Raw genomic sequence first — 144,179 nt, forward strand, 5'->3', positions numbered from 1 at the left:
GCTGGAAATATCCGAACTTTTGTTTCCTGGCAGTTTTCTACTTCTTGACTGGACCTCACCCAGATGAAATCACATATTTACATGCTGGTAATGTGAGAAAAGAACTGAAAATAATCCTTTTTAGATCCGTGAATTTGTGACAATCTCCTTGCAAAGAAATATCGACAACCTGTTATTTTACCTGCTCCCCCTTCCCGCATTTTGCTACTGTACGTCCTGGATCCCCTGCAACTCCTTTGTATGTGAAAGAAAGATGGATTCTTTTACTTTTTAACTCTTTTTCGTTTCGCTGTGGAGTTCTTGATTTTATGGACGACACTGTTTGGATGTGGAATCCTCTTATTTAGAAATTTGGAACGTTTGTAGGATTGTGGGTAGTTTTGCAAAGCGAAGCCAAGTTGCTGTTTTAAATTTAACTTTATTTCCTTTCATTGGACGCCATTGCCGGGCAACACAGACATTTCTCTGCTTCCTTTTTACACCACTAGACAAAAATATAAATGTTGAGAGATCATGCAGGTCGAATAATGTTGTGGGTGACTGTGTGTATATACAGTGTGTGTACAGTCTTTTGTGTATATACTGGATGTATGGTTATACAATATAAATATATATATATATGTATTTGTACATAAGGTATGTTTGTATATGCAGTGTACAGAATGTGTTCTTTTACACCGATTTCCCTTTTTCTCAATATGTGGACAAGAAAAAGCATAACGGAACTTTGTGGGAATTAAAACTCAAGTTGGCGACTCGTCGGCGGATGTCTTCGAAGCACTTTTTGCTCGGGCTGATTGTACGCAGCCTGAAACCTACGATGCATCGCCGTGAGTCCGCCACGTGGTTCGCCAGTCTAAAGCTTGCACTCATTTTCTCACTGATTGAGGTGTTTTGTAACAGGTTCTGGGTGACCAAGCAATGCTTGTACATAAATATATAGGCTTAATACCTACCGTATGTATGCATATATCAACTTTTCCAGACATAAGTCACCGGCTAATCTTTGCAGCTTTTGCATCTCCTCTTGCTTTCAATTTCAATGCGGTGCCGTGCATCAGATGAGGTTTTTTTGGATCGCCGTAAGAAGGTTGCTCTTGTGAGAAGACGTTCCCATTTTACTATACTGACCTTTTATATGGCTTGATGCTTTATTCCCTCATTACTTGCCTAGCAACTCTTCCATGCAAGTAATCGCTTCTTTGTCCCCTGTAAATGAATGGAGTTCCCATGATGTGCCTCTTTCTAATAAACTTCAGTTGATCTTTGTCAGCCATAAGCCAATCACAGTCATCTTTCTTGACAAGCCATAAGCCCCGCCCCTAAATTTCCATTTTTGAAAAGGGCAGACACTTGGGAATTTTATTTCTTTTTGTATATATTATATTAATAGAAAGAGTGGTATGTCAGAGTGTATTGCCAATGTTTTTTGGATTTGTTATGAATGTTGATATTCTGGTTATTGAATTATGGTTATTATTGTAATAATATAATGACTGCTGTTATCATTTCATCATTCTTTAGTTTATTCAAAGCTGTTGAAGACTTTCATTTCTTTTTGAATAAATCTGAATTTATATTTTTCGGGTGGGCTAATTATAGAAATTAAATCAATTAAACAGATGAATAAAGAAATAAATTCTTATTGAATTCATTTATGATATTGCGAATGATGTTTTTATCTATCTATCATCTATCTATCTATCTATCAATTAATCAGTCTATCTATCAATCAATCAATCAGCCTATCTATGTATCTATCTATCAATCAATCATCTATCTATGTATCTATCAGTCAATCAATCTATTAATCAATCAATCATCTCTATCAGTCAATCAATCTATCTATCAATCAGTCTATCTATCAATCAATGAATCAGTCTATATGTATCTATCAGTCAATCAATCTATCAATCAATCATCTATGTATCTATCTATCTATCAATCAATTAATCAGTCTATGTATCTATCTATCAATCTATCTATGTATCTATCTATCTATCTATGTATCTATCTATCAGTCAATCAATCAATCTATCTATCTCTCTATCTATCAGGGAAAATCCATTTTTATCACTGTCTTCAGTGAAAGTAGAAGATATAAACGAAGAAACAAGATGGACGCTTATGACTTCAGTATTGCTGTGTCGTGTTAAAACTCCCTGTTGATGATTCACAAATGCAGTTGCCAGGTGATGCCAGATGGTTTGCCTGCTAATCGTGTCCAGAGATGAGGGGTTGATGAGAATGTGTTGGATGAAATTACTAAGGCAGTACAAACAAATTCCTATGATGCAATTTTACCATTTAAATAATATAGAAATATATTTCTTATTACTGTAATGCATTATGAAACTATACTCTGGACCTATTCTTGAGATAATTTGTGAGACCCATTTACTAAATTCACTTATATTTACACATTTCACACATATTTATAGCCTATTTGCCCTAAACTCGAAGTGTAAGCGCACTACATATCTAACCTCATCTTCCATTTATAAAAATCTTACTTACAATATTCCTTTAGATAAAGCCATTATTTACAATATATGAAATATACAGTGATTTATCTCTGTGTGATCAATTGATTTACTGGAGACAGTGGGAAAAGATGCCTTAAAGAACAAAACACATTACACATTTCTGACAAAATACCAGTTTATTACTATAACTGCTTTAAAAAACGGTGGTACCCTGTTGAAAAAAACAGCATATGCTGATTAGATATGTTTTGAAGCATGGAAGCTGGTTTGAGCTGGTTTATGCTGGTCCTAAGCAACTAGCTCCAGCTCAGGACCAGTTTAGGATCAGCACTTGACCAGCTTAAACCAGCATAAACCAATTCAAACCACCTTCCATGCTTCAAAATATACCTAACCAGCATATGCTGATTTTTTTTCAACAGGGTAAGCAGTTTTTAGCAACAAAAAAAAAAATGTGTCAAAATAACAAAAAGTCTGTTAGCTTCTTACAGTTTGAAGAAAATCCCTGTTATTATCATTTTACAGTATAAACAATAACTGTACTACGGTAGTTTGGCAGGAACTTGGGCTATCATAATAAATTTCTGAGTACTAATGGTCAACAGTGGCTGATCAGCACTCCTGCAGCCGAGCGCTACTTGCAATTGTCGCGATACTTGCAGCGGTCGCTGAACTGTGTGCGGTGGGAGGGGGGAAAAATGGCCGCTCGCGAAGCGACACTAGTAATGATGAGCGACAACAACACAAACACAACCCCCTCAAAATGTGACAGCTGACCCGAACCGACACCAACACACACACCGGCTTCCGAACGGATGGGTATCGCGGCCGGTGACGGGGGAGGTCAGGAACGACAGCGTTTGTGTTTAAGTTGTAATTTGAGGGAAATAGGTGAGTTAGCTAGCTTGCTAACGTTAGCCGCGCGCTAAACTAGAGCTGAACGAACCAGAACCAGAACAACATACACGAAAACAGACCACAGCAGCCGCACTGTCACTACTAGGATGAGCGGACCGGGTCAGGACAGCGAGCCAGAGGCCAAAGTGCTTCATATTAAACGGCTGTACAGGTAAGAGCGCTGACAGCAGGCCGGTACTGTCAGGAAATCTCTATAATTCTTTATATATTTTGTGATTTTGGGGTCAGAAGTGTTTGAAAATATATTCATAAAGCTAAAATGCTAAATAAGACGCGTGACACTTGAATACAGAGACCGTATAGGCATTCTCAGCCTATAATGTCTCATCTGGAAATCTTGTATTATTTGGCATGTCTGGCATGAAATCATAGCTATTAAATCTAAATATACTTTATGATTTATGTCCATGGATACTCTTTTTAGTTCCTACAAAAGGACAGATATGAGTAATTTAAAATGAGAGGCCATAATTATATGAGAATTGAAGGTAGAATATTTAAAGCATTTGCACATGCAATGATTGTTAACCCCGTAAAGCCTTTTTTAAATGGAACAGTTTATTGCAGGTTTTATTGTTCATATGGCCAAAGATGAAATTCTGGTGGCTTGTAATGTAAATACATGAGAATTTTATAACAACATAACAGACTACTTACATAAAATGCATGTAAAATCTGTCTTGTCATCTCCCAATAAAATCTCTTAGTAAGATCATTTTTAAATGATTAGTTTTATGATCAAACCTCTGTAGTCTTGATTGTGGGGACAAAACATATAATGCATATAATGATGAGAGGTGCACAAATAAACATTCATCAAAGCCTGATGTATCATATTTGATACATTTTAACAGGTATTTTTATTAAAAAATGCTGTATGGATGATCAAGTAAACCTAAGTTGCTTCAGTTCAGTAAATGTTTATCTTGAAATATCACTAACAATATAAAACATATTCTGATACTTACTTTATAAAAACCATTAAAGATTTCGCAGCAAAAAGTCACATGTGCCGTGACCTGAAGATGGACATTTTTATAATTATATCATAAAATCAGGTCAGGTTTATTGTCAAAAAGATTGATGATAAAAGATACATTTTATCTTTAGTAAGTTAACAATTTAGGTGTTTAATTTGCTTTAATGCATCTTTGTAAAAGTAAAAACACACATGGAAAATTATGCCATATAATGCAAAACATAACTTATTTGTTTGAATTTCAACCCCTCTCATATGTCAATAATTATGATTATTGTTTTTTTAATTTTGAAAGCGTTGAATGGGATTTATTATATTGTCAGTTTGTGGTGTATATAACAAAGTGTTGATCATTTCTTGTCTGTTTTCATGAAGGGCTGTTGTGGAAACGGTGCATAAGTTGGATATTATAATCAGCGGCAAGTCGTCGTATAGGGAGGTCTTCAAACCTGAGAATATCAGCTTGAGGAACAAGTAAGCACAAGTTTATTCCCTCTGCAACCCAACCAGGCACAGTGCTGTATAATCGGTCAGATTATGCTGCGTTTACATAGAAGAGCGAGCTTTTATTGCTTGTCTCACCTAGTTAGGATGCAGTTAAATTAGCTCTGAACAACAATGCTTACTTTCCAGGGCTTCTTAATTTTTTTTTGTTATATTCTTTTTAACCAGATTGCGGGAACTTTGTGTAAAGCTGATGTTCCTGCATCCTGTGGACTATGGACGCAAGGCAGAAGAGCTGCTGTGGAGGAAGGTCTACTATGAGGTCATTCAGGTCATCAAGACCAATAAGAAGGTGCTGTCACGTAACACTGCACACGTCCTATAATTTAAATGTAGTATTATTTGCTGTTGTATTGGCCATCAGGCTGAAATCCTGACTGTCTTTGCAGCATATTCACAGCCGCAGTGCTCTGGAGTGCGCCTACAGGACTCATCTGATCGCTGGGGTGGGCTTCTTTCAGCACCTGCTGCTCTATATCCAGTCACACTATCAGCTGGAGTTACAGGACTGCATCGACTGGACACACGTCACTGACCCACTCATCGGTGAGACATGTTTCCTTATGCGTATTAAAGGCAGCGTTCTCACAGTCATGGAAAAACTGGGGAATATCAGGGAATTTTAAAGTTAAAATAAGTCTTAAATATTTCTAAATATAATAAAAAAATAAAAATATAATGATTTATATATATTTATTAATTGTTTACTATGTTAGTGATATTTAAAAAAAAATATATATATATATATATTTATATATATATATATATATATATTAAGATTGCGGGAACTTTATATATGTGTGTGTATATATATATATATAAATTATTTGCAATATTAGTGATATTTAAAAAAAAAACAATATTATAAAAAATATTTTTCCCCTCTTTTTTCCTCTCTCTTTCTCTCTCTCCCTCTCTCTCTCTCTCTCTCTCTCTCTCTCTCTCTCTCTCTCTCTCTCCCTCTCTCTCTCTTTTTTCCTCTCTCTCTGGTCAAAAGTTTTGGGAACCCTCAGGTCATCATCTATTAGCCCTTATGTTTTAAATATGTCTACCATCATATACTATTAGCCCTTATGTTTTAAATATGTCTACCATCATATAAACAGTATATCAAGGTTTTCCCCAATTATGAAGAACTTGGAAATATCAAGGAAGTCAAAATTGTGATTTCCAGGACTGGAAAAGTCAGGGAAAATAATTACATTTTTAGTGAATGTGTGCACATGTTCCTACGTGGTTTGGAAAAGCATGGAATTATATTTGAGTAATTTCCAGGTCTGGATAAGTATGAAAAAAAAAATTGTGTTTCCAGACTATTGCCCTTAAAGGGATAGTTCACCCAAAAATGAAAATTATCCCATGATTTACTCACCCTCAAGATTCAGCCATGCGCATCGATTTACGGTGAAAGTGTAACCCCATTCACTACCATTATAAAGCTTGGAAGAGCCAGGATATTTTTTAATACAACTCCGATCGTATTCGTCTGAAAGAAGATAGTCATATACATCTAGTATGGCTTGAGGGTGAGTAAATCATGGGATAATTTTCATTTTTGGGTGAACTATCCCTCTAAGTTTTCTAAAATATAAAATTAAGAATTTCTAAAAAAAAAAAAAAAAAAATCATATAAGCAGAGTGTTTTCGTGGCAAAGGTTTAGTGATCGCACATTTTCATTACTCAAAACTGTTTGTCTTTAACATAAGCGGGTCTTTTTTGAACTTCATTAAACGAATGTTTGTGTGCCACTCAAACCAGCTACAGATAAAGGAGCAAACAGACTGTTTGGTGATCGTGCAACATCAAACCACATTTACAGTATCAAACTGATGTGTCAGAGGTGAATATATGCAGGTTATAAAGCGTTAATAGGTTTCTTCTCATTATGTGCATGTTATCACTTCGAGAAAATCCTTTTTTTGCTGAGTGTAATCTCTTAAAGGATTATGAAAAAAATCATGTCATGGAAAAGGTCAAAAGGTTTTGAAATACTGTGTAGCAAAATCTATTGTATCCCGCAATATAGACTGTCATACTACCTAGTGTTAGCATTTGCTGAATGAACCTTCCTGTGTCAATGACTGCAGGTCGTAAGAAACCTGTCTCAGCCACCCCTAAAGAGATGGAGTGGGCCCAGATGGCGTGTCACAGATGTCTTGTGTACTTGGGAGATCTCGGTAAGTGTGTTCTCACTTGATATTTAATAAAATCAGCCTTGGAAAGCTCTGTCTTGTGGTGTGATTTCATGTTCACACAATCAGAAATTAAACCGTTTAATGTTTATGAAGCGCGGTACCAAAACGAACTGGCCGGAGTGGAGGCAGAGCAGCTGGCGGAGCGCTTTTATCACCAGGCCCTGTCTGTCGCACCTCATGCCGGTGAGCAAGTCCTTGCTTCTCACATCCTCCTAACAACACATTTTCCTGGCACATGAGAGCATGCTTTTTATGGTTTTCTCTGTTAAACAGTGAATTTTAATTCACATTTAATGATTCATTGTTATTATTTCATTTCACATTATTGCACTGGGGGAATGTTTTGTTGTCTTTTACAGGCATGCCGTTTAATCAGTTGGGTACGCTTGCTGGAAGTAAATTTTATAATGTGGAGGCTACTTACTACTACTTACGCTGGTAAGGCATCTGAGAACAGAATCATATTAATACTTAGAAAGTAAAACGGACAATAAATGGATACAGCAGCAACAGTTCAGTAACAATAAAGAGGGATGTGGAGGACTGTTTAAACCTTTTATTTTCCTTTTAAATTGTGGTTTAGTATGATTAGCGTTCCAGGAATCTGATAACCCTGCATGAACATGACAAACTGGTTTTTCCCGTTGAACAGTATTCAGTCGGAGACACCCTTCGACGGCGCTTATGGGAATTTAAAGCGTCTGTTTGACAAGGCAGCCAAGATGTACCACCAGGTGAAGAAACAAGAGATGAAGAAACTTTCACCATCACGCCAGAGGTGTGTTCCCTCTCATATAAAAGACAGGGTGAAGGATTGTTTCTGAAAATGTCTAGTGTGTTCAATGTGTTCCTATGATATAAATCTAAATCTAAACTTTTTGACTTGCCATTGTTCAACACAGTGTTCACAGGCCCCTCATATAAGCTATAATATTCCTACCGGTATTTCTGCTGTAATTATGACAAAGCTGCTTGTTTTCAAACCAGAAAATTGGTGTGTCAATATAGTAAATAAATTGACTATTTCATTTGGATTGCTGAAGTTTCAAGAACTGAGTGTTTTTTAATAAAACAAAAGTTGTTGAGGGCGAAAATTAATTTTAAGTTTATTAAGAAACTTCTTACCAAGAATGGTGTGTAAAGTATAAATATAGCATGTTTAAGATTGAAATAATGTACAAAACAAAGTCTGTAAGAGATTTAAGCTAAATTAATTTCAGATTATTTATGAGATTATTTTAAGATAATTTAATTTAAATCATTTTAAGTCATTCTGTAGGCCCCTTTGAAGTTTGCTTAGGCTCAGTGTTTGAGAATCGTAGAGTGTGCACTGATGCACAGTAAGAGCATTAAGTAAATCAATTAATTAATTAAGATTGGAAGTTTCTGTTATACACCCCTGATCCTAATCTGGAGACCAGAATAGAGACTTAGGGGTGGGATCAGTAAGCAACCACCTAACAATGCCCTATAAAGTACTCAGCAATGATCTGAGGCCTGTTGCATGAAGCTAGCTGAACAAACTCTGAGTTTCAGAGTAGGTTTAGATTTGAAAAAACCATACAAATCCAAAGTGGTTTTAGATCAGTTTCAGTGGGCTCACAACGCTCGACAGAAATGTTCTCTGTCAACTCAGTTTTGATCCAGAGTTTGTGTTCATGATTAATGTGTGACAAGTGCAGCGAACGGCCAATCACACGGAACATGGCGAGCGTCAGTTTGATTCACTTCTCGTGAGAGAGTCACGCAATTCACTTCTCTGCTGAAGATTAAGAGATTGTTATGAAAAATATCATGAATTTAAATGCATTTACAAAGCAAGAATAAACACTGCTGCTGCAGTGAAAATATGAGAAGGCAGCTGAAAGAAAATATCTGACTCTATCAATGCAAGTGAATCAACTGAATTTAAATAATAATTTATATAGGTTCACAAAAAGCTCAAAAGAAAACACATTAGCTTAGTAATTTTAAAAGCTTTATATATTAAAGCTTTTATTTATATGTATGTATTTGTTAATTTAAATGCACAGTTTAATATTAATTTTCAAAGTGTGACGGGTGCGTAGCCCACCTCACAAACTATGATTCATATCATATAAAATATATAATAATATATAATATATTTTTAGAGGCAAAAGAAGGGCAATTTTGTCTCTAAATTTTTTTCACTCTGAACTGATTTAATTTGGAGCAAGAGATACAGTGGGATCTCTAACCCTCTGGAGCAGGTTAGCTGTGTAGCGTAAGTTGCCATGTCGATGAACACACTAAAAACCAATCCACCATCTTGAGCCCGAGAAACCAGAGTTTACTCAAACAAATCTCAAACTTACCTGGCGAGTTAGCAAACTTGAAACTAGCTTCGTGCAACAGGCCCCTGGAAACCACACAAAATTTTCTTGCATCATGGTGGAGACTAGTTTGGGCAAGCAGCAGTCATATTAATTTGGTTATTCTTGCTTCAGGTCAAAAGACATCAAAAGACTGCTGGTGAGCTTCATGTATTTGCAGAGCCTGTTGCAGCCCAAGAACAGGTGAGAGCTTCAACCCGTTTAATGATATAAAAAATCCCCATCCCTCCCCTGAAAGGTACAAGATATAATTTGAGAATCAAATCAACTTTACTAATAACCTGTCACCTCTTTAGTCTGATGGAGACGGAGCTGACGTCACTGTGCCAGTCTGTGCTGGAAGACTTTAACCTGGTGCTGTTCTACCTGCCCCTTCCTACTCACGGCAGCCAGTCAGCCAGCGAGGAGGAGGAAGAGCACGACTCAGTCTGTTCTGTGCTTCCTGACAGCCTCATATTCAAGATGGTGGTGACTTGCCTTATGGTGGTGCACAGCCTGAAAAGAGGGGGTAAGTACGGACTGAGAAGATTGATCATGATGTTCAGCATCTGCTGCTCATTTTACGCTATGTCATTTTGTCATTAATTATGTCGCATTGTATTCAATAAGCAGAGAGATACTGCTTTACCAACATAAAAATAGTGCTGGCTTCAAACTACTTATTTTTATTTAGTGAAATTGCAGATGTGTGTTGCTTCAGGCCTATTTTGATACATCATGCAAAAAGCACAATTTCCTGGTATTACTGCCTCCTTACCAGATACAACATTGTAAAAGGACAAGCAATAAATACTGTCTTTGATTTTCTAACACATGCCATGACATATTTTTTTCCTGCTGTCATGTACTGTATGTATGTGTATATATATATATATATATATATAATATATATGTTACATCAGTGTTATTTATATACTCCTGTGGTCATGGAAAAACTAACAAGGAACTGTAAAATTGTGATTCCATTCTTTGAAAAGTTAGGATATAAACAAATATATAAAATATCTATTGATTTTAATGGCTGTTTAGGGCACCAAGAAAGCATTCAAACCACATTTGCTATTTTAATTTTCTCGCAAATGAAGTACAAACTCATCTGTCAACTGTAATTCAATTCTAGCTTCAAAGCAGTACAGTGCCTCCATCGCTTTCACGTTGGCTCTGTTCTCCCATTTGGTCAATCATGTCAACATTCGACTGCAAGCTGAACTGGAGGAGGGAGAGAGTGACGTCCCACCCCTGCGCACTGATAACACTGGTACGGGTACTTCTTTGCTTCTATATCCTTTTTGTCTTTCTGATTGTAAGGTACTTTTGGGTACTTTCGTAATCTGCCAGAAAAGTTGCCATATCTGCGAAGAATATATGCAGTGCTGCCTTAGATTTTAGTGAAAAGTAGGTAAAGTATCTTAGAAAGCACCATAATGTTGCCTCCTATTTTTTGTCATGAAGCACCTATGAAGCCTTAAAATGCTGTCTAGTTAGGCAGCTCACTAGGATTTGGAAAAGCTTTTGTCTTTGTTTTGCTGTTATGTGGCTGTTTGCTTAAAACTAACCTTCCCAATGTGATGCATTTGTCCGTAGATGACGCTGATGCCAGAGATCACAGTGGTGCTGCTCTCTCAGAGAAGAGGACCCTACAGAACGGCTCCCTGGAAGAGGACGATGACGAGGAGAAGGAGAATGAGGAAGGCGTGACTAAGGGGAACGGAAGTACAGTGGGGAGGAAGAAAAGCCTGGAGAAGAAGAGATCAGCTGAGGAGAAGCAAAAACAGAAGAGGAAGTTCTCACGGCTCTCTATGCTTCGCCGCAGACGCTGCGCTCACAAGGAGGATGAGAGCGACCTGAGCGAGGGATTTGAGAGTGACGAAGAAGAGGACGAGGAAGGCGGCGGTCCGGTCGACGGTCTGGGAGCCACTAGGGTCCAGATGAACTCTTTAGGAAGGGAAGGACGGAAAGGACCACTGGCAGGGGATGGCAGCTGGGAAAGTGGCTCAGAGGAGGACGAGGGCGGTACTGCTTTTGACGTCGAGACGGATTCTGACATGAACAGTCAGGAATCTCGTTCGGACCTGGAAGACATGGAGGATGCCGAGAATGTGCCACAACAGCAGCAACAAGAGGAAAATGAGCAGCCGCAACCATCTAGAGAGGAAAACTCGACCCCTCCAGTAACCAACGGCCCTTTAGTATCTAATGATGCCAGCATCAGCAGTAACTTGCAGGCCATGTCCTCTCAGCTCTTCCAGGCAAAACGCTGCTTTCGGCTCGCCCCCACCTTTAGCAATGTACTGCTCCGCCCTGCACCTGCCACTAACCCCACCCAAGACTCAACCCCTGCCCCAATACAAGAAGCCACACCTCCTACCGGAGAAACGCCGAGACAAATTAATCCAGAGATCGCTAATGGAACTAACGACAATGGTACATTGCATACAAAGTCATTTTGAGTTTTCTGCAATTAATTTAGCTCAGTCTATACATGATTTTTTAAAATACACTTTTGGTAAGTGGTAAGAAGTCTCACCAAAGCTGCATTTATTTGATTAAAGATACAGTTAAAACGTTAATATTGTGAAATATTGTATTGATATATATTTTTTATTATCAATATTGGAAAAAGGTGCACTGCCTAATATTTTTATGGAAAACATCAGGATTCTGTTCTTGAGAATAGAAGGTTCAACAGAACAGCAATTATTTGAAATAGAAATCCTTTCTAACATTATAAAAACTATTTACTTAAAAAAAATCTTACTGACCCCAAACTTTTGAAAAGTAGTGTAGTGTTTAAAGAAATTTAAAATTTGATGTAACACTTTATTTACATATAACCAAAGCCTAAAACCTGAGTCCTTCACATAAAAATCAGCCTATAGGCTTTCATAGAAAACCTAGGAAGTCAGGGAAGGTCTCGTTTTTTTTTTTTTTGTTAAAAGCTGTTTACACATTGACAATAAAAAAAAAAAGCGATTAATGCATGACAATTCTTACATATAGCCCCTTTAACGCTATGATTTTATGCTGTCTTTCAAGCACTATTATTTCCTTTAAAAGGTTAGTTTACTCAAAAATGAAATTTCTGTCATTACTCACCCTCATGTCGTTCCACACCCGTAAGACTTTCGTTCATCTTCTGAACCACACATAGGCAGCAATGTCATTGCACCTTTTGAGGTCCAGAAAGGTATTAAAGACATCGTTAAAATAGTCAATGTGACTACAGTGGTTCAACCTTAATGTTACGAAGCGACGAGAATACTTTTTCTTCTTTTCCCTGTCATTCTCCTATGCTGCTGACGTAGTGAACGCAGAGCAGCGCTTCCAGGTTCTATGCCAGAACGCTGACTCAGTATTGGCCGACATATGCGTCAGCACCACACGCATGCGTCGTGCTGCTCACGTGAACAGCGTCGGCCAATACTGAGCCGGCGTTCGGACGTAGAACCTGGAAGACCTGGAGACTGACAGGGAAGAGAAAAAAAATATTGAATAAAGTTATTTTTGTTTTGTTTTTGCGCACAAAAAGTATTCTCGTTGCTTCATAACATTAAGGTTGAACAACTGTAGTCACGTGAATTATTTTAATGATGTCTTTAATAATTTTCTGGACCTCAAAAGGTGCAATGATGTTGCTGCCTATGTGTGGTTCAGAAACCCTCAGATTTCATTGAAAATATCTTAATTTGTGTTCCAAAGATGAACGAAGGTCTTACGGGTATGGGACGACATGAAGGTGAGTAATTAATGACAGAAATTTCATTTTTGGGTGAACTAACCCTTTAAGGGAATGCAGATTAGTCCATACTTTTAAAACTAAGATTATTTGATTATTTGTTCACAGATCCTGACTCTGATTCTGAGGGCAGTGAGCACAGCAACCACTCGTTTCCCAGTGAGAAAACCCTTTCTGAGCGACTGGAGATTCTGACCAATCAGGGTCTCATCCAGGTGGTGAAGGTCTTTTTGGATTGGCTGAGGACGAACACTGATATCATCCTCATGTGCGCTCAGGTACATCAATCTGAAATTCTGTATTTTTCTTGAGTAAACAACAAAAATCTTTTTTTGTTGTTGTTGTTGTTGCTTGACTATACTTTTGTATACATGTTTGTCTTTGGTCTCTACTCAAACAGAGTTCTCAGAGCTTGTGGAACAGACTCTCAGTGCTGCTTAATTTACTTCCTGAGGGCAGCAAGATATTAGAAACAGGTGAGAGTAATCTTTTTTTCTATTATTATTATTATTATTATTAAAAGTAAAAATAACCTTTAATTTCCCTCATAACACAATCTTTTTTCTCTTGTTCTGTTGCAGATTTAGGTTTGAATAAGGATGTAACAGAACTCCTGAATGAGTGTGAGCAGTCTAGTTTGGTCCAGACGCTGCTGTTGCCCGAGGATCTGGCCCTCCGCCACCTTCCTGCCCTCAGCGTAGCCCATCGACGCCTGGACTTCACTAGCCAGAGACCACCACTTACCCCTCTGGATGAGGTAACATCACACTTACCTCTTTATGTGCCATGTGGATGACACTTTCAGCTTTATATATTCAAATCATTTATTTCATTTAGGATTACAATTCTTCCTTGTGTTCATTTAGTAAAAACTGTGGAAAACAAGTTACTGTTGTTTTGTTTTTAAGAACTAGATTTTTCCTATATTTTACTTGCATTAAAACATTTGAATTTCAAAGAAGCCTTGTGAATGGTACTTTAAATTTTGTTTTGCAAAAATTGTTTATAATAAACACTACACTACCATTCAAATGTTTGGGGTCAGTAAACATTTTTTTGTTTTGTTTTCTTTTGCACAACAACTGTTTTCAACATTGATTATAATACAAAATGTTTCTTGAGAACCAGATCAGCATATTAGAATGATTTCTGAAGGGTCATGTGACATTGAAGACTCAAATAATTATGCTGAAAATTCAGCTTTGCATCACAGGAATAAATTACATCTTAAAATACATATAGACCACAGTTACTTTGAATTTTAATAAATTGTAAAAATAAATGCAGCCTTGGTGAGCATAAAATACTTTTTACATCTTACTGACCCCAAACTTTTATTTATATATATATATATATATATATATATATATATATATATATATATACACACACACACATAATTGGGATAAATTATTTGCTGCTTCCTCAAAAGTACTAAAGCAATTGGAATCATTACATTTCTCAGGGTTCTCGCATTTGAGTGTCATAATGTAATGTATTGTTCAGGCAAAATCAAGTAGTTGGTTCCAGCTAATTAGTATACAGAGAATTTCATAAAATTACATAAGTGCAATTAACATTCATTGTCTTTTGCTTTCTCTCATGTCTCTCCATTTTGTCTCATTTTCTCTGTGCTGTCCAGTGTGTGGTGCGCGTGTGCTGCATTCGCAGCTTTGGACACTTCCTCACAAATCTCCAAGGCAACGTGTTGCACTTCAACCCAGAGGCGGGCATCTTCACCAGCATCAGCCAATCAGAGCAGGAGAATCTGATTCAGCAGGCCAAAGCCCAGTTCCGCATGGTAAAATACATGATATTTAATTGTAATGAAAAAAATAATAAACCAAACTATTTGTGGAGCAATAATAGCTTTGCTTTAATTTGCACTAGAAACTCTTTTCTCTTGAAAACAGTAAGTCAGCTGATTTCTTTTGCGTATTCAGACTCTTTTAGTGATTTCAATAGCTGTAGTACTTAAATACATGCCAAAATATTCATGGAAAGTGCCTCTAAATGATAGGATCTACACAGACATGCCTGTGTTAAAGAAAACAAGGCTTTTTCATAAAACCTCACCACATTTGTGAGCTTTTGCTTGAGAGCCTTATGTTGCCAAGCAACCATGCAGCCCTTAGGGGTAGAACAAATGATGATTGAAGTGCCACCTTGCTGTGGCGGTGAAGAGGTGGCTCTTTCTGGTACAATTTCATTAAAACCTTCAGGGCCTGCGAATGAAAAGCTTGTCATGGACTGCTAGGCATTCATGGAATAAAGCCCAAAGTATATATGCGGACGTTGCGTGTACAACAGCGCATGTGCGAGTGACTTGAGGGCTTGAAAACAAAGTCCACTAGATAGTGCGCACACACCTAATGCGCCTTTCCGTGCTCATGGCCAAAGGAGTGTACGTTGAAAGGCTCGCACGCTCAGCTGTGAAAATGAAGTATACCTGGGCCATGAAAGGATAGTACACCTAAAATTGAAAATTATCCCATGATTTACTCACCCTCAAACCATCATAGGTGTATATCTATCTTCTTTCAGACAAACACAATCAGAGTTGTATCAAAAAAGCTTTATAATGGTAGTGAATAGGGCTCGAGATTTTGAAGCCCAAAAAAGTGCATCCATCCATTATACAAGTAATCCACACGGCTCCGGGGGTTAATAAAGGTCTTCTGAAGTGAAGCGATGGGTTTTTAAATATATTTTAAAATGCAGTTTATTCCTGATGCAAAGCTGAATTTTCAGCATCATTACTCCAGTCTTCAGTGTCACATGATCATTCTAATATGCTGATTTGCTGCAAGAAACATTTCTTACTATTATCAGTGTTGAAAACAGTTCTGCTGCTTCATATCTTTGTGTAAACTGATAAATTTTTCAGGATTCTTTGAGTAGAAAGAACAGCATTTATTTTAAATAAAACTTTTTTTAACATTATAAAAGTGTTTACTGTAACTTTCGATCAATTTAATGTGTCCTTGCTGAATAAAAATGATTAAATCCTTGAGAAAAAAAGAAAAAAAAAACGTGTTTTTCCTGGTCCAAAATTTGGTCTTTGGTGGTGGCGGACGATAAACACAGTCATCCACACACACAGTACTAATCCCAGTTCTGACAATAAATACAAAATAAATGCAAAGAAACAGTTTATAATATTAACCTATTTATTCATGAATTAAAAAATAATCACTGTCAGGAAAGATCATAAAACAAAGTGCTTAGAACTATTTTATATTTAAAAATCTGTAAATTTAAATGTAAAAAAGTCACACAAAGTGACTGATTTGAAAATAATAAAATGAATGACAAAGTAACACATTACATAGCAAAAGTGGCAGGTCTATTTATTTGGTAACATTTTACAAAAAGGTCTCATTTGTTAACATTAGTTAATGTATTAACTAACATGAACTAACAATGTGCAATACATTTGTTGCAGTATTTATTAATCTTTGTTAATGTTAGTTCATAAAAATGTTCACGTTAGTTCTGTGTGTTAACTGTTAACAAATTTTGCAATGTGTAGTTAGCAGTATGAAATAAATTATATACAGAAAACGAGCAAAGATTGCTGCTATTATAATCACTGAAGCTGTCAATTACAATGCGTGGTACACAAAGCTACACTCTTGCAAAAACTTCCCTTATAGCCATTGAACCTGTCTGTTTACACTGTGCAATGAATCTCTTATTGGCATTGTGTTTATATTTTGTTGGTTATAATGAAAGGATTCATGAACAATGAACAGCAATCACACTAAACAAAAGCTCCGCCATTTTGTGCGGTTTTGAGCGGATCCTGACTAACTTTAATGCATCTGATTGGCCATTGCGTTAACACGCTCAACACATATGTCTGTGATTGGCTGCAGAGCTTAACACTGGAAAAACACGTAAATATCTTACACAAAGGGAGCATTTTAAAGCAACCGGCTACTGCAGAACAGCAGATATCGTCACATTAAATTATCAAATAAATCTTTGGTGGGACAAAAATTTATTTTGGCGGCCACCAAAATGTTTTCAATGCAGGAAAAAACCCTGCTAGTTGGAAAACAAGAAATATGCGTGGTGTAACACATCTGAAGCAGGAGCATGACTAATCTTCATGGGCACAATTAGGGCACAGTATGCAAATAAATTTAATCTGCAAAGCCATCTTAAAATGTACAAAAGATCAAACACTTGTATTTTATATTTAATGCACGTCTCTGTCTTTATATTTTCCCTCACTCCTATAATATTGCCTTTCAGTTGAAATATGTGGAACTGCAAGGTGCCCTTTTTGTTGTTTACTTCCCAGAATTGTAAGGTAAAATTTATCTGTGGTTTAAACGTTAATCTCTTTAAGTGCACATTGAGGTTATTCTTTAAAAAACAAAAGAAACTTTTGCACAGATCACCTGTGATCTTTTTGTGTTTGTGTGTCTGTTTATTTACAGTATGCTGCTCTTGTGTTTTTTTTTTCTTCCTGCGCAAAAATATATTTAGCTGCTTATTCACACCTTGTGTTTACTAAGGGTAAAATCTAAATAATGTTTTGCGGTTACACAGAGGTTATATTGACCTTGTCTCATCTCGTCCACAGGCGGAGGAGGAAGCTCGCAGAAACCGGCTCATGAGAGATATGGCCCAGCTGCGCCTACAGGTCAGACCAGCTGTTGGGTTTATTTTTAACTTTCATTAATGCTCATCATCTTCACAACATTTATCCAAATGTACTCAATTAATTGGAGCAGTAATGAACCATTTCCTTGTCCCTCTCTCTCTCTGCAGTTGGAGGTCTCTCAGCTGGAGGGCAGTCTGCAGCAGCCCAAAGCTCAGTCCTCCATGTCTCCTTATCTGGTGCCAGATACCGGTGTTCTCTGCCAGCACCTGGGGCTGCTTAGACAGCTGGCTGCCAGCGGCTGCTTCATCATCATCATCCCTCGCACAGGTCAGTCCACGAGTCTCCTCCGATCTCCAAATGAGGGTTTTTACCCCGTTTTAACAATGGGTTCCAATTGAGACCGGAACAGGACAGCGTACAAACGGAAGTTAGAATCCATCATGGTGGCACTCATCGTTTACTCAGGAAAAAGGTGGATATTTTAAATATTTGATGAAAAATAGAAAATTATAGAAATTTTAGAAATTTGCTAATTAGAAAAATTATGTAACTAAAATAGACTTTATGAAGTACTTAAAATACAAAAATAAAGCGGGCAACTGTAACGTAATAAAAGCTCCGGTGGTATCGAGACCGATGTGAATCGCAGGTGTCTCTCATTATTAGCACTCCCATGGGCCACGGCTCTTTGGTGCACCCTGCGTCATACCACCATGATGATAAAACTTGAATACATTTGCTCATCCATGAACATGATTTCTGCCCGAATCCGTCGGATTTCTTTCCATCAACGAAGGTGAAAACAACAAGTCCATCTCCGTCACACTCATTCACAGCGTCAAGTTCGATTTGAATAAGCGAAAATTACGTATTGAGCCTTTAAAGCTATATAGAAATATTTTTAAAAAAATGACAATTACTAAAACTTAAATGAAAATATAAAAATATAAAGGTAATTATTATTTATTAATAAAAATTCTGTAAAAGTATATAAAGAATACTAAAATAAAATAACACTGCACAAACTCTACGTAAATGCAATAACTAACAGAGTAAAACCTGCTTGTAAACTGTAGCGAGGCCTGATATTATGGGCAAATCAATCTTTTGAGTCATTCGAAGTGTTTTATGAAGTCATTATGAATGATTCATTAGCATGTCAGTCTGACTCAATGATTTTTAAACAATCCTTATTCAGTCTAGAAACTGAAAATGACATGAAAAAGGAAATTCATCTGTGAAAAAGAGTGGGAGCCTTGGCATAGATACTTGACATCTGAATGGCAACCTTCTGATTTTATGTGCCAATATTTTTAATTGGCTAACCGTTTTACACTACTTCTTTTTAAATGACTACACTTTGAATGATTTAAGATCAAAACTTCTCCAGTTTGGCACCTCATATGTAATGAAAAGTAATCTCAAATGGACATTTTACACATGAAGGTGCTAACCGCCAGGAATGATCAATCAATATATGTTTGTACAAATTGCTCGGCTGAGATGAATTTCTGGTCTCTTGCAGTGATTGATGGTCTGGATATGCTGAAGAAAGAGAACTCAGGAGCGAGAGATGGCATCCGGTTTCTTGAGACAGAGTTTCGGAAAGGGAACAGGTACATCTTGAGCTCAGCAGACACTAGGATTGTTGCTCTTGTTCCAGACTGCAGACCTGTAGAGCACGACGTCCGATTCTAACAAGCATTTAAATTTGATACGGCACCATTAAACAGTCAAAGTCAATGATTTAATGTGTCATGCATGAGCATTTGTTCTTAATTATTATGCAACAGGTACATCCGCTGTCAGAAAGAGTCGGGAAAAAGCTTTGAGAGGGACAAATTGAAGCGACAGGACATAGAAGCCTGGTAAGCCCTATCATCTTCATTTCCTGTTTCAGAGCAGAATGATTTTAAATTCAGTCGTGAAGCCCTGTAGGGTTTTCTGCAGACAGGATCACTGCATTGATTGTTCCTGTTGGCAGGCACCTGTATAAGATGGTGGACAGCTGTCGCCAGCTGACGGGATCTCAGAGCAGTGGAGATGAAGACACCGCTGGCATGGTGACCATTTTGACAGGACACTCATTGGAGGAGCTGACTGAACGGTCAGCTTCCATGAAGGTCAGTTGTGCATTAGAAGACTCCAAATATGCTTTTACATTCATAATAGTGTGGTATTGGTGGGCAGTTTGACCAAATCCTTATAACAGCATGAGACTGTATTAGAGCTGCACGATTAATCATTAAAAGATTGCAATCTCGATTCAAACACCCACGCGTCCTTATTCCTAAATGATAAGGATTCAGCTATGTCTATTAAACCTTTGACAAGTATAATCACAGCAAAAATCTGCGTTGGCTCTGCTGCTGAGTTAGAGAGAGCAGTTGTCATGTGTAGGGATGAAACAGCTTTTCAACCACACTGTCATTATTTCTGTTAAAATAATTCAAATTATCACAGAAGTACTGGGATAAATGTTTATAGTTTGGATATAAACACTGATGTCTACGGTAGTGATCAAAATAGAGTAAATCACCTTATAAAAGTAACTTGACGCTTCAAATAAAGATTTCATCAATTACATTGTTACACCAGTAGGTGGCGACAAATGACTGTTAAAAAATGTATTGTAGTTGAATTAATCATTCATTCAAATGATCTATTCAAAAACAGATTCATCCAGTAATGAAACAAGTGAAGTCTTTGAGTGAGTGATTGAATCATTCATTCAAACCAATTCTTTTTAAAAATTATTAATTCAAATTAAACAAATATTTTTTTTAGACTGCAGCAATTAACATTTTGTCAGAACTTCTAGAATCTTACATGTTATTTTGTTTAGTTGTCTATGCAGAATCTCTATTTTAAACAAAAATAGTATCCAGAATTGTGCTGCTCTAGACTGGTTTTAGTTATTTTTATTGGAAATTCAATTTATTTACTTCCATTAAAAATTTTAGTTTTTTTTTTTTTTTTTTTAAAGAAATTAATACTTATATTTAGTAAGGATGCATTAAATATTGATCAAAGTGATCAAATGTTACAAAAGATTTATATTTCAAATTAATGCTGTTCTTTTAAACTTTCTATTCATCAAAGAATCCTAAAAAATAATGCCAAAAAAATATTTTTTTAAATATATTAAAATAGAAAACAGTTATTCGAAAAATTTTAATATTTCACAGCATTACTTGTTTTACAGTTTTTTTGTTGTTGTTTTGTTTGTTTTTGTTTTGTTTTTATAAGATAAATGTAGCTTTGAGTATGAGACTTCTTTTCAAAACATGAAAAATTGAATTTGAATGGTAGTGTATATATATATAATGTCTATATAATGAATCGAATTCCATTGAATATTTACTTTATTATTATTATTATTATTATTATTATATTTAAATGACTTTTGTGCTAATATATTTTTCTGGGATGAAATGTACTTGATCTCATTTGTTAATTCTATATATATATAATAGTGATGCAACAGCTCACTTAACTCACAGTTCGGATCATATTATGGTTTTTGAGTCATGGATTGGATAATTTTTCAGATTAGCAAAAAAAAAAATAGGGGGGGGGCATGTAACTTTGCTTTTCATTTATTACTTAGCCCATTTTAAAGCTATAGTCCATAACTTTTTTTTGGTTAAAAATTATCCAAAATCAATACATAACCAGCCAGTGTTCAAAACTATCTCCTTATCTTAGCCCGATTCACAACAGTAAGCTTGTAATAATGTTTTCTAATTCGAGTGGTACTGGTAGGTTTCCATGGGAAATTCGTGCATGCAGCCCTTCGTTTTTGCATCATTATAACACGTCTGTTTACATAAAGGAGTCCCAGCTAGTAAGCTATATCGCATGTGAAGATGCTGCAGATAGCGGATCATTTATAGCCTTTTCTCACGGCAGCTGGAATAATTAAACATCATTTTGATGGCGGATTGTAATCCAGAAAGGTCCAAATGACAATCATCAGTGACAACTAAAGATTCACCCGTAGTCAAAAGCAAAAGACTTCGGACTGTGGAGTGGCAACAGAAATTGAATTGAATTGGCACCATTGGCAGCGCAATTTATTGTAATGCTTTTTTTCTCAGTTGGTCAGAACAAAAGTGGCAGATTTGTTACTTACTTGTTCAGATAACATTTTCCGGTGAAAATTCTAATTTTGGTCATACTTCCAAGATGTAGAATCTGTCATTCCGAAGTACAGTATCCACCGGTGCGGTGACTGATGGCACACATTGTATTCATCCGCGCCGAGGAGCCGTGCCGATGCACAACCCACATAAAGATGATAATTCCGCAAATAACTGCAATTGCAGGTTTCAAACAGAGATGGCGACAAAGAGGCAAAACTTACAGACTGCAGCTTTAAGTACTTTGATACCACAGCAAAAATCTAGCTTTTTAGTGAACAGTCAGTAATAAAAATAAGAACAAAAACACATATTACAAGCATAGATAAATACAATATAACAAAGTTACAAATAAAGTAAGATCTAAGGGCTCGTTCACACAGAATACATCTTTGTGTCTAAACAGAAATAATAGGAACAGGCAAACAGCTGAATAGATAGATACTATTTTTGCATGTATACATGCACAAACAGCTACATTACACACTAAAGGAAAAAGAAAACATGAAAAAGCGTCATATGACCCCTTTAATAGAAAAGCTACACTATTTTTTAGTATCAAGTCTTTTAGTTAGTTACTCCCCAACACGGTCATGCCACCCAGATCTAGTAGAATTGAGATTATCCAACTGTTTCTCTGTAAGAACTGTTGGGGTTATTGTCGTTTTGTCTGTTTGTATGATGTTATGGTGTGTTAACACTCTGTTTGTGCATTGATCTGGCTGTAGGTGGCTGTCCAGGCGGTGGCAGCAGCAGGCATGGAGCTGAAGAACATCACCGAGTTCTACCGGCAGTGGAAAGAGATGGGCTGAGAGACGGCGTGGGACGCAGGAGGTCGGCTCGGCGTTCGGCTGATCGCACACTCACTCCCCCTCTCTCTCAATCTCTCGCTCTCTTTCTCCAGCTTTACTGCTCTGTCTGTATCTGTGTCTTCAGGAAAAGAAAAATACTCAAAAGATGGAGGTTTGTAAGGAAGGAGGGTGCAGGTAGTGTTCGGAGAAAAGAGAAGTCAGATGCAGAGGGGCTTTAACGAAAACAGTGCATCCTCGACCCCGACACAGGAGGGTTAAAAGCTAGGGGGTTTAAGTGCCCCTTGTGCGCCATAACCAGGCATATATGCCGACGAAATGAGTGTATATGTTTTGAGAGAGAACGAACATTCATGTGCATATACGTCAAAAACAAACCCATAAATTGAAATATATAGAGAACAATGTTTTTTTATTTCCGTCTTTTCGCTACGGTCATGGGGGTTGCACTGCCACATGGATGTCTGTTTTTGACTGCAGCGGTGAGCACAGAACAGAAATCATCCGTCTAGCGTTTACCCTTGGTTCACGAAGGATTCAGGGTATAGGGTGTACACTTCTTTTTGATGATTTGTTCTTTCTAACGTGGCTTCCCCCACCAGTTTTTTTTCTTTTTTTCTTTTTGCTGTGTAACTTTGTGATTTAATGTATTGTGTTATCTGTGTATGAGCAGGAAGTCTGGCAAATGGTTGCTTTTATTTGATTTTATTTTTGTATGTCGTATTTTTGCCTTTGTATGCTGTGCTGAAAACACAGGAATGAGGTTGGGTGTAGAGATGTTTTTTCTGTTATGGCATAAAGAACCGGCTCTGAGTTACAAACATCATCTGATTCTGTGCTGACAGATGTGGAAGTGTTTCTGCTCGACTCTAAACATGAGATTTACTACTCAGAAAATCTAGTCCCAGCCATTCGCCATCACATTCTCATAGTAATTGTCCCATATTGCACAGCGCAAAGGAATCCAGTGTATGTGTGAGGCAGTGCATTAAACAATAAAAGATTTCATTTAAAAATGCTTTTTTGTCCCTGTCATGGTTGTCAAATGCATGTAAATTTGAGTCCAATTTTAAATCATCTATAAAAAAAGTGAAATATTATTACAATTTAAAATTTTTCTATTTGAATATATTGTAATATAATGTAATTTATTCCACTGATTCAAAGTTGAATTACTCCAGTCACATGATCCTTCAGAAATCATTCTAATATACTGAATTGCTGCTGAAGAAACATTTTTTTATTATCAGTTTTATTATCAGTTGTGCTGCTTAATATTTTTGTGGAAAACGAGAATTATTTTATTTTAGAAAGTAAGAAAGCACTTCAGAAAAGTATGAAAAGAAAAAGTTATAGAAGTTTATATTTACTGTAAATAAAATGTACTGTACTAAACATTTATATTTTATATAAAATATATATTTTATTAAATATTTTTTACTCTAAAATTGCTATCAAATTAAAGCCTTATGTCTAAAGTTGTGTTCCAAATTTGAAGTTGATGTCACAAAAATTGAAGTTCCCATGAGTTTTTTTTTTTTTTTTTTTTAGGCGCTGTACCAAAAATATCCACCAGGTGTCACCCACATTCCTTTTAATTTTTTTTTTTTTTTTTTTTTTTTTTTTTTTTTGATGCACTCTCATGTAACAAATGTATACATTTCTATCCAAATATCACTTCTATCACAAAACAGTCACCAAATATGGAACCTTGAGACTCATGGTGCGTTCACACCAGATGCGAATGAAGCGTTAAGCTCGAGTTATTTACATGTTAAGTCAATGCAAAGACGCGATAGACATCCTGCGACGCGATTCGCGCGAATGAGGCGGCATTGTCGCTGTATGTGGATACCCGGAGCTGTACGATACATCTTCGTACTTTTATAGAAACAGGAATAAAAAGGATCTTGCTTGGAAGAAAGTGAGTGAGGAGGTCGGACAATCTGGTAAGTTGTGAAAAACGCTCTTTATTCAATTTGAGCTGTATATATTTACATATTGAGACTACAAGCTAGCTAAAGCCGGCAAATTGAGCTTATTCGCCGTATTTCAACCTTCCATAGTACAGCTACCCTCAACAAAATCCATGTCAGCCATTTCGCAACGAGACTGGAGCAGAAGCCCCTCCCATGACACAAATTTGCATCTGTTGTGAAGTGAATTTCACGCGCGAATGAAGCGAGTAAACTCAAAATGTTCAAGCATCAAACTGCGCGCGAATAGCGCAATTTATTCGCACAAGTCGCGTCTGGCGTGAACGCCCCATCAGACCTTTCCGATGTTATGTTTTGTCAAGATTAGAAAAAGTTTTAAATATAAGTAAATTAATTTGTAATATGAAACCTGACACCGCCCACTAGGGGAGGAGCATGCTAAAAGAATTTTTGGTACCGTTTCCATGGTAACGCAATGACCATGTCAAAATGATTTTCACAGGATGAATTTTGAGTTCGTAAGCTTTCTTATGATACCTAATTTATGATGATTACTAAAATGTGATATGAAAAAACACGCTAAATAAAAAGAGCGCCAAGTGTTAATTAAATCTGAATTAAATCCTAATTAATTAGTCCTAGGCTAGCTATAGTCTGAGACCAAATGTTCATAATTATTGATACATTTTTACTCCTCACTATAGAAAATAAACATAATTTGTGTATCTAATGCTTTAAATTGTAATGGGATGCTGTACACAAAAATCAAGGGATTTCTATGTTCATGAACAGCAGCAAACACACTATAACTTGGTCCTTCTCATTCTTACAGGGTCTGTCCTTCAGTATCTATCTGGTCTAAGTAGGTCTCTATTCAATTATGTCCAGCGTCTCATGCCCTCAGCCGCGCTGGGCCCTCTGCCGAGATCTCATTGTGGCATTATGGCCAGTTCTCTGGCAAAGACCCCAGTGCCACACTGTCAAAGAATGGCCGGGCTCTGCCCCACTTATAGGGAAGAATTATTTGCAGTCCAGTCCAATGACCAAATGTACCCTGGGGTTTCAGTGGAATGGAGGATGGGAAAATGATACCACAGCTGAAAACTGAAGAGTGCTGTTCAAATCATTAGAATCATCATATTTTGCAACATTGTGAATGCAGCTTGAAGAATAATTACATTTTAAGAAGAATGTCCCTGCGACAGCACTTCAATGAAGTTTGAATTATTTGTCAATATTATTATTATATGTTAAAAGAATATATAAGAACATAAAATAATATAGGCCTACATTCACTTATGATTTCTTAATTTTGTTTAATATTTTTATGCAGCCTATTTATTTTATTTAGCCCTCCATCTCATTAATCTCTAACAATTACGTTTCTGTATTATCTGTATATGTTTTGTTGTGAAAGTGAATACTCTGTCATCATTTACTCGCCCTCAAGTTGTTCCAAACCTGTATGTATGAGTTTCTTTCTTCTGCTGTACACAAAAGAAGATATTTTGAAGAATGTCAGTAACCAAACAGTTGATGGTCCCCATTGACTTCCATAGTATAGAGAAGAAGAAAAAAATACTATGGAAGTCAGTGGGGACCATCAACTGTTTGGTTACCGACATTCTTCCAAATATCATCTTTTGTGTTCAGCAGAAGAAAGAAATTCATACAGGTTTGTAACAACTTGAGGGTGAGTAAATGATGACAGAATTTTAATTTTTGGATGAACTATCCCTTTAAGAAAAAAATACAAATCTTCGCCACCAGTAGGTGGCGATACATGAGAGTCTTTTTTTCTTTCTTTCTTTCTTTTTAGCGAGTCATTAAATCGGTGACTCAACTGATTAGTTTTCACATTCATTTAAAAAATGAACGAAACATCAATAATTATATCTTTATAATTATCCTCAATAGCCTACTATATTAATGACTAGACTAACTGAAAAGATGAAAATATAAATGCCTGTTAAGAGTTGTTGTTTCCCTAATAAATAAATAAAAGTGGAAGAATGCCACTTAATGAGATATAAAATACCCGAATAAAATATTGTGTTAATGAAAACACTGCATCTTTAATATTTTTATTTTATAATAACCCATGCATAAAATCGATGAAGCACTCAAGGCCATATTGCAATATTGTGAATGGCGCCTCGAAGTGTCTTATATAAGCCTATACATTTTCCCCTCAATTTTGTAGGCTAGTTTTTACTTTTACTTCTCTTTCTTGGAAACAGAACGAGAACGTTAAAAGTAGTTGAACGAGTTTCGAGCTTTGTTCTCGCTGGTCTCCTGATCTTGAACACTGGGCTGCTTTCATGTGTCCATCCAATGAGAGAAAGCTCGTGCGCGGAGGGTGGGATTTTCACTGCTGTTTGTGTTCCTTTCCCAAGGAATGTGAGGGACACACAAAGCCCGAATGATTCTCGGGTCTGTCCACTAACTTTAGAACCTAGTTCAGCCATGGATCAGTAGTTATTTCGCGCTTCTTTTTCCATTAACTGTAACTCTTCGGATCCCAAACTGGCGACCTCACATCTCCAACTGGCACGCGCAAATGATCTCATAGACCAGATCAAGCTCAAAGGTTTGGACTTTATATTTTCTGTTGCACATTGAGCTTTATGTTGGTATTTTAACCCATAATGTCACATTTGTTGGAAACTTTAACTTATTTGAACTGTCAAAAAAATTATTCGAATGAAATATAAAGGAATGTAAAGACAAAATACGCTTTCTGTGAACATGTCATGGCTTATATTGAGGCAATGAACTTCACAACAACCTGAAATCTCAAACAAACAACACAAATATGTCATTCTGGCGAAGATGGTGAGGAAAAAGTAGAAGTGTGATGTAACTCAACATCAGAGTGGAGGACTGGGTGTTGTTGTGTTAAGTTTGAATGTTCAAGTTTTGAAGATTAGATCATCTTAAAGTTACAGTAAAAGTTTGAGTTTGTAAAGTTGAGAAAATGCGTTTGGCATTTTGTGAATTGTGGAAGTGTTGAGTTGACACTGATCCACCTCCCCATGAGTGAGAGTATATATATAGCGTGCATATAATGGGAGAGCGTGGTTGCTTTTGCAGAACTGCCTGTCTTTTCCTCGAACACATATGGAACATAGTCTATCCAGTACATTAGTCCACGTGAACAGGCTTCTGTAAGTAATACAGGGCCTCTTTCAAACACCCATTACTGTAGTACAGACAGCAGCAGTCTGTCTGTCTGTCTATCTCTTTTTGTGCTGGACGCCCTCCTGAGTTCCACGTTTCCACCAGAAGATATGAAGAAAGTTACATGTATGTGCTTCTTTTGTTCTTTTAGACAATTGTGTGGACTCTAAATGTAGTTTGCCAAGCTTGCTAAAACTTTATTGGTGGTCACAATGCAGCATTTTCGGCTTTTAGGATGTGGCAAAAAAAAAAAAAAGTTTAATCAATTGGTTTGTGTATTAATTCCTTTTTTTTTTCTAGATGCATTAATTTTTTTGATGCAAAGGACCACCAAATATGGTGATCCCCTAGTGAGGGACCCCCTTCCTAAAATATAAGGGCAGCTATATATTCTCATGTATGCAGTTCCATTCATACTATTTTAGAAATCGTAAGCTTAAGCATGATATTATAAAGACATGTTGTTTGCTAAATTAAATAACTGACAAATTGTCATTGTACTAAAGACAAAGAAAATGTTTAGTTTGTATTAAAGTGAGCATCTATTTTGTTAATGCATGTTCTAGATCTTATTGTGAATGATTCATCCATCTGTTTAATTTTTTTATCTACAAGCTTGCATTTTTGAGTGCCTCGCCCACTTACGCTATACTCAGATGTATGTCACATTATGGAAGTAAAGATCAGTCGCAACTTCCTTTTCATTGCCGCTTTAAGTTGACTTTTTTTTCTACTCACTATTAATGTTAAATGTATGAACCAGAAGAAAAGCATTTTAATTCAATTCACATTTTTTATAGTGCTTTTCATAATACTGTTCCAAAGCTGTTTTACAAAGAATATTACCTTAAAACTCTCAAGATAAAGGTGTCAACGGCAAAAAGAAACTCAAGTGCAAACTATTCTTATATGTATGTCACAAGAAAAGGGAGATACTTAAAAACTATATGAAGAATTTTTTTCAATTTTTGTTTATAAAACTATGGCTATTAATAGAATAAAATAATCCCAATTAATCTTATGATTAAACTTTAGAAATTTCAAGTGTTAGAAATAAGTTAAAATTATTGCATATTCAAGCATATATAATATCTTAACACATTAATTAGTTCACTTCAGAATTAAAATTCTCACCCCCATGTCATCCAAGATGTTTATGTCTTTCTTTCTTCAGTCAAAAAGAAATTAAGGTTTTTGAGGAAAACATTCCAGGATTTTTCTACATATAGTGGACTTCAACCAATGAATTGAAGGTCCAAATTGCAGTTTCAATGCAGTTTCAAAGGGCTCAACACGACCCCAGCCGAGGAATAAGGGAGGAATAGAATAAAAATGTATGTACTTTTAACCACAAATGCTCATCTTGCACTGCTCTGCGATGCGCCACGCATTATGTAATCACGTTGGAAAGGTCACGTGATGTAGGCAGGTGAAAAATTTCATTTTCTTCAACAACCTCAAAATTGTCAATTTTTTTTGTAAAGGCTATTTGACTTAGTCTTTGCACGTTCACTTTGTAAACACTGGATCAGAAAATAAACATTTGTTTCACTAGATCTGTTGGTAGCCGTTGAAGTCCACCAAATGGAGAAAAATCCTGAAATGTTTTCCTTTAATTTCTTTTCGACTGAAGAAAGAACGACATTTAAATCTTGGATGACATGGGGGTGAGTAAATTATCATTAAATATTAATTCTGAAGTGAACTAATCCTTAAACTCTGACATCTCTAAAAACTAAATTTTGTAAAATCTTTTTGGGGCGACTGTTATGATTTGGTCGAGTATGCAAATCCAAAAAGCAGTGGTTCTAGCTACCATGTATCAACATATTACTAACCACCCATACACCTTGAATGGCAGCATATTAAAAGCACTCAGAACACCATAGCAATGGCATAACAACCACAACACCATTGTATCTTTCGCACAGGCAAGTACCACTTATACACCAATGCCTAATTTGATGTTAATCCTGCGCATGCTGCCAAAACAGCGCTGACCTGCCGAGGCATGGACTCTACAAGAGCTCTGAAGGCGTCCTGTAGTATCTGGCACCAAGACGTTAGCAGCAGATTCTTCAAGTCCTGTAGGTTGCGAGGTGGAGCCGCCGTGGATTGAACTTGTTGGTTCAGCACATCCTTCAGATGTTCAACTGGAGTGAGATCTGGGGAACACCTTGAACTCTTCATCATGTTCCTCAGACCATTCCTGAACATTCCTGTGTGCAGTGTGGCAAGGTGCACTGGACAACACTTCCACCAGGGTTTCCCAGCAGAACACTGCTCGGAGCATCACACTCCCTCCACCGGGTTGTTGTCGTCCCACAGTGCATCTTAGTACCATCACTTCCCCAGGTGAACAATGCACATGTACACGGACTATCCATGATGTAAAAGAAAAGGGGATTATCAGATTAAGCGACCTTCCTCCACTTTTTCAAGATCTAGTTGCGAAGCTCGCATGCCCATTGTAGGCACTTTCGACGGTGGACGGGTCATCATAGGCACTCTGATTGGTCTGCACCTACACAGCCCCATATGCAGCAGAGTGTGATGCACTGTGTGTTGCGACACATTCCTAGTTCCTTGGAGTTGGACCAGACGGGATAGACTTCCTTGCCCTCATGCATTGTTGAGCCTTGGGCATCCAACACCCTGTCGCTGGTTTGAGGTTTGTCCCTCCTCAGACCTCTGTTGGTAAATTCTCACCACTACTGACCAGGAGCAACCCACAAGCCTTCCCGTTTCAGAGATACTCTGACCCAGTCGCCTTGCCATAACAGTTTGGCCCTTGTCAAAGTAACTCAGATCTTTATTCCTGACCATTTCTCCACGTTGATTCACTTCACGATATTTGCTTCACCTGTTGCTGGTCAGAATGTTTTGGTTCATCAGTATATTTGCTTCAGAAAAAAATCTTGTTTTATCCACATGATAGTAACAGGGTCTTTAACTCTTTTTTGGTGGTTGTTTGACTGTTCACTTCCAAAAAATGGATTCACTTCACACACACACACAAAAAAAAAACTTTTCCCAAGTCATTCTGAATATTACATGTGTTTCATATCTTCTGCTTCTTGTTGGGAACCATATGACCTATGCAAAGCTCTCTTTTTATTCTTTATGTTCCTTTTCTTCTCACTGTTCCTGTGCATTCAGGATGGTTTAGCCTACATGAACTGCATAGTCAGCATTTTCCAGGAGGGGAGGAACTTTTTTTCACTTCCATTCTCTCCAAAGTCTGAAATATAGCTGCAAAGCATATGATATTGTTTAAGCCATATTGTCTATCGAGTGTGCATTCTTGTGGCTTTCAATCATATGTTTTCAAAGTAATTTTCTTTTGCCTGTTTTATGGTCTGCCAGGTAAAATTTTATGTATAATCACTTACAGAATAGGTTTAGGGTTTGTTCAAATCCTTACCTTTAAGAATAAGCAATGCCTTAGCAAACAGCACTAAACATTTGTTAAATCTACTCAAATCTACAGGTGTAGATTTCAGTAATGTACGTAAGGTGCAGTTTGGCCCCAGTGCACTGCTTGGTATCGTTAAAAGCTTTCATTTCCATGAACAAGCCTCAGGCAAAATGAATTAAAATGTTACCTTCCAAAACAGGTTTTGGTTGTACTAACATACATGTTTTCTATGATATCTATTTCTATTGGCCATTTAAAATTTGCAGCAGCTTTTAAAAACTAATCTGCACTGCTCACTGATAAATTGACGTTCAAACTTGGTGGAAAATTCCTGTTCTCCCAGTATAGCCATTTGCATAATTCTTAGTCTTGTGCGTGGAGGTGGTAGCCAGACAACTTCATCCCATGATCATGTATTAACATGACAGTGGAATTCTCAGAGCCTGAGATAGTGTCCGTAACGGTTACTGCAGTTACACGTGAGCCGAACAGAACATGCGGATACAGGCTGCATGCATAGGCGCTCTATTGTCAACACGCAGTGATAAAGACGTCCATTGAGACAGATCTTGTGACACAATCACGAGCCAGAGAAAGAATGTCAGAATTACTGTAGAGGGTGAGATGTTGGAGCGAGAAACACACAAGGACCCAGAAATCAAGGTCATGAAACATTTGTCTTAGTCTGATATGTTCTGAATTGGATTATGCAGTAGTTCATGAGCCGATGTGAAATAAAAATTCACCCTATTTATCTTTTTAATGCAATTTACCTTATTATGAACAATTCATCAGTGCAAGTTATTCCAAATGAAAAAATAGTTTTTCTAAGTGGTATAAATTAAAAAAATTCCAATCAAAATAACTTGCACTGCCTCTAAAATGATTTTGCTTATTGGCTGACATCACTTAGCCTTTGTTTTTTTAAGTCAAGCCCTTTTCTCTCTTTCAATATCCACTCGAAACTACACCATTTCAGATTATGAGTTACACTTAATTTCTGGATAAAATTGTTATTGCAATTTGCAAAACTTTTGTCTGTATCATCTCTCAAATGTTCAATTTTAGTGAAAAACACTACTGTTCTCTAATTTTTTTTTTTAAAGAAATTCATACTTTTATTTAGCAAAAACGCATTAAATTGTTCAAAAGTGACAGTAAAGACATTTACATTGCTATACAAATGATTGCTAATAAATGCTGTTCTTTTCTATTTTTCTATTCATCAAAAATCAGTTTAAAAAAAAATATAACTGTTAATAACTTTTTTCAGCATTGATAATCAGGGTTGCCAGGTTTTCATAACAAAACCCACCCAATTGCCTCTCAAAACTAGCCCAAATGCGTTTCAGGGGGCTTCACCGATTAAAAATCGCGTTCCAGGGGCTAAAATCCACGTTTTTGGTGGGACTCCTCTAGTAAAATTCACATTCCAGAGGCTAAATATCATGTTATGTGGGGTCGCTTCAACCTGCGGACATGAAAAACAACCTGTGGCAACAGTGTAAAAGTAGCCCAATTCTGTGGGAAAACCGCAGACTTGGCAACACTGTTGATAATAATAAGAAATGTTTCTTGAGCAGCAAATCAACATATTAGAAGGATCATGTGACACTGAAGACTGGAGTAATGATGCTGAAAATTAAGCTTTGTCATCACAGGAATAAATTACAATTTAAAATATATTCAAATAGACAATAGTTTACACAATATCGCTGTTTTTGCTCTATTTTGATCAAATAAATGCAGTCTTTCTGAGCATTTTTCAAAAACATTAAAAAAATCTAACCGATCCCAATTTTTTTAAACGGTAGTGTGAATGTGAGTAAATATTTTTGTATCATTATATTGGTGCATATTATTGGAAATGACTAAATATCATTCTTCCTTGTGTTCCTTTAGTGAAAAATGTTTAGATTATTATGGGTCCCACTTTCCACCCACTACTCGGGCTATACAATGACACTGATTCACCTCTAGGTGTTGCTATAATATGCTAATTTATGTGTTCGCTAACACTTCTGGACCCATAAGGGCTTGAATAAGACTTTCATTTTTTGCTCACACCACTGAGCCCTTTTCCAACCATCTGGATTTATTCTTGTACGTAATGTTGGTTTTCACAATCCAATCAGTTCCTGATGGAAAAAACATCCCATTCTTTGAATATCCCATTTTGATCAAAAATACGTCAGTGAATTGCGACAAAAACAGCTCTCTTGATGGTCACAGTTGGTGGACACACACACACCAGCATCAGCTTTAGCTGAGCTCATCTGCTCTTCTTGTTTTGACTAAAACTTGTGTGTCATGGAATTTAGTTAGTCAGACTGAGATCCAAACATCTCCACCTATCAACAAGACATGTTGTGTGCAAAAAAAACCCCCATCCAATCCAAACCGAGCAGTGGCAACTGGGATGAGAAATGTTTGCAAGCTGTTTATTTCTGAATAACACGTTTCCCAGAGGGCATTATGGTGAGAACTTCATATCCAGTGTCAGAAGAATTATGTTTATGTTTGACTTCCATAGAAACAGCTGATGGATGAGACATTCCATAATCCATTAATCCGTAAGATCAACACTGGCCTATGGAATAATGACAGCATATTCCATGAATGGATGTCCAGCCCTGCACGATCTGACCGGGAGGAATTTATCGGTTGTATCAGTTTATGCAAATCCGTCTGTTGTGGTTGGATGTCTGACAGTTACTGTAATGTGCTTTCAAAGGAATAGTTCCTCTAGAAATGAAAATTGTCATTGTTCAATCACCCATATGATGCTCTAAAACCCGTATAACATTTGTTTATCTGTAAAGTGCAAAAGGAAATGTTTAGCTGAATGTTCATGCTGCTCTCTTCCAAGCTGGACCGGTGTTGGTATTGTTAACTAAAACTATGAAAAAAAAAAAAAATTGTTGATCAAAATAAAGCTGAAATAAAATAAAATATAAATATTAGATGACAAATGTAAATGAAAAAAACTTAAAAATAGAAAACAAAAATGTTTCCTTGGCACCTAATGCAAAAAATAAGTTTAAGCTGACTAAAACCGAAATAAAAATGAATTAAAGCTAAATAGAAATATTTTTTAAAAAAGACAAAAGCATAAAAAAATGACTAAAAATTTAATTAAATTAAAAACTTAAATAAAATAAAATGAAAGCTAATTCAAAATATTAATAAATACTATACTAGTGTATAAAAATAGCTGACTGTGACACAATTCTGATTTTACTACAATTGTAATTTATTATACTATTTTGTGCTTTTTAATTGTCCATTAAGAGCAGTATCATTAAATTTGTTTCATAATTACTAGGGCATTTAAATAGTAGCAATATTAGTTTGATTGATTTTGTGAGTTATTGAAATTGAAATAGTTTGTTTCAAAGAATTAATTCAAAATCTGATTCAAACACTCTCAAATGCTCATGGATAGTCTCAATTTTCATTTATTCTGGATAGTGACATTCTAATGGATTTTGGTGAGCAGTATCCATAGATTAAAATTATTGTTTATCACAGTTTATTTTCTGCATATGAATTCTTTCTTGTGTAATTTAGTGAAAAACATTGGTTGCATTGTCAAAATGATGGTTCACTAATGAAACAATATCGCCCTTTTAAGCCATTCGGAAATAGCCTACATAAATACTGAGAAATATATTGAATCACAAATAGCTAAAAAAATTACTTTTTTTTTTTTTTAGCTATGTCACCCAACTTTAATAACAATCCATTTAGTCAAATCCACAGACTATCTGCAAGCAGCTTGGAAGGCTCCTATATAGAGTCACTGGTCAAGCATTTCCATCTGCTTTGTTTAGCCTGCCGTTTGTCCGTGTGCAGAAAGTGTGCTCATTTTCATACGGCTCCGCGTGTCAACAGGCAACTCTGTGACCCTCACAAAGCACATTCTGTTCTAGTTTACAGGATTGTCCCCTATGCAAAGCAAAGCACGGACCCCTTTAGAGAGGCAGGTACTTGGAGCTAAACAGTTGAATGTCAGCTTCCAAGAGGATGGTTTTATTGCTCAAAAGTTGTGCAAAACTGTTTGTCTGTAACAGTATCATGCAATGTCACCAGTGTGCCAAGTCATGTTCCCTGTTATTGGTTGAAATACTCAAACAGGAGGCCCATACTGGGGTGTATGAAGATAAGATATCTGGGATTGATTTGAGTGTTAAAGCTTTAAAGCACATGGTTTCTCTAAATTCACTCTGTAATAGTATAAAATGGAATACTGAATGCAGATAAGCATTTTATCAAAATTGACAATTCTTGTTTTATTTATGGAATATTGCAGCATTTATTATAAATGATTTATCCGTGCACATAATTTTTTAAAATTTATGTTCCCTTCTAAACTTTACAGTAACAGTAATTTATGTTCCCTTCTAAACTATCACAGTTCTAAACTTCCCCTCCCTCTTGCAGCAACATCTCTTTTCTTTTCTGATGATGTTTTTCAGTGCAAGGGCGGGGCAACCTGTCACTCAAATGAGATCAACCAATAGCAAACCACACCCTTCCAATCAGTTCCCCATGGACAAAATCAAGCAATCAAGTTTTGTGTTCACTCTAATATACATCACAATAGGGAAGAAAAGACTACTGCAACTTTAAACTGTATTATGCTCATCATGGTCACATGATCACTCCATTGCATGTGTAATTCGGTGTGCGGGACTTACTCTGCCATATTGCGCATTGCACTTCTCCCATTCATAGTAATATGAGTGCACCGTCACTCTATATATAAAGGCTGTGTTTCAGATAGCCCCCTATACCCTTAAATAGAGCACTATTTGAGGGGACAGCCATTTGTAGTGGTGTCCAAAACCATAGTAGACAATATCAAGTGCACTCATTCAATCCACAATGCACTGCAAAAACGAGTGTACGACTGATGTACGCTCAATGGCTAGAGAATACCCATAATGCACTTTAAGAGTCATGTGCCGAATGAATTCCCACATCTCGCCAGAAGATGGAGCCCACAGCTGAATCATTCATCCATTCATTTTCCTAACCGCACTGGTCCAATGTGGGTACAGCGTAATATCATACAGATGTAAATTCATTTTTAAGTGACTATTAAATTGTTTAATTAAGGTTTATACATAGTTTCCATGCCAGAGTTCAAGATAAATATTTTTATCTTACTACTGGAGCTGACAGTTTGTTAAGTTTCAGATGATTATTAAACCGCACGCACAAACTATGCAAAAGCGGCAAACTATGCAAAAGCGGCAGCCCTTCCGGCGCACTCACTCACTCGTTTTCATTCACTCTTTCAAGTGGACTATATTAGGGGAGTAATGCAGGGTATAGTGGGCGATTTTGAACACAGCAAAAGTCTTTGGATATGGCATTCCAGCAACTATAGTTGTATTATTGTATGCAAATGTTTTAGGTCATTCTGGGTATTCTTTGCATACAGTGCATACTCGCATACAGTATGTTCATAAAGTTTGGGGTGGGGAAGTTTTTTTTTTTTTTTTTTTTTTTTTTTTTGAAAGAAGTCTCTTATTGCTCACCATTGAAGCTGCTTTTTTGTGAAATATTAGGCCTACAGTATCAAATATTACAATTTAGAAATTTTCAAAATGAACATATTTCAAAATGTCACTTATTCCTGTAATGCCAAAACTGAATTTTTACTGTTGAAAACAATCGTTCTGCTTAATATTTTTGTGGAACCATGTTAAAAAAAAAAATTTAATTTGCAACATTGTAAATGTTTTTACTTTCACTTATGATCAATTCACTGCACCTTTTCTGAATAAAAGTATACATTAAAAAAAAAAAAAAAAAATCCTAAACTTTGGAACAGTAGTGTACTTTGTACTGCACATTACTTACTTTAAAAAATAGTAGATAGTATGCCATTCAGAACATACAGTACACATTGTTACATGAATTTGTGAATCTTTACATTACTTAAAATTGCATATTATCCTTTGTAACACTGTTTCAAACTGTTTTTTTAATGATGATAAGAATAATAATTATATTTTTGTTTTCCTTTTTTGTTTCATTCTTCCAATGTTCATTCCATTCTTCCATATGTTTTGCATATTGTTAATATTAATATGTTTCACGACATTAGGCATCAAGTGGTACTAAACGTACAATGTAAAATCTGGGTCCTGAAACAAATCCATTCATTCAAAGCTTATTAAGTGAGTTTTTAGCAGTAATCCAGCTTTTTTTCACTGCATATGGGTCAAATAATCGGTTTGTCTCTCTCTGTCTGTCTTTCTGCAGTGTTTCCTGTGTGGCGGGGGACTGGTGAGGGTCATGGTTGGGGCTGGGCTCAGTGTGTGAGGTGGGAGGCTGGGGAAGGGGGCCCGTCCCGGGGCCTGGAGTGTCCGCTGTGGTGCGTCCTGTGTCGAGGAGGAAGGGAGAGACTTAAGCAGGCCTGTCAGAGAGGGAGGGGAGCACTGCGCCTGCCCGCAGACATGCTGAGCGTCAGACTTCCGCAGCTCTTTGACATCCACCAGGTGCCAAAGGTGAGGGCAGGACTATCTGTTTGACATACAAAGGGAGCGCTTGAAACCGTTTATTATTGTAGTTCTGTTCCCCTTTAAGGGAAATCCCTGGGAAATCCTGCATGTACTTAAAAGTTACGAGCCAAATAAGTGGGACCATGTGGTGCAAGCCACCGTTTTCAGTTCTGCTTTAATCTTTCTTAAAGAAATTGAGTCCACTGTTTCAGTAAGATTACATCAGATGAATGACTTGCATTCAGAATATTAAAGTGGCCCTATTATGCTTTTTCTAATATTACCTTTCATGTGCAGTGTGTAATATAGCTGTTTGCAAATGTAAAAGGTCTGCAAAGTTTCAAAGATCAAAGTGCATGACAAAAGAAAGCACCAATTCTGTCTTCCAATTCCGGTCTTACTTCCTTGCACAAACCTACATATTATGTAGGCTTGTACCAAGTTTGCATAATGCCACCCTATGGTCTTCATTGGCTGCCCCCAAACAACGTCTACTTTGACCCGCCCTCAAACACTGTAGTTGTAGCTGAGTCCTAGAAGAAGTTTTCTGCGCTGCGAAAGCAAATACACTTTTCATACACTTTCAAAGGAGTAGACTAATAACAAACTGGGCCATCTGACCAATCAGAGCAGAGTAGGCTCTCGAAAAGGAGGGGTTTAGAGAGACCGAATCCTTTATTGGACCGTTTTAGACACTGTGAGAAAAGAGGTGATGCTGCAATGTATATTATGAGAACATTAAAGTGTTTTTTGACCTTGGATGCATGTAAATCTATTGTAGGAGTCTCCAAAACTTTTAAAATAGCATAATAAGGGCACTTTAAAGCAGTAGTTCTCCTAAAAAGTTGTCTGCCTAATATTGTCCCACAATATGATTTTCTATCTTCTGTAGAACACAAAAGATGATGTTTAGAAGAATGTTCATTGTTCCTTTTTTTTATGATTCTTTAGATGTTTGCATTTGTTTTAGACGTCCATGTGATTCTTTGCAGGTGTTTAGAGAGGACGGCATCATGTCTGGATACCGCCATCCCAAGAGCTCAGCCCTGGACTGCATTCTCAGCAGTTTTCAAATGACCAATGAGACGGTCAATATCTGGACCCACTTCCTGCCAACCTGGTAAAGCGCCCAGTTAAACATGTGATCTCCTTTTGGTGCCAGAACTAGTAGTTTGTCTGCTTTGAAGCTTTGTTTAAGCTGCTGCAATTATGATCTAGCTTATAAGCAGACACTCTTATGCAATATCAGATTTTACAGGGACTAAACACATTACTCAATGTATTATTTGTTATATCAACGTAGGAGTGGGCAGTATGACCTAAATATGGTTACAAGTAATTTTATATACAGTATGATACTGTATATATCACAATAGTGTTTTTAGAGCAGGTTATTATGTTTTTGATTAGTTATGTATTTATTTATAGTTATATTTCCAGTCTTCAGCATCATATGATCCTTCAGAAATCATTCTAATATGCTGATTTGCTGCTCAAGAAACATTTTTTATTATTATCAATGTTGAAAACAGTTGTGCTGCTTAATATTCTTGTGGAAACCTTGATACAGTTTTTTTTTTTATAGTTAATTCAAAATGTAAAAATGTAATTTAAAATTTTAGATAATTTGTATTATTAAAAAGTTGTTAACGATTTTGTAAGCATGTTGCATAGTTGTGCTTGCAATCAGTTTTATTTGTGATAACGCAATGAAACATGTCAAATTGTGCAGACATAATTTTTTTGCATAGTAAAATAAAACCTGTACTGTAGTTTGCCTTAATTTGCCAAATTATTTTGTCAGATAAATACCTTAAACAAGTTTAGTGTTTTGTTTTTCCTTCATATTTAAAATATATAAAATATTTTTCTCATATTTTGATTGTTTAATCAAACTTGTAGGGTCAAAAAAAAAAAAAATCCTTTCCGGACATCACTTTTGGTGACTACAGTGTATATATATATATATATATATATATATATATATATATATATATGACAGACGGTTCAGACTCTGAACTCTGATTGGATGTGCCATATTCAAAGTCATGAACTGATGACTGATAACCTGTGATGTGCTCCATCGTCATACCGCCCAGCTGTATGTTAAAGACATAATAGTAAAGGAAAAGGTCTAAAGGGGTCATGACATGGATTTTTAAATTATTTTAATATGTTTTATATATATATATATATATATATATATATATAGACCTCTTATATGTCAAAGGATCAAGGCAAATTTGATTTCTCATGTCATGACCCCTTTAATAACCAGCTCACCTGCTTTACTTTCCTCACACAAGACATAAATATCCCATGTAGGACTTGTGCTGTGCTATTATAGGTACTTCCTGTGGCGGTTTAGCATGCTGTGCTCCACTCTGGACTTCCTGACGGAGAGCTACTCCTGGCCGCTGCTCGTCTACATGCTTCTGATCTGCCTGTACCCCTTCACCTCCAGTTGTGCTCACACCTTCAGCACCATGTCGGCCGAGGCACGTCACATCTGCTACTTCTTCGACTACGGAGCGCTCAGCCTGTACAGTCTCGGTACGCTCCAGTTCTCCTGGGTGATTCCATTCTTGTTTGTTTTGTGCTGGCGCAAGCGCTAGCTGTTAGTAAATCTGGCCCTTTAGGTACTGTTCGCCCTATTGGTCCATGGATGAACACATCATAATCATTACACCGTGGCCTTTCTTACCAAATGGATTCTATTTAAACATCAGTGAGCAGATAAGACTGATTTTGTCATGCATAGCCAGACTTTTGACAAACAAGCTAACCTATGACAGTCCATGTCAACTCAACTAGAGGTCCCCTGCTAAAAACTTGGATTTTGATCTTTTTTTTTTCTTCTTTTTTTTCTGGTGAAAGAAATACATAAATGAAGAAGAAACTATTTTGTAGAGGGGGGTCAAAATGACAATTTTCACCTAGATTTGGAGCCAAATTACAGCGGGGTAAAAATGACTTTAGAAAGATGGCAGCATCATTATTTTATTTTTACACAGAGATTGGTAGGTCTGTTAGTAAAATCTCTTGACTTTAGCAATCTTTGTTTCATTATATGCCAACAGTGACAGTTCAAAACTGGGAAAAAGCACTTCTTGTGTTTTTTTTCTTTTTTTTTTGCCTCAAGTTTGCATGTCTGTAACTCAAGAAGTATTAAAGATATCTTAATATCCTTTTAGATTCTGGTTCTTAACAAACTTTTCTTTTAATATCTTCATTTTAAAAGTCCTATATGGTTCAATGCCAGAGATATGGGGATCTCAATGTGGCTCCCTGTTAAATTTGTTGAAATTTACCCGTTTTAAATGGTCAAAAACCAAATGTGGTTCACTTTGCACACAGCTGATACTTACTGCATGTAAAGAGGAATGTCTGAAGAATAATGTACCTTGTTTCCCTCTATCAAAACAATTGCATGCAACATGCCTCACTGGGTGCCAAAAATCCACTGAAATGGTCAAGCAGAGACACATTAACTTGCTCTCAAAAGTGTATTTATAAGAATTTATATTTGAATCAGTTTCAGAGATATTTGGAAGATTGGATTTTGTTCATTTTAACAGCTTTTGAAACTACCAAGAGTTCAATTACGCAGTATCGTAACTACATGTTACCACATTGACATCCCAGTATCTCTGGGATTGAACCATATAGTGCCTTAAAAATTAAGATTCCAAAAGAAAAGTTTAATAGAATCAAGAATCTAAAATTATATATTAGATATCTTGAACAGACATGTAAACTTTATGCAAATGTTTTGATAGAAGGGAAACAAGATACATTTCTAGTTTGAACATTATTTATTCTTCAGACATTCCCCTTTAAATGCAATAAGTATCAGCTGTGTGCAAAGTGAACCACATTTGGTTTTTGACCACTGAAAATGGGTAAAATTCAGCAAACTGAACATGGAGTCACATTGGGATCCCCATATATCTGGGAGTGAAACATATAGGGCCTTGAAAATGAAGATTTCAAAAGAAAAGTTTGTTAAGAACCAGAATCTAAAATAATATTGAGATATCTTTAATACTTTTTGAGTGACAGGCACGTAAACTTTGAATATTTATGAATTAAGTATATTTATGGCACTCATTATTTATAGTTATGACAGGTATATTCTATGCAATTGTGTTGATGATAGAAAAAAATGATATACATTTCCAGTTTCAACATTATTTGCATTTCTCTTTAAAAGATAAAATTATCAGCTATATGCAAAGTGACCCACATTTGGTTTTGGCCACAGAAAATGTGTACAATTTACTCATGGAGCCATTCAATTCAATTCAATTCAAATTTATTTGTACAGCACTTTTCACAATACATATCATTTCAAAGCTGCTTTACAGAAAATGCATGTCAAAATCACAATTTAGAGTAATGTGTTGTCAGAGGTGACATGTGTCCAAATTATGTAATTTCAGAAATGTACATATACAAATCATGCAGTTAGCTAACAATGTATTAATTTAAGATCTCCATATCTCTGCCAATGTACTATATGGGGCCTTTAAAATGAAGATGCCGAAAGAAATGTTTGCTAAAAACCAAAATGTAAAAGGATATTAAGATACCTTTAATACTTCTTGAGTTACAGGCATGAAAACTTGGGGCAAAAAACACAACTGTTTTTTCCCAGTTTTGAACTGTCACTGTTGGCATATAATGCAAAAAAATATTTGCTAAAGTCAACAGATTTTACTAACAGACCTACCGATCTCTGTGTACAATTAAAATAATGATGCTGCCATCTTTCTAAAGTCATTTTTACCCCAGTGTAAATTAGCTCCAAATTTCAGGTGAAATTTTGACCCCCCTCTACAAAACAGTGAATTAATCAGTAAATATACATTCATGACATTTAATATTATGGCTTTCATCACTATTTATGTTTGTCTTTCTTCAGAAAAAATATTAACAAAATCAAAAATTTGACATTCTCAACATGTTAAAAAAGTGGCCTACAAACAGAACTCTTGAATATCTTGCAAAGATTTGATGCCGGTAACCTGACAAACTTTCACAAATTAGTTCTTCAAAAGCACTTATATCAACCAGGTAACTAGTAAACGCAACTTAGTTGCAGTTTAAAAATAGGTAGTGCAATGGTACTGCTTTTAATAAATTCATGAGAAAATTTAAGTATTGGTATTTATTTATAAGGGACAACACACCTTAATAAATAAAACAGACATTCCTGCAGTGTTATTTTAGTATTAATAATGGTACACATTATTTTGATAGTCCACTTTATACATTCTACTAAGTAAATTTCTCTCATTAGATTATCAGTAGACTGTTAGGTTAGGGTTAGGTGTTAGGGTTTGGGTTAGTAGAAAAAGCTGACTTGTAGTTGCAAAGTTAATTTTAATCAGTAGAATGTCTGTTGGGAGCATCAAAACAAAGTGTTTGAAGATATTAAGCAGACAGTCTACTATTACTCTAATGAGAGTTAGTTTACAAGGAATTGCAGCAAAGTTACCTATAGTTAGTAGAATGTCTAAAGTGGACCATCGAAATAAAGTGTTACCTTAATAATAAACTATTATAATATTTATTAATATTTTGCATTAGCTTTTATTTTAAAGGTGCAGTGTGTAAATTTTAGCGGCATCTAGCGGTGAGGTTGCAAATTGCAATATAGAGAAGCTACGGTGGCCAACACAGGACAAAAATGTCATCTGAGACAGAAGAGAGAAGCCAGTCAAGCAGTGTATATACTGTGTGTGTGTGTGTGTGTGTATGTATATATATATATATATATATAATATACACAGTGCTTAACATATTTAGACCACCACCCAATGTAAGGTTTGTGCCACAGCTGCCCTAAACTAATGGTTATGTGTAAGCTCTTTAGTCACAGTAGTTTCTAATGCTAAAATATAATTATTGTTGGGATTTAATGGATTCAAAGATAGATCGCACAAAAGATTAATCAAAAGCAAGTCTTTGGGAACAACTAGAAACTATTTAAAAGTCAACAACAACAGAGACTTTGGAAAAGTACATAAAAACAATGCCAGCAAGAATGCAAGCTGTTATCAAGGCCAAAGGAGGCCATACAAAATAAATATAAAATTATACATTTTTTGGTTATGATGTATGAATAAAGACTATTTAGTTGTTTCAGTTTGGTATTTGCCTAATAAATGTTTTGTCTTTATTATGACAGGTGGTCTAATAAATTTGTTAAGCAATGTATATTATTTTTTTCTTTCTTTCTTTATTATTATTATTATTTATTATTTCAACTTTAAACTTATTTATTTCAGTTAGTTGTCAAGGCAACATTTCTAAAATTTGTTTAGGTTTTTGAACTTTTATATATATATATATATATATATATTTTTTTTTTTTTTTTTTTTTTCAGATTTAATTCAATGACCGAAAAATATATTTTTTAATAGTTTTAGTTAAAAATAACAACACTGCCTTCCTGTACCTCAAACAATACAGCATAGTGCTAACAACATCAAGGTCATGTTTTTTTTCTAGAGAATGCATGAACTGATAAAAAGTATATCTTGAATGCAAAGTAAGGTGCTTTGGATTAAAAAACATCTGCCAAATGCATAAATATAATTGCATGACATTGTGAGATAAATGTGCCAGAACGGCTGCTTGTCATTTGCTGTCCTTGACAGAATATAGAAATCCCTACACTGGGCCAGTAAAAAGAAACACAATTCTGATGTAAAGCCAATGTCAAATTGGAGAATTTCACAAGGGCCGGCAGTAGAAATGAATCTTGGAGGGTTGATGTGAGGTTATGGAAAGCACGATCTTTGGAGGAAATGAGCCGTCTAACACACTGCTGGCATTTTATTGTATGACTTCAAAGGAAAGAAGGCAAATGCTCTGGCTCCAGAGAAAACCTTTAAAGTCTGCAATGATAAAGAGTGAAGGCTGAAGAACTACACATATTGTTCGAGCCACTTAAGAAGCGTAAGCGAAATCTAAGCGCAATTTTAATGTGCACGGAACGCTTTACCTTACATAGAGTGATTTATAAATGCACCTTTTAAACATTTAAAGACTAATTTTCTTGATAAAAGATTGATTGATTATAAGTGGAAATCTAGTTTATATTTAGAAAAAAGCATATTTCTGCAGTATTTCCATTCATTTGACTTCAGACACAAAAGTCTGTTCTGGATGATGGTATGGTCAGCTGTTCAATATCCTGTGTGTAGAGCAGTGAGTTTTTATTGCAAACTCCCGTAGTCTAATAAAAATATTATTCTTTCATTTGTGGAATCCACCTCCGGTCATGAGTTGTGGCAAAGACCTCTTTTACTGCCTTTGAGAAGCAGAGTAGCTGTGTATGTCCAGCAGCTAGCCAAGCATTACAAAAGAAAAAAAATCTTTATTTTTATATTGTAACTATTCAGTATTTTTATACTTTGACTATTCTTTTTGTGCAGTATATGCCGTATACTACCTGCTGTTTTTCTTAAAACTGTATGTGAAATATTACGCAGTATGCAAAGGTAAACATTTTAAACAGTATGATACCATGTTGTTGTCACATAACCATCACAGTGTTTTTTTGGAAATAACGGTTCAGTTACATTTTTAAGTTTGGGTAAACATTGTTTAGGCAGTTTATCCAGGTATATATATGGAAAAAATTCACATAGGGGAGAGTGAGTGGGTGAGTAAGTTAATTTTTTGTTTATAGTTTCTTTGTTTAGATCTCAAACTGTTAACAAATCTTCTTTATTTATACTAGATTCATAGTTAACTAAGAGTTCTGAAGCAAAAAACTCAGAATCAAATCCAAATGAAAGCATGCATTAATCTTCTTCAATAATATTTTTTTGGTTAAATAGAAATATTCTGACATACATATGTCTGTTTTAAATATGCCATACTCTTTTACAGGTTGCGGCATCACATACGGCTCTTACGTGATGCCCGACTGCTGGGTAAACAGTTGGCTTCACCAGCATTTCGTGACCATCGCCATCGGCAACTCGCTCTTTTGTACCAGCATGTCCTGCTACTCCAGGTGAGAGTGCTTTTCATGCTAATTAAGACTCATTTACTAAGTCTGCGATTACAGGAGCTAATGCAGAGGTCATTTTAGCCAGACTCAAAATAATAGGGAGTTAATTATGTAACTTAAGTCCTTCTCACACACAGACCTTTGTTTGTTCTGATCTTATGCCTGGTTGCACAAAAGGTTTCGGTCATTTTAATAAATTATTTACAGAAGAACTTAACTGGTTGTTGAATTCAAGGAATGAATTAGTTTCACTTAGGTAATCACCACTCTCTCTCATATATAATATTAAACTTTGGCACATAACGCGTCCTGCTCTGATACCTCAAATCGTCCAGGTGTTGAGAAGTGGTGTGCAATTTTTCGAGTTTTCTAAATGAGAGAATGTATGATTTAGGTTTGGAGGATGATGAAATGGAGACATATTTACAGAATAGTCATTTATATTTATTTATTTAAAACTAAAAAGCATTTAACTATAAATATAAATGTTTAATCTACAAGAAAAACATTTTAAATGAGGGTGCATTTTCGTGTCTTTTGTGACAGGTTTGCAGTATGGTAATATGCTATTTTATACATATCCATACATTCACTAAAATTACTTAGTACTTACATATGCCATTTTTTATATTTTGTTAAGACAGAATATCATATAGACTTGGTACTTGTTTGGATTGCACCATTAACCAGCCACATGACAACAACCATTAGCCATCAGCAACACTGAAATACCCTGACAACTGCACACAATGACCTTGCATTGTGGTTGAACTTTTGCATGATCAAGCACCACTCTCATGTTCTTCATAAAATAGAAAATATCTGGGTATATATTATATTATATTACATTAAATTATAGTTAGTGCTGTCAAACCAGTTAATCGTGATTAATCACATCTAACACAAACGTTTGTAAATATGTAATGTGTGTGTGTGTGTGTGTGTGTGTGTGTGTACAGTGGTGGCCAAAATTATTAGAATGGTAAGATTTTTTAATGTTTTAAAAAAAGTCTCTTGTGCTCACCAAGGCTTCATTTATTTGATCCAAAATACAACAAAAATAGTAATATTGTGAAATATTTTTACAGTTTAAAATAACTGTTTTCTATTTGAATATATTTTAAAATGCAATTTATTTCTGTGTTGAAAAGGCTGAATTTTCAGCATCATTACTCCAGTCTTCAGTGTCACATGATCCACATGATATACACACACACGCACACACACACACACACACACACACACACACAAACTTTTATGTTAGATGCAATTAATCGCGATTACTTGGTTTGAATATTATATTATATTTAGTGCTGTCAAATTGAATAATCACGATTAATCGCATCTAACACAAAAGTTTGTAAATGTGTGTGTGTATAAAACTTTTATGTGAGATACAATTAATTACAATTACTTGATTTGACAGCACTAATTATATTATATTATATTTTTTATTTAAAACATTTGCTATTCATACTATTTAAAAAAAAAAAAAAAATTAACTATGAACATATATTACCTATAATAAAATATTTTTAGTGAGGGTGCATTTTCCTCTGTCTTTTGTAACAGGTTTGTAGAGTTGCAGTTCCCACACAAAAGTAAAATCTTGAGAACGGCCGCATTTGTTGTCCCCTTCCTCTTTGATAGTGTCCCACTGTTTTACCGAGTAAGTATGGTCACACTTGGTAGCACATGTAAATTAAGTACTTAAGCAAAACATGCGTATGTAACACTGCAGATATGAATGCTCTTTTTATGGATGGCAATGTGTGTCTCTCTCCATGTGTGTCTATAGCTGCTGTCGTGCTGTTGGGGGAGCTGCAGTCCCAGTGAAGCTCTGGCCAGCCACTCTTACCATCTGTTCTTTGCGTTTCTCACATGCTTCCTGTTTGCATCTCACCTGCCCGAGAGACTGGCTCCTGGACGCTTCGACTACATCGGTACCTCATTTTTAAAGATTTTATGGTTGTCTTTGTTATGTTTTCAATGGTTATAGAGGTTCACACCGGTGTCACGTGGTTCTTTTGACTAGTTTTTCACTCACTCTCCTCCAAGGTCACAGTCACCAGCTCTTTCACATATGTGCGGTCGTGGGCACCCATTTCCAGTTGGAGGCAGTGTTGACAGACATGACGTCTCGCAAAGAGTGGCTGATGTCCCACTCCGCTTTACCTTCCTTTCTGGGTACCGTGGGGGCTCTCACAATGGGTGTCCTGCTCAACCTGGGCATCATCGGCATCTTTAGCGCCGGTTTACCGCGAACACCTCGCCAAAGCACTTCAGTCTCTAGTGGTGCCCACCCTCATCAGGAGTAACAAGCTTTCTTGACCACTCCACACCTCACTGTGCACCTTTCCAGACGATTTTACTCGAGATTTCACTAGCGCACTTTCACTGATATAAAAGCCTCTAGCATTGATACTTTTGTACTAAAAAGCTAAATGTTTATGCTGTTTGAGATCATATATCCTAGTTTCCTTTTATACTTAAGATTTATTATGCCAGCCGAAAACCCTGATGATAATCACGACCTTTCAGGTGTTATTTAACCATTGTGCCTTTGATTTTAATCTTTAGTTATCGACATGAAAGGTCGAGGGTTGAATGACGCTAATGTTGACTTTTACAGGTTAGATTTTAACATAGTTTAAGGGTTTTTATAAACAAAATATGATGTTTGCATCAAACGATTAATCGCATCCAAAATAAAAGTTTGTGTTTGCATGTGTGTGTACTGTGTATAATTTTATATATATATATATATATATATACACACATGTAAATATTTCTTAAATAAATACATGTATGTGTTTGTATTTATATCAGTGTTGCCAAGTTTGTGATTTTCCCGCGGAACTGGGCTATTTTTACACTGTGCCGCGGGTTGTTTTTCATGTCCGCGGGTTGAAGCGACCCCAAATAACATGATATTTAGCCCCTGGAATGCAAATTTTACATGGGGAGCCCCACCAAAAACGCGGATTTTACCCCCCCGGAACACGATTTTTACTGTGGGGCCCCCGTGAAACGTGATTGGGCTAGTTTTGAGTAGCAATTTGTTGGGTTTTGTTGTGAAAACCTGGCAACCCTGATTTATATATACATAATACATATACACTGTACACACACATATATTAGGCAAACACAAACTTTTATTTTGGATGCGATTAATCTCGATTAATCGTTTGACAGCACTATTACATATTAATGTTATCATAGCTTTAACTGGAAAATGATAATAGCATTAATCAGGGATTTTATATTTGCATTAATATCATCATGAATAACACCATTAATCCAATTTTATGATGTGTGCATATCAAAATATACAATGGTTGAAAATTATGGTGAATAACTTATCTAAAATTACTGGTGTATTGGTGAAATTTTGCCCCTTTAAATACTTATATTTGTAATGTCCCTTATTATCAATGGCAAATTATTTGGATTTACTGGAACGCCTTTGAATAATCTCACAGGTACAGTAACATGAATTAATTGAGGGGGAAAAGGGCTATATTTCTAGAAAAAAAAATTCTGTTTTGTATCTTGAAGGATAAATTGTACTGCTTAGCTCATCTAAGCATCATTCTCCTACTAAACTGCATCTCATGGGAATATGGGGCTGCACTGGAGTCCTTCACTGTCGTTTAGATGTTTCTAGACATTTAGTGAACAGTTTTGAGGTATATGTCATTCTCTGCATCAGGTCACATTTCTGTGGTATTGTTTTGTTCATTGCAGGTTTATGGCATACAATACAGAGTGTTTTATATTGAAGCATGAGGCTTTTGGTTTTATATTTAATTGCATTTTGTCAGTGCACTTGACGATTTTGTATTCCGGTGCAATGTAGTGCGTAACTCAAAATAGTTTCTTTGCTCATGCGACACTAGTTACGTTTTGTTCTTAAACCAGAAATCAAAGCTAATTATTGTGTTTGCCCAAGCTGTTAACCTCCATCTCTCATTTTGTCCTTCAGTAGAACACTGCACTTGTTTTGTCTGGCCGAACAGTGCAGGACAGGTACGTACAGCAGTAGGCTTGTAATTTAGTGCAATTAATGCTGCATAAAGGAAAAATTTTAGCAGAACCTTTTCTAACAAGCTCTTAAGGTCTGACACATGGTGGTAATGATATTTTAATGGCCGTTTATGAAAGGGATCTTGGGTTAAAAAGGAAAAGTAGGTGTTTCAGTGGTTAGTGGCGGAAAGGTTCTGCATTTCTCCAAATGCCTATTTGTAGTTCGATGGCAGACATTCTCGCTCACTGTGTGGTTTAAGTAGGTGTCTGTTTTTCTGCTCAAAGAGGTTTAGATGTGAATGTGACTGGTGAAGTAGTATTTTGTGCACTAGAGTTAAATGAAATGTAAAAGGTTTTGGCATCCCAATCCCTGTGTGTTTGTTGGCCCTAATGAATGTATTGCAGTTTTGAAAACTGTTCTTAAAGACCCGTTTGATGTTACAATGTAGCATTTAAAATTGCCAAGGAAATTAAAATTATAAATAGTAATTTAATTTTTTTTAAATGTTCCAGAAATGTTTTTTTTTTTTTTTTTTACTATAATGCTTCCCTTTAAATCCGAGAATTAAAATATGCAATCATTATTGCAATGCCTTTTATTTTCCATTGACATTTTTGAAATATTTTTGTAACAAATGTGAAAAATATGAAAGTGCTTAGAATTAAACTGACTCATTTATCACTACAGTGTTTGTCCAGTGGTATCATTGAATACAGAGCGATTACACAAATAGCATTATTGGCCTACCACAAAACTGTATAAGCCAATTCTATTCTTGTAATTCTATTGTATATCAGATATTTTTAATAGAGTGTTTGTTTGCAGTATCATGATGATTTGTGAATCATAAGCCCCCTGATAGGAAGCATTTTTGGATTTCCTTCAACAACCCTCAATCCACTTTATAGAGATTTTAATACAGGTATCTCTGCCTTCCAATACTCAGTATAAAAAGTACAATATTAAGTATTTTAAACATTTTTTTTTCTCATTTTTGTGTAATTACATAGTTTTTATTACCTCATATTAATAATTTAATTATTAATTAAATAATAAATAAATTGTAAAATAAAACAAAATAAATTCTACCTTGGAAGTTTCACTTGTCACACAGCAGGACTTTTGAATACTCGATTGTTATTGGCTGGAAGGTGTGTATTAAAGGGATGGTTCATTGCGATTTCACATTTTTAACTTTAGTTAGTGTGTAATGTTGCTGCTTGAGCATAATTTGCAGTATCTGCAAAGTTACGACACTCAAAGTTCAATGCAAACGGAGATATTGTCTTTTAAAGTTATGGCAGTTTAATGCATACAAAAACGACCGGTTTGGACTACAACGAGCTTCTTCCCGGGTTGGTGACATCATAAACCCTGCAATTAACATAAACCCTGCCCACGGGAACACGCAACAAAGTGGGCGAGGCCATGTCACGCGGAACGGAAAAGTTGTCTACACCGGACGCGCGCGCCGCGTCAAATCCATTATATTCAGTGATATTGTCTACACTGGATGCGGCGCGGAAGACAGCTTCCAGAATCTACACGAGTTCAATGCTGGATTTGCACAAAGGCTATTACTGAAAGATGAAGCAGTTCCCACTTTAAAAGCAGAAGCTACTGTTTATGGACCCCTAACTGTATGTATGTTTTATTGTTTGTACATGTCTTTTAAATGTATTATGTTGCTATTTTTGGTTGCATCAAGGACGTAAACAAAGACCAACGCGTTTTTGCTTCGCTAGCCAGTTAGCTAAATTCTATTGCATACTTCAACAAACTTCTATGTTCATGGACAAACAGTTGTTCATGCTATAAATGTAATGATACCTTTACAAAAATGCTACAGTAAAGCTTTAATCAGGATAAAACCGTATATTGAAAGCTAACAAACAGCAGTAACATTTACAAGTGGCAGCATATCTAAACACTTTGACACAAGTACAAAAGGAAATACTATTCATAAACGTCCTTTAAAACCGTGCTTGCAGAGGTTCTGCTTGACCCTTTTCATCATTATTGCTATCTGGGTCTGATTCGGGCTCAATTTGATACGGCAATATAGACGTCATTATTTACATTTCCACTGAAGCACATGTACAGTAATAACTAATGGTAAGGGGCGTGGCCTTTCCGGACGCTTCAGCGAATCACAATACACTGGGCCAGCTAACCAATCTGAGCACGTTGTGTATTTCAGAGGGAGTGGTATCATAGAAGCAGGAAGTCAAACCAGCCGTTCAAATGACAATGGAAACAGCGGTGTAGAATAAAGGTAAAATATATGAAAAATACAGCGTTTTTTTTTTTTAAACGAAGCATTAAGACATGTTAAACTGCGCCCCATAAACACAATCAAGCCTAGAAAAAAAAAAAAAAAAAAACACTGAACCACCCCTTTAAAACCGTTGAATGCAGGAAGTTCCAGTCAGTTTAATCACTGTTCTATATTAATGCGCTGCTCGTTGAAGCGCTGCGCGCGTAGAGAAACATTCAGGAGCACAGAAAAGCATTAACGCTTCCCAGCGACCTTTATTAATAAAATAGCGTTGCTACTGAATCTATACATTATATTTCTCAGTAACAAGGGGTAAAATCGCTGTTTTTTAAGTAATTAAACTCGCAGCTCCATTGTTGGTAGACAGAGACGCTGCAAAGATGGAGGTAATTCACACACGCAGGTAATTCACATTCTCTCTCTCTCTTTCCTCTCTCTCTCGATAATCATTTCAAATAAATGCTAATTCATTCAAATCAATTCAAATAAATGCTATAATTCAAATTCATTCAAATAAATGTAATCTTACCGCACTACTTTATCTTCAAAGGAGCAGAATGGTAGATCTAACAAGCCATAACTGACGAAAATAACCGTAAATTTTACGCTTTTGATTCTTTTTCTCCTCGTCGCGCATTAAAATGGTTTAATGCACAGCTAGCTGTGGTTTATCCCTTACATGTATATCAGGGAATCCCATGGGGAAAAAATCTCCAGATATGTTCTGAAATATTTTATCTGCTAGATGTTATATCTCTTTCTTTATATATAATGTATAGGCTGATGAGAACAATCAAATTCAAATTATAAAATGAATATAGTTCCGGTCCTGGATGCCGATTGGTCAAAACAGTGTTTCAGGTAAACAAAATCTAATGTATGACTTCAGAAGACTTTGAATATTGATTATTTTTATGATTGAATGTGATTTTATTCTGTTTGAAGCCTGACAACCATCACTGTCCACATATTTGAAAACATCTGTATGAACATTTCTCTTTTGTTTTTCCCTACTGAAAATAGCATTAGACATGAGGGTGAGTAAATAATGACAGAATTTTCATTTTTGGTGAACTGTCCCTTTAATTGTGCATCACAAGTCATTTTAGTGTCTGAGGCAGGAATACACAGACTGCCTGGAAAAGGGGTGAAATGGAATAGTGGTCCAGACACAAATGACCCGTGAGAATTGAGTTTAGGCACCGCAAAGGCAGCGATACCATTACCCAGAATGCATTACAGTTCTCTAGAGTCTCTGAGCTGAGACTTCAGGCAAAATAAATGTGTGGAAGCGATAATAGGCCTATGTTGTCCCCCTTAATACAGATATACTGTATGTGTTTTAAGTGTTTGGCTTCCTTACTAAAGCACCCAGATATTCGTTCCGCACAGCATTCGTTAATAGCTATTTGTTGTCAGATGTTTACAGATGCCACGTTTTAATGAGACTATGAAATGTTTGCCTTTTTTCAGGCTATGGTACAGTATGTTCATGGATGTATCAGTGTTGTAATCTGTATTAGCACTGAGGTTTCAACTTCACCCCCATCTGTCACCTTCTTCCAGCATCTCTTCTGTCCATCTGTTGGTTTCTGTAAAGGTCCTCTTTATCTCTCATCACCTCTGCCATGGTATTTGCACTCTCAATTATGTCAAAAAATCTGACCTTTTGTACAAAGGATCAATGTCACACCTTTGGGTAACATTTTACAATAAGGTCTCATTTGATATGATAAAATATGATGTTGATATGAAGTCGCAATTGCGTGTTTCAAAGCGAGATATATACTCCCAATTCTGAGAAGTCATATCTCGCAATTCTGACTTTATATCTTGTGATTCTGACTTTATATCTCGCAATTGTAACTTTATATCTCGCAATTCTGACTTTATAACTCGCAGTTCTGACTTTATAATGTGCAATTGTGAGTTTATAACGTGCAATTGTGAGTTTATATTAGGGCTGCACGATTATGACAAAAATCATAATTGTCGATTATTCCCTTGAAATTGTAATTGCGATTATTAATTACGATTATCACAATTTACATTGAATGATGTTATGAATAGCTTTATACCATTGTTTGAAGCAGTAATCATGTTTTGCTTGGTCTGCTCAAAGTCGCACTGGATTTTCTCTTAAGCGTAATGTTGAGAGGTCTGTCTATTACTCTTTTCCATGTTTGTAGAGTTAGTTTGTGGAGTAAATATATAGGCTGTGGTGTTGTCACGATACTGGAACTTCTAACTTTGATACGATACCTTGAAAAGTACCGATATTCGATACCATTTTCGATACCACGGGCTGAACAATGAAAAAAAAAACAATGTATATACTGTCATATAGATATTTTTAATATTATTTCTTTTTTTTTGTCTTTTTTTTTGTCCGTCTATTAAAAGTCTAGGCAATCAAAAATTTCTTCTGAAGAGATCACTTTATATGATAAAGCTATTTTTTCATATATAAATGTTGATCAGTTACCATTACAATTATCTCACAAATATTTGCTAACTCAATGTATTTGATTTTACAATGGGGTAGTTTTGTTGCAATATCTTACACACAGCACAAGGAAGCTTGATAAGTAAACAGTAATAAAATAAGAACAAATGAACAAATTACTAACAATAGCACAAATAAATACAATAGAATAAAGATAGAAATTAAATAGACTGCTTTCTTTTTTTTCAGTTAGGTCTAACAGTAGTAATCAGGTAAGAAACTGAATAAAGAAACAGTAATGAAATGTAAAATAACATTGGATAATCTTCATTGTAAAAATGAAATACAGATTAATCAATTAAAGTTACAGAAGTTAATCAGTCAAGAGCAGTAAGTGATTTTCTATTTGTCTTTTTTTGTTTTATTAACATTAACAACATAGAGACCGGCACGTTTATTCGGCTACTGTCCCTTTAAGACATGATGAACGCACGGACACATTCTTCCTGAACTGTTTTACGTTAATGCTCACCAAGATGGGCATTGTGACATTGTGTATTTGACCATTAATAAGTTGTGAAAGAGAGCTTATTTTGGCACTTGTATGTCAAAGGCGTCTTTATTATGCGTCTGCACTTCGTGTGAGCGCAAAATCTGCGGGAATGAACAGAATTATGCGCAGTCCCGCGCCGAAATTCAGACCCGGTCACACCAACACTATTAAACCGGAGAGCATGAGACGATTGTATGAGAGGAGGCGCGAGCGTCTCAACTCGCTGTCAGAGAGGAGAGCAAGAACGCGCAGCTGGTATCGGTGTATCAATACTGCAGGAAGGAGTATTGGTATCGTTTCAGATATTTCAGTGACGATACATATCGATATTTTTGACAACACTAGGCTCTGTACACCGCTTTTTAAAAATGGCGGGTGCTGGCGTTTGACATATCAGAGTACACCTATGTGCTGGGTTAGACCTTTTATACTCTGAAGTAGTCCTGATTCGCCTCTCGCAACGTAACATGCTCTAAACACACCTCTTAAACACGCAAAATAATGTAAGTGGATATTTTTCCTTGTAATTGCGCCTTTGAACGATTACGAAATCGTGGTATCCGTAATTGTAATCGCGATTAGAAATTCGATTAATTGTGCAGCCCTAGTTTATATCTCACAATTCTGACTTTATAACACGCAATTGCGACTTTATAATACAATTCTTACATTATAACTCACAATTGCGAGTTTATATCACGCAATTCTGAGAAAAAGGCAGAATTGCGAGATAAAAAGCCACAATTTTCCTTTTTTATTTTTTATTCAGTAGCTAATTAGCTTAGTAGTAAACAAGCTTCCATATTTAATCCATTAGCTAACATGAACTAACAATGTTTTTTTTTAAAAGCATTTATTAATCTTAACGTTAGTAAAAAATCTCATTATTCATATTAGATCACAGTGCATTAACAATTGTTCACAAATACAACTTTGGAATTTAAAATTGTATTAGTAAATGTTGAAATTACCATTGACTAATACTAATAAATGTTGTAGAAGTATTGTTCATTGCTAGTTCATGTTAACTAATATAGTTAACTAATGTTTACAAATAAAACCTTATTGTAAAATGTTAACCAAATTAGCTTATTTGATTAGTGACCTGGAAATAATGCAGAATCTTAAATATTTATTTTTCATTTTACATCATAACATTACTTGGTTTTAAAATTGAAAAAAAAAAAAAAAAAATTCTGTTTATTTCCAGGTATAAATGACATTTTGAATTACTTATTTTCAATGTGGCCTCCAATTTCTGAGTGTCATATAATGTATAATTAGATTTATATATATATATATATATATATATATATATATATATATATATATATATATATAATTTGCATTGTACTTGTCAATCAATAGAGCACAATATGAACATTATGCAGCAATAATGTGTGAGAAACAATGAGATACAAAAAGCTGCCAAAAAAGATGGAATAAAATCATGTTTAATACAGCTACTGTACATTGTCCATTAACAAAATCAAAAACAAAGTCTATCCAAATTGTTATATTTATTTGTACAGTGAAACAAATGATAATGTGGCTGTCAGGTGCTGATGCTCTGTGACTGTTACTGATGTTAAAGGAATATTTATCTTGACTTTCATCCTTTGAAAAAGTACTGTGTTCTGATTCCCATGTGTAAACACACGTGTTTAATAACCAGGCGTAGAAGACTTGTATTTTTAAAATATTTCGTCTTTAAAACACTAGGTAAGATTATAGTTTAAAAATAGAAAAATCAATAAGAGAAAATAATGTAATTCAGTCACTAGATTATGTACAAGAGGCACAGCCAGTACATAAAAACACCCATTTAAAGAAATAATAAAATGGTAAACAGCGACCACTGCAGCTTAACATGCTGTATGATAAATTAATATTTGATTGATTGATTGATCTCTGCCCTGGCACCAGTAGTAGTTTGGAATTGCATACTAGCATACTGCTCTTATGGTTTCTGCAGTATGTGGCTCTATAGTGGTTAGTCACATGGCAATTACAGCTCAAAATACAAGGCCATAACTGAAAGCACATGAGCAAAGATGGCATCATGCATGTTGTGTACTTACAGGCCTGCATGCACTGGCTGAGCCATTGAGATGAATGGGAATGCTCATGGAAAACAGGTGTTATAGGTATTATAGAATTCATTGAAATAGAGCTCTAAGCAACATTTTAACACAATGGGATTACAAATAGTAACTTTTTTTCAATTAAGGCAAGATACTACAGGCAAAACCTGTGGTTTTCCAGGCACTGGTCAATTTTAACACAATCTCATGGCAAATCGTAACCATTTTACGTTTTGGCAAATTGGTGGCTAATTTGTATGAATTCGCACAATCTCATGTGTTTCGTACAATCGACTTGCGCCCCAGTGGTGATTGGGTTTAGGGAAAGGGTTAAGGGAGGACCTTCATGCTTACTTTTTAATAAAAAACTTACATTTTCGTATGATTCACATCATACAAATTCATATAAAATCACCACCTTGTAAAATAGTTACGTTTTCCTGTGAGATTGGGTTGTCAATTGAGAGATTTTGGGCTATTTTGTTTCCATAACTTGTCGTCTTCAGATAAGTAAAAAGAACATCCAAAATATACATTTAAGGATTTATTTTTATTATACTTTATTTATTTGTGTCTATAGATTTTAATTACAAGACATTTCGTAAAATCTCCACGTCCGTTGCACTGCATACACCAAACTTTACAGTTTTATTCCTAACTATATTTTGAAGGATTTTACAGAATGGTTTGTTCATATAATTTCATTATATGAATAATTTTTTTTGACAGTATTTTCTGATTTATGGAGTTATTCAAGAGATAACCAAAATCCACTCTGTAAAACCTTTGGGCCCTATCATACACCCGGCGCAAGTCTTTTTTGCTAGTTTCAGCCCGACGCAGTTAGCATTTTCACATCCTGCGCCTCGTTGTTTAAATAGCAAATGCATTTGCACCCATTTGTGCACCCATGGGCGTGCTGGTCTGAAAACGAGGTGTGTTCAGGCGCATTGTTGGCGTGTTGCTATTTTGAAGCAACTGAAAACGACTGCGCCATTGACCAACTGAAACCTGGTCTAATGCAATATTTGTTTTATTTAAAGAGTGCGTTAGTAATATTCGCCTATATGCAGGTGCACAACATGCGTACACTCTGCTTATTATACACACAGGGATGCGCAGCAGCACACAAACATGCCAAATATTAAAAAATAAAAGGATTATAGTGTGAAAGATTATTATTGTGTGCATAAAGATAAAAATGCTTTGGTGGAATTCGGCTTGTCCCGTAGGTGGTCTGCTTGTGCGCTTTAACCTCGTGCATGAGCAGATCCTTTCCCTTGCTAGAGAAGCGTTCCGTTTTTCCGCTTGCAAATCTGCCATGGCGTGAGCGCAACTGGCTTTTAAAGGGAATGGGAGATGAGACTCTGATTGGTTTATTGCACGTCACGCCCAAAACAGACCCATGACACATTAAGATAATAGGGACAACCCTTTTAGACCATGCACCGGGCGCGCCGACCATTTTTCCCATCCTTCAACTAGCAAAAGTGGATTTGAACACGCCCCAAGTGCACTTGCGCTGTGCGCTTTAGACCATGCGCTTAGATCGTTAAAATAGGGCCCTTTAACTCTATTGTGTCAACAAAATTAAACAATTTTGAAAAATGGCTTTATCAAATGTTCATATTTCTGTTCTGAAAAGCATAACAGTTCATAAAACTGGTAATACAAAACAATTGTCTCAGGGTATGTTTACACGACAACGATGTACTAAAAACTAAAAAGTTTTTCCTTTGTTTTTTTTCATGTACAGGCGACAACATTGTCAAAACGATCCTTGTTCACAAGGATCTGCGAAAACAACTAAAAACGCTGTATTTTGCTGCCAGGCCAGTAGTTGGCAATGTCACTTTGTAAAGAAACACTATGCTCCTATAGACTAAACACGTAATACACATGCGCATGACGTCACCGATTTCACAAATTTGCGTTTTTGTAGTTTACATGGAGACGATGACGGTATTGTTTTCAAAAACTTGCACTTTTGAAACTCAATTTCAAAAGCTTGCGTCTTCAGGCCGCCAAAATGTCATTGTTGCGTGGGAAAGAATGGTGATTTCTATTGTTTACAGCTGCCATATTCACCTGTAGTGTCTTGCCTTAAGCATGCAATTCATGTGACAAACTACTGCTTGAAAAGTTTACCGTTCCATACTACATACTGTTTCAATTAAAAAAATAGTATGCAGTATGTTAGTACTCCATTCCGTACACAGCCCATGTGTTTCCACTGTTGTCATGTAGTTGCTGGCCTTGCTGATGCTTCTAATTTAGGAAATAAAGCAGAACCCGGGAGCCATAACAGGAAGTTGCTGTTAAACATTGAGAGATGTACAATACATGCATGTGAAGATCACTCATAACATGTTGATGTAATATATTCATAATCGCAAGACATTGAAAAGAAATGCGGTCAGCTTGGCACAACGTGTAAATCAACAACTAAAGAGTCTTTGTTTTGGGGCACATTATTTAGAAACTGCACATGATGGTTAAAGGTGAAGTATATAATGTATGTGCCATTAGAGCAACAAATTAAAAAAAAAAAATGAACAGGAGTTAGAACAAATCTGTAATACAGGCCCTGGTTTCCACTCTTCCCATCTCCCATTGGTCAGACAAAACAGCAAGTCCCTCCCCCAAACTCACGCCATTGGTTGAGGCACTGTTGTTAGGTCAGGCTGGGCGGAATGCTCAAATAAACAGAGCCATACTTTTTACATTTATTGGGGAAATCAACCTACAATGTCTCTGAATATTAATCTGGATAGGGGAAAAATTACACACTTCACCTTTAATGAACTTTAATTACAAGGCCTTGACATCAGTATCCTCGTATAGAAAATCTAGTGCCTCTTCAGGGTTGAGTCATGAGCAATTTCCACTAATGCATGTTCAAAGTATCCACTGTTCTTTTTCTCAGTCCATTTCAAATTTAAACGCATGGACACAATCTTACACATCAACAAACACCGCGAAATGTTCATACTGCACATCTGAGACAGTTCGTGAATTCTGTCTGTCCATAACCCACTAATGACTTTCCTTCTCAGCCCAAACAACCTGCTATCAGAAGCATGTCTTTTCCATGCAGGGCCGACCATGTGCTACTACTCCAGGATGTCCAGATAGACAGGCGGGTTCTTGACGAGGGCCACGAGGCGGTTGTAGATGTCCTTGATGACGAGCCTCTGCTGCGGTTCTCTCTGCCAGCAGCCCTGCATAAGGAGGTGCACTTCCTTCGGGCAGGTACGTGGCCGTTCAAGCTCTCGTCCCTGCGTGATACACTCAATGGCCTGGAAAGAGGGGAAATATTTCATATTTACAGTGAGATAGTGGTTGTAGTGGTACTTTTTAAAAATAATAAATAAATAAAAAATAAAATAAAATATTTTAATGATAAATGTTCATCTGTCTTATGGATTAAGATGTTTAATATATTTCATTTTAACCATTGTAGTTATGTGATTATTTATACACAATAAAAAATAAACAATATATACTTTGACATTGACTTTGATCTACAAGCATATTATTAAATTTTTTAATGTTTAATATATATTAAGCCTATAATATAAATAAATATATATATATATATATATATTTATATTTATTTATTTATTTATTTATTTATATTATAGGCTTAATATATAAGTATGACCCCATTTATATACCATATATATATTTATATATTATGTTTTTTTTCCTGAGGTCTACTTTTAATGTTAGTAATTATAAAAAAATTTTTTTTAAAAAAATTAGTGCGTAAAAAATCATTCATGAATTGATAAAATGATTTTGATATATATATATATATATATATATATATATATATATATATACACACACACACACACATACACACACACACACACACACACATACATACATACATATATATATATATACACACATACATTTTGGAATTTTTTCAAACTGGTCATAGCAGACACTGAAAAGTAATTATTAATAATTAAGAATTTTGTATATACAGTATAACTAAAATGTTACAATTAATTTAATAATCATTTTAATGTATTTTGTAATGTGTGTGTGCTTTTAAAGGGGTCATAGCATATATTTAAATATAATTATGAAAAATTGTAATTTTTTAAATTTATTATTTAATTATTGTTTTAAAAAAAATTGTTTAAAACTATTTTCTACCATCTCTCTGACCTTTTGAATTAAACTTCCTTTTTTTGCAGCTTTGCCTTTAAGATTCGTACATAAACATCCTCTTCATATAGAATATAGAGATTGTTGACGTAAATGTGGGCAGTCATGTAATTATGTACAGTATTCAGATGTTCAGAACGAGCTGTTTCTGTAGCTTTGTGTCAATAAACGCTCTTTTATTTAGTGTGGAGGATTTTTGCATTCTGAAAGTTACAGTATGTTTTTGTAGTAAATTATATACACATATTTTATTATACTCTATTTTCGCATGTACTCTGTTTTCTACAGGCAGCAGCTGCTGGTAAAGAATCACTTTCTTCTCTCCATGGCTATTCCTAGTGCCCATTTAAAACACCAGTGACTTCAAGCCCTTCAAGCATTGCCTCTTAATCAAATAAGGTGAAGAGACTGTCAGCACCACACAACATCATTCTGAAATGGGCTTTCAATCACTGCAATAAATTAACAAAAATTCACATTGACCCCTCTGAAAGTCTGGCACCCTCTTTCCTCGCAGATGGAGTCACGAACGATCCGTCTCTGTCCCGTACAATTAGGCTCCTGATAATTAGCTGTGTCCATCATGGCTCGGGAAGGATTAGGTTAACAAGGTTAAACAACGTCGGCCCAAGGCGAAGATGAGGTTTAATCAGATTAAAATCGAGTCGGCGGGAAAGTGATCTACCTCTCTGTTGAAAGAAGAGAGGCCTCTCCAGCATAATAGTGCAGTTGTGGTCACACCAGGGTCCACTTTTTGGTGCCTAATCTGAAAGGTCTGGATCACTCTGGAACCGAAAAATCTATTGATCTGCTCGTTCATAAGTGCTTAAGAGCCCAGTCTGATCCAGTCCAAAATGGATGTTCACATCACGATGAAGGTTGGGAATAGCTCTGTCTGTTTGCTTTAGCTCACTGACCAGCACTGATGCCTTCAGACAGTCTAAATCACTGCTGTCATTGCTGGTAAACATTGCAGGAGTCATTTACTGCCAAATGAAAATTCATTTACTCGCCCCCTTGATCTGTTTTTTTTTTTCCTTCAGTGAAACATTTAAGGAGATATTTTGCAGATTGTTAAAGTTGAAAAAAGTCTTATGTATTCTATATATAAGAACATTAGTATAAATAAATATGCTGCTTTGCGTTGCATTATATTTGGCTGACTAGCTTTTTATATGACAAACATGTATATAAAGATACAGATATTAGGAGTTTTGTTTACACTACTGTTCAAAAGATTTTTAAATGTTTTTGAAAGAAGTCTCTTGTGCTGCTCACAAAGGCTGCATTATTTCAAAAATACAGTAAAAACAGTAATATTGTGAAACATTATTACAATTCAAAATAGCTGTTTTCTATTGTAATATATTTTAACATGTAATTTATTTCTGTGATGCAAAGCTGAATTTTCAGCATTATTACTCCAGGCTTCAGTGTCACATTATCCTTCAGAAATCATTCTAATTTGAAGAAACATATCTTATTATTATCAATGTCAAAAACTGTAATTGCTGCTTAATATTATAAATGTCACTTTTGGTCATTTTAATGCATCCTCGTTGCATGAAACTCAATTTCTCTCTCTCAAAAAAAAAAACAAAAAAAAATCTTTTGAATGGTTGTGTAACTTTGATTGAAAAATTAAATATGCAAAAATAGTATTGTTTACTATTTTTGTCCTTAAAAATACTTCAAGAATCATTAATGAGTTCAGTTGGAACCACAATTGTTACATTTCTGATTTCCATACATATACAGGAACGACTTGAGGGTAAATGATGACAGAATTATAATTTTTAGGTAAACTTTACCTTTCAAATCTGTTTGTTTTGTGGTCGTATTGTTTTATTAAACACTTAACAATGAATGAGTTTGACATTTAAATAGGTACAATTGTGCAGCCATAAATGGTTGACACTAATTCTGAGCATGAAATGTGGACTGTACCTCACTGTTGGATAGCTGATACCATGGTTGTTTGCCATAGGTGAAGATTTCCCAAAGGACCACTCCAAAGCTCCAAATATCACTCTCTGTGGTGAACTTCCTGTACATGATGCTTTCTGGCGGCATCCAGCGAATGGGCAGCATCGTCCTCCCACCGACCTGATGACGTGAATGAGAACAAATTACAACCAAACATCTCTGCTGTGGGTAAATATACAAAAACCTATAAAGGAAAGAAAGGCAAAATCACAATCTCTTTAGTGTCTCAAATGATTCTCCCAGAGTTTAGTGAAATGGAGAAGTCTCCAATTTCTCAAATTGTACTCAAATTTGCACAGACAACCAAAGTTATTAGAGATCTCAATATGAACACAAATATTTCCCATCAAAGACCAATGATCGGTCACTTTTGTCAGTTTTTGGAGTGACACCATTGATATTGAAATGACATGTTTTACCCTGTAGTAATCAGTGCTGTAAATGTCTCTTGACATCCCGAAATCCCCGATCTTCACCACCAGCCCTTCTCCAACCAAACAGTTCCTGGTGGCCAGATCTCTGTGGACAAAATGAAGGGAAGCGAGGTACACCATGCCCGAGGCAATCTGAGCTGCGATGTGGAGCATCTGAGGAAGGGTCAGCTGACCCATCGGAGGAACCTTCATCTCGTCCAAGATACGAGCATCTGGACCGTGAGCCCTGTACAAACACAACACACTTAATATAACAGCTGCTTAAAAACATTAACCTGTGAAAAGAGATTTTGGATGTGTTCAGAATGGCATGCTAGCATACTACTTTTTTTTGCAGTATGTGCATGTTATGTGAATTTTCTATATGCATAGATTACCCTACTAAATTGTTCTAGATGTTTAGTATGCATTCATAGCACACTAGACTCGCCAAAAGAGTGTTTGCGCAGTGATGCCATAGAAGAACCATTTTTGGTTCCACAAAGAACCTTTCAGTGAGAGTTCTTTAAAAAGTTCTTAAAGGCCCACTGAAGAGTGTAGGAACACGCAGCATTATTCAATGTGTTGACGTAATTTCAACTGAAACAGGAAGACAGGGTGATATATCGAACAGCCCTGCCCCTTTTTTTAAATGTATTAGCCAATAGCGTTTCGTTTATGTTACAGCTCGCCAGAGCTGTTAGACTCAGTAAAACCTCTGTTTCCTTCTAATTTCTAACCGTTTCTCCTCATAATGTCCTTTATATCGCTTATATACAGCATTCTGTGCAGAATTCAAATGGGTCTGATACCTTTTGTGGTCTGTGCTCTCGTGTCTCTGGACCGGAGCAGACTGCTCGCGTTTGATTGACAGCTGTCACAACCTACTAGTGACCGTGTTTACTCCTTTCTTTTCAACCACTGGATAGGATTTAAAAAACGGCTGTTGTATTTGTGTAAGGCAGGATGTTACTTCTGATGAAGCGCTGTTAAATATAGGTGAAAAACAGCGACGCAAAAAGAATAAATAAAATGCTTTCTTAAAAAGGCAAAAGACCACATGCACGTTTTCTTAATATAATTAAAAACCAACAGACTGATGAAAATGCGGGACATTTTCTCAATATGTGACGTGCGGGACAAAGGGTGAAAATGCTGTGCGGTACAACGCAAAGCGGGACGGGTGGTCACCCTATTTAAAGGTTCTTCATGGAGTCATAGAAGCCAGTAAAGAACCTTTATAAGAGTGTATGTGGAATACTGTATCCCACAATGCAATACGCTCTACTTGTTCCTCCACAGAGTTCTGCAGGAAGTACATATTTTTGCAGACCAAGTTAGCATGATCCTGGTACCTCAACAAAATGGCTAAAGGATTTTTCCATTGGCTTTTGGATTATTGCAGAAAATAAGCTCTGTGACAAACAAAAGTTTGTTTTTTCATCAAGATAATTTTCACAAATGAACTCTACTTTTTTTAATTTTGAAGCCTAAATACAATCGGCTGAAATAAAAAGCTAAAGTTTGGCTATAAATGAACTACACAGTTGCACAACTTCAATATCACCATAAGCTTCCAATAACTCTTTCAATCTTTATTTAAAATCTACATGTTGGAAAGTTTTAAGTTAGAATAGTTTGCAAGAGTGTGATTATAAACACAATAAGGCTGTGAAAGCGGACTAGTGAGTAGATGAGTTTACCTGTTTAGTGTGATGACGTTTAATGTCCCTTACAACCTCTATAGTCCCATTTAGCAGTGTTATTCATGGATTTTATGTCATTAAATAAAATGTAAAAACATCTTGAACTTGTTAACCACTGACCTTATTTCAGCCATTTAACCAAAAATCCATTCAAAAAACCCACTGAGTTCAGGATGATGGACCTAGAAGTTCAAGAATGCTAACTTATTTCCAGGTTTTAGGACATTATTTCAACCATAATAAATGAACTGGAAGTGACACCAAGCATTATCTTGGCACATTATTTGATCAAACTGCTTAAAGCGAAGAATTTTTTGCACAAAATTGAATGAAAAGTGCACAATTTGTGTGCTTACGACATAACTGGATGCCACTCACTAGCAAAGTGACAACAATGCAGCATGCTACTTTTTATCGTTATACACTGCATGCTGTTTTTTAAAATAGTAGGCAGTATGCAACAAGCAGTATGCTAGTATTTCATTCTGAACACAAGCATCCTACACTTTGAAAAATTAAGGTACTTTATTGGCATCAATGGTTCTGGTTCCATGAAGAACCTTTGACATGCATGGAACCTTTCCATTACACAAAAGGTTCTTTTAGAGTGGAAAAAGGTTATTAAAGAAAAGAAATAAGAAATAAAGGTTCTTTAAAGAACTGTTCACTGAAAGGTTCTTTGGGGAACCCAAAATGGTTCTTCTTTGGCATCACAATGAAAATCCCGTTTTGGAACCTTTATTTTTAATGATGTAGTGGTTAAAATTCGTTGGTAACGCCAAGTTTGCATGAATTATACTGTTATGATTTTGAGCAACCTCCAGACTGTAGTAAGTCACATTGGATAAAAAACATCTGCTAGATGACAGCACAAGCATCATTGCTCACCATTGCCTTGCGTGTCAAGCCTCAATGAGCAAACCACTGTCTCCATTCATCCTAATATACGCATGTAAACTCTGCCATTCGCTTGCCTTCTTTTCTGTTCTGAGGTTTAGTATGTGATCCCTATTAGTTTAGCAGGCAGGTGGCAGGATGGGGCAGCTGCAACCGAGACTGGAGCCACATCCATACACGTGAAAATGCGATTTCCATCTCCCCCTCAAACATTCACTTGTCCCCACTCCCAATCTGGCCCCAGCAACCACCTGGCAAACAGACTGGATCTTTACGCACCGAGACTCAGCTGTGCTGGACATATGGTCAGTCAGTCCCCCATCAGCCACCTCATACTTCAGTGAAGTTTACATCTTAATTAAGACTGGAGCATCACAAAGCTGGATCCGCATTTGGGTTTCTACTCAGTTTTGGCATTGGGTTTCAGTAGATGTAGATGGAAATATGGTAAATAAAAAGGTCTTGATGCAACTTTTCATGTAAAATGAGTCCAATACAAAATGCAGAAAGTTGACTAGCAGGCTAGATTATTAACTATTAACACTTTAGAGGGCTTGTGAAGCTTTCTTGGGTCGAGTCCAGCTTGCAACATATTTCTCCTAAGTAATTTCTTACATGCTTTTTGCTATATCTGTCCAACAAAACACATTTTTAAGGTTGTCCTAAGACAGCAAATATGGATAGAAGCTCTTTCTCTAAAGGCTCTTTCAGCTGGTCTGTTTCCGACCGCTACACCACATTGTTGGCACTGTAGTTAATTCTCTGTGAGTGGCTGGTGGTTATTAGACTGACCTTAGGAAGCGGTTGAGGTCTCCGTGTCGCATGTACTCAAACACCATGGCCAGAGGTTCTCCATCTGTACACACACCGTAGAACCGCACTATGTGTTCATGCTGCAGCACCGTGAGCAGCTCGGCCTCGCGCTGGAAGTCCTGTCGGGTGGACTCGTTGGCGACTTTCAAGGTCTACACATGAAGACAGTCAGATGTTCAAATACAGTGAACATAAGGTGCCCCCAAAAAAGTATTTGGATACTTTCAATTAAAAGTAAGACAGGTAATGCATTCTGGGAAATAAACTTTTTTTAGATGAAAATTGCATTTGTAATTTAAATCCGTTTTAATACTACTTCCTGACAAATTCAAATAGCAATTTTTCATCCTTTTTTCTACTGCAATTCAAATTCAGTTCAGTTTGAATTTTAAAGGCGATCTCAATTCAGTTTTGAATGATGCTCAACTCTGGTTTTATGGTTTGCAAAAGTATTATTTTAGTATTATTTATTGATATTTTATTAGTACTATATAAACATTAGTAATTTTGTTCTTATTTTATTTTTTAATTATTTTTTGGAATTACATTTTTCTTTTAATTTAAGTTTAAGTTTTACATCCATTTTTTATATTTTATTTTGTTTCAGTTAACAAAAATGTTTTAAAATAGTTTAAGTTATCGATAACAACTTTGCTTTGCAAATGTAATCATTTTCTGTGGTTGATTTGAATGTTGTTGATTTGAATGTCTCGTTATCTAGCTTGATAACGAGATTTTGGCAGAATTGTGAAAACTTGTGATAGTCTTGGATGAATCAGGAAGAACTGGTTGAAAATTACTAACCATTCAGTAATGTTTTGATTTGCTTGCCATTGTTCTTGTTCAAATGTGAGTATATGCGCTAGCTGTATAATTTCTAGCTTTTTTTTGCAAATTAAATACATATATTTTTTTAAAATAATAAAGAAAAACGTAACATTTAATGAAAACATGAATATTTTTTCAGGAACATAAAAATACATAAAACAAAAAATAACCTTAATAGCAACCAGCATCTTGTCAGTATCCGGACAAAGGTTGGCACATTCTGCCAGGTAAACCTTGCCAAAAGCTCCTTCACCCAGTTCCCACTTCAAAACAATGTCTTTTCTTTTAATGTGTTGGACACCTGCAAAATACAAAGAATTAATCCCTTTAATTTGGCACAAATTGAACCAGCATGCTGAAAACTTGTGTGCTATTATGGGCTAGTGAGAGACTCACACATGTCTTTGTCTTTGATGATGCCACAGAAATACTGCGGGTTCTCTACAAAACTGGACAAGCCAGAATCCAGTGTGCCATCATCTGAAGATAGAGGACTTGCCCCGAAGTTCATGAAGCGGAGAGACACGGCCAGATCATCCTCAGTGCCTAGAACAGACGAACCTGTAGACACACAGACAGGAAGTGGTTCCCAAGCAGCTCTGGGTCAGCATATTTCTTCACATCTGTAACCTGAGCCCTGATAAGTTAATCAACTTATTGGCAATTACAGAGTCAACATCTGAAGAGCTCTAGACAAATTCCTATGCAGTTTGACAACATCTCTCTTAATTTTCCTTGTACACTCCTAGCTAGTTACGTTTCAGATTTAGCCGAGTGTTTACAGATGAACAATTAAGTTTGTCACTTACAGGGCTTGACATTAACACCCGCCAAATGCAGGTGGATTTCAGCAGTGCCGTTTAAGACATTTGTCACTCCTACTAGCCACTTTGGTGGGTTTAATTTTATATATAATATATACATTTTTCAATTGTAGTCTTTTAAAAAGGCATCTGAAATAATAAACTAAGTGCAATGTAGTGTTGTCAAAAATATCAATTTTTTGATACATAACGACACTGAAATATCTGACACGCTTCCAATACTCATTTTCCGCAGAATAGATACACGATACCAGCTGCTCTTTCTCTCTCTCTCTCTCATCTTTGACAGCGAGTTGACACACAAACCCGCCTCCCCTCGCTCACTCATTTCATTTGCTCCGGATAAATATTGTTACAGGTCTTAAATTCCTGCAGATTTTGTGCTCACACCCAAAGTGTGCACACACAAAGCCACCTCTCAGTACTAAATTGAGTTATTTTTCACTGCGTATTGCGCTTAAACAGTCAAATACACACAAAATAATGTCAAAATGGCGATCTTGGCAAGTATTCACAGTCAGTTATGTTTTAAGTGAATGTAAACAGTTGAGAAAGAAAAAGCATGTGTAAGAGTATAATGGGTTTGTGCATCAGGTCTTAAAGTGACAGAAGCCTAATATACCTGCTGCCAAATTATGAAATGATATTAAAAATATCTATATGGCAGTTTTTTCCCCATGGTATCAATGTCAAAATTGTGGCCAGTGAAAATCCGGAGTGGCTAGTAACTTTGGAAAACCACTAGCCACAGTGGCTGGTGAGCAAAATAGTTAATGTCAAGCCCTGGTCACTTGATCAAAAAAACTGATAAAAAAAAACTAGAATTTTTAAGTTGCTTGTCTGTGCCATAATGTAACGTAAACTAAATATTTTCCAAATATTATTTTACACATATGTATATAAGAATATTGGATTTCATACATGAAAATATTGCACAATAATGATCTTATTTGGTGGTCCATGGCATCTATATGATTGAAAACCCCTGATTTAGGAAACTTTTTTCGACAAGCTGCAGGATTTGAGGTATCATGTAGCACAAATGGTTACATAGTGCAATTTAATACTCGAAGTTTGGGTTTGTTCCAATCTGTAACCCTAATTGTGAGAAGTAGTACTGGTGATGCTTGCCTTGGCAAACACCACTAACAGTATGTTGTGTTGGATATATGTAGAAATGTTTAAAATTGACAATTTATTGCATGCACAAAACAGCATCTATACAACAGATATCTAGCAAAATGTTTACTTGATCCGAAGAAAATCACCTCAGTTTTAGGAAGCAGAATTAAACGCAAAGGCCTCTCGTTCAAATCACAAAACCCACTCAAGCTATAACCGCAGAGACCCCAGACTGGGCAGAGAAGAGGAACGCAGGGAATAGAGGGCGAGAGGGGAGGGAGGCAATCAGGTCCACTTAGGCACTTTGTGAGCGGAGCGAGTGGACCTGAAAAGCCTGGCTCCATCACTCTTCTTTAATGGCTCGCTCGCGGCTGGGGCTCCCGATGCTATTTACTTTGCATGCTGTAATTAAGACCTGGCAGCACTTTGCCGAGCTGTTAGGCTGACACTGTACAAAGTTACAGCTTAGAAGAGACTGTATTTCGCTTGCTTTTTGTGCGTTACTTAAAAGCAACACAATGCCTCCTGTGGAACTCATTCAGATTCCAAAATAATAATGGAGAAAGTCATTTTGGCATGGGCTGTGATTGTGCTGTCTCTGGCTTTCTTGTTTAGCACTAACATTCTTCTTCTGTTGCCTGAGTCACACCTGGTTTGTTTCTGCAATGTTTGTTTAGTTCCCTTTCCTTTGAAAGACCTCAAAACATCTTCATTTGAGACGTAAACTGATTTAGCTTTCTGATTAAGTGAAAATTAATGAGTTCTAAGCTGTATTTTGGGAGAAATGTCGAGGTGTCTATGTAAAAAGGCACTCTAAATGAAAATTTGTAGCACAGATGAAATGATAACATGAGATGAAGGCTTCAGTCATATTAGTAGCCTACAAAAAAACTACAAATCCTATAAATGGTGGACTGGCCACCATATTTAGATCACATGACCTTGACTATCATATCAGCTAGTAATACATAAAAAAGTAATAATTTTAGATTACACTTTATTTGATTGTCCACATTAGACATTCTACTAAATAAAAGTAACTTTGCAACTACATTTCAGCTAACTCTTATTAGAGTATTAGTAGACTGTTAGGTTCGGGTTAATAGAATAAGTTGACATGTACAAAGTCACTTATAGTCAGTAGAATGTCTGTTGGGGAGCATCAAAATAAAGTGTTAGCAGATATTAAGCACAGTCTATAATATCTATTGAGAGTTAGTTGATATGTAGTTGCAAAGTTACTTATAGAATGTCTAAAGTGGACTATCGGAATAATGTTAATCATTATACTTCTGTAATCTGATGTATTTTTGAGCAAAATAGGATGTTTAATGAGAAAAAATGAAGGGTGGAGCTTGATTACATGCCATTACATACCAAATTGGATAGTTGGTGGGAAGATTTTGAAAAGTAAAAGGGATTTGTAACATCAGTTGAAGAGGAAAATTGTTTCAGAGCAGTGCGGAGCAAAATTGTGGAGTAACATGCACAATATGCATTAAGAACGTAAATGCGGTCTGTTTTGATTTCAGTCTGACTTTTCACAAAGACTGTATATATACTAAGATTGCTATGAATGGGAGAGACTACAATGCACAATATGGAGGAGTAACACTGCAGCTGCTGTTAGAAGCTCTGGTTCCCATTTATGAGATGGATTTTGCTACTGATTTGAAATATGTTATTTGAATCTGAGTTTGGCAAGAATTTCCCCTTTCAAGTTGGTCTTACATGCCCGAAGTAGCTGTGTTGCAAATATGGAAAGGGATTTTGGTAATACACAAAAAATCAACATGAAATGTTAATTGCAACTAATTTTCAAGCAAAACAGGATATTTAATGAGAATGCAGGGTGAGGCTCAATTGTATCCGTTGAGAATTAATTTGTTTGTGAAAAGGAAAGTTGTTTCAGAGCAATACAAAAGCAAGGTTTAGGAAGCAAAATGTTTGTTAATATGGAATAACATGCACAATTAAACCAGGAACGTGCATTAAGTAAATATGGGTGGTTTTGATTTCATGTTGACTTAGAAGAACTTACGGTGGATGCCGAACTTGGAGTGCTGTCCACATTTATTGATGACAACAACCATGATGAGCAGAAATGTGCACGCAAACACCGCAAGACCCACCGCTACTGACACCTATGACAAAATTAGAGCGATAACAGTTATACAAGAATGTAAAAAATAACAAGATGTTGTGCATCATATGTGACTCGTCTCATACCCCAAACACTCTGCTCTCCAGTTTCTCCGTCTCTGTTGATTGGTTGGTGGGAGCTGCTAATGTTAAAACATTTAATGAAATGTTACTTTATTAACACTGCAAAAAATAATTTTCTTAATATTTCTTCTTGTTTTCCAGTACAAATATCAAAACATTTTTAAATAGAGATACATTTTATTAAGTATTAAAGGGTTAGTTCACCCAAAAATGACATTTCTGTCATTAAGTACTCACCTTCATGTTGTTCCACATCCGTAAGACCTTCGTTCATCTTCAGAACACAAATTAAGATATTTTTGATGAAATCCAAGAGTTTTTTTTATCTCCCATAGAAAGCAACAAAATTACCGTCATTCAAGGTCCAGAGAAGTTGTAAAGACATCATTAAAATGTCAACCAGACTACATTGGTTCAACTATAATGTTATGAAGTGACGAGAATACTTTTTGTGCACAAAAACAAAACAAAAATAATGACTTTATTTAACAATTTTTCCTCTTCCCTGTAAGTCTGTTATGCAGTTAGTGCAATGAACGAATTGCAGAGCTTCCGTGTTTACGTCTGAACGCCGGCTCATTATTGAATGTGGTAATTTTGTTGCTTTCTATGGGAGATAAAAATCCTCTTGGATTTCATCAAAAATATCTCAATTTGTGTTCCGAAGATGAACAAAGGTCTTATGGGTGTGGAATGACATGAGGGTAAGTAATTAATGACAGAAATTTCATTTTTTGGGTGAACAAACCCTTTAAAGCATATATATTATGCCCTTATACAACATCTTGATTTTGTTTTCAGGATCTACTAGAATAGGTTTTCATGCTTGAATGTTCAAAAACACATAATTTTTCACATATTTGACATTGTTGCAGCACCTCTCTTCCCAGTCTGTCAGTAACGCTCTGTTTAGTTCCTGTCTCTATGAAACCCCCCCCTCCTTCCGAAAAGTGCAGTGTGCTCTGATTGGTCGGCTGGACCAGTGTGTTGTGATCGGTCAACTGCTTTGAGTGTTTTGGAAATATCACACCCATTACCATAACAGCGAGTTTCAGCACACTACTAACTTAACTCAACCAGGCCCCGCCCCTTTATTTTGTGTATGCATTGGACGGGAATTATTTAAATGACAATCATTGTGACGTGTTCGTTCCTGGAAGAAAACTCATGACTACAGTGGAGGCATTTCAGGGAGTTCAGAAACAGTGTGCACTGAGATAGAGAAAGTTGAAAATGTGAAGCAGCATTATAGGTCCTCTTTAAATTGATCATTTAAGATATTAAATTTATCAAAATTAAGAAAGAAAAAATATCTTGTTTTCCCTTTGAATTAAGTTTAATTTTCTAATTTTACTTGTTTGAAGTAAAAAGTCACTTAATTTTGATAAATTTTTCATAAAACAAGACTTAATATCTTATTTATTTTGCTTCTCAAGTATATGTATCTTGGTTGAGGAATGTTTAGGTATTTATACTGGAAGACGACAAAAACACAGAAAGGATTTATTTGTTTTTTTTGCTGTAAATGACATAACTGAATATTTTAGTCAAAGCAATTGTGAGTTAAAAGCCATTTGGACATTTGACTTACAGGAATCTGACTTAGAGTAACTTACTTGGGTCATCAGGGAGGACTGGCATGTGGAGAGAGATGATAACAATAAATCACTCAATGCACAACAAAGCTGATGCAATACATGTTGTGTGATGATGTGCACTCACCAGGAATGATGCCCTCTGGGTCAAAGGGGTCAAAAGGATTATCCATGAACTTCCCGTTTACCGTACCCTGGTCCCTACCCAGTTTATTCTCCACGATGAGTGTGTAGTTGCCATTGTTCAGATGGGTGGGCTTGTTGAGGAACAGACAGCCGTGTTGAATGGAGCCATCGGCTGCATCTCTGATCAGTTCGGTGTAGGTGTAGCGGGTTTCGATGAGAGGCGTGTTGTTGTACAGCCATTTGATGGTGGCGGGAGGATTGCTGTCCACAGCAAATGGGAAACACCAGTGATGTTGTGGTTCTGGGTCTTTTAGAAACAAGATCCGCACTGGAACTAAACACAGATGGGGAATGAGTTCACACGTGTGCAGTGAGATATAATCACAGTCCATTAGGGATGCACAATTTTGGCCGATATTGGGTATATAATTGTTTCTGCCTATTTTGAGATTTAGATTACTTTATCATCTTGGACTAATGTAAAAGAGATAGTGATAGATTATGGCAAAGGGGGTTTATAAATGCGTTCATCCATCATAAAAGTAATCCATACGGCACGATGCAGGATGTAGTGTCATAAGCTTAGATGCCTCTTGCGATTCAGACAAATAGGGCTGGGCAACAAACTCAAGCTGCTCTTCTCTTATATCGAAATCCTCCGACATTTCGCTTTAAAATTTCTCGTTTTAGACTTCTAATTCGTGATCGGTGTTTTGTTTTGCTCTATCCTCTGCATTCGTCATTTCGTCATGCGTCAAGTCAGAGTTTACTCTTCCACCGCAAATCGATATGTACAGCCTTCTGCTTTAAGCTAGTTATTTTACTTTATAAAGTTTTAAATATGGATATTTTTCTCAAAAAAAAAAACCCATCACTTCATTTCAGAAGACCTTTATTAACCCTCTGGATTATATTTATGATGGATGGGTGCATTTTTGGGGGGGCTTCAAAACACGCCCCCCGTTCACTACCATTATAAAGCTTGAAAGAGCCAGGATATTTTTACGTATACCACCGATTGTGTTCGTCTGAAAGAAGTTAGTCATATACACCTAGGATGGCTTGAGGGTGAGTAAATCATGAGATAATTTTCATTTTTGGGTGAACTATGCCTTTAAATACCCTTTTTTTAAAAAGTACAACAAACTTTACACATCTGGCTATCTAATCTTTATTTATACTCTATTATTATGAGCACTTATTCTATTCTTATTCAAAAAGCATATATTTTTAAAGCAGATTTCAATAGAATGTACTAATATTATTATTATTAAATAATAATACATAATTATAATAAATAAATATTAAATAATTAAATGATTATTGAAGAATTTTAATTATCTTCATTTATTAAATGAGAATATTTTAAGAATATCCTTTATACTGTACATTATAACTATACATTATTTGTGTTTTATCCATTATTTGTGTGTGTGTGTGTGTGTCTATTTTAGTGTGTCTGTCACACTGTATCAGGCAGCAGATTACTGTCTGTATTCCTATTGGTAGTCATTGCATTGCATCATTGCTCATTTGCATAAAGTTGAATTCGCTTACTGCCGGAAATCATTGATGTAAAGAAGCTCACACAATGTTCCTGAATGAATAATGCTTTTCTATATCTAGTACCTGTTCTTCAGAATAGCTCAAATGACTGGTGCATCCGTCTTAATTTTTTCCATGAATCAATGTGCTCCATCTTTACAGTAAACCTGTTGACCTGTTATAAATAATAAATCTCTGTCTGTTTAGGGGACCTAACCACAAGAGGCACTTGAGAGCCTGGTGAAGGTGGGATACAGGAAATGGTTCTTTTAGCCGGGAGAACATGCTGATGCGCACAGCCCGGTCGCTGCTTCATAACCATTTCAGTGCTCTTAACCCGTGACCCTGCCTCCAGAAAGTGCTTCGCACGGAGAATCACAGTCATTTGTGTCATGGCCTAGAGTTCATGCTTGAAAAACCATCCTCGTTACACCGACCCGATGTTAACGGTTGAGCAAGTTCGAGAGCCATCTGTGAGCTCCACTAATTGTGGTAATCAAAAGGAATTAAATAATTTAATCCATTAATTGGGTTGCGGTTAAGGTAGATGGCCGAAGGTGAATTTCATCATCTGGAGCTACAGTTAGCGCAGTACAGTACACTAAGGCCATAACTAACACTAGGGAATTATATTATCGATTAGCATCTGGGTTTAATAAAAGATGTTTCGGGTCAGAATTATGCCGTGGCAGCACCTGCGCGCTGTGCAGGATTTCGTGAGCTCGCTGCAATAACCGGCCTGCTAATTTAGGAGCTAATTAAGCAGTGGCCGCTGACGAGCCGTTGTCCACTGGTCACGTGATTCTGATAGACTGGCAGCTAGAACACTTGCTATCTGCCAATCGGTCCTCACAATTATATTTCCGGACTATGGGGGAGAGAAATCCATTAGTAGAGAACAAACAAGATCTGAAGACGGTTATCATCCCATTTTCCTGACAGTCATTATCGCTCCCTTGATGGCTATACATTTGTCTGAAGTCAAGCACTGTTTTTCTTCTTTCTGAAGAGGAGGTGATAAACAGTGATAATTGCTGTGGTGTGGAGTGCGGTCATATGGGAGGATTTTCGATGGAAAATTTCGACCGTTGCAATGCTGTTGCTTCTTTCAAGGGCAGGGTTATTATCGTTTACTAAAATATTAAAAACACTTACATTTGAAATTGAAATAAAGCTGAAATAAAATAAACTATAAATATTAGATGAAAAACATAAACTAAATGAAAGTTCAACTAACTAAAATAAAACTTAAGCACTAAAATTAATAAAAATGTATTTTTTATATAAAAAAAAAAAAATTAAGCACTAAAACTGAAATAAAAAATAAATCTAAATAGGCTAAAACCAAAACTTAAACTGTAAAAAAAAAAAAAAAATCTAACTGAAATAAAAAAAAATATATAAAAAAACTTGTTTTATTTAACTTATTATTTTATTTCAGCTATTTGCCAAAGCAACTTTTCTCATTTTCTTTTAGTTTAATTTGATGTACTAAAAAATACAAAGCCCCGCACAACATGCAGGAAGATATATGTATATTGTGGCCCAAATGAACAAATTGTTCCCACAACTAAGTAATACGTCAGCACGTTTTACTAATTCATTCCCTCGTTTTAAGTAAATTGTGTGCATTATATAATAATTCGTTCCCTTGTTTTATTAAATCAAAATAAAGGAAGGAATTAGTACAATGTGGCCACGATTTTGTAAAACAAGGGAACAAATTATTATAAGAATCTCATTTGCAGTCGCAATCAGATTTGAAAATGTGCTGGTAGACATTTATGCTTAGCACCTTGGTCTTTGGCAGAAAACTGGCAGCATATGAGGTGTAAAAAATAACAGAAATTAAAGAAAAAAAATGTCAGTACTTACATTCGATATCCAGCTGCACCGTGGCTTCATCCATTCCAGCACGATTTTCCGCCTCACAGGTGAGATTGTGTAGGTTGTCTCTAGAAGACACGCTCCTCATGTGGAGAACCAGCTCCAGAGTTGATCCACAGATTCCTTGCTGTGGACAAAGATGAATGTTGACAAGATTTAATGGATTGAATTTGTAAAACTCTTTGAAGTCCTGCAACAATGTCTGATCAACCAACCAGATTGTAGTGTGCTGGGGTAAGGGACTTCAAGAATAGTCCTTTCAACCAATTTTATTATATATGTATTAATTTTGTCCAAAGTGACTAAGGGTGTGTTCACACTTGTAGCACGGTTCTTTTGGTCCAGAGCAAAATAAATAAATAAATAATAATACATTTAGTCCTGGTTCACTTAGCGTTCACACTGTCATTTTTAAGACCGAACCTAAAGATACAAAACAAAAACAAACATATTTTGCGATGGAACTTAACGAATATCCAAAACAATGCTGTGTTCTGGGCTAAATGCTCTCTTTGTACGTGTATGTATGTATTTTGACCAGTTGAGAACTCGTGAAATGTTTATAAAATGTGTAAAGGAGCCAAAACAGTGGCAGAAATCCCTCCATCACACACACAAACGAAGATCTGCTGCAAGGAGATGGCATTTCTGATGTTAATGGGCAATGTACAGTAGACAGGCATGCTTCAGAATTCTGTCCATTTTAGGGTTGCATCTCGTGACATCACATCCTGTTTTTGGTTCGTTTAGATATCTTTGGTCCATGTTGCGTTCATTTTTCAGTCGAACCACATCAGAATTCGTTTGGAAGCAGACCAAGACTCACCGTTTCAGCAGTCCGCTTGTATTGGTGAGCAGCAGGGGTCGGATGGCAGCATTCGCACTTATTCAAATGAACCGCACTAACAGAGCAATCAGACCACAATTCATTTAAATCGAACCAAACCTGCCTGTGTGAACACACCCTTACAAATGAGGAATACTACAAGGAAAGTGATTAATCATAGGGTTACGGTTATGATTGCATGTTTTTTATGTTCCAGTACCAACAAATGATGTTGATCCAGGCACATGTACTACTGGTAAATCACTTTAGTCACTTTCCATTGATGCTTCATTGACAGCTTCAGTATTTCAATACAGTATGAAACCAGTGTCATGTACCTGCAGAGTCCAGCTGGACTGTAGGTGCTCAGTTCTCCAGCGGATAGTCGGTGTTGGTACTCCAGTCACCAGACAGGTAAATGTCAGGTTTCCTCCTTCTTGAGTGGTCAGTGTCGGTGGGTTGATTTTGACTTCAGGAACACCTGCAGAGCAGAAAAAAAAACATAAGGACCCCAAACTTTTGAACAGTAGTGTATGGTAACCATTATGACAGTTTTGTTTCAATATCTTAAAAGTGATGTATTTTATTCATAAGCAATGATTTACTTCAAACAGGTTTCCCAAACACTGCAGTTGGTTGGACAAATGGATAACTCGCAGTCACAGCATTTACACTTTTTGGGGAAATCAATCTTGCTTATTGTCTCTGCATATTTAATTGGGATAGAAGTAAGTAAAATTACACATTTGATCTTAAAATATGTTCCATTCCAGATAGGTGCACTTACTGCAGTTATCCATTTCAAATGAATCCAGCTGAACGCTGCTGCCATTGTAAATACAGTTTTGTTGAGAATCAATATCGCTTTGTCTTTTTCTATGCCATTGCTGAAGCCAGTAAATGTCACATGAGCAGGTGAGTTGATTGTCCCTCAAAATTCTGTGCAAAAGAGAAAGACATTTCTTATGCTTACTTCATGCTTTCAGCAAAATAATACATACGTAGGACCTCAAATCTATCACTTCAATTTTTCAGACAGAGGTAAATTGTTTACTTTTTCAGTCTCAAATCACCAGCAGAGTAGAATAAATCTGTAATTCACAGCACAGCAGAATATGAGTGGAGTGTGTTACTCACAGACTCAACAGAGGGACCGAATGGAACACCCTCCAACTGATGTGCACCAGTAAATTAGAGGCCAGATTTCTGTAAAAGAAAAGATGTGAGTTACATATGCAAAGGAGAGAGGCTATAGGCCTATTGGATTCATTCTCTTTCAATAAACGATGTGTAAATCTGTACCACAATCTGAGGTATCTTTTTTGTCCATAGCACAAACTTACAGGGCCGGTTCACACAGAACGCATTTTTCCATTCCGTTGCACTACTTTTCCATTGTTTTTCCTATGTAAACACGTGCTAGAAGAACATGTATGACCGTTGTGTCTCGCACATGGCACAGTGTTCTTAAAAATGCAACGCCTAAGTTAAAATCAGTTCAGCTTTTAAAAAACGCATCTCAAGACCTTTAGTTTTTTCCCCATTCCACTGCCCGCATCTCGCGTTTTTTTAAAGAAAACAAATTTTGCGCATTATTTTCCATTGATTTTCAATGTGAACACGTGCTTGACGGACATCTTTAACCGCTGCACTCGCATCTTTTGCAGCATCTCTCGCACAACACGGCATTCGAAAAAAGCGCCTCTCAAGTTAAAATAAGTTCAACTTAAAAAATGCATCTCTAGACCCTGCGTTGTTTTTCACTTCACTGACCTGCATCACATTTTTTAAACCAACCGCCCCTAAGCTTTTCCCATTCCACTGCGCTACTCTTACATTGTTTTTCAATGTAAACACGCTCTAGACGGATGTTTTTAACTGTTGTGCTCGTGTCTCGCATCTTTTGCAGAGTCTCGCACATGACACAGCATTCAAAAACTATGGTGCTCAAGTTAAAAAAGTTCAGATTTTAGTCTCTAGACCTTTGCACCATTTTTCCATTCCACTGACCTGCGTCTTGCATTTTTAACAGTAAAACGCTGTTCTGCATGAATGGCCCCTGATACTTAAGCTTAAAGGGATAGTTCACCCAAAAATGAAAATAAAGAAACAGAACCTGAAGTATGAGCAGTAGCAAGTGGCACTAACAAGATTCAAAGCAACAAAATATTTCATAGCAGCACTGCCTTACTAAATAACACTGGCCCACATCTCTCTGTATTGGCTGACAACTGGACTCAAGCTTAATTAGCTGAGTGAATTTCTTTTCTTTCTCACAGAAAAGCTAGAACAGGTTTTGAAGGCCTGTGTGTTGACCGCAGACATAGTTTGATGGATTTTTTTGCATCGTTTTGTGTACAGAAAGCTTCTCAATTCAAGGTTTCTGATTCAGAGATATTTGTTGTCTTGTTTAATTGAATTTGCGAGACCTCTGGAGGAGACGGAAGCTGAAATCTAAAGCTAAATAAAGAGAGATGACAGCCGATGGGGACAATAACGGCTTGGCAGATATAGATTCTCTGTGGCAGGGCTAATGGGGGCCAGCAAGGGTTCAAATATTTGTTTTCCCTACTCCCAAAAGTTCATGTCAGATGGGTCGGCCATCGGGGCCTATCTATTACAGCTCGATTCTACCATAGGGAGAGAACGTCTGAGAATAGCAGCTGCCGTTTCATACTGGCGTCGAAGGGAGGGGGAGGCCGTGGATTTAAAGAACCGAAGCGAAGGATGGGTCCCGGCGTATAAAAGATAGTCTCGTTTATACTTTTGATTTTTCATACTGTACATCCCCACCACCACACGAAGCTTACAGACACATCTGGTCCTCGCACAGCCCTCTGTGAAATATTGATTGCGTGATAATGGACCCTTAGTGGAGTGTATTTATTATGCATCAGTTGTCAATAATACGCCAAAGTGGGCGAGTAAAAGGTGACTGCTGGATATGCTCTCATGTTTCCTCAGAACCCCCCCATTCCCCCCTCCTGTGTGACCGCTTTCCCCCACATCAACAACAGTGGGCATGTCGCACACACTGGGAGATAACGATTACAAGATAGTGGAGATAAGGGTCAACAACCTTTCAGCTAATATCATTAGTGTTTTGTTGATGCTGTGATTAGAAATCTTCCCTTCAGGAGGGAATAGATGTTGGCTCTTTTAGTTCTGAAATGCATGATTAAAAATAGTTATGCTTCTATTTTTAGGTATTGAGTTACTATATATCAGTTTTCTTCTATTAAGACTTCTTGCTGTAGAGGTTCTATAAGATTTCTTGGTATAAGTGAAGTTTGATTTGTTGTATACATGATTTGGATGAGATGAAGGGCTTATAAACTATCAATGTCCCCCCACTTTTTGGGAAAGGAATAATTCCCCCAAAATGAAAATTGTCATTATTTACTCACCCTCATTTCATTCCCAAACTCATATGATGTGCTGTTTTTAAACTATATTCTTTTCCATCTAGTGATAATTCATGGTGATTAAAAATAAAGTCCCAATAAATAACTTCCATGTGGACACTATATTCAAAATGTTTTAAAGGGATAGTTCATCCCAAAATGAAAATTCTGTCATCATTTACTCACCCTCAAGTTGTTCCAAACCTGTATGTTTTTCTTTATTCTGCTGAACACAGAAGAAAATATTTTGAAGAATGTTGGTAACCAAAAAGTTGAGGGTAGACATTGACTTCCCATAGTATTGAAAAAAAAATACTATGGAAGTCAATGGCTACCTTCAGCTATCCCTTTAAGTCTCCTAAAATTCCATAGAAAAGAAACAGCATACAGGCTTTGCATAAATAATGACAGAATTGTCCTTTTTGGGTAAACTGTTTCTGTAAGACCTTGCAAAGGTCTCTGTCACAGGGTTGAATTGCAAATAGCAAATCAGGTGGAACAACTAGATGTCATGTCATGCAATTAATATTCATGAGCCAAGCTGATTTTGTAATGTCTCCTGCATCCCACCAAACATAATTTTCAAATTGTTCTTACGCCCTTGGATGACATAATGATCATGAACAGCAAATTTCCTTTTTAATTACGGAAATAAATGCAATTTCTGGAAGTGAAATGTGAAAATGTTTTCCTCAATAGTCATTTAGTTGCTAACTAACTTTAAATGTGCCTAGGGTTTTTACCGCCTGAGACCAATAAAGCAGCTTCACTCATCAGAAGGGAAGAGGATTTGAAGTGATTGACAGGTACAAGCCCTGAGACCCAAGTGTATTGTGGGAAGGCCAGTCGTATATGTAAAGAACACTCACACATACTGCAGCTTGAAATTATGCTGGAAGGCATTTTCAGAGATGTACACCGAGCCCACAGTCTGTGACCTGTCCTGAAAAATATATACAGAAGTCAGACAGATAATTGACTCTTTGAATATGAGAAATTTGTTTATAATTGTATACTGTTCAAAAATTTGGGGTTAGTACAAATTAATTTATTGGAAATTGTTACAAAATATATTGTTACAAAACAAAATGCAAAAACTGCATTCAACATCGATAATAATAAGAAATGTTTCTTGAGCAGAAAATCAGCGTTTTAGAATGATTTCTGAAAGATCATGTGACACTGAAGACTGGAGTAATGATGCTGAAAATTCAGCTTTGCATAACAAGAATAAATTACATTTTAAAATATATTTAAATAGAAAGCAGTTATTTTAAATTGTAATAGTATTCCACAATATTACATGCTTTACTGTATTTTTGGTCAAATAACTGCAGCCTTGGCGAGCGTAAGAGACTTCTTTGAAAAACATTTAAAATTTTTACCAACAGTAGTGTATATTAACTAAATATAATATATGTGAATCAATATCTATATATATATATATATATATATATGTATATGTGTGTGTGTGTGTGTGTGTATATGTACGTACGAAGTCTCATTTATATATTAAGTTACTTGAAAATCTTTGTTCAACGTTCAATCTGGTATATCTTTTGTGGACTGAAATACTTACAGGTTCTTCAGTTCTCTGTAGTTGGCGAGGTCTATGTCTGTGATGTTCTCCAGGTTTGCTTGATTCTCTATGTAGCTAGAGGGTTGAAATGAAAGAACAGATTGAAATTCAACTAAAATAATGCGCTATAATAATCATGCTCAATGTGATTAATTCAAATCTGATACTATCTACTGTATCTTTCTGATATATTTTGTTGGTGCACATTATTTCTGATTTTTGTTTGCATGATCAAAATGCAATAAATTGCTTCATCACTAAAATGACCTTTTCAGATGATGCCACAAATTCATCTTACTTTCAACCTTTCCCTTCCAACCACCTGAATCCAATCTGGTATGTAACAACCCCTTTTCATGATCTCATCTATTACCATCCTACATTATTTTTCATTGAATATTCTGTTTAAATCAGGAATACGTTCGTTGATGGAAGTAAAATAGTTTTCAAACTAAATTTCATGTTTTTCATGACTAATGAATTTCATGACTTTGTTGCACTCAATCTTCATTATGACATTTGTATTGTACAAATATTTAAATACATTTATGTACACCTGAGTACATTTAGCAAGAAGAAACTTGTTCTATCTCCACTCAAAAACTCCTGAATTTTGTTTCATGATTCCAGGTCTCTGTGAGTTATATGAAATAGCGCTCTGCCCTTGCAGCCCTTAATATGAGGCATAAACACCATCAGTGAAGTATTTTGAAATCGATTACTTTTTCATTTCCACACAAGCAGTTTTACTGAACACGAACAGCACTTGTACTTCCAGGAATGAGAACTCAGACTCTTTTTGAGAAAAAGTTTTCATAATGGCTCAGTGAATCAAACTATATAGAGCCAGTCTACTAAATACTTGAGAATCTATGAATGGACCATTATTACAGTGATTATTATATTTCTAGCATGTTTTATGTTTGGCAATGGTTCTTTTAATCCTAATTGATGAAGTGTGTAGCTTTTCATTTCTTAACCATGTCAGAAGACGTATCATGGCCATATTCCAGGATGTTAATGAATGTCAAGATTCATCAGGGTTAAAATTGTGAAGGAATGGTTCAGAGAGCCTGAAGAATCTTTTTCTCACATGAATCGGCACTTCGGAGTCCTGACCTTAACCTCAGTTTTTGGGATGTGCTGGAGGAGACTTTACAGAGTGCTCACCTCTTGCATTGCCAATACAAGATCTTGACCAAAAACTGATGCACCTCTCGATGGAAATAAATGTTATGGTGTTATTTCCATCAAGAAGTGCATCAATCTTTGGTCAAGATCTTGTATTGACAAAGCAAGAGGTGAGCACTCTGTAAAGTCTCCTCCAGCACATCCCAAAGACTTTCAATGAAATTAAATTAGATGCCAGTTCAGAAAAGTGATTCTTCATGCTACCTCCCAAACATTTTTTTTCACAATTTGAGCCTGATGAATCTTGACATTTGCATCCTGGAATATGGCCATGATACGACTTTCTTCATGTTTGTTTAAGAAATGAAAAGCGACACACTCCATCTTTTAGGGTTAAAAGAACTGTTCCCAAACATAAAACACACTAGAAACATAATAATCACTGTAATAATGATCCATTCATAGACTCCTAGGTATTTGCGAATTAAAATCCAAACAGCGACCTTCTTTTTTTTTTTGGCAGAGCAGTGTGTTTAAGCATACTTCATATGTGTTCCATAATTCAATACAACAAAGCTGCATAGTTAAAAAAATATCCACTAACAGAAAGTACCATGCCATGTTTTTAGTCTAATCATCTAGAAAACTTCATCCCGTGGGTCAGTGTCAGCTGGCGGCGACACTTGACATTGGAAAAAGCCAAATAAACCACAGAACTAATATCAGAAATATTTTTATGAACCATCATCACAAACTCATATGATGTTTAAGTACATTTTAAATTCAATTCAATATGATGTTTTCCCTGATATTTCTGATAATTGCTGTAGTGCTTCTTTCACTGTCAATACATAATCAAGCATGTGCAAATTATAGTACATTCACTGTGCTGAAATATGTCTTTTTTGAATTACAGCTTTAACGAGGTGGGGTATAATATAACCAGTGTGTTTTATTGTGTATTAATTGCAAAGAAATGATTGATCGCAAAATATTGACCAGTAGTGAGGCATTGAATATACACACATGCTGCTTGCCTTATATCTTCTCTTACTTGTACATAAATAATCTTTTCAAATATAGATGCTGATAACTAAAGACATTTTTACCGACTTCACTGGAATCTTTTGATCTGTGATTCTGTCCAGTTGTATACGAGAAGCACAAACAGATATTTATTAGCGTCTGATTGACCCAGAGAGACGTAATGCAATTACAGAGCAGGTGGGATGACATCTCAAACTGCTTTGGCTTATTGAATCGAGTCGAGTGGGCAATATTTCATCTATTGTTTTCAGCGGGGCATTCGCAAGCAATTCGCAGAATGGAATTTACAGCATGATGAATGATATATTTCTGCTGCTGGTATGAAGTTAATGGTCTCTTGTTTTCCTCCCTGGTAGAAGTGCTGTTCCTGTGTACTTTGCCCGTCTCACTAATATAGCGAAATGCTGCATTTTTACGGGCACAGAGTGTTCTGTGTAAACACGTGGTGAAAGAGCGTTCTCATTTATTGATTGAATCTTGTAGTAAATGTAGAGACTCTGCTGGAGTTCAGAGAATCACACTTGAGCAGGTGTACTGAGACAAACAACATTGGCAACCTGCCGAACTTTACCATTAAAATACAGTGACGACGTCAGACATTGTGTGACTGCATATACTTTACATTTATTATCTGTTCTTTATATATATATATATATATATATATATATATATAAATTATATATTAAATTGCATTATAATCATTCTACACTGTAAAAAAAAAAAAAAATTTTCATGATTTATCACAACTTTTTTTTCTTTTGTCAAATCAACTTAGATAATTAATATGGTTCAGATAACATAATATTTTAAGTTTCTATTTAATAAACCGGTGTCCTTTATTGTATTAACTCAAGTTGTTAATTTCAATGAACTCAAAAATTTAAGGCAATGTATCAAAAGCTGCTCTTTTCCATATAATGAAATTGCATTCAGTTTAAATTTAAGCTGGATTTATTAGATTGGGATTTGAACCCATTTTCTTTACACTCTAAACTAATGATTTCTATGTAGAACCAAGTTTTTTAAAAATGCATTTTTTTTTTCTCTTTGGTCATGTCTTGTCTCATCTCTTACAGGGCACCAAGTGAACCAGATCCTGAAAACATGACCTCAAAAAACATGGACACCTTTTGAACACAGCATTCAGCATCTATGAGCGATACACAGATATGGGCAGTGCACATTGTGACACAAACAAACACTATCAAGGTAACACACATCTAAAATAATGCAAACAAACACGACTCAAAACGCTGAGTTCTTAAAACACTCCAATGGACATAATTAATAAGAAAGTAAGATGCAGCATAACTTTAAAAAAATATATATATGTAAAGATGAGGTGAATATTGTTATTGACTGCAGAATTTGAGGCGAATTACTCTTTACTTTATAAGTATTTTTAATGATATTGTAGTGTAAAAGTACACTGGCTTTTTAAATATAACATCTAGCATTTCTTTCCATTTAAAATTGCATTGTTTACACTGAAGGGAGAGAATGCATGAAACAGAGTGAAATAAAGATTGTAAGAGGTGTGGTGATACTATAAGCTTAAGTGCATAAGTGCCATAATCATAAAAACACTATTCTGAATGAAGTGCAACATTCTCCACGGCTTGGTATCACTGTTAACACCTTCACCTCTGGGAACCATCTGGCTGACTGTACACACATGAACGTTAAGATGTTTTCTCACCATTTCCGAGAATAGATTATGTACCTGACACTCTTAAAAGCACTTAAAGAGAAGCTCAGCAGCACAAAGTACCAGGCCACTTTCCTCCAGTCCTTGATTAGTTTCCAAGGATTCCCTTGTTTTGGGAAAGTTCTGTTTTCAGTGCATTAGCTCCTGATTCCACAAATTAAATGAAATGTGCTCAAAAGCAATAAATGCAGGTCTAATTATAATTAGATTGGCCTGCCAGGAAAAAACTCTAGGCTAAACCAGGGAACGCATGCACAAACTATACATCCAAATGCCCAGATTTCTCAATGAAAATTCTTGAAGGCCAATCACTTTGATTGAACTCGCAACCCGTTCCATCTCCTTGCAAGATCAAGAACTTCCACGGAAGTCTCCGCAACTTTTATCAAGCAGCTCGCTGTTTCCGTTCAATGTAAAGCTCATCAAACAGTTTCAAACTCAACTTACATTTCCGTGACGTTTTCGCCCTCCTGTGGCGCCAGCGCTGGGATGCTGGTGATCCCGTCCAGCTCTAGGCATTGCAGCATGGCAAAGGAACAGCGGCAGGCACTTGGGCATCCGCTCAGGGCTGGTGTAACCAGGACAAAAAGCAATACCACAACCGGGGCCACCCTACACTCAGCCATGGTGGGGTTCGAGTGAGTTTGTTCTCCTGGAGGAAACTCCACCCTGCAGCAGGAACTCTGGACGTGATGAGAAGTGGCTCTTCTCTTGGCCAGCACTCAGGGTTATGATCCCATCCAGGAGCTGAGCTATTGAGCCGTGTAGCAGGGCCCAGGGGAACGGTGGGCTGTTGCCTCCTCTCACTACCTCCCAGTCCGAGATGGAGAAAAGGAGGGGAGGGGCAAAGCAGTCCATTAGTTGAGTGTGAGTGTGAGATGAGAGAGAGCAATGGTCACCAGACACCTCTGTGACACTTGCAGAAGTGAGTGTGAGCTGCAGGTGGAAGCGTATAGATCCACCTGTTAAAGCTGAACATGAACTTTGAGCTTATGAGGCAAACACAACTCATGACTCATGCATGCACAAAGGGCAAGGATTGTGCCATTTCCCCAATTCTTCTCTGTCCTCCTCTAGGACTGTCCAGTGTTTATCTAAAAGTGATATGCAATGTTCTGTATGAGTGATATGTTATGTTTGGTATCATCTGAAATGTTTTATTGAAACTGGTCCCGTGATGTGCCATATGCGAGATTGCTGTAAATGAAAGAATAAAGAGTAAATGAAACTCATTGCTGTCTAGGAGAACCAACTGAGATATTTTTTTCTTGGATTTTTCCTGATAAAATAAGTAAAAATAGACTGTTAGACTCTAAAACACTCTGGGTTAAAAACAACCCAAGTTGGGTTGAAAATGGACAAACCCAGCGATTGGGTTGATTTAACACAGCTGTTGGGTTAAATGGTTGCCCAACGTGCTGGGCAGTTTTATTTAACTCAACTATTGTTTAAAAATTCCTATATGGCTGGCTTAAAATTAACCCAAAATAGGTTGGAAATTAAAAATCAAACACATAATTACTAATAATCAAAAGGCGAACATATATTAATAAGCAATTTAATAAATGTTTATTGTTTAATTGTTATTAATTAAACTTATTAATAAATTTTTATTCATTAAACATTAATAAATGTTAATTTCCAACATACTTTTGGTTCATAGGTTCACAGGCTTTTTTTTTTAAGCAGAATAAATCTGAGAAGCAGGAGACTCGAGCAAAGGTCTCCATTTGCTCTCTTTTTGTCTGAGAGAAAATGTAAGTGCTCAGAAGTTGCTCTTTTATTGCTCCGTAAACATTTAAAGCATACATTTATTTCTCAGATGTTTCTCTTAAAATGTCTTGAACACAAATAGGAAATTGTTGACATAAAGGAGGAATATAGAGCCATAAAATTAAGGTAGATAAAGTAGCTCTAGAATTTAAGAAATAGGAGTTCATATTGAGGCCTTTGAATTTTGATCGCAGACTTTAGCAAATCCGAGCACAGTTTGAGACATTTAGAGATCTCTTCTGAAACTCTAAAGGAGGCACATGTGAGATCACTGGCTCTTTTTCTCAGCAGAATAAATCTGAGACACACAAGTCTCGAGCAGAGGTTTCCATTTGCTCTCCATTGAATATTATTGCTGTCTAGGAGAAACAATTGAGATTAGGAAGATAACTATTTTGTGTTTTTTCCCTTTTTGTCTGAGAGAAAAAAAAATAAGTGCTCAGAAGTTGCTCTTTTATTGCTCCATAGACATTTAAAGTAAGCATTTTTTTCTCAGAAGTTTCTCTTAAAATGTAATGAACACAAATAGGAAATTGTTGACATAAAGTAGGAATATAGAGCCATAATGAATGTAGATAATATAGCTCTAGAATTTGATGAGAAATAGGAGTTCATATTGAGATCTTTGAATTTTGATTGCAGACTTTAAGACACTTTGAAATCTCTTCTAAAACTTTAGATGACACGTGAGATTACTGCGTATTTTTATCAGGAAAATAAATCTGAGAAGGCCAAGCAAATGACTACATTTAATATTACCGCTGTCTATGACAAACTATTGACGTTTAAAAAAGATCTAATTGGTGATTTTTCTTTCCTTCTTTTTTGTGTCAGCGGAAAATTTGAATGCTCAGATGTTGTTCATTTATTGCTCAGGAGAGCCATTTTATTTACTCTAAGAATCAATTGCATCGCTCTTAAAAATTTAATGGACACAAATAAAATTTTGTTGACATACAGTACAAATATAAAGCTATAAAATGAAAGTGGATATTATAACTCTAAAATCTGATGAGAAATACTTGAGCTCATACTGAGATTGCAGGAACCTTGTCGAATTCAAACCGATGAAAATCCAGAGATGTGCAACATTAAATTACATCATTTCAAATCTCATTTTGTTCTTGGTTGATATTAAAGAGATCTCATGTGGGTTTTTTTCTTCTGTGTGTTACAGATCCAGCTGTGCCTGTTGTAATTTTCCATGTGGTTTGAATCTTCAGCTCAGAGACACTCAAGGTTTTCTGGTACTGAAAGGGTACAGGAGGAGGATGGATGTTGTTGGCCGACTGCTGTGATTGCAGACTCTCGTCCTCCCATAAGGGATACATATTGTGCCCCGCCTCCCTCTCAGAGAGTCTCCATACACACAGCAGTAAGGTCATAGTGCCCTGACCACAATTACTGGCAGGACCCGAGCAGACCCTTTTTCTGCTGCAATAAGGACATAGTGATGGCTCCAGACTTCCTCCTCTTGTTCCCTCTTCATCAGGATCAGCAAAGAAAGATATAGTTGGAGAGAGAGAGAAAGATGGAGAGGGAGAGAATGAGGGGGCGAGTGAAAAATCCATCTATGGTGGTTTTCTATCCCGTGGCCCTAAAATGGCAACTCTAGAGTTTGGACGGTTCCCTCTTGCTCTTTAAAAGCTCAGCTTGTGAAGAGGCTTTTAAGACCATTTCGTAGATTCCGGACTCTATTATTGCCTCAGTTGTTTACCTCTTTACATCTAGCAGCGTACCTGTGTGCTTCCACAATCCATTGATTTCTTTCAGTGCGTTCTCACTCTTTAGAAAAAGAGAAAACCGTCAACATGAGGAGAGGCTGGCTGTTAATATTCCCTCGGTGTGCTTTAAAGAACGACTCGCAGAGACATCCATGATGACCATTACATAGCTTACAGGTCCTGTGAATTCAGGGAATCGTTCAACTAAAAACTTTAGATTCTGTCATTTTCTCTCCCTTATGTTGTTCCAAACCCTTTTAAAAGAGTTATTTTTAATAATATATTGGGCTCTTTTCCATTTAAATACAATGAAGGTGAACTAGAGCATTCAAGCTTCAAAAATGACATTAAAAAAGGTTCATAAAAGTAGTTCATAAGAGTCTTCTGAAGCCATTGTGTCAGTGAGTCAGAGAGAATCAGATCAGTCCTATTCATGTCAAATCATTTAGACGATTTTGTGAATCAGACATTGCTACTAAAGAGTTAATATGCTTTTTTGTCCTTTTTGGAAGACACTTGCTGATTTTCTGTCAAAATTACTGTCATTATTTTTCGGCGCGCCCTCCCAGTCCATTACAGTTATGGCATAGGAAGTGTAAGTGATTTTAAACAGGATATGCTGGATAAGTCTGTCAAGCCAATCAGAGAAGAGAATAATTCAATTACAGGCCAAATTCACCACTCCCACACAGCAAAACTACTGCTAATGGGCTGCAGCTTCCAAATACGAAGGAAACACCGGTCCTCTACTCTAAAAGGCTGTGTTCAGAATTGAATACTGTCTTTCCGCAGAGTATATATTGCATACTGCATGCTAATTTTTAAAAATATGTGAAACATGCAATATGCAGCTTGTTTCAAACAGTATGCTACACCGTTGTCACATATCCTCAAGGAATTGCTTGTTTAATTCAGAAAGTGCTATCCATTTATCTCTGAAATAAATATGGTTATTTATTTATTTAATATATATATATTTTTTAAATGTCTAAAATTTCTGTATATTTGTTTCATTTTTAAATATATATATATTTTTTTTAAATTTCATTAAAATTATTTATTTAAAATTCAATTTTATTGAAACCCTCTGGTGCTGTTTGAAAATTTTAGAATTTTTTTACTTTATCGGAATGGTACAAAACTTTGTAAAGGTTTTGGTGCTTTCCATGTGAACACACACACACACACACACACACACACACACACACACACAAATAAATCATGGACAAAATCTTACTGAAAGTTAACCTCAAATTTGGAGCACAACTTGTTTAGATTTTTGGCTTTTGATTTTCTCACAGTTTTAGAGTAAAACATGTTTTGGAAAATATATTTCAAATAAAATTTTAAAATAGTATTTTTGTCTATTTTTTATAATGATAAACGTAAACTTCTATAACTTTTTCTTTGTTTCACTTTTTAAACTTTTCACTTCAGCAATAATCTGCCAAGTGTTGACAGCTTTAAGATTTGCGACAGTTTAAGTTGGAAATTTCATTTTCCGGTCTATGCTCAAAAAGTGGTTAACAGGTAATAAAAGAATCATAAATATTCCGTAAATATAATTTCATACCATAAAACCCCCTAAAAATACAAAATATTAAATAAAAAACATTATCGAACTAAAATATAGTACATTAATTTCATTGAAAAAAAAATAAATAAATCGGTCATTGTGACCACCACACGAGCAGCACCAGAAGGTTAAATATGTCTTAAAGGGTTAGTTCACCCAAAAATGAAAATAATGTCATTTATTACTCACCCGTAAGACCTTTTCGTTTATCTTCGGAACACAAATTAAGATATTTTTGATAAAATCCGATGGCTCAGTGAGGCCTCCATTGACAGCAAGTTAATTTACACTTTCAGTGGTGCTAAAAACATATTTAAAACAGGTCATGTGACTACAGTGGTTCGGAGCATGAAAGTCACGTGATTTCAGTAAACGAGGCTTCGTTACGTCATAAGTGTTTCGAAATTTCAATGGTTCACGTGACTTTGGCCGTTTGATTCACGCTCCGCACCACTGATTCGAAACAAAAGATTCGTAAAGCTTCGAAGCTTCATGAAGCAGTATTTTGAAATCGCCCATCACTAGACAGTGTTGAATAAAGTTATTTTGTTTTTTTGACGCACAAAAAGTATTCTCGTCGCTTTATAATATTAAGGTTGAACCACTGTAGTCACATGAACTGTTTTAAATATGTCTTTAGTAGCTTTCTGAGGGTTTGAAAGTGTAAATAAACTTGCTGTCAATGGAGGCCTCACTGAGACATCGGATTTCATCAAAAATATCTTAATTTGTGTTCTGAAGATGAACGAAGGTCTTATAGTTGTGGAATGACATGAGGGTGAGTAATAAATGACCCTTTAAATTTTGGCATATTTTATTTATTTAAATCTATTATGACTATGAATCTATTAAATCTATATGATCTATTAATCTATTTTTTAATCTATTTTATTTAAAAATAAAAATATTTTTAAATGTTGCCATTTATTAAAATTAATTTTTAGTTGTCTTTTATTTATGTGTTTCAAAAATATTTATTTACATTTTATGTAAAAATGCCTTAATATATAGGCTATTGCATTCAATGTTAATAACAGATTTTAGTAATTTCTGGTCTTAACTTGTTTCTCCCTTTTCTTTCTAAGCAGCAGTGATGTCTGAACCTGGAGAGATAAAAAGACGTATTATGACAGAAGGGGAGAGTAGTGACCTGGCTGCAGGTTACTCAATCCACATCAAACTAATGTCCTGCCACAGAACGAGAGAAGTCCGGAGTGGACCGGAGTAAAAGCACTCCTGGAACTGGTACAAGGAAAGGCTTTTACACCTGCAGTGGTTAATATATGGATCTCCACACTCCTGCTGTCCACCGCCACACACAATAAAGCAAACCATCGACCTGTGCGTGCTACATTTGCATATCCGGTTAAGTTATGAGTAATGTCCAATTAAAATAACACCGTAAGCTTTGTGAATTTATTGCAACCCCTAAAATGCGACCGCTCCACCTCAGTATTAAAAAGATTGTTTAGTGGTTCTTAGACTCAACAAAGCACTCCTTTCTTATCAAGAACCATTCTGCTAAGCAGTTGCTATGGTGATCTGAGAAGCTTTTTAAGCTGGCTCTATTGTGTTTTAAGTGTTTTCTAGGGTGTTGCTATGTGGTTGCTAAGCAGTTGCCATGGTGATTTGACAAGTTCTTAGCAGGCTCTATGGTGTTTTCTAGGGTGTTGCTATGTGGTTGCTAAGCAGTTGCTATAGTGATTGACAAGTTTTAAGCAGGCTCTATGGTGTTCCTATGTGGTTGCTCAGCTGTTGCTATGGTGATGTCAGAATCTTTTAGCCAGCTCTGTTGTTTTAGGTTTTTCTAGGGTGTTGCTATGTGGTTGCTAAGCAGTTGCTATGGTGATTTGACAAGTTCTTAGCAGGCTCTATGGTGTTTTCTAGGGTGTTGCTATGTGGTTGCTAAGCAGTTGCTATAGTGATTGACAAGTTTTAAGCAGGCTCTATGGTGTTCCTATGTGGTTGCTAAGCTGTTGCTATGGTGATGTCAGAAGCTTTTAGCCAGCTCTGTTGTTTTAGGTTTTTCTAGGGTGTTGCTATGGTGATCTGAGACGTTTTTAGCAGGCTCTATGGTGTTTTAGGTGTTTTCTAGCGTGTTGCAATGTGGTTTCTAGTAATAAGTTGCTATGGTGATGACAGAAGCTTTTGGGCAGCTCTGTTGTGTTTTAGGTTTTTCTAGGGTGTTGCTATGTGGTTACTAAGCAGTTGCTATGGTGTTCTGAGGAGCTTTTAGCAGGCTCTGTTGCGTTTTAGGTGTTTTCTAGGGTGTTGCTATGGTGATCTGAGATGTTTTTAGCAGGCTCTGTTGCGTTTTAGGTGTTTTCTAGGGTGTTGCTATGTGGTTGCTATGGTGATTACAGAAGCTTTTAGCCAACTCTGTTGTTTTAGGTTTTTCTAGGGTGTTGCTATGTGGTTGCTAAGCAGTTGCTATGGTGATCTGAGAAGCTTTTAACAGGCTCTGTTGTGTTTTAGGTGTTTTCTAGGGTGTTGCTATGTGGTTACTAAGGGGTTACTATGGTGATCTGAGACGTTTTTAGCAGACTGTTTTTTTTAGGTGTTTTCTATGGTGTTGCTATGTGGTTGCTAAGGTGTTGCTATGGTGATCTGAGATGTGTTGCTAAGCAGTTGCTATGTTGAATCTGAGAAGCTTATAGCAGGTTTATGGTGCTTTAGGTGTTTTTTAGGGTGTTGCAATGGTGATCTGAGACTTTTTTGCAGGCTTATGGTGCTTTAGGTGTTTTTTAGGGTGCTGCTATGTGGTTGCTAAGGTGTTGCAATGGTGATCTGAGACTTTTTTGCAGGCTTATGGTGCTTTAGGTGTTTTCTAGGGTGTTGCTGCATGGTTGCTAAGGTGTTCAGATTGATTGTAGCAGTTGCTATAGTTTTCTGGGTCTTTACTAGGGCACTGACATGTGGTTTCTAGGGTGTTCTGGGTTGTTTTTTAGGGAAGCAAATCAAAGCAAGCAATGGACCAGCACTATAATGCAGTTTTCAGCTAAGAGTATTTAGATGAACAGTACACAGATTTGTTTTTATGTAAATAAAAACAACAAACAGGCTTTTAAGATGTGTTTTCCTGAGCAGTGCAGGGTGTGGCCATCTCCAGGTTCAGCAGCTTTTGCCTCATCTTCCTCTCACATCATCTCTCTACCAGGAACCAAACGCCATCAACAACACCCAAATCATAGTATTCAGAGCAGCAGTGTTAGTGAGACTCGCTGGGGTAAACCTGGGATCGATTGGCTCATGCTGCTGGGGGTTTTGGTAATGTAACTGAATCTAGGTTCTCTCATTAGGGACACAAGAAGCCCGTCTTCATGCAGATGAGCCGAAACTCGAGGAGCAGTTCGCCGAAGACTAATGAACGTGCAGCATCTCCTCTCGTACTCTCAGCCTCCATTCTGGCTCGCTCTTACAGTTGTCTCCATTTCTACCTCTTTCGTGTGTATTAGCTCACTCTTACGGTCTAATTTCCACTGCCTCTCTTAACTGAAATTAAAGCAGAATTATTTAATTATGTGTCTTTTTATTTTTAAGGAGGCACTATCACAGCATACGCTTCCTTGTAAATATTTGAATAAAAGTGCCATAAAAGTGCAGAATCAAAAAATGATTCACTCTGTATTGACTCTGATCTTATGTATCTCATCAGATTTGGTCTAGGTCCAGATCCATTCAATTATTATAATGCATCATTATGAAATAGCCCAATTACATGACTGACCTCAATGCAAAAATAGCGGTTAATTTCTTTAAATGAAAGGGTCCCAAAAAGCCCAAGGCTGTTTCGTGGATCTGAACGCATCTTCAAGGGGCTCAGGGTCGATTGCCATTCACAAGAAAACACGAGATGTCTTCTCTGATCCTTGAAGAAACTGCAAGTAACAAACAGGTTTTTTCATTTGTCCATCTCTGCTTTAATAACAACCGGTTACAATAGATAGGCCTATTTTCATGCAACTTTATTTTTTTATATTTTTTTTAGAACGTTTTTCAGCTATGTGCAGTTGCTTGCTATTATGAAGTGCCTGGTGAACATGTTGGGAAAATTTAATAAACGGTTTTCTTTCTTATTTACGAAACACTACATGCTAAAAGTCCTGAAATAGCGTTCCTATTTTGTGGATATTTAAATTAAAGTAATTAAGTCATGGTCATTCTTTTGTGCATAAACACATGCTATGTAAATTGTATTTAAAATGTTAATGTAATATTTTATTCAATAAATTAACACATATGATGGGGATATGAAACTGCGCTTCATATTATTAAGAGTGGCCCTGCTTCTATTATCATAATTTTAAACCTATAGAGATTATTAAGTAATGTTTTGGTGATGGACTAATGAGATTAAACACAAACCTTTTTTCATCATCTCAGTGTTTGATGGAGATCAATCCTTACGGTGGTTTGGCATTTGAGGCCAAACATTAACCAAATATCTGGGTGAGTGCATTTTCTTTGATTAATCTCATAACCTACCAAGGGTTAAAGGTCTATGGGCAATATGGCTTGATGCATTATATTATCTTATGCATAATGATTTATTCATAAGTCCACAATGATTTTGCAGTAAATGGTAGCTATTCCCAAACACAACAGTGGAACGTTGCCTATTCTGTCATTATTGGAACTTATTGGGGATGTTTGTTCCAATGCAAACTAAAAGAGAACTGGCCTGTGCATTAAAATAAAGCAATAATACTGATGTAATGAGGTCACAGGTGTATGTTTGGCTTTGAACACGGCTCAACTAATAAGAATCAAGGACCCAAACTATCTGCTTTATAATTATCTTTAAACAAATGCCATAGTCTTTTATAATGGGGTTTTTCAATTTATGAGTAAAATAAGGTCTGTGGTAAACATTGTATGTTTCTAATAAGTAACTAGATAAGAATGTTTGATGTAGATAAGATGTGAGTGTGTGCAGTTTACGTTGGAGAACAAAATGTCCAAGTATATTCAAATTATGCTTACCACCTTAATTTACTTATAAAAACCCCATTATAAAAACGCCCATAGAAAATCTCTAGTGAACCACTGGCGAATTATGTTTACACAACAACGATGTACTAAAAACGGAAAAAAAAATTTTTTGCATTTTTTTTTTTTTTGCGTACAGACGACAACATTGTCAAAATTATCCCGTTCACTTGGATCTGCGAAAATGGCTAAAAACGCAGTGTTCTGCTGCCAGGCCAGTAGTTGGCGATGTCACTTTGTAAAGAAACACTACGCGCCTATAGACTGAACACGTAACACACATGCGCATGACATCACTGCTTTCTCAAATTCGTGTTTTTTAGTTTACACGGAGACGATAATGGTGTCGTTTTCAAAAACTTGCAATTTGAAACCCTTTTTCAGGCCCCCAAAATAAAAACGAATAAAAACGGCCCCTAAGGCCCCGCTTACACTAGCGTGTTTTCATTTTAAACAGACTAGTGTAAACGGAGCAGTGTAAACGCCTGTCGTTTACACTACTCCGGCGTTTTCGACCCTCGAAAACAAAGACTTTCGAAAACGCTGCAGAGCCTGTTTTAGTTTACACTGAAATGGAACCCCGGCTTTTTCAAACAGACCAAAACTGAGACTTCTGAAACGATGGTGTCGTTGCCCACGTTTGCTCTGCGTATCCTTGACGACCGTGTAAACAATAACATGGACACTGAATTGCAATCTGTGCTGGCTTTGTTGTCATTTTTATCAGCCATTGTGCAGTTAAACTCTGCATTTTTCTAATACTGCAGCTACCTACATGTGCAAGAGGCAACTGTTTACACTTGTAAGCGCGTGCCCAGTGTGCATGAACGCTCATGTGACATGCGTTTTCGGTCATGTAGTGTAGACAGAGATCGTTTCTGAAACACTGTGAAAACGGCAGTGAAGTTCATCCAAAAATGAAAATAATGTCATTAATTACTCACCCTCATATTGTTCTACACCAATAAGGCCTTCATTCATATTCGGAACACAAATTAAGATATTTTTGATTAAATCCGATGGCTCAGTGATTCGATTCGTAAAGCCCATCACTATATTGTTGAAAAGTCGTTATTTTGTTTTTTTGGCGCACAAAAAGTATTCTCGTCGCTTTATAATATTAAGGTAGAACTACTGAACTCGCATGAACTGTTTTAAATATGTTTTTAGTACCTTTATGGATCGTGAGAGAGGAAATTTCATTGCTTTGAATGCAGTCCTCACTGAGCCATTGTATTTGATCAAAAATATCTTAATTTGTGTTCTGAAGATGAATGAAGGTCTTACGGGTGTGGAACGACATGAGGGTGAGTAATTAATGACATTATTTTCATTTTTGGGTGAACTAACCCTTTAAAGCCCGTTCACAACAAGAATGATAACTATAAAAACAACTAGGTTTCACTTTATTTTAAGTTGTCCTTTGAATTGCTGTGAGCGCTGAGTAATATTAATTAACAGCATGTACTTACTATATAATTAGGGTTATAGTGTTAGAGTTTGGTTTAGGGTTAGTTGCATATAATTATGCATAATGTACTGTTATTACGACAGGGAAGTACATGTTAAATATGTAACAAGGACACTGCAAAATAAAGTGTTACCAACAACTATAATGATAACTATATTAGTGTCCACACCAATGAATGATCAGAGTTGTTGTTATTGTTAACTAATACTTAAAAATCATTTCAGTAATTGAAGGGCGAAAAAAGCTGAAATAAAATATAAATATTAGATGAAAAACCTAAATGAAAATTAAAAATGTTGCCTGGCAACTTACTAAAAATAAGGTTAAGGCAAAGTAAAATTCAAATAATAATTGCTAAATTAAAACTAAATAGAAATATTAGGGAAAAAACAATAAAAGATAAAAGCATAAAATGGCTACTATTCAAAATTACTAACTTAAATTCAAATTAAAATACTGAAAATATAAAAATAAAAGCTGAATCTAAATATTATTAAATATTAAAAAAGTATACCATGTATATATAATACTAAAATAACAGCATATGATAACATTGTTTATTATAATTGCACACTGTAGTTATGTTGTCTGCCTCTTTAAATGCTTGAAATCTTTAAAGTTGGATGGATTCTGATGTTTTTATTGTTCATCAGCCAGAAATAAATAGTTCTGAAAGTGATTCCAATGATATCTGTGGTGTCGACTCTCCATTCTCATAGAATTAGAACGATTGTTAAATCGTTATAGTTTATGTCCACTTATGTGAATGGCACTTTAGCGTTCAATGTTGCCAATCATTCTGTTCTCTTCTTTCTTTCAGGTTTCAGCTGTGTGTTGTGAATAAAAGTGAAGACCTTCAGGAAAGCTCTCAAGAGTGTTGCATGGCTCAACACCTAATAAGAGGGACCTTTTTTATGGTGATATGCCACATTACAGAGGTAAAATGATTTGCAATGCACAACTAACCTGTCAGGATTATGTATTTTATTGTTTTATGTTTTTATGTTTCTCTTTTTGAATATGTTACTAGTGAAGCTGAATATTTCACACCTTGTAGCCAATAAAGTTTGTAAAGTATAAACTGACACCTCATGTCATCTCTGGGAATACAACACAGATGGGTAGCGTCACGGTACACTTATTCATCCTTAAAAGCGGCGGCCTATGCTCATTAACTTTTGAGATCAGATTTGCAGGCTTCCTCTTTAAATCAGTTTTTCAAAAAAAAAAAAAATTTGAAAAACAAATCTATAAATGTGGTTTTTCATAAGATGACTCACTGAGCTGAAAATGAATCATTTGCAGTTTCAGGAAAGAACTTAAGTTGGATGTGATCTAAATGCACTAAATGCACCGCAGTAATTCTGCTAAAAGACATGCTAGTAAACGACAGACTGAATTAGCAGTTATCTGCTTTTTACGTCATTCACCATGACAATCACTTGCTCCAGGTCTTGGAAGGATTTGATGAGAAACGTTTGAGTTCATATTGAAGTCTCTGCCTTTTATTGCCTCTGCCTCCTTTGATCACAGGAATTAAATTACATTTTAATTCATATATTCAAATAGAAAACGGTTATTTTGGATTGTAACAATATCTCACAATGTTACTGTTTTTACTGTATTTTTGATCACATAAATGCAGCCTTGGTGAGCATAAGAGACTTATTTCAAAAACATGTTAAAAATCATACAGGCCCCAAACTTTTCAACGGTAGCACATATGACTTATATTTATGATAATATTCCTTTAAATGAGCATTGCTGCACAGCACATGCCACACATTTCCAGCCCATCTATTTTACTGTGTTTACTAGTAGCTACTGACCTCTTCAATTGTCTGTCTAAACACACCGCTGACCCTTGTAAGCAGATTTTCCGCTCCCGGTCAGAGCGCGGCTGTGCCAACAGGGACAGATCGATAGCGGCCGACCCTGACATTGATCATGGCTAGAGATAGTCTTATCATTCAGATGTACTCGCAACATGTTTGTGTAGTGGCTACATGAGCCCAAACCAGATTCTAGCAGATATCAATCACAGTCAGTCCAGTCTTTCTGCCAGTATTCAGATCCCTTGTCAAACAAACAAGATGTCTGCGTATGGAAAGAAAGAAGGATTAGATACAACAGGGAGGTATTGAAAGGGAGTTTATGAGGAAAAATAATAAGGTGTGTGTGTGTGTGAGAGAGAGAGAGAAAGAGAGAGATGATTTGTGGGCCTCTCGTGTGCTAGCATTACAAGAATGGCCCTCATGGGTGGCATGAAAAGGCTCTTGATTGTAAGGAGTGGTAACTTGATATTCGAGCTCCTTGCCCTGATAGATTTATTTACATTCAGTGCCTCAGCCCTGTCTAGAGAGAGAGAGAGGAGGCATTGCTGTTTGGTGATGATCATGTTTTGATTGAAGCTCTTTGTGCTTCTTGCACATTTGCACTAATTATTTCTAGACCTCGACTGATTTTATATGATTTGTTTGTAAAATTATTAATTACATTTATTTTATGTATTTGAATTTCACAATTTCAAAAAAAAAATGTATTTTTAAATACATTGTTATACTGGCATAGGCGGAGTTTGGGGGGCGCCGGGGGGGCACTTTATGATTTTGTGGGAGCTATTCAATAAAAATAAATTATAGAATTCAAATTTTCTCATTTTATTTGTCTTATCATATTATTTTAGTCAGTAGAATGAGTAAATTAGGGCTTAATCATTTTTAAATACTATACTAAAAAAAACCAAGAAACCCATTCTCTCCCAACTCGCGAATCATATCGCGGTACGCGAGAGGACTCTCTTCTCGTTCTGTTCCCACTATAGAGTAGTTCAGGGATGACGTGTTTTTGTAGGCCAACCCGGAAGTTAGCGGCGCACGGGTTCCCTCGATCAAAAGCCTATGCATTTTTCCCATAGACTTTTGGAAAATCGCAAAAATTAAGCTCTGTGTTTAACAAAGCGTTATGACACTTACACGTTTTGTCTATCAAGATAATCTTTACAAGTTAACACAACATTTATACATTTTGAAGCCTAAATAAAGTCGTCAGATATAAAAATCTAACAGTAGGCTATAAACAGACTACAGCACACCATGGTCGTGGATCAACGTCACCACCACCAAGCTTCCTCAAACTTTGTTTAAAAAACAACTTTATTTAAAAACATGCTCGCTGATTATGATCTGCGATGTGTATGAATACTTATCCACTTTTTCATGAGAAATGCTGTCCAAATGTCCTGTTTGTCATGATGACGTCTAAAGTCCCCGCCAAAGGAAGTAGTCCCTTTTAGCAACTTGTTAGCAACCGCCATTTTTAAGACACAATAAAGGTTTAAATAATCACAAGCGGTTTTTAACTGGTGTGTTTTATGTCATAGATCAAAATGTGAAAATATTTAGAGGCTTTGTTAACCACAGACCTTATTTCAGGCGATTTAGCAAAAACCCATAGATTTTAGGGTGATGGAACCGGAAGTCCTAAAATGCTAACTCGCTTACGGGTTTTGCATTCAAAAACACGTCATCTCTGAGGTACTCTATAGTTGAGGCTTATGCTAAATAGCAGGCTAACAAAACTAAATGGATATTTATTCATCGTTTTTTTTTAAATAAACACACAACTAAAGGAGAGGGGGCTCTAACTCTGACGCTTCCACTAGCAACATCTACGCAGCTCGGAAAAGAGGTGGCTTCCTTTGCATTTGGTAGGCCTAAAGCCGCGGTCACACTAGACTTTGAATGTGCGAAATATCATCGGATGCTGTAACAGTCGTGATATGACGTCACGGTCTACGGCGTCTTTTTTATAAACATGAATTCAACATATAACAAATAGTAATACATTCAAAATGTAAAAAATATACAACCTACTCGACTGTACTGCAAAAATATCATTATTTTAATACAGCCAAGAGGTCATGGCATGACGAATTGATCTTCTACTGGTCGCACGTCTTCACATGATGCGAATTCACAGGTCAGAGTTCACCAAACTTGAACTCTGGAACGCAGTGAAATGCGAAATTTTTCGCACGAGCTTGTGTTTCCGGTCTGATGCATTCGCATGCGTTTGAATGGAAGTCAATGGAACAAAAAGTGTAATGTGACCACCCCTTAAGATGTGCTTTTGACTCTGTATAGCAGTCCTTCATTATAAATTTTTAATGTAGAAGATATGATACATATAACTGTATGAAATGTAAAGTGTAGCCTATGTTAGATATATAGCCACCACAGGCATGTACAGGGACAAGTCTCCCCAAAAATTAGAAATAGCCAAATTGTCCATCAATGTTTGATATTCTTGATGCTGCTCTGCTGCACTCCATTACATGCAGCTTTGTTTGTTATTTGGATGACAAAAAGTTTTAAAAGTTTTTAGGTTGCTTTGTCTCAATAGTCTAACAGCGCTCGTCAGTGTCAAAATGAGTGAGATGACCAATCAGATCAAAGAAGGCGGGTCTTACTGTTTACAGAAGATGAGGAAAGTAGCAGCTAAACATTAATATTTAGCTGTTTTACGAGAGGAGTGCTGAACGACCAACAGTAATATCCAGGGATGCAAGCAACTCAACTTTTTAAGAAATGTCACAGTTTTGAATGTAAAATTTGGTATAATTTATATTAGATTCATGTAACTGAATGTTACAAGACAAGAAATGTTTTGCGTTTTTGACATATCAGATATCAGTAAGAGTGAATGAGTGCATATTTTAAAACAAAATATTATTTGCAAATAGTGTGAATTGATTACTTCACAACTGCAGTAGAACTTATTTTACTGTTTTTACTTTTATTTATTCCTTTAATCCTTTTAATACTAAATAATTATTTAATTTAATTTAATTAATTTACTGGTTGAAACTATCTTCACATCCTGAGAGCAATCAATAATAGAAGTGGTCTAATTATTAAAAAATTTACATATATCTTCTGTGGAAGTCTAAGGACCAAAAATTGTTTGTCCAATCATAGCATTCGGTCCGTGCAGACATCACACGTCATAAGCGCGTTTCGTAAGGCTACACAGAGTTGTAGACAGACAGTCACAGAGCACCGCAAACAAACAGTAGCAGCCTTTCTCAGTTTCTCCTGAACCAAAACAATGATCTTATGCTGTGTTCACGCCATGTCATAACCGTAATTACAAGATGGCAACCAGTGGCATTCTACCTGGAGCGGTTCATGTCCTCAGACTCTGATTTATGCCTTTCTCTGGCAACATTATCAATGGCGAAATTAATCTGCAGCAATCAGGTGGTACAAGTCAGAGCTCTGTAAGTTATGTTCATTATTATTGTAATGTTATTTGCTTTGAGACATGAGTTAATTTACCGCCGTCTCTCGTGACACTTTGCAGACTCTGCTCTGGCTGTGTGCATTCATGTGTTTTGAAGGAGGTGTGGCTTTGGAGACGCTCTAAAGGGAGGGTGGGATCTAATGATTTCAAAGCTAGCTGCACCGAAATTGCCTACCCTACTTTTTAGACACATTTGTCTTCTTATTATGCCTGCTCCATTGTGCTTCTAGGTCTATTGTGCCTTGAAAATGCCCATTCATCTCATTAGTGGTTGTTCGGCTGTCGTCTGATCTCCTGGAAGTATGTGAGCTGTTTACCGCCATTTCATGACAGAACCGTTTTTGAGCTGAAATGCAGCTAAGGCTTATTCACACCAAATACAAATGTTTATTGTGAACAAGATTTAAACTTGCTCACACTGAGCATGAACATTTGTCTGGTTTTTTTTTCTTCTTTTCTTTATTCTGATAGAATATTATAGTATGTGTGCATATATAATAAAAAAAAAAAATCCTGCAATAGTGCTTTTCTTTTTTTTCTTCCTTTTTTTAAGTATGTTTCTATTTCTCACTTTGCATCAAAGCGCACAGGAAATACAAACACTGCACAACTCTATGTAAAATAAGTGTATGTAAATTGGTACAATTTTTAAAATTCTTTTCAAAAGAAGTCTCTTATGCTGACAAAGGCTGCATTTATTTGATTAAAATAACTGTGAAATATTATTATAATTTAAAATAATATTTTTTTTTATTGAAATATATTTTAAAATGTAATTTATTAATGTGATGCAAAGCGGAATTTTCAGCATCATTACTCTAGTCTTCAGTGTCACATGATCATTCAGAAATTATTCTAATATGCTGATTTGCTGCTCAAGAAGTGCGCTTCCATACATGCAACATGTCGGAAGTGCAGGTGTTGACTCTCTGCCAAATTATTACCCCCCTCGTTGAAGTCGCTACGTGATTGCCTAATCCTAACCCCTCCCCCACACCTAATCCTAAACCTACCAATACTAGGGGGGTAATAATTAGGCGGGGGTGCCGAATTTTGACCCCCTGCCAAATTGTTACCCCCCTCATTGAAGTCGCTAACTGATTGCCTAATCTTAACCTGACCCCTAATCCTAACCCCTCTCCCACACCTACTCCTAAACCTACCAATACTAGGGGGGTAATAATCTGGCAGGTGGTCGAAATTCGGCACAACACCGGTACTGCGTACTGATCCACTTCAAGCACTGATAAAAAGTTAAAAGAACAGCACATTATGGACTTACCTTCAATTTCAATGCTGTTAAGATTGTGAGCCTTCTTTTAAAATTATTTTTGTAATGTCCTCATTATGTATTATTATGCATGTTTTTATGTGTTTTATGTTGCCCTGAAATAAAAACAAGAGCAGTTGGGTTCATCAGTTCGTTTAGGGGAAAAAAAGTATGAAGTTTTCACAGCATCAACCCTAAGTGAGAGAGAGAGAGAGTCCTCATTTAGAGCAGTGGACCTATTTAGCCTGACGACCATTAAATATGAATTAAAAACCACACAGGCCTTTTTGCCTCTAAAATGTCATTAGGCATCTTTATGGCAAGCAGTTGTTGAATAAGCAGTTTGCAGGGCTCCCCGGGGTGGGTGCTGCTGGACGAGGGCCGCTTCTGCGAGTGCCACAGGGGCAGATGCATGTAGTACTAACGGAAAGCTCTGGAAAATAAGAAGGGATAATAGCCACTGAAATGGAATTTACATTAAGAGCCCTAACGGAGTGGAACACTTCTGGTTTGGGCCGTCTGTGGCGCTGATGGGGGCGGGTGGGGGGACGTTGAGTGGAGCGGAGCTTCACCATTTCCTCAACTGGCTGCTGGGGAAAATGAAAATGAAATTGCAGCATTGAAACAGCAGGTACATTAATGGAGAAGCATTGCACAGCCATCAAATATGTCTTTCCAAACAGCTGTATGTGATTTCGGCTTGTGTAGCAGATTTATACAATATGAAGATTGTACATGTGTGCACTAATTGATAGTATACAGGATGTCAGAGAAATCAGAGAAAATATGATAAAACATTGGTTTGTCAAACAACAAGACATTTTGTCGGTCACTTGATTTCTGTTGTGTAGCTCCACCCACAGTGAAATCTCCACATAGCTGTAAGCTTTCAATGTTTTCTTGTCTGTTATTGAATTATGCATGTAATATCATTGCATATAGGCCTTAAAGTGTTTTTCCTCTACTAAAACATGCCTTATGAAAAAATAATATAATGTTACTATAACATGTACTATGTTCTGTTTTGGTTTAATTTCATTGTGTTTTGGTTCTGTTTTCCCTGTTCTGGTTTGCCTGTGTTCCCTAGTTAATTTCCCTGGTTATTAACTAGTTCCACACACCTGTTTCTGTTCACTTTGATCAGTATTTAAGTCAGTATTTAATGTATTTTTGTCAGTATTTAAGCCCTCAGTTCTCTGAGGAGCTGTTTACACAACACCGTTTTCAACTAAAAAAGTAACTTTTTATGTGTTTTGGCCGTTCATTTACACGACAACGGCGTTTTGGTGGCCTGAAAATGCAAACATCTCCATGTAAACTGCAAAAACGTGAATCTGTGAAAATGGTGACCGCATGCACATGCGTATTATGTGTTTAGTCTATCCACCTTATTTTTCAAAGCGGAAGTAAGCTGTTTTCTGTGAATGTGCGAGACTTCCGATTAATTAGCCGCTATAGTGAAATAACGAAAATATCGAAGTGCAGTAAACTGCGATAGGTGGATAGGCATGCGTGTTTGGTGTGAGTGCTCTAAGTATGCGGAGGAGCATAATCTTTCTTTTCAAAGTGACATCGCCAACTACTTGCGTAATACAGCATTTTTAGTCATTTTTGTGGATCAGTGTGAACGGCATAGTTTTGATAACGTTGTCATCTGTACAAAGAAAAAAACACTTCCATTTTTAGTACATCTTTGTCGTGTAAACGTACCCTCAGTTCCCTTGTCCGGTACCATCAGTGTGGAACATGGTTGTGTTTATTGTTTCCTCCTGCAATCTCCTGAGTATTCTGTGTGGATTTATTAAAGATTTTTGTTATCTAAAAAATGAAAAACAGTCTTAGAACTAGGGTTGTGTAGAATTCAGATTTGAATTGAGAAGTCCTTTTAAATTGCAGTTGACCCTTCGCTGGGAGTTTGATTGACAGGCGCTCTAACCAATCATAATGCCGAATCCGCCATTTTGTCCGACAGAGCAGTCAGGGGAGTTAGTAGATTAACGTCGGTGGACTTGAACTTAAAAAAAGTTTTATACTGACGTCTTTCTGTGGTTGAAACAACATTCCTTCTGATGTTCATTCATGTTTATTTGATGCTATAAATTAATTAGTAGGAAAACATGATCGGTTCGCAAGCCACTTGAACTGAGGCGCTACAGCTATCTGTCACGACACATTAAAGAGCCACAAAACGCTATTTATTGTTTAAATTTCTTTAAAAAAAAATAAAATAATGAAATTTGTTTCATATCAAAAGTAACCCGCTTTCTTTTGTCTGTCGACGTGTTGTCAGTGTCCTCTTTGCTCCGTGACGTATTTTTCACTGTGTAAGAACATGATTCGGGCATGAGAGCAGCATGGCTTGTAGGACGTAGCAACAAGTAACCAAAGGCGGCAGGTCTCTGCGAACGGTCAGTTCACTTCCTAAATTGTAATGAATTTGAATCGAGGTAACAAGCAGGATGCAGAATTGCAGTTTGAATTTAAATATAAGGATGCTGAATTTAAAATTTACAAAGCTCCGGACATGCCATGGAAACAAAAACAAGATTTTGGCCACAAATTAACAATTAATTCCCACACCTTATTAATTTGAGGGAAATGAGGGAATAAATTAAAATGATGTGGCCACAATTGAACTAAAAAAAGGAATGAATTCATAAAACATGGCCACAAATTAGTTGTGGGAAAGAATTTTTAATTCATGGCCACAATATGAATTTTTTTTTTTTTTTTTTTTTTTTTTTTTTTACACAAGAAATTTATAACTGTAATTTTTAACTAGAAAATCAAAGTACATCAAGACAAACATTGCATGTTGGCTTCACTTGATAGAAAGCCTTCAAAGTTTATAGTCCTCACAGATATAACACTTCATTTCCCAGAATGCATTTCAATTCAGTTTTCCTCCTGTCATGCAACTTCCTGTGTGTTGTGACCATTCAATTCAAATTTCAAATAGAATACACGACACACTTACATGTCCAAAAAAAGCATTAAAACCAGATATGTATATGTTCACGCCATGTCGTAATTACCATAATTTCAAGATGACAACATGTGGCGTTCTATTTGGAGTTGTTCACGTCCTCGGACTGGGAATTTTGTGATTCTTTGGCAACACAGTCAAAACCTAGCCTAAATGAATCTGCAGCGGTCATGTGGTACAAGTAGGAGCTCTCAGAAAATCCCCAACTTACAAATTGTAATTACGAGCTCTATGAGGATGTGAACACTTTTTACATGTTGAAATCTTGTAATTACGGTAATTACAACATGGCGTGAACGCAGCTGTAAATGCCACATTCGAACGCTCGCCATCTTGGAACGGTCAACATTTCAGATGCTGTCGTCGCTCACAGTAAAAATCAATGAGTTCTTGAAGACATTGAATAACCTTTCATAGGTGAAAATTTGTTGGTTTATGTTTTTATATGTATTAACTCATTATTACAAGTTTTTAACCTATGGTAACTTTTTATGCAGCGACTATTTGTCTATGAGTGAAAGTAGCATATTTTCTTAGCAAAAGATGCTATTTACTTTAAGTACAACTATTTGCACCTCAGTGTTGATGTACATTAAAAGGTATGTAATAACATAGAGTGTAAATGATTTATTAAAATTATTAAATGGATACCGCCTTACTGGGATAATAAAGCCCTCCCTACACCTACCCCTAACCGATAAGTGCTTTATTATTAAACACATGTTAGACACTTTATTTCCACTTTTCGAATATCTTCTTCATTTTTATTGAAAATAAATTTGATTTGTGATGGGGAAAGGATTCGAACTCGGGTCGATTTGCGTCAAAACTTTCTGCCCCTACACTATTGCTACTGTTGACGAGCCAGCAACCTCCGTAATTTTGTCTGGCCCAACCAGACATCAGTGGGTGGAGTTAGTGTAAATAGCCTTGACTGTTCCAATATGGCGGACGGCTTACTTATATTAGCCCATAAAACAGCCGCTAATGAATATACATATGATTACAATCCCATGCGGCTCTTTTCTACATGATGGTTAATTTTAGAAAACTGTATGTGAAAGAAGCACTTTGATGAAAAGGTGCAATCAGCTTAATAATTCAGTCTAATTTTAATTTCCTAATTAAGAAGGAAATGTGCAGGGGGGAGAGGAGCCCCTCCAGAAAAATACAATTAATTTAATTGTCCTTTTTAATCTTGGAAATACCGTGTCCTAGCAAGCCAGCCGTTGTCTTTCTCAGCGTCTCGCAAAGTGCACCTGCCTCCTCTGTCAGTACAAAAGAACAATCCTTCACTGCCCTGCCTCTTGCGCAGCCGCTGACTCTCTACTGTTTTCAAGTCTGTTCTCTAATTCTCCTCCACTTTGTAGCTGAACCCATCAGTCATGGGCATAAAAGACCCACTGTGCTTCTCAGGACCACTGTATGTGTATTAGAGCAATTTACTGTAATTTACATTTTGCTGCAGGTCCCATTGTGAAGACCTGTCTAAAACTCACTGGGGTGCGTCAAACTTGCGTTATGCTTTTCTTTTTTTGCCGTCGTTAATGGGCTGACCTCAACTTAATGAAAGAATGGTTGTCTAATTGCTAAGCATTTGCCTTAGAAAATTGCATGTCTTTACAGCATAAGTTAAGTTGAATAACTTTGGTTCAAAAAAAAAAAAAAAAAGAATCAATAGGAAATGGCCTCGGTGAGCTGATTCTAACCTATATCCGATTTTGCTCTACATGCATTCGAAAGCACTCTAGACTGTATAAAATTTTTTTGAAATGATATAAAATCCTGTTAACTGTAAGTTAAATTAACATATTATTATTTTTTCAATATAAAAATAATCAATTACTTTTGATTTATGAGCATTTATGAATCACACTGTAATTTACAGAGAAATTCACTGCATGACAGTTCATATTTGATTTATATTTCATTTTAATAGTTACGTTTCTTGCAGGTTTTTATGTGCGTTATAGTGTTTTAGTGTACACGTTCTTTAGTTAATGTACTGTATATACTAATATACTAGTGCTGTCAAATCGATTAATCGCAATTAATTGCATCTAACAAAATTCTGTAAATATATAATGTGTGTGTATGTGTGTATATATATATATATATATATATATATATGCATATGCATTATCACACTCGTAGCCGTGCGATATGGCTGTATATCAGCAGGGCTGTGATTCAGCTGCAGGTAATCACAGCATGCTGATATACAGCCATATCGCACGGCTACGAGTGTGATATTGCATTCGACGGCACGAGTGTGTAAATAAATAAGAAATAACAGCGGAGTGTCTTTAAAACCCTCTTTTGTGTAGAACTAATTCCTTTGACGGACCTAAATCTCAAGTTGACAGTTTGACCAAGCCTCCATTACTAATTCTAAAACATCACTGTGTTGAGTCCCTCCATATTTTGTACAGTATTAATGAGAGAGAGAGTGAGAGAGAGATCGCCTGAGCGAGCATTACCTGTGTCTGATATAACATTCATTCTTCGGGTCGATGTCCATAATATTATATCCATTATAAAAATCCGTTTGAATGTCCACTGAGGAAAGCAATCTTTTGTATTTGTCCGTTTTACAGTTAAGAGAATTTTCTATAACAGCGCTAAAACAACGTCCTTTGTTTACAAAAGTCCCTTTCAATTTAAAAGTCTCTTGCGACTGACTCGTTCACTCGTAAAGTTTTGCCACCATCTAATGCCGTATTAATGTAACTTTCACTCAATCCATATTACGCACTAATGGACCCTTTCTTAATACCAAATACAACATATTATTTATTTGAAATAATATTTATTGAACAACAATATTTAAATTAACACCAACAGCCATTATAAATGACAATAGGAAACAAACACAATTGCAGTGGTCTACAGGATGTAAGTTAAATATAGCCTCAATATTAAATTATTAAATTTAACATAGCCCCATTCATTTTGCTCAGGAAAAAGTAATAGATTAATAAGAATGAATGAATTATGTCTCATGTTTAACCACTATAGGAGCCAGCGGCAAATCCCCGAAGCACTGGCCGAGATGAAGCTGTTCTTGGCGGGTACACGAGCACTGAACGGCCGCTGTTCGCCTGGAGCTCACATCTCCAAAAACGTCTAAACAAATTGTAAAATTGTCACATATTTCAGGTCTAAACAACTACATTCTCGCCTAAAAAACTCTTAAAACTACAGTTTGTAGTACAACAAATCGTGGATTTGCTCGGCCGCCATGACAGTGATTGTGAGAGTGATACAAACGGTGGAAAGGTAGGAGCGCTGTTATCACTAGAATATTGCACGGCTCTCAGCCAATCAGATTTAAGAACCAGAAAGAAGAACTGTTGTATAAATATATTATATAATATATATAGATGTGATTAATCGATTTGACAGCACTAGTTTGTACTGTTGTTGAAGTGTCATTTGTGTGGGTAACTTTGTGCACAAATATGTTTATTGGCCATTGCTTTTACATGTTTACCTTGTATTATGATGATGGATATCAGTATATTTTAAGGTATAAAGCAGATTTAAGTAGTTGCAGTACATTGGTATAATAACAATATATTGTAGGTGACACAAAAATGCTATCCCATAATCATAATCTCATTGATCACGAAAAATAAACATTAGAAATCTCACCGCAGTGTAAATAAAATCTGGATTATATACAGTATATGCAATAGGTGAAAGTTACATTTATTTACATGACTAAGAAAAAAAATGCAGCCTAATTATTCTTATACGATTGCAAGATCACCTAAAATGTCACTAAAACCACCAAAGAGTTTTCCTAAAACACACTGAAGATGATCTACACCACTATTTAGTTCAGTGTAGTAAATCAAGTTTAATTTGTGTGGCACTGCTCCTTTTAGCCCAAAAAAACGGCCTTTGGTTTCTAAGGAGGCCATTGTATCTCCTCAATCGCCTAGCAACTATCACCAAGGCCAGCGCTTCATTGTTGCTGAGGCAAAGCGCTGCATGCACTGCATTGTCTGTATACAGATTCATCTGTACACTTACATTACTCTATACTTCACTAAAATGCACTTAATGTTCAGACATGTTAAAAACATGGGGATAAATAATGATTAAAAGAAATACAATAGTTCAGCTCACATATGTGAATGATCAAATGCATGGATGTGCATTGAGGAAAGCTCTTTAAAGAACACTCTAGCCTATAGAACAGATGAACTTATATAGACTGGTAACAGAGGGCGGGACTTTTACACTGAAAAGATTTTCAAGTAAAATTTCGCTGACGTCATTTTTACACAATATCCTTGAATAGCACCTGTGTGAAAGGGGGGGTTGTCTGTCTGTCAGCTTTGAGTAAAAAACATAACCCATGTCTGCAAAACCTACTCATTAGTATATCCACCGCTGACCAGAGACGCAGAGCTTTCCTTGCGCCCGGGGCCCTTCAGGACCGGCCGCTTTTGAAGAGACAAGACTCCTCAGGAACCTCAGACTCTGGACCATTGGTCCTACAGTCTTTCCAAATCAAACCTGTAGTTTTGTTCCCCAAATTTTCAGCTAAAGCACCTTGGAGTTTGTATCAGTACTCCATTCATCTGGCCTCTGTTTTATTTTCAAGTGCCGCCGAGACTCCAATTATCAGCGGGAGGCTTATTTTTCCTCTTCTTCTTTTTTCTTTTCCTATTTTTCTTTCTTTTTCGTCAAAGGCAAGTCCTTTTGACTATAAACTGATTCCTTTGAGAGAGACACAATGGTTGTTCGTGGTAAGTACCAAGTGTTTATGTTATTTCATGTTGTTGTGATGTGAGAATGGTGATGTGCACGAACATACCTGCATACGCTTTGTTTGAGATCAATTCCTAATTTGAATTCATTCGTTTTTGATCCACTCTTTTAGGTACCCAGCTCTTAAGGACTTTAAATGTGTATTTCAGAACATATGGACCAAGTTAAGGTAGAGACAGAAAAAGGAGTTTTCTACAATCTCTCACTTATTGTAATGTCGAGCTAATATCCTGCGTCAGGAATTGACATGAATGTCCCTATACATCTTTCTGGTAAGTTTTTATCAATTTGGAGGTAGAAAAATACAATTTTTGTACTACACTCTTAGAAGAAAAGGACTTTAAAGGCTTCTGTCTGGCGCTTCAAATATATAACATTTTTTGAGCTCCCATCATGGGATCATTTTATGGATTAAGTTTTAATTAATTCATTTTGTTTCAATTTGTTTTTACTTTTAAATACATTTTATGAATTAAGCACCTTGTAAACATTTATCGCTATTAAAAAAATGAAATAATTTGGCATGAAGTGTTCTTTAAAAATGAGTCAAGGACCCTTAGGGTTCTGTATAGAACCCATTGAACCTTTTTTCTAAGAGTGGAACTACTTTTTGAGATGCTGAACATTACATTTTACTGATAATGTTTTATATATATATATATATATATATATATATATAAGTTCTTTGATTTATAATACATTGTCAACTGGCTCTGGCAATTGGCATTTGGCATTGAATTTCAAAGAGAGATGATACAAAAATGTGCTTTATGAAGGCTGACATGAAAAGCTTGCTGTAGTTTATTTATCTCGCTGTACAAGGAGAAGGTCAGTGCGGACTAACAGTGTGTCCCTCAAGCCCGTGTGACCTTCAGATGAAATATTACATGGTACTGGTGATGTGAGCTGACGGCGGACAAATTATTGCTTCATAATGAGTTAAAACCCTGACAGATGTATAAAAAAAACATTGATTTGTGCTCTGATGGGATAGTGACTGCAGTCTGCAGGCCATTGACAGAAAGAAGATGCAAATAAAATCACGACTGGAGAGTTTGAACATGAATTTCTCTCAAGAATCATGTTTTGTAAGCTTTGATATCTCTAATACATGCCTCTTTTAGTTGATATTATTTGATCCATTTTTGGCGATAATACCAGCTTCTTCTGTGGTTTGTCGTCTGAGATGTTTTGATGAAGTCTATTGCAGTGTGGAAGACTAGTGATTTTGTTGTTTTTATTATCTAAGAAGACAACAAGTCATAGTCTACCTCACGGCTCTGAGATGAATGTCTTCAGTGCACACAGAAAATAACCCGAGTTTATTTATTTACACTGCCCTCTGCTGCCAAACCAAATGACTGACATGGACTGAGGATATTCATTTGGAAATAAATTTACACAAATTTCATTGTGTGGTTATTCAGATGTCTGTGAATGTGCGTTGTATGTTTTATTCAGGGTAGCTGAACTATAACAGTGTTTCTGTCATTTTATAGTCTCAGTTTCTGTCATTAAAGCTGTCTGTTTTAACTGTTTCCTGCCATCAAATATTGCTCTGTGGTAAAATCAAGAAAAGAGCTGGTTAGAGAAAATGGCAAACCTGAGCTCTTCTCTGAAATGTTTTTATAACATTATTTTATTTTTCTCATTTTTTTGTCATGTCTTCGAATTGAATGTGAATGTGAGATAGATACCAGATAGATTAAAATGACAGGAAATCTGTAAGAATTCTGATATTTTGTGATTTTTTTTTTTTTTCAATGTTCTATTTTTAAAAAAAAAAATAAGTTCAGATATTTCAGACACAACATGGCAAAATTTAATATATAATTTAGGAATTTCTTTCTACTTTTGTGTAAAAAAAAAACAAAAAAACACACCTGTTCTTATTGATGCATACTGATTCTTGAGACGTGGCACAATGTCCCACAATTTTATTTGCTATTAGGCTAAAATAGCAACATTTCTACTTTAAAATTAATCGTTACAACACCGTTTTATTTTATTATTTATTTAATAAAATGTATGACATGGTCACTCATCCAAAACCACCTGTCCTCAATGATTAAATCAATATTAAATATAGATGTAAATACATTATATTTCTTTTTCATAATCTTAACATTGCTACTATAAAAAAAAGGTAAATATGCCTAATTATATAAGTCTGTGTCCTTACTTTTTAAAGATATTTAAGAACACATTTAAAATAAATTTAACACAATCTTCATCCTTATTGTTTTTTATCTTTCATCACATTTTTAAAAGTAATTATTAAAAATAATTTTAAATATTTTCTCTCTCACAACTATAATTTGTAAACTTGAAAATGTTTGGATTTTGACATGATTTTCCTCATTTTAGAGAAGCCCTAAAACAAAATGGCTACTTTATTTATTACATGTAAGATGTGCACGGAAAACACTTTTTGAGAAAATGAAAGGAGGAGATAGCAGTGGCCTTTAAATCCCTTTTATTATTTTAAATATACATAAAGAGACCAATATGAAAGAAAACTATAAGCAACAGTGATTCTTTGGGTTTACTGAGGCGGCAGGATGGCTTTGGTCTTGTCAGCCACAAACTTGAGGACGTCTTCAACGTGGGTCTGGACCATGCCGGCCAGGGGGGCGACCTGAGCCTGGACGGAGGCGGCCAGAGGCTTGATGTGCTCTTCAATGTTGCTGGAGAGGGGCTTCAGCTGCTCCTGGAGCTTCTCAATCATGGGCTGGAACTGGGCTCTGCTCTGCTCGAGGTAAGCGCTGCAACACAAACCAAAGAGAATTCATTAATAACATAAATTTAATTGGATTATAATTGTGTTGATCATTTAAGTTCACAGTTAAGATGATGGACTTACTTGGCCTTGTTGGCCAGCTCAGGGCCCTCAACGTTCTTCAGATTGTCCACAAGGTCCTGGAAGTACTTGGCGATCTGGTCCAGCTCAGCAGGAGCGTCTCTCTTGACCAGAGATACTGACTCAGAGCCTGGAACATTAACAGAGATGTTTGATCAATACAGTCTTACATCTTAAATGGCATTACTCTCAGCTGCTCAAGCTAAATCAGGTGAAAATCTCTATGGCTTTTACTGTACGTTTCTACAGGACACTTTGTTATGTTAAGTACTTTACAGAGTAAAGATAATATATCCACCACACACATTGTTCTATGTCTCTTTAACCCCTACACTCTTAAAAACCTTTGTGTGAAGAACATTCTAATAATCTAAAAACCCTGAATCTTTTGTACAATGGAGAGGTTCATGGATGTTAAAGGTTATTTATGGAACCATACAGACTAATTGAACAAGGCATCTTTACACAGCTAAGTTAAGGCTGCTCTGTGCCTGCTTAAAATTCTGTTTAAAGATGCAAAGCAGCATAAAAGCCAGGCTAAATTATGCCTGTTTTGACCCACCTAAGCTGCTTGTATAACAATATATGCAGTAAAAATTGCTGTGTAAATGCATTTATGCCACCTCTGTGCAGCATTAAACACTCTGTGTAAAGACACTTAATTGCCACTTCAGAAGCGCACCTAAATTTGCCATGAGTTACCATATCACATAATACAATATAGCTTGAGAGCATCACAAGTTAACATGATTTAAAGTCTTACCAATGGCCAGAGCAACAACAAGGACGGCGATGAGGGAGAATTTCATGGTTGCACTTTGGTCGAGAGTTGCCTGAATAGAAACAGACAATAATTCATTTCAGTTTCTGGTCAGATTTCTCCTCTTAGATTTTCAGTAAGAATCAACAGCAGAGCTCGACATGACTATAGGTGTAATGTAGATGTAATCTTACCTTACGTCCAGGGGTTCTTAGACCTGATGGTGTGATGGTGTGTTCTCTAAGAATCCATGGGTTTTTATAGTCCCAGGACGCTGGGATTCCACCCGTTCAAAGGGTGATCTGTGCTGATGAAATCATCCATACACACTGAACCTTTAGGCTTTACCTGACACTGAAGTGATTCAATCAAAGTTCAACAGTAATCTGTGTTTGTGCTTAATTAGTGCATTTTTGTGGCGTTTCAGTCACATGATGACGTAATCAGTGCAGCGCTTTTGTGAATGCAGAAATAATGCAGGGCTTATTTATGTAGACTAAAATGAAGTAATCAATGTGTTTTTGTCTGTCTAAGCACTGAAAATACTGTTTTAGAATTTGATTTAAATAAATGTATACCCCAACTTGCTTGTGTAGTGATTTTTTTGACTGTGAGATGATGTGCATCATGTGTGTTATATTTAGTTTTTATGTATGAACTATGTCCATATATATCAGCTTTTACTTAAACGTACTTATAACTCTGGGTTTTTAATGTCCTTTATTGTATGAAACTGTCTTGTTACTGTTTTTGAGTCTGATCTTGCATGTATAAAATATTTTAATGCAGTAAAATTTGAATGAAAGCAGACCGAGTGACGCATGGCAAACCTTTGTTTCCATGAAATGCTGTTTTGTTTTAATAACTTCATTCCATTGCTTTTATTCTTTGTCATTTGACATTGGAATATAAGAACAACAATTTCAACAACAACAAAAGATTAGAGAAGCTAACTTAAAATTACAAAAATCTAAATTATATTTGTTTTCTATAAAATTATAATTGTAATAGGATTGCAGTATTAGAATTGGAAAGTGATAATTGAATTGCCTTTTCTGTTTTTATATTGTAGCTAAAAATAAATGCATTTTAACATGAGTTTAAAATGGAATTTCATTTTACAAAATGATTTGACTATATGAATGGCAAAAACCTGTTCTTGAGCATGAGTCAGGAACACACCCATTGTTGCAATGGTGTTCTGAGGGGTTTTAGTGTGTTGCTATGAGGTTGCTATGGTGTTCTGGGGACGGTTGCATAAACTACTAAGACTAGTCTTACAAGTTAGTCATCAAATGTTTTTCTTTAAGACGGTTCATACGTTTTTTGAGTTAGTTAAATAAAAACACAGACTGGTCTAATTTGATACCAAAAAGTAAGACTGACTGCCCCTTTACTAACGTATGTAATGCAGAAAATGTCCAATACATGGTTAATACGACTAAAGCCCTGGGTATACTTTAGTTTTTTTTTATGCATACGCTAGTAGGCTCACAGTCGAACGCACAGCCTTGCAAAGTATACTTCATTTGACTCGTACACATACACAGGCGTTCGACGCATGCGCAGTTTTGAACAATCTCTCACAACCCATGTAAACAACTTTGTATTCTTTCATGCTAGAGTTGTTCAAATGAGGGTACTTTCTAACCTCTTCGCACAATCTCTCGTCTTTTTATGCCTCCATCGTTACTGTAGCTTGCATGCGTTTCGGTCTGTTCTGTTTATGAAGCTTTTCTTTGACTACCTTGTGAATCGACGCCTCCAGGGCACGGTTGCCACCTTGTGGATAAACTAATCACTGCAACAAAAAAAAAAAAAAAAATTTTTTAAATGCGCATGTGTGCATGGTTACAAATATCAGGCGGTGCCCGTACTCTTCTGATGATGAAATTCGCGTCACGCGCACAGTACACCGACCCTCGCGTACGTGTAAAAAGTGAAGTATACTTTGGGCTTAATAAAACAATTATTTATGTTAAAGCCAGTTGATCCTAGTCAAATCAGCTGTGACCACCACGTATTGTAATTTTATGATCGATTATCTTATTTCTAAGATAAAAGTTAATGAGGTGGTTGTGTAAAAATAAGTTAAAAAAGTGTTAAATTTCATGCGAGACATATGAATAACCAGCCAGCACAGAGTGGTCACTTTTTAACCTTTTTATTATTTCAAACATACCAGCATACATGAAGAGAGCATTCCCTGCATTTTAGGGAAGCCCTAAAAACAAAATGGCTACTTTATTTAATACATGTGTAAGAAAATGGAAGGAGGAGATAGTACAGTGACCTTTAAATCCTTTTTATTATTTTAAATATATATAAAGAGACCAATATGAAAGAAAACTATAAGCAACGGTGATTCTTTGGGTTTACTGAGGCGGAAGGATGGCTTTGGTCTTGTCAGCCACAAACTTGAGGACGTCTTCAACGTGGGTCTGGACCATGCCGGCCAGGGGGGCGACCTGAGCCTGGACGGAGGCGGCCAGAGGCTTGATGTGCTCTTCAATGTTGCTGGAGAGGGGCTTCAGCTGCTCCTGGAGCTTCTCAACCATGGGCTGGAACTGGGCTCTGCTCTGCTCGAGGTAAGCACTGCAACACAAACCAAAGAGAATTCATTAATAACATAAATTTAATTGGATCATAATTGTGTTGATCATTTAAGTTCACAGTTAAGATGATGGACTTACTTGGCCTTGTTGGCCAGCTCAGGGCCCTCAACGTTCTTCAGATTGTCCACGAGGTCCTGGAAGTACTTGGCGATCTTGTCCAGCTCAGCAGGAGCGTCTCTCTTGACCAGAGATACTGACTCAGAGCCTGGAACATTAACAGAGATGTTTAATCAATACAGTCTTACATCTTAAATGGCATTACTCTCAGCTGCTCAAGCTAAATCAGGTGAAAATCTCTATGGCTTTTACTGTACGTTTCTACAGGACACTTTGTTATGTTAAGTACTTTACAGAGTAAAGATAATATATCCACCACACACACTTATCTAGTTTATGTAACCCCTACACTAAATGGGTTGCCATATTACATATACAAAATACAACATATCTTGAGAGCATCACAAGTTAACATGATTTAAAGTCTCACCAATGGCCAGAGCAACAACAAGGACGGCGATGAGGGAGAATTTCATGGTTGCAGGTTGGGCGAGAGTTGCCTGGACAGAGACAATAATTCACTTCAGTTTCTGGTCAGATTTCTCCTCTCAAGTTTCCATTAAGAATCAACAGCAGAGCTCGACATGACTATAGGTAATGTAGATGTAATCTTACCTTACGTCCAGGGTTTCTTAGACCTGATGGTGTGATGGTGTGTTCTCTAAGAATCCATGGGTTTTTATAGTCCCAGGACAAGTTCAAAGGGTGACCTGTGCTGATGAAATCATCTACATACACTGAACCTTTAGGCTTTACCTGACACTGAAGTGATCGAATCAAAGTTCAACAGTAATCTCTTTTACTCTTTGTGCTCAAATGATGCATTTTTCTGGTGTTTCAAATCACAATCACTTTTACATGAGAGTATGTCTATATATATATAAATCAAGCACTGAAACGGTACATCTAGATTATAATGTATACATGTACAGCCTTTAGTGGGCATAGCTCAATTTTAGTGAATATATTTCTTCATTGCTTTTATTTTACTAAACATTTTACTTTTACTATTATATGGAAACAGCTTAACAGGCAAGTTTTTATTTTAAATCATAATAAATCTATGATGCATAGTATGCCTAGCATCAGCAGTTTTCAAATTATGACTCTAAATTATGATCAAGAAAAGGTTTTTGCAGTTCATATTTTAGAGCATAGTCAAATCATTTTGTAAAATCAAAATGCATTTAAACTTACATTGTTAAAATGTAACCAACCCCTGAATGATTGTTTATACTGGACAAATCAAAAGAAACCCCCCGAAGTCCTTAGATATGGTCCACCAATGTAAATATGTGTTTTTTTAACCACTTTCTTGACCACCAGGCCAAAAGTAGCCTACATTTGTCCTTGTGTAAGTCGCATGATTTTGAGGTATACATTTATATCTGAAGCACAAAAGGTGCACAAATCTTAAGCCCATGAACGCTCGTGGCAAAAACAGGGGACGTGATCATTTTAAACATGGAATCGTAGGCATGTTATTCAGAAAATGTCAGAAACGGGGCATAGAAGTAAGAGCTCTTATCCAATACATGACTAATAAAAAAAATTATCAGTGTTCTATTTAAGCCAGTTGATATGATTCTAGTCATAGCCCTATCAACTGTGAGCACTAACCATAAAAATAAACTAGTAATATATTGTAATTTATGACCAATTTTCTTATTTCTAAGATAAGTTCATGAAGTCATTATCTAAACATAGGTTTAAATGTTATTATTCTTTTTTTTTTTTTGAATAGCAGCCAGCACAGAGTGATGACTTTTTAATCCTTTTTATTATTTCAAACATACCAGCATTCCCTGCATTTTAGGGAAGCCCTAAAAACAAAATGGCTACTCTGTTTAATACATGTGAGATGTGCACGGAAAAACTTTTTTTTTTTTTTTTTTTTTGAGAAAATGGGAGGAGAAGGTACAAAGGTGACCTTTAAATCCCTTCTATTATTTTAAATATACATTTTTTTTGATGCTGTTCACTTTATTTAAACAATTTATTTTGATTGAACACCATTGTATCAGGTTTCTGGTTCAAATGTGATTGCTTCATGTTAAATTGACTTGAAACAGTTACTCTTTGACTTAACTTGATTTTTTCATTTTGAAATAACATGTTTTAGTCAAGTAACTAAATCAAACAGGACTTTCACTTCACTTCCCATCATGCTTCGCAAAGGGGCTGAATTATGGAGAGTTAATGTTGAAATAAAGTGTTATTTTAAGCTTTTTTTTTTTTTTTTATCAAGATGACAAAATGGAGAGACTTGTTAATGTTTAATGTTCTATTATGTCGGTATTTAAAGGTTTCTGTTATGTAAGTGGTTTTGGGGGTTACCATTGTGGTGAAGTGTTGAGCTTGTGCTTGGGTTGAGGACCTGCTAATAAGAACTTAAATCGCTTTAATAATAAAGCAACCATATGGTCGTGCTGTGGATGAAACCAGTATCAAATCTGGACTACCAACATCACACATCACATGTGTAAAGGAAAGTTATATTTATTTTGTTATGTAAATCAAAGAAGCATTAATTGTAGGATTATTTTAATGTCAATTTAAATGAAAGCCTTTTATTTAATTAAACTAAAACCATTCATTCAGGTTAAATGAACACCATTGATTCTAGTTAGTTGTACATGGTTGATTCTATTTGGTTTTGGTTTTATTTAGTCTACTTTGTCTGTTCGGGGGGAGCACTGCAACACAAAACAAAGAGAATTCATTAATAAATTAAATTGGATCATAATTGTGTTGATCATTTAAATTCACAGTTAAGATGATGATGATGATGGACTTACTTGTCCTTGTTGGCCTGCTCAGCACCCTCATTGCTCTTCTTGTCCTCGTTCTTCTTGCCCTCGTTCTTCTTCTTGCCCCCAAAAAAGTCTTTGATCTTGTTAATGAAAGCAGGAGAGTCTCTCTTGACCAGAGAGAGTGTCTCTTGTATCTCAGTATCTCTCTTGACCAGAGATACTGACTCAGAGGCTGGAACATAACACAGATGTTTGATCAATACAGTCTTACATATTGAATGACATTACTGCTCAAGCTAAATCAGGTGGAAAACTCTATGGATTTTGCTGTACGTTTCTACAGGACACTTTATGTTTATGTAAGTACTTTACAGAGAAAAAATAAAATATCCACCACACACCACTACATCTCTTTAACTCCTAGACTAACTGAGTTGCCATATTACATACACAAAATACAACATATCTTGAGAGCATCACAAGTTAGCATGATATAAAGTCTCACCAATGGCCAGAGCAACAACAAGGACGGCGATGAGGAAGATTTTCATGGTTGCAGTTTGGGCGAGAGTTTCCTGAAAAGACAGAGACAATAATTAATTTCAGTTTCTGGTAATGGGTATGACAATGTTGATATGTTTGGTCTTGGTAGAATAGATCTTCTACATTGCTTCTGTTGGTCATTTCTGCTACTGCAGAGCAAGTACAGGACTTGCTACTGCCAATACATAGTCGACATGCTGCTGCTGCTGCTGCTGTACAATACTGCATACATGAATTACAGTAGCAGATCTATACAGGTGGAGCTGGGGAAGGTGGAGGGTTTCTGAAAGCGCTCTGCACTAGGGCTGTGCAATTAATCGTATTTTCGATTTTGGCTTCCAACGATTATGAAAACAAGATAATCGAGGTAAAATGATTAGTGGAGAGTTGCAACACTTTTTGCATTTCCTTCAATTTCTTAGAGGCCGTTTGTATTTGAAAGCCAAATTTTTAATACAGTAAACCCACATCTGTCAGCTATCCACCTACACCGGTGTAACATGCATATGATAATATACATACATATGATAATATACATACAATTTATACTTGAATAGACAAAGACAAATGTTGCAACTGACCCCATAAGAGGGCATGGTTGCAACATTCATTAAAATGACAGAGTCTTCACTAAGTTAAATTAACTGTATAAAGACACTAGTAAAAGGAAGGAAAAAAAAAACATTTTCAAGTAACAAGTAACAACCATGTTTTGGTTAATTGTTATAATAAATGTGCACTACAAAATATTTTAATCATAAATCAAGACTTTGAAATTCACTGAAAAACTTTTGTGTACTTCTCTGAACTGTGTGTGTGTGTGTGTGTGTGTGTGTGTGTGTGTGTGTGTGTGTGTGTGTGTGTGTCTGACTGAACAGAAAACAGAACATATTAAAAGCACGCGACATTGTGGCCTAGACTGAGAGTATTTACTTAAAAAAGGGAGATACATGGCTATTGAAAGATGTAATTATAAGTTAGTAATTAATTACTTTTTAGAGTAACTTACACAATAATGTTTATGACAAGCTTTTACATTAATGTCATCATTGTTGCAACTGTCACTACACTGACAGCCATGATAAAACTTGCTGTGCTAGCTTGACACAATAGCCTTGACACATGATAGCTATACCTTTTAGAAGCTAAGAAAACACGGATTAAAATGATATAACTTTATAATTCTTCACGCAAACAGCTTAGACAGTATGACAAAAATTCTGAGCATGAAAAAAATTGCTTTTTTACTAAAAAAAAGTATTTTTTGTAGAAGGAATGGTCACATGTGGTTGCTTTCTTCCAGAAAGGAGGAGAGGGTTAACTAAGCATGTGTAATATGAGTATCATCACTCTAGCTCTAACAAGAAAAGACAAAGATAAAATCATTCACTGCTCTTGAATGAACAACTTTTTTAGTTTTAAATAGGAATAAGTCTATATTTAATGTATACAGCAGTTATTTTACATTTGATTACTTTATTCAATTTCTGTTGGGTATTACTTATCTAAATACTACTGTTAGTACATCTATCTGAAAAACCTAAAGCACTGTTTATTTCATTTGTATTTTTGTTTTGTTGTATTTTTTTGTCTGCTTTGTTTGTGATTAGTTTCTTTGTTCTTATTTAATTGTTGACTTTTTTTTGTCTTCTGTAGCTGTTTTGAGGACTTTTTACTTACATTAATTAACCTAGTATTAGTTTTTGCTGAAGTATTGATAATTGTGAAATTTCACTGACATTTAAAATTACTCATATCAAGAAATAAGACTTTGATCATATCACCCACCAATAATCGTGTTAAATAATCGTGATTTCAATATTGACCAAAATAATCGTGATGATGATTTTTGCCATAATCGAGCAGCCCTACTCTGCACTGCTAAGGTAAATGCTAACCAAGTATTTAAAGGTTGAGCATGTGAGCTCATTGGCTGCATCCGAAAACTGCCTTAGGCATTGACTTTGCAGGCAGTGTTTGCACACGAAGATACCTCACAAAACTGATTTCAGTCAGACTTATGAGGCAGATGCCATTTTTCTTTTTCTAGCTCAACTGTCAAGGAATGGAACGCATAGGATTGTGGGATATCAAGGGCAGCGAAGGATGCATCTATCCTGCCTTCAAAATTCAATCAGATGAAGGTATCTCAGGAGACAGGAAGTGAAGGCAGCAATTTTAAGTTTTTGGATGCAGCCATTTTCTGCTGATACAGCAGGAACCAAACAGCATGCTGGTTAGGTATGTTTTGAAGCATGGCAGCTGGTTTGAGCTGGTTTATGCTGGTGCTTAGTTGGTCATGAGCTGGTTTAAGCTGGTCCTGAGCTGGTTATAAGCTGATCCTGAGCTGGAGCTAGTTGCTTAGGAACAGCACTTGACCAGCTTAAACCAGCTTATGTCCAGCTAAGGACCAACTAGGGACCAGCTTAAACTAGCTCAAACCAGCTGCCATGCTTCAAAACATAACTAACCAGCATATGCTGTTTTTTTTTTTCAACAGGGCTATTAGCCTGTGCCATCATGACAAAACATTGTATTTCAAATTGACCATAGGTATAATGTAAATGTAATCTTACCTTACGTCCAGGGGTTCTTAGACCTGATGGTGTGATGGTGTGTTGAGCTGTGGGTTTTTATAGTCTCAGGACAAATTCAAAGGGTGACCTGTGCTGATGAAATCTTTTACATTTGCATTTACGGTTACATTTAACCCTCCTATTACCCTAAAATCTGGCAACATTTTTCCCCATTGGGGTCAATTTGACCCCAGCAATTAATTAATTAAAAACCTCCAGAATATGATTTTATTTTCAAAGGTTTATGTGTCAGGTAATTTATGTTTCTTCATTGACTACTCAAATAGCTCTTTAAATAAAACAACACGCATCAAAAATACAATTGTAAATGTACAACATTTGACAGTGTTTTATGATTCAGCTTCAATTATCGCCCCTCAAGAACAGTTGCAGTGCTTTACAACTATAGGACAGGAAGAGCTAAATACACTTATCACTGCGTCTAAACCAACAACATGTTTATTAGATCCAATACCCACTAAACTGCTGAAAGAGTTGTTACCTGTAGCACAAGAGCCTCTTCTCAATATTATTAACTCCCAAGACCGTTCAAGCTGGCAGTTATTAAGTCCCTCATTAAGAAACCACAATTAGATCCAAATGTATTAGCAAATTACAGACCCATTTGAAATCTTCCATTTATGTCTAAAATACTAGAAAAAGTTGTGTCGGCCCAATTATGCTCCTTCTTGCAAAAAAACACTATCTATGAAAAATTTCAGTCAGGATTCAGGCCTCATCACAGCACAGAAACTGCGCTTGTTAAAATTACAATTGACTTACTTCTAGCTTCTGACCAAGGCTGTATCTCAATACTAGTTTTACTTGATTATCCAAATTGACAGAGTGTGTTAAAGAAGTAAAACATTGGATGACTAGTAATTTTCTTCTATTAAATTCAGATAAGACTGAGGTATTACTTATTGGACCAAAAACCTGTTCACAGAATCTCTTTTAGACTACAGTTTGCATTTAGAAAGATGTACTGTTACTTCATCCTCTACAGTTAAAGACCTGGGTGTTATATTAGACAGCAACTTGTCCTTCGAAAATCATATCTCATATGTTGCAAAAACAGCCTTCTTCCACCTCAGAAACATTGCTAAGATACGGAATATGTTATCTGTTTCTGATGCAGAAAAGTTAGTTCATGCATTCATTACCTCTAGACTAGTAGAATGTAATGCATTACTAGCTGGTTGTCCTGCATCCTCAATAAACAAGCTACAATTAGTCCAAAATGCAGATGCTAGAGTTCTTACTAGGTCAAGAAAATATGATCATATAACACCAATTTTATCATCTCTACACTGGTTACCTATTAAGTTCCGTATCAATTATACAGTCCTGCTACTGACCTATAAGGCTCTAAATGGTTTAGCTCCTGTGTATTTAACTAATCTTCTATCGCCCTACAATCCATCACGCTCTTTAAGATCACAAAACTCTGGACTTCTGGTTGTACCTAGGATATCTAAGTCCACTAAAGGAGGGAGAGCATTTTCACATTTGGCTCCTAAACTCTGGAATAGCCTTCCTGATAATGTTCGGGGCTCAGACTCACACACCCAGTTTAAATCTAGATTAAAGACGCATCTCTTTAGCCAAGCGTTCACATAATGCATCTCATATCCTTGTACTCATATCAGATCAAATGCACATGACTATCTTTGCTTGATGTTATGAACAGCAGCTAAGCTAATTATTCTCCATTTGCTTTTCTGTTTTATCTCGGGATGCTCGTCCCGAGTTGACTAGAGAGTACATCAGCTTCAGTTTATACCCAGCCTCTTAAGAAGACCTCAGATGACCCTTTGAAGAGACGGCACCTGCGAGGACTTCAGATGATGCAACATCTGGATCAGCATGCACATTCCCAAATTTCTATATATCCTAATTATTCTTAATATGTAATTCATTATTTCCAGGAGCTCATTGCTTCTACCTTCAATTAAACTGCTAACAGTGAATTAAACTGCCTAAATTATTACTTTGTTAGCTAACTGCATGATTATATGTACATTTCTAAAACCACATATATTGGACAGTCACCTCCGATACCAGATTCTCTAAATTGTAATGTTGACATGCATTCTCTGTAAAGCTGCTTTGAAACGAAAAATGTATAGTGAAAAGCGCTATACAAATAAATGTGAATTGAATTGAATAAAATTTCATGATTGGCATAAAATTGGACAAAAAAAGATATTAATGGCTTCATTATATTATATTATATTATATTATATATTATGATTCCCCCCTCCCCCTACACTATTATGATGGCAGTAGATCTTGTAATACTACAGGTATGGTTATGATAAGTTAGGGCCCCAAAGCAGATGGAAGTTGTTTGAAGACACACCTGCGACCAATATTGAGCTCTGCACATGGTTCAGTATTGACTCTTCAGGAGGTGACCGTCCTGCTGCTTGCTGGACACTCTGGGATGTTCTGAAGGCTTCTTCATTGCAGTTGAATTTCTCAACTTGATGAATATTTACGATTCGCGATCGGGGCGCCTCCGGCGTTCTTCCGAGCAGATTCAGCCACACTTAACACACCTCACACCACAGGAAAATCTGATAAGATAATCTGTAGAACCATCAAGATAATCGGGACATACCATTGTCGGAAGAGGAGAAATCGGCCCAAAATCAGCACGATTATCTTGTAGTGTGTACCCAGCATAAAGCAAATGAAAGTTGTGTGAGATTATAAAATTGCATTTTATAATGACCTCAGTATTATCCAAAACAAATATGTGTGAACATATATTTCTAATATGTTTTATACAGATAAACGAGCCTGGGGTCAAATTGACCCCAAAGATCACCGATGCTACCGAAATGTGTACAGGACACAGAAAACATATCATCGTGAAAAATTTATGTTTACCCAGTTGTCCCCATTAAATGATGAAAAGTTATTAAATATGAAGCAAAAAAAAAATGAGGTCAACCATATGTTTAGAGGCGTTAAACATTGCATGGGGTCAAATAGACCCCAAAAATAATAGGAGGGTTAATCGTTTAACAGACACTTTTATCCAAAGTGACTTACAAATGAGGAGAGTAATCAAACCAACAATAGGGCAATAATATGCAAGTGCTGTGACGAGTCCGAGTTAGCACAGTAAATGTAGCAAAGTTTTTTTTTTTTTTTTTTTTTTTTAATAAATATATAGAATAGTATAGTGTTAGTATTAATGGGTCAAGCGTTGATGAAAACACGAAAAGATGTGTCTTCAGGCATTTCTAAAAAATGGCTAAAGACTCAGCAGCTCAGGTTGAGTTAGGCAGGTCATTCCATCGGCTTGGAACAGTCGAGGTAATGGTCCGTGTTAGTGAGTTTAGGTATAGGGGTGCAGAGCCAGTGGTTGTTCTGTAGGCAAACATAATTGCCTTGAATTTGATGCAAGCGGCACTTGGCAACCACTGCAATGTTATGAGGAGAGGTGTGTGACGTGCACTAGAGCCCTGCACGGGCCACAAGTCTAGGCCCTAGCCCGGCCCTGGCCCGAGACGCTCAGGCCCTGCCCGGCCCGTGTCCGACAGCTTGTTAGAATTTTCGGCCCGAACCCGACTGGAGCCCGTTCCTTTTCGTTTCTTTATAAAGTTCATTTAGAAAAAATGTTTGGAGCACTTCTTTGTTTGTTAAATTAAAGTTTATGTTTCTTAAAGTGACGACCGCAGCGGCCGACAGTGAGTTGAGCACATTTGATCGATTTAGACTCTTAAATCAACACTTGTTTTACCTACAATAAAAGCCATAGATATAAAACACTAACATAAACATATCACAATGTTAGTTTAAACGTTTATTAGCACTACCACAGTAAAAAGCAACTTTTTTACAAGCTGAGGCGGGCTGCTCTGCTGCAACAGCGTGCGGAAAAACAACAAAAAAAAAAAAACTGGCTTAAAAAAAAAACTTACAGGTTGTCTTACCTTACACCACAGCTATGCATCAAAAATCAAAGCTTCACCACAGAACATGGTCATTTTCAAACGAAAAACGAGACAACATGCTACAAAGAACACTCTCATATAGAGAAAGAGAATCGTGGAGAAAAAGCATGACATCCACATTGGAAACTTTTAATTAGGGTTGCTTATAATTGACTGGTTAACTGTTAACCAAGAAGTTAAAATAATACTTTCGGTTAGACGAATTAAAACGAAAACAAACTATAGGCCTAAACATAGGCTATTAGCTATAGACAACAAATCCTATAAATGGCAGCCTATTCAGAACAGAACCATAACGAAAAATAAAAGAACATGTCGCCTACCTCTCCAATTCGGCACAAATCCAAATATTTCCATATTCAGACTAACATATATATATATATATATATATACAGGTGCTGGTCATATAATTAGAATATCATCAAAAAGTTGATTTATTTCACTAATTCCATTCAAAAAGTGAAACTTGTATATTATATTCATTCATTACACACAGACTGATATATTTCAAATGTTTATTTCTTTTAATTTTGATGATTATAACTGACAACTGGCTAATTCTAATTATGACCAGCACCTGTATATATATTGAGCAGTGTAACTTTGACTGACTGTATTTTATTTTGATAAACAGGCTGCGATGTCAAGTTAAAAATGCGGTTATTTTAATAAATTCAGCTATTTTTTTGTCTTGTGGACTATATGTAAACATCTTTTATGTAAAATATCTTACTCAGGACAGTACTAAATAAAAAATAACATGCATGACAGTCATATCTCTCCTCATAAAATTGCACTGGTTGCCAGTTGACAATTGCATCAAATTCAAGGCACTGATGTTTGCCTACAGAACATGACAATGACCTTCCTTACTCAACCCGAGCTGCTGAGTCTTTAGCCATTTTCAAACTGAAGACGCATCTTTTTCATCAACATATATATTTAAATAATAATTAAAAAAAACTTGCTATGTGTACTGTGCTAGACTAACTGGGACTAGTCACAGCACTTGCATATTATGCCCTGTTGGCTTGATTACTTCTATTGCTCTCCTCACTTGTAAGTCGCTTTGGATAAAAACGTCTGTTAAATGATTAAATGAAAATCCCGGTCTGACCATGGGCCTACTTTGAATGAAGAATTGTAGTCTACAATCAGCAGACACCATCATTTGTTTTTAATCATTTTGTTCACTGTCAGTATGGACTGTCTTTCTTTTTCAGTCTAATGCCCAAAACCCATGTGAATGTTACCTGGTGTCTTGAGGTTTCATCCTAAAACCTTCTGAGCTAGTATTTTCCCCTTATGCTTTGACTTACACGTCAACAGACCAGCTCAGCCGTTATTCTATCACAAACTGATTGGGTTTATCTAATGTAGATGTGGAGTGGGGAAAATATGCGGTCAGGTATGGTTATCTTGTCCTCCTTTGTCATATAAAGCGACTATTGGAGTCCAATGTTAGAAAAGAGCGCTGAACTTTACACTCAAAAAACAGATAATTTTGAAGTGGGCCTTGTTTAAAGTAGATTTATAGAATAATATCATGACTTTAATACTTTACCAGTTCATTGTCATCAGTATTGTTTAAAATGTGTTAAAGTATTAATGAGGATCATAAACGATTTCATTGAATTAATCGTTTTATAATTTGGCTAAATAAAAAGTGACAGTAGCCTAATAGAGACTCAGTAAATAAAGAAAACACCAAGACATTGTGATTTTTGAGCTGTACAAAGTATGCATATTATTTATGTACTTTATTTTACTGTTTTTTTTTTTTTTTTTTAAGAAAATTTTTAATTCCTGACCTATTTTTTTCTTGTTTGTTATTTATATTGGGTTATATAAAATTCAGAGACAGAGTGTCCTCCAATACGCTACGACCTTCTCCGAAACAATAGATGGCGAAGTACTCGAACAGCATGTAACATAAAGAAGACGAACAAGACGTGTGTCGCATTGAGTGTTCTGCGCATGCTCGCGACGCACTCTCGTTCACTCACAAGCAGGCATCATGGCGGACGTACTGGATCTTCATGAAGCGGGGGGTGAAGACTTTCCTATGGACGAGGATGGTGATGGTACAGTGGTTATTTATATTCAAACAGTCTACACACAGTATTTTTTTTTTTAAATGATCTAAAACCACCTGTTTATTAGTGTTGAGTGTGTGTAATACTCGTATTTATGTCCGGCGGGCCTAGTCATATTAGCACGCGTGCTAATAGTTAGCTAATTCAAACGAATCGCGCGCTGTAGTGATTCTGCTTAATTTTGTTGCCTTGCTTAGGATTTAGTTTTTATACGTTTTACATGTTTTCATGTTTATCATGGCCAAAAAAAAAAAGCATTTTTTGGTCATTAAGGATACAGGCTCAGATGTACAAGTTTAACTTCAGCGTTTGTATTCATTCATCATTCATTAGTATTCGTGGGAATCTTCTGTTCGTTTATATTATTTCGCTCATATTGTTTATATAGTTATCTTCAAAAAAGGTTCACGCCGATGTTGTTAATACTTTTGAAAACATTGTAAGTGTGATTACTTTTCTTTTGTTCACCTTACAGAGAGCATTCACAAGTTAAAAGAGAAAGCCAAGAAGAGGAAGGGTCGTGGGTTTGGATCAGGTAAGTCACCTCATCTCTAATCTTGTGTGTTTTGCATTGTAATTAATCGTGCTAATGATTGCTGCTTTATTTCACAGAGGAAGGAGCGAGATCCAGAGTCAGAGAGGACTATGACACAGTAGAACAGGATGGAGATGAGCCTGGCCCTCAGAGATGTAAGTGTAACAAACAGAACTATAAATCACATGCAAGTGTATTTTGCAAATTGCAGAATATCAGAATATATTTGATGGTAATGTGGCATATCAGCATCTGACGTCTCTCCCTTGACCTTTGTGACCTCATGATAGAATTATACAGTCCAATATGTTAAAAGAGAAGAATTTATAGGCATGAATATAGTAGCTGGTTTAACCACGGTTGACTATGTTTGGTCACTTGTCATGGTTGCAGCTGGAAGAGAGAACTTTTATAGCTTGTAGTTTTTGAACTGCTTTTGATGTGTTTTGGTGTCATTTCAGCTGTTGAAGGATGGATTCTGTTTGTGACTGGTGTACATGAGGAGGCGACAGAAGAGGATGTCCATGACAAGTTTGCAGAGTTTGGAGAAATCAAGAACTTGCATTTAAATTTGGACAGAAGAACTGGTTATCTTAAGGTTAGTTATTTTTTTAAACATTTTTTTTACTAGTTCAGAAAAAATAAATGCAAAAATTTACTGTGCTTTTTTGTTTTGCACTATTTATGTGCAACTTTTTTAATGACAGCTTAGAGTGTGTGTGTGTATATGTGTATGTGTATGTGTATATGTATGTATGTGTGTGTGTATCGCACTATATTGCCAAAAGTATTAGGACACCCCTCCAAATCATTGAATTCAGGTGTTCCAATCACTTCCATGGCCGCAGGTGTATAAAATCAAGCACCTAGGCATGCAGACTGCTTCTACAAACATTTGTGAAAGAATGGGTTGCGCTCAGGAGCTCAGTGAATTCAAGCGTGGTAACGTGATAGGTTGCCACCTGTACAATAAGTCCATTTGTGAAATTTCCTCACTACTAAATACTCCACGGTCGACTGTTAGTTGTATCATAACAAAGTGGAAGCAATTGGGAATCACGGAGCGGGGTCAGCGCATGCTGAGGCGCAAAGTGCGCAGAAGTCGCGAACTTTCTGCAGAGTCAATAGCTACAGACCTCCAAACTTTGTGTGGCCTTCAGATTAGCTCAAGAACAGTGTGTAGAGAGCTTCATGGAATGGGTTTCCATGGCCGAGCAGCTGCATCCAAGCCTTACATCACCAAGTGCAATGCAAAGCATCGGATGCAGTGGTGTAAAGCACACCGCCACTGGTCTCTAGAGCAGTGGAGACGTGTTCTCTGGAGTGACGAATCACGCTTCTGTCTGGCAATCCGACGGATGAGTCTGGATTTGGTGGTTGCCAGGAGAACGGTACTTGCCTGACTGCATTGTGCCAAGTGTAAAGTTTGGTAGAGAGGGGATTATGGTGTGGGGTTGTTTTTCAGGGGTTGGGCTTGGCCCCTTAGTTCCAGTGAAAGGAACTCTTAATGCTTCAGCATACCAAGACATTTTGGACAATTTCATGCTCCCAACTTTGTGGGAACAGTTTGGGGATGGCCCCTTCCTGTTCCAACATGACTGTGCACAAGTGCACAAAGCAAGGTCCATAAAGACATGGATGAGCGAGTTTGGTGTGGAGGAACTTGACTGGCCTGCACAGAGTCCTGACCTCAACCCGAAAGAACACCTTTGGAATGAATTAAAGCGGAGACTGCGAGCCAGGCCTTCTCGTCCAACATCAGTGCCTGACCTCACAAATGTGCTTCTAGAAGAATGGTCTCAAATTCCTATAAACACACTCCTAAACCTTGTGGAAGCCTTCCCAGAAGAGTTGAAGCTGTAATAGGGCCAACTCCATATTAAACCCTACGGATTAAGAATGGGATGTCATTAAAGTTCATGTGCACGTAAAGGCAGGCGTCCCAAAACTTTTGCCAATATATAGTGTGTGTATATGTATGTGTGTGTGTGTATATCTATCTATCTATCTATCTATCAGTGCTTCCCACACATAGTCTTTACTTGTGCGGGCCGCCTAGGTATATTAACGGCCGCCCAAGTATATTTGGAGACACATTTTTGCTTTTATTATTTTTATTATTTTTTTTTTTTTATCCGGCCGAGTTAATGAAACCATCCGCGATCGATTAACTAGTGAAAAATCTCCCCTCGCCCTACGTGTTTCTTACCTGCTGGTTCTGTGTGCGGCTGTGCACGAGAACTGTTTACTCCCGGTGACATTCCCACGTGCGCTGCAGATATTCCACAAAGGTGGCGCTATTGCGCATTCTACAGGCTTGCGCAACAGTGCTTCAGACTGCTTCAAAGTGATTCCCAATCAATGAATAGCGCAAAATTATGCCAAGCGATTGCTAATGCACTCGAGTTTTATGAATTATAACGATGTCTATTGTATGGCTTTTATATAATATTTTTTTTAGAGACGGTTGAAGGAAATCAGATCTCTCTCATCTGAAGAATCAGCCCGCAATAGTGTAGACATTTCAAAATAAGAGTCCCAGTGTATTTCGGGATTGTTTATAATTAAAAGTTTTTTTTTCTTCTGGGCATTATTGGTATTTTGGTTACACAATAAATTGTATTTATTTTGATATCCATTTAATTCATAGTAAACTATTTTATATATAATATAATATATATAGTTTACTATGAAAATTATGAGAATACATCTAAATGGATATATACAAAATTTATATTTTTCATTCATATAAATGACAGGTACAGGCTTGTGTGGTGACTTGTTTTAAGTTTTGGATTGGTTTTATTGGCTCAGGAAGGTTTTTTTCCCCCTCTGTGTATTTGCTCTGGAATGGTTAGCTGGTTATTTTTTTTCCCACAATTAGGGGAATACATCAGGGATTGTTTTTCATTTCGTCCACCAGATGGCAGTGTTTTAAACAGAACAGAATCCGATTCTTTTTTTTTTTTCTTTTTTTTTCTCAACTTGACCATATTTTGACAGTGTTTAATGTGATCATCTTGCTGCTTTCTTGTGCTTAAGCATTCCAGTAGATGTCTTGGACAATGTTCAGAACATTATTTTCCATGATAAAGGAGTTTTCTTTTAGGTTAGTTAGTGTATGGTAAGGTTGCAGCAGCTTAACATGTAGTCTCAGATGTAACGCCCACAGAAGTTTCGAAGTTGTAGGGACATCGATTTTACATTTCCACTCACCTAAACATGATGTGGAACAAAACGAACTGTGATTGGTTGCCTTACATGTCGTTCAGACATCCTCTTGGGTGTTCCTTGGTCAATGAAAGCTGCAGTGGAGTCCAGGCATTCTGCCATCAGTCAGAAGGTCTGGCTACACCAGACTGCTTTTCATGTGACTAGTGATGTGCATCTTCAATAGTTTGTCTGCTCAAGGACTTCTGATAAACAAAAGTGAATTCCATTAGCACAGTTTTAACTGTTTTATGTGCACATGTGACATGGAGTTCTTTGGTCAATGCATCACATAAGTCGTCTAAAATAGTGTTATGTTACAAAATAATTTGTTATTGAGAAACCCATATTGGTGGATCCTCACATTTGGGCCTTTTTTTTATCTAGGAGATTTGTTTTCTCAGGTCAAGCTGACACGTGTTAATGCACAAAATGTTTAGTTTGGCCAAAGAATGTGAAAGACAGTTGTGGAACCAGGCAACCCGATGGAGAAACGTCCCTTTAAGGGCTTGATGTGTTGTTTGAAACATTATCATGTCAAATAATGAGCCCTTTTTTTTTTTTTTTTTTTTTTTTTTTTGTTTATAGGGCTATGCACTGGTGGAGTATGAGACTTACAAAGAAGCCCAGGCTGCGATGGAAGGGCTGAATGGACAAGATCTTATGGGGCAACCAATCAGCGTTGACTGGTGCTTTGTAAGGGGACCGCCGAAGAGCAAGAGGAGGTGAGTCAGTTTCTCATTCTGTTAGACTGGATTTAAATACTCTGACCATTTCACTCGTGCTCACAAACTTCATTTGTAGTGGAGATTTGTCTTCTATTGCATTTGTTAAAGATACAGGTTGTAGTACAACATGACTAATGGACCAATGTGCTTTCCTCTAGGGGTGGAAGGAGGCGCAGCAGGAGCCCTGACAGACGGAGACGCTGATTTTCCCCTTGTTTGCCTCCAGTGTCTGTTTCCCAGCCAGTTTGGCATTATACTTTTTAAGACAGTTTGGAGTCAGATTGAAGTGCGTGTATTTCTTTAAATAAGGATTTTAGTGTTTTTGGAGGGTTTTTTTTTTTTTTTTTTTTTTGGTCTTAATTGTTAGTTCAGCAACTGTCTGTAAGTCTTTGTTTTATTAGAATACAGATGTTGCTGAAGAATACATCTTGAAGCTGTTGGTATTTTCAGATTTTCTGGAATTTTTTTTTTTGTTTTTTTGTAAAAAGTGACTGTACACTTTAAAATTTATGTAGATTGTCATGTCATTCTCTCATTGAAACCTGTAATGAGTAGTGATTTGTATATTTCCAATAAATTAATTTGGATTAAAATCTTTGTTTCCTGCATTGCATTTGAGCCAATTTGTGTTTTTACAGTTAGTTTTTACTAAGAATTTACAAGTTTACCCAAATAAATGCAGTACTAAAATGGTATAAATACAAAAACTACTCTGCCAAATTTTGTGTAAATTTATCATTGAGTTGCATTTGAGATTTTTTTTTTTTTTTTTTTTTTTTTTTTTTAACTCTACTGTTATGGTCAAATTTCGGCAATGACTTTAATGTGAATCAAATTAAAATTTATGAAAAATATTTTCATTTACTGTTTCCTCTCACTGCACTTTGACAATTTTTTTAAAAAATTAAATAGGCCATAATATGACTTTGATTTTTATGTTGTTAGTCATATTAATTCTACAAATATTTGATACTTTTACCTAGTTTTAAATAACCATATATATATTTTTTTTAATAAAGGCAAAATGATTGATACTTATGTCATCGGAACTTGAATTTACCCAGCAGAGCAATGTAATATCTCTATTAGGAAATGTTTTAAACCACTTGTTTTCCACAGAAATGATAGGCGTTAACTTATGACCTCTGAGGTCATGCTGGATGAACGTGGGATTGACCAGACAACATGCTGATGATATTTTTCCAGCATCAGCAAGTTACATCATGACTAAGCCGGTCCCCCTTAAATAAAATAGTTGCTTATTGCTTTGTCACAGGTCCGATTTACTTTCATAGGCTCCTCGAACCGATGCCCATCATGTACTGTGTGGTTAACCAACCAGCGTGGAATACTGAGCTCCCACTCTCTTTTCACATTTGCCCTTTTCTGCCCAGAGGCGGGGCTTAATAGGGAACTCCTACCGCTATTGGCTCACGTCTGTGCCCGTCAAACTCAACTCTCTCTCTGACTGGCCCAAACGGTCAGTTGACTTTCCTTAGATGGGCGGATTTGTAGCGCCTTGGTTGACATTGTTGTTGTTGTGGGAGTAAGAATGTACTTAGTCGTCAAGTCTTTTTAAGGCAACAAGCAAGACGTATTTTTGACATTTACACAAAGCTGAATAACATTACCTCCGGAGGAACTGATTTTCTGCGAGAGAAAAGTCCAGAGTGGAAGGAAATGAGAGAGAAATTCCGCGAGGCCGCTCGAGGTAAGCGCGCAACTGCATTAGCTTTAGCTCCGCGAGCCCGAAAAACCCTCGCGAGCGTTTTGTAACGGAACCGGGTCGATTTTCCTTAGCGGCTGAGTGTTGTTGATGAAAGTAAAGTGTCCGTTATTTCCGCCATATCCGTAGTTTGACATCAAAATAGATGTTTTCTTTGGAAAAACTGTGTGAAAGTAGAGAGTTAATAAGGGAAAGTTGGCCGTTAGGTCATGTTTTAGGCTGGACACTCTGAGGGGACGGTGAGCGAATGGGTGACCCTTCTTTAACTGCTGAAACTAGATTAACTAACAGCCACAAACTATAAAAGTTAATTACAAGTCTTGTTAATCGCTTTTAATTGTGTGTAACAAGACTTGATCCTCATCTTCTAGGCTAACGCAATATTTGTGCCTCAGCAACTTTGAGAGACACTTACTGTCCGCTAGCTGAGCAGCTAACTAACTGGTCAAGCAATGACAGTCTGAAAGAAGGGCAAATTGTGTAGTTTTAAAGGTTTATATATTAGTAAGAACTGAAAATGTGATATAGATTGTTTAAGAAACTATTAACTGGCAGCCTATGGCTGTGGCCACTCTTTTCAGCTCAGTGACCCTTCATGCTTGTCATGTATGTGTGTTATGTACTGCCTGTTTCTGACCTGTGTATCACATTTGATTGGCATTAGTTTTATAGACTTTAGCTTATTATATTGTGTACAATGTGTGTCCCATTCTGAGTGTTTTATGCTGCATCCTCACTTGTTATCGTCCTAAGATTATATTAAGCTAAAGATCATAAACTTGCAAATATTTATATTTAATCAGAAGAAGACAGTGGTGTGTGTGTGTGTGTATAATTTTATATCATATCATTTTTGGCCAAAAAGTGCAATTTTAGCCGCATTAATATATTGTTATATGAATATGAGTTTAACTCCTATAGAACTGAACAACACTTTTGAGAAATATCTAACTCCAGTCATGTTTATTCGACATGGAACTTGTTGCCCGCACATGGGCACTGACGTGTTGACTTTATCACTCAATTGCATGACATAAAATATGCAAAATTATAAGCAGTCTTTGCTGGAGTGTTTAAACCAACAGTGATGTCGATCCTAGACACCAATTGAGAATTAATGGCAGCACATCAGTTGCCACAATCACAATCAAATGACATCAAAAACTTAATGCATCCAGGCCAATAGATGTCAGTAGCCGGGTTTCCATTACAGATTTGTGCAATTCGAAGGGTTTTGGAAATGCAGCAGATGTACCTTTTGGTACTGTTTTGAGAAACAAGAGTTAGCTAAATGCAAACAAAACTTCAGCATCTTAAATGGTATACTACAGCAACCGAACTGTTTTGTTGTGTGATTGCAGTTGGGTGCTGAGATGGGTGCAATGTTTTTCAGTGACCCAAATGTGTACGTGAAATTGTAAGGAATTTAAGTTAATAATCTACTTTTTCTACAACTGTCCTACTTATTTCGTCTTTTCTTCTTCTGGTGGAATTTGACAGACATCAGAGTGTGGCGCAGTCATTACCGATCCCCGCTTAAAATGAAAGCTGTGGGCACTTGCTGCCATGGTTTGATTCCCTACAATGTGTGGGTACGGTTACACTCAGCTCTGAATTATTCAGCTCTGTATTTACAAGCTCTTTTGTCAGCTTGTTGTTTAGTGAAGGCAGCCACCCCTAAACATGAAAGTAGGACATGCAAACAAAGTCTTGGGTTTTTTTAAAACGGTTCGGGGCTTGTTTTTCCTCTTGTGCGGACCTTGAAAATAATCGTAGCTAAGCTTTCGTAGTTTAAACAGACCCACTTTTCAGCCTCATTATGACTTTTTGTACTTGCATAGTTGACATGAACATTGACTTTTTTTTTCCAACATGAGTTTAAAGCATTTATTTGTGTAAGGGAGAGTATGTTGTAGATGTAGTTTTTCACCAACTTTCTCTTTTCACTTGTATATTTCAGTAGTTCATGAGCTGTTACAAATTAAGTTTTAAAGGGGACCTATAATGCCCCTTTACAAGATGAAATATAAGTCTCTGGTGTCCTCAGAATGTGTCTGTGACGTTTCAGCTCAAAATACCCCACAGATAATTTATTATAGCTTGTCAAATTTGCCACTATTTGGCTGTGAACAAAAACATGCTTTTGTGTGTGTCCCTTTAAATGCAAATGAGCTGCTGCTCCCGCCCACTTTACAGAAGAGGGTGGAGCTTTAACAGCTTGTGCTTCGGTTGCTCAACAACAACAAAGCTGGAGAATCTCACGCAGCCAAAATGAGGATTTTCAGAAACGGTGTTCAGCCTTACATTGTTCAAACCGGAGTCGGACACTGATGGAGAGACTCAGGAAGAAGTAACAACTTTTAGAATGCAACTGGATGTTTCTGAATGGTTTGTGGATAAATTTATGTAGTTGCTGTGGAGTTGATTCAACTCATCGACTAGCATGTGCCGTCATGTTAATCTTTTGTGCAAATCCAGCATTGAATTGACCCTCGTTTGTGAAGCAGTCCGGCGTAAAATGACAGGATGGCAACCACACTCTACTACAACGACTCTTCCTCTTCTCTAAAGCAGCCCAACATGGCCTCACCCTCTTTGTTGCGTGTTCTCAGGGGGCAGGGTTTATGTAAATTTTGGGGTTTGTGATATCACTGACCCGGGAAGAAGCTTGTTGTAGTCCCTACCAGCCTTTTGTTGTAGTGATTTCTGTAAAAGAAAATATCTCCCTTTGCATTGAACTTTGAGCATCGTAACTTTGCAGATGTTGTTTATGCTCAAACAGCAACATTACACACTAACTAAAGTTAAAAAAGAGAAATCATAATCAAGGAACCCTTTAAAAGTAGAAATATTCCATGCAGTGTCTAGATTAATATGAAGTCACGAAAACTGCGTGCACAATAATAATTATAATACAATTTAAAAAATGTTGTTTGGCGTAATTTTAGATTGAGTTTAGCATGTCACACCCTAAGACAGTGGACTTTTTGGTTTATGTCTAAAGCAGGATGTCTTAACATTTTAACAGTGCTGTCCTGTTAACCTGTAGTTGTCTGTTCGATTATAGGCTCTTATTTTAATTCAGAGTGTTCAGACTAATATCATGATTGTGTGTTGCTCTTAGGTTTACATCCACTGTTCTATCATTGTTTTACTAGGGTTACAGTTTACACAGTACCTCAAAGGCCTCCTTTAATACCAGGAAAAGTGTGTTGTTTTAAGTATGGTTTGCAGTAAACAGGTTGAAAGTTAGCTACATGATCTTAGAGCTTTTTGCTCTGACTCATACTCTATTTACAGCACACCTGAAACTGAAGAACAAGAGTGGACTGTGCTTTGGAGTTCTGTTCTCCATTATTTGTTAGTCTGCTACATGGTTGTGTCTCTGTGATGTTATTATTGGTTTTTGGAAACTTTTAATTGTTTTAACAGTTTAGAGAGAGTGTTAATGATGAAAACATGCTGATAAGCATGTTCAAGTGGTCAGCATAGTTCATCAGTAGAGTCAGGAATTGTTCAATAATCATTATTTGGGTTGGGTCAGTTTGCGGCAGTGGTCATGTTTGTCATAAGAATGTTTTACTGTCACTGTTTAAAAGTGATAGTGGGACCTGCCCAAGATTATTGACGTATGCTACTTCAGACACCTGATAACCGATGCTTATATTCTGTGCTTCACATCACTCTGTATTTGTGTAATTCCTTATTTCATTTATTTATTTTTCAGAGCTAATTGAGAGCTGGGTGTCAGGTAAGAACCTGCAGGTACTACTTGTTAATTATGAAAATTTAAGTGGTGTCCCCTCACCAGTGGGTTTGAGAACAGCAGGTGAATGAGGGCAGGTGGGGCAGAGACTCCATATCACTTACAGTGTTATCCACTGAGCCAATAGGCTCCCACAACAATCATCTGCCCCAACAAACAGACATCATATTAAATTGTTATGAGACCCTATTAGACGTTTAACTGTTTAAATGTAGAGAAAAAGTTTTTGCTTGATGTTGAGCCAACATGAGCCAGAAGCAATCAGCAATGTGCCCTTGAGCAAAGCACTTGGGTCTAGCAGGTTGAACCAGAGGTATTGAAAGTGTTTGCTGAGTGACTGACTGCTCACGTTATGTCTAGTCAGAGAGACTCGTCTCTAACTTGTGTTTTTTGATGTTAAGCTAGGGCTGGATGATTAATCGAAAAGTAAACGAAATTCAGAATCTCTAACCGACATAATTTTCCCATGTCAGTTATTTAGTTTTTTTTGTAAATCCTTTTATTATTTCCCCTTAAAAACATACTACCGCGTGTGTAGTCATGGTACTCCGCCCCGTCCAGTCAGCGGCATGGAAGCAACACAGAGGCTAGTCTCAGCCTCAGACGTCACGCCCACGGACCGTTGGCTGAACGTCTGATGCATATGGCATACTTATCTGGAAACACTTCAGGAGTTTCGAAGTTGTCATCTGGTTGGTTGAATTATACAGGATGTCCGGGAGTTGAGTGTGTCGCATTCTTTAACGGTCTGTCTGGAAACAAATGCCGTGACTCTAAACCCCCTCATGGAAGAACAAGTAATTCAAGTGATTTTACACCATTGAAGAACAACCTCACTTCAGTGCTCACGAACTGTTTTCTATGACACAGTGAGCCGAGCCGATCCGATCCGATCCGTGTCGTGTCTTTCACAACGCGCGAGCCCTGAAGCCAGATCACTTTTCACTTTGCATCTTCACTAAACTTTGTCAACTGTATGTGTTTTAAGGCTTGCCAGTTTGGACATTCAAGTGATTTTAGACCATCGGATGTGTATCATTATATTGAGCTACTTGCGCTGATGCATTGTGGCACACGAACACTCTTACAGACAGTAGCTTGCACATCTCGTGAAGATCGTGCGCACAGAGAGGAGCGCAGAAACTCGTTGTCAGTGCTGTCCTGTGACTTATCACTAAAGTAGCTTATTAACACAGAAGTTACAGCATATATTTTGCTGCTTTTGAAGTAACTACTTACAACCCACAGCTTCACAATTAATAGAGAGATGGTATGACTAATTCACACGCAATCGCTCTCTCATTAATGCCTTCAAATAAATGTACTGGTACTGTGCTAATTTATCTGTATCTGATTTACAGCAAGCAGAAATCTGTAAGAAAAGTTACAAACCATAGATAAAAAAAAAACTGCTGAAAGTGAGCTGTTATGTCAGAGCACTCTTTCATTAGGAAAAAAATCCCACTTTTAATAGTCAAGTATATTTACAGTACAAACCTTGTCAGTGAACTATGAGGGCAAAAAAACAAACAAAACAACCGTTCATTAATCGTAATCGAGATTTTGATTTTAGGTCATATCGTCCAGCCCTATGTTAAGCTTTAGCTTTAAAATGCAGGTCCTTTTTTTCTACAGAATGGAGCTTCTAGGAACTAGCTGTTCTCTTGGTTTCTCCAAAGGGCCTTCTGACGACAGCCAGTGCCCACGGTTTGATTCATTACTCTGGAGAGTCCCGCTAGCAGCATACCTCGCTGCCCCAGACCTATGTGTCAACTTCACAGCATTCTTTAAGAAACCACTATTCTTCAGAGTGCCACAGATTATACTGTGAAACAAAAGCAGTACCGCTAGTCCAAACAGTGGCCAGAGAGTCAAATAAACAATGTAACTGTCAGTTTACTGTCAGTGCACTGTCACTGGGCCCAGTGTCTGGTGTGAAAGCGTGTTGATCACATGGCTCATTCCTCATGCCCTGAACATCAGTCTTGATCTAGAGCAGCCATAATCCTATCCCAGAGAAGCTGAAGAGGAGTCTTTCGCCTGGGATGACATCACAGGGATTGACGTAAAGATGCCTGGCTGTCGAGCTAGCAGCACGTGGATATTCACATGAGCAATAGCTGCCTTAGGCTGTGGATAATTTGTGTTGAGTTGCTGTTGCACACACTTTAGGCGCCTTTACTTTGTTGTATGGTCCAAATGTACTTCTTGAATATATATTTGTTCGCTGTAGAAGAAATATTACTTTTGCTATTTACCCTAGTGAATTGGTTTGTTTGAAGGGTTTTATTTGAACAACAAAGCAGTTAAGCTTGACTTGCCTAAACGTTTTGTACAGATAAGTTTCTTTGAGTTTACTCGTGGTCATGGTAGACTTCTTTTGCTTGATGAAAGGAAGCAGCAGCACTAGATAAAATCTCATTAAATACATATGCCTTTTAAGAATCATGTGCAAATCAAAACACAAACCACACCCTGCAACCTTAATGTGGATTGCATAACCTTGTTAGTGTAAATACAACAACAGAGTCACTTTAATTCATCATTCAAGCAACAATGGCATCTTTTGTAGGAGCCGCAGCTAAATTCTCATGGCACAGTGAGCATTGCACATTTTTCAAATGACAGAAGCTGCCTGACGTGATTGTGAACTTTATACCTTTATGCCTGCTTAGAAGGCTAGTTTTCTAAGGTGTGTTCGTGAAATTCAAATACATAATTGTTACGGTCAGATGTGGATTGAATAGGGGAAACCCAAATCATGTACACACAGTACAGTAGGACTCTTTGTCCAAACACTGTTTAGTTTAGTTTGGCACACTCCCCTGCACTGTAAAAACTTTGGAGGATTGTTTGCCAGCGTCAATGAAAACATAACTGCTGCTATCTTTTATTATTATCTTATTATCTTTTTTTGCAGACAGCAGTAGTCTTAGCCATGAAGCAGAATTGCCATTGTGCTACCAAGTTGGCTTAGATGGACTTTTTTTTTGCATTTTCCTTCACTGATTTTGGGTGAAAATCCATGGAGTTCTGCAAAATGGATTTAAATGTCATAAA

At 36.4% G+C, this 144,179-nt stretch overlaps 8 protein-coding genes and 2 long non-coding RNA genes across 23 annotated transcripts in view; 7 read left to right on the top strand and 3 right to left on the bottom strand.

The window, feature by feature from the left end:
• Positions 1 to 1,654, top strand: part of syngap1b (synaptic Ras GTPase activating protein 1b) — a 135,940-nt gene extending 134,286 nt beyond the window's left edge. For all 10 annotated transcript variants that reach the window (XM_051865509.1, XM_051865511.1, XM_051865508.1 and 7 more), the window contains one exon: positions 1 to 1,654. This exon is cut by the window's left edge. The gene's annotated coding sequence lies outside the window, so the exon portion shown is untranslated.
• A 1,471-nt stretch (positions 1,655 to 3,125) lies between these two features.
• On the top strand, positions 3,126 to 24,370 carry smg5 (SMG5 nonsense mediated mRNA decay factor). Its single transcript, XM_051865289.1, has 22 exons — positions 3,126 to 3,555; positions 4,759 to 4,857; positions 5,056 to 5,179; positions 5,277 to 5,433; positions 6,976 to 7,065; positions 7,177 to 7,266; positions 7,443 to 7,521; positions 7,736 to 7,861; positions 9,552 to 9,620; positions 9,734 to 9,945; positions 10,558 to 10,695; positions 11,022 to 11,861; positions 13,282 to 13,451; positions 13,574 to 13,649; positions 13,755 to 13,930; positions 14,816 to 14,974; positions 17,768 to 17,827; positions 17,956 to 18,115; positions 19,314 to 19,404; positions 19,582 to 19,656; positions 19,773 to 19,911; positions 22,659 to 24,370. The coding sequence occupies exons 1-22, from the start codon at positions 3,491 to 3,493 to the stop codon at positions 22,740 to 22,742; spliced, it is 3,279 nt and encodes a 1,092-aa protein (XP_051721249.1). The 5' UTR covers positions 3,126 to 3,490; the 3' UTR covers positions 22,743 to 24,370.
• A 2,621-nt stretch (positions 24,371 to 26,991) lies between these two features.
• On the top strand, positions 26,992 to 50,529 carry paqr6 (progestin and adipoQ receptor family member VI). Its single transcript, XM_051865069.1, has 8 exons — positions 26,992 to 27,266; positions 37,551 to 37,795; positions 38,782 to 38,909; positions 40,137 to 40,342; positions 45,695 to 45,821; positions 47,391 to 47,487; positions 47,617 to 47,761; positions 47,877 to 50,529. Exons 2-8 carry the CDS (start codon positions 37,745 to 37,747, stop codon positions 48,134 to 48,136), a joined length of 1,014 nt encoding a protein of 337 aa, XP_051721029.1. The 5' UTR covers positions 26,992 to 27,266; positions 37,551 to 37,744; the 3' UTR covers positions 48,137 to 50,529.
• A 6,031-nt stretch (positions 50,530 to 56,560) lies between these two features.
• ntrk1 (neurotrophic tyrosine kinase, receptor, type 1) lies at positions 56,561 to 87,994 on the bottom strand. Its single transcript, XM_051865067.1, is given in 18 exon segments — positions 56,561 to 60,505; positions 63,336 to 63,494; positions 63,794 to 64,034; positions 67,183 to 67,355; positions 68,202 to 68,332; positions 68,428 to 68,592; positions 72,019 to 72,121; positions 72,207 to 72,262; positions 73,820 to 73,837; positions 73,926 to 74,258; positions 77,345 to 77,483; positions 78,521 to 78,663; positions 78,970 to 79,121; positions 79,320 to 79,388; positions 82,456 to 82,505; positions 82,507 to 82,524; positions 83,162 to 83,240; positions 87,499 to 87,994. Coding segments are annotated over 18 exon segments (2,394 nt in total). The 5' UTR covers positions 87,678 to 87,994; the 3' UTR covers positions 56,561 to 60,319.
• On the top strand, positions 68,502 to 91,468 carry LOC127497006 (uncharacterized). Its single transcript, XR_007925414.1, has 3 exons — positions 68,502 to 68,634; positions 86,420 to 86,552; positions 90,002 to 91,468. It is a non-coding gene; the product is annotated as an uncharacterized LOC127497006 (long non-coding RNA).
• Positions 91,469 to 112,494: 21,026 nt separating this feature from the next.
• On the top strand, positions 112,495 to 115,909 carry LOC127497812 (uncharacterized). Its single transcript, XR_007925658.1, has 4 exons — positions 112,495 to 112,904; positions 113,039 to 113,198; positions 115,507 to 115,684; positions 115,765 to 115,909. It is a non-coding gene; the product is annotated as an uncharacterized LOC127497812 (long non-coding RNA).
• LOC127497811 (type-4 ice-structuring protein LS-12-like) lies at positions 115,386 to 125,127 on the bottom strand. 3 transcript variants are annotated; one of them, XM_051866557.1, is made up of 5 exons: positions 118,198 to 118,234; positions 116,741 to 116,853; positions 116,550 to 116,619; positions 115,790 to 115,916; positions 115,386 to 115,691 (listed from the first exon to the last, which is right to left on the bottom strand). In XM_051866557.1, exons 3-5 carry the CDS (start codon positions 116,593 to 116,595, stop codon positions 115,472 to 115,474), a joined length of 393 nt encoding a protein of 130 aa, XP_051722517.1. In that variant the 5' UTR covers positions 116,596 to 116,619; positions 116,741 to 116,853; positions 118,198 to 118,234; the 3' UTR covers positions 115,386 to 115,471. The 3 variants fall into 3 exon arrangements, with proteins under 3 accessions (XP_051722517.1, XP_051722518.1, XP_051722519.1); XM_051866558.1 differs by lacking the exons at positions 116,741 to 116,853; positions 118,198 to 118,234 and adding an exon at positions 125,091 to 125,127; XM_051866559.1 differs by lacking the exons at positions 116,741 to 116,853; positions 118,198 to 118,234 and adding an exon at positions 119,834 to 119,840.
• Positions 118,449 to 125,126, bottom strand: LOC127497810 (type-4 ice-structuring protein LS-12-like). The gene is made up of 4 exons (XM_051866556.1): positions 125,091 to 125,126; positions 119,649 to 119,718; positions 119,240 to 119,366; positions 118,449 to 119,141 (listed from the first exon to the last, which is right to left on the bottom strand). Exons 2-4 carry the CDS (start codon positions 119,692 to 119,694, stop codon positions 118,922 to 118,924), a joined length of 393 nt encoding a protein of 130 aa, XP_051722516.1. The 5' UTR covers positions 119,695 to 119,718; positions 125,091 to 125,126; the 3' UTR covers positions 118,449 to 118,921.
• Positions 125,128 to 130,977: 5,850 nt separating the features above from the next.
• rbm8a (RNA binding motif protein 8A) lies at positions 130,978 to 136,220 on the top strand. The gene is made up of 6 exons (XM_051866282.1): positions 130,978 to 131,142; positions 131,630 to 131,689; positions 131,767 to 131,844; positions 132,151 to 132,287; positions 135,488 to 135,624; positions 135,786 to 136,220. Exons 1-6 carry the CDS (start codon positions 131,076 to 131,078, stop codon positions 135,829 to 135,831), a joined length of 525 nt encoding a protein of 174 aa, XP_051722242.1. The 5' UTR covers positions 130,978 to 131,075; the 3' UTR covers positions 135,832 to 136,220.
• Positions 136,221 to 137,113: 893 nt separating this feature from the next.
• The window catches only part of otud7b (OTU deubiquitinase 7B), a 33,128-nt gene continuing 26,062 nt past the window's right edge, over positions 137,114 to 144,179 (top strand). For all 3 annotated transcript variants that reach the window (XM_051865502.1, XM_051865504.1, XM_051865503.1), the window contains exon 1: positions 137,114 to 137,338. The gene's annotated coding sequence lies outside the window, so the exon portion shown is untranslated. The remainder of the gene's footprint in view (positions 137,339 to 144,179) is intronic.

This window comes from Ctenopharyngodon idella, chromosome 16, assembly GCF_019924925.1.
Source record: "Ctenopharyngodon idella isolate HZGC_01 chromosome 16, HZGC01, whole genome shotgun sequence".
In the NCBI taxonomy this organism is placed as follows: domain Eukaryota; kingdom Metazoa; phylum Chordata; class Actinopteri; order Cypriniformes; family Xenocyprididae; genus Ctenopharyngodon; species Ctenopharyngodon idella.

What these genes read in the sequence shown, in the direction of transcription:
- smg5 (XM_051865289.1), top strand. Translation starts at nt 3,491, where the DNA reads ATGAGCGGACCGGGTCAGGACAGCGAGCCAGAGGCCAAAGTGCTTCAT. An exon ending in TCATCAAGACCAATAAGAAG is followed by an intron (nt 5,180 to 5,276) that starts GTGCTGTCACGT and finishes CTGTCTTTGCAG; the next exon opens with CATATTCACAGCCGCAGTGC. An exon ending in CATCATCATCCCTCGCACAG is followed by an intron (nt 18,116 to 19,313) that starts GTCAGTCCACGA and finishes GGTCTCTTGCAG; the next exon opens with TGATTGATGGTCTGGATATG.
- paqr6 (XM_051865069.1), top strand. Translation starts at nt 37,745, where the DNA reads ATGCTGAGCGTCAGACTTCCGCAGCTCTTTGACATCCACCAGGTGCCA. An exon ending in ACATCCACCAGGTGCCAAAG is followed by an intron (nt 37,796 to 38,781) that starts GTGAGGGCAGGA and finishes GATTCTTTGCAG; the next exon opens with GTGTTTAGAGAGGACGGCAT. An exon ending in GCTCAGCCTGTACAGTCTCG is followed by an intron (nt 40,343 to 45,694) that starts GTACGCTCCAGT and finishes ACTCTTTTACAG; the next exon opens with GTTGCGGCATCACATACGGC.
- LOC127497811 (XM_051866558.1), bottom strand. Translation starts at nt 116,595, where the DNA reads ATGAAATTCTCCCTCATCGCCGTCCTTGTTGTTGCTCTGGCCATTG. An exon ending in TGTTGTTGCTCTGGCCATTG is followed by an intron (nt 115,917 to 116,549) that starts GTAAGACTTTAA and finishes TTAATGTTCCAG; the next exon opens with GCTCTGAGTCAGTATCTCTG. An exon ending in GAGCTGGCCAACAAGGCCAA is followed by an intron (nt 115,692 to 115,789) that starts GTAAGTCCATCA and finishes TTTGTGTTGCAG; the next exon opens with CGCTTACCTCGAGCAGAGCA.
- LOC127497810 (XM_051866556.1), bottom strand. Translation starts at nt 119,694, where the DNA reads ATGAAATTCTCCCTCATCGCCGTCCTTGTTGTTGCTCTGGCCATTG. An exon ending in TGTTGTTGCTCTGGCCATTG is followed by an intron (nt 119,367 to 119,648) that starts GTGAGACTTTAA and finishes TTAATGTTCCAG; the next exon opens with GCTCTGAGTCAGTATCTCTG. An exon ending in GAGCTGGCCAACAAGGCCAA is followed by an intron (nt 119,142 to 119,239) that starts GTAAGTCCATCA and finishes TTTGTGTTGCAG; the next exon opens with TGCTTACCTCGAGCAGAGCA.
- rbm8a (XM_051866282.1), top strand. Translation starts at nt 131,076, where the DNA reads ATGGCGGACGTACTGGATCTTCATGAAGCGGGGGGTGAAGACTTTCCT. An exon ending in TATGGACGAGGATGGTGATG is followed by an intron (nt 131,143 to 131,629) that starts GTACAGTGGTTA and finishes TTCACCTTACAG; the next exon opens with AGAGCATTCACAAGTTAAAA. An exon ending in GGGTCGTGGGTTTGGATCAG is followed by an intron (nt 131,690 to 131,766) that starts GTAAGTCACCTC and finishes TTTATTTCACAG; the next exon opens with AGGAAGGAGCGAGATCCAGA.